The following is a 122,028-nucleotide window of genomic DNA, read 5'->3' as shown; positions in this document are numbered from 1 at the left end:
CTCAACTGTTTGGTTCCTCCCCACGTTTGAGGCTCTCTCTATAAAATGGCTTTGAGAAGTCAGGATGTTCTCAGATGGTGGAGATAGAAGGGAAGCAGAATGGTTGCAGGACGGCTGTGAGTGAAAGGGAGGTTCTGAATCAGAGATTTAGAGGGAAGATGCAAGATGGCTGATAGACAATTTTTCTACATTTGATCCACTTCTGTTCGCGATAAGACCTCCGTAGCCTTGCCAGAATTTTTTCTGGCAGGACTTTTCAGACCAAGTAGTGGAATGGTCAGTTCTCTTGGGTTTGGGGAACATGGAACAGTCACGAGTGGTTTCAGCATGTCGGGTAGATGCTAATGCTGATTTCTGGTTGAGGGGATGTTTCTACTAAGAGGTTTCTAAGGATTATCAAAGCCTTAGAGCTCAAGGATGATTGAATAGAGAGAGAGAGTGCCTCTTTCCAGCTCTCACCATCCAGATAACAGTGAAGGCCAGAATGAAGCTCAGCAGTGTGGAGAGCTGACTCCAGGCCCTGTGGGAGTGCAGAGGAGGGGAGATCAGATGCGCTGCTCTGTTTCATTGTGGTTGCACCACTCATTTCTGACTGTTGGTTTTCAGTGGCTCTGACCAACCTACTGTGGCATTCCAAGATTACCTGTGGTTACAGGGGGCAAAGTACCAAGAAGGGTAATCTGGATAGAAAAGCCTTGTGGGGGAGGCATTGCTTTAGGGGGGTCTTACAGCTTGGAATCAGTATCAGTGAGTGGAAGTTAGGAGAGAGAAATTTTAGCTCAATATGAAGAACTTCCTATTAGACAAAACTATCTGAAGATGAAATAGGTGGCTTTGTAAACAGATGAACTTCCTGCTGTTTAGGACATTCAAGCAGAGGCTTGGTGATCCCTTGACCGGTATGTTGCAGAGGTATTTCCAGTACTTTTCTTAAAAGGATGACTGAACTAGATGATTTTGAAGATTCCTCCCAACTGTAAGGTTCTGTGCTTATAAAACTCAGTGAAGGTGATATGTCAAATCTATCCAATTAAAAAAAAGGAAAAAAAAAAGATTCATTGAGGATCCTGTGAAGTACTGAACTCACTCAAGATTCCCAAGTTGCTTCCAGTTCTTCATTTCTGCACCGATCCCTGCCAATCCTTGGAAAAATGAGTACCAGCAACTCTTCTATCTTTGATCTTGGACCTGGACAATTTTCTTAATAGAGTAAGGAATCCAAAGTCTTTTGTGACTCTGTCCACCTCAAGGGACCAATGAAATCCATCTAATCTTGCCACCAGGTGCATTATGACACTCTCTAAATATATTAAATGAAGCCTATTATGAAACCAATAAACCTCCCTTCTATAAAACACAACATATGACCACAGGTATTAAAGATGAGTGTGCATGTTATTAAATTGTTTGGGAGATTATTCTCTACAATGGGTGACTTGAATTTTTTCCCACTATTTTTGTGTGTGGAAATTTTACTTATTCTCTTTCCCATTGCAGTCTGTTTGCTAAGAGAAAACTGTTCTCTTGAAACAGCATGGCGACCTGAGCTTCGGAGTCAGATAAGTTTAAATCCCAATTCCAACCCTTGGTAGCTGTGTGATGGAGAAAGTTACCAAACTTCTCTATTCATTTTTTTCATCTGTAAAGGATATCTACTTTATAGGATTGTTGTAAGATTTGAGGATAATCTATTGAAAGTGTCCAATGCAGGAGGCACCTATTATTGTTACAAACATATGTGTGTATATTTTTATATATTGATTCACAAAACTTGTCTAATACATGGCCTACTATACAGGTAACCTGTTTTTGCCAGGTTGTCTGGAATTCCTCCATTTAGAGAGTCCTTTCGGTTAAGATTATAGAAAAGTATCGTTAATCAAAATCCAGATATGCCTGGGGGAGGTATTATGCTTTTGGCTAACAAGTTTTCAGTTCATACCTCATGCTATAAATAGGGTAAAGTATGCAAAGCATGGGCGGATTGTGGCTACTCATAATGTGAGATCATGTGCAACCTCTTTCATCTGGGATCTCAGACCCCTAGGAATCCTCAGAATAGCTGGCTTCTGCAAACTATTTTCAATATTTAAAAAATCCTAATGGAAATTGTACATTCCCTTTGCTTAACTCCTTGCTACTGTAACATCAGTTTCTTTGCCAATGACTGAAATTACACCTGCTCAGTAATGCAACCCTATCACATGCTGGTGTGACATTGTTAAGCTTCATTTATATCTTATTCATATATTAGAAGAATGATCATGAATCAATTATTATTAAATGCAATTTAGCAGACAGAATGTTTCAAAGTGTCAGAGCCATGAGGAAAAAACAGAAGAAAGAGCCGTAGCAGTGAAAAAATTTGGGATCAACTGTATTTTGAGAACCCATCCTACAGCTACCTGAGAAGGCTTTTAAGGAATGGGGAAGACAGACTAGTGCCTAAAGGGAGTGTGGAAGAGAGACATGAGAGTCACGAAACAAGAATGGTGAGGGGATATATCGAAAACAAACTCATGACTATCTTTCTGGCCTCTACAGATCTTTCTCTCAGTTGAAGTCTTAGACACATGTTCCATTTTTAGCAGTTGAGCAGGTCCTATTTCTTGGGGAATGGTGCCCTCTTCTGGAGTAACTGATGTGACTGTTCCCTTCCACCACTTGATTGAAAAGCATCTACAAAGTAATTGATTAGAGAAACAGACCTCCTCCCTCTATTTAAAAAGCTTTCCCAAATAATTTGAATTAGGAGCTAGATACATACATCAGTATACATATGCTAAATATTTTCAAAGCTGTCTCCTCGCCAACACTGTCAAAACCTGGAGCTAAAAGTAGAAATATAAGTACCTCTGTACATCATCTCTGCTGTACTGTAATATCAGGGGATCCCCCCAGTTTTCCTGAACTATCAGTAGGGAAGGCATTTTTGCCCCCCACTTTACTAACAACACAGGTTTTCGAGTTTAGTTGGCCAAGGTCATGTGGCTAGCAATGGCAGAAACATCATTCCTGGTCTCTCTTTCATTTTCTTTTTCTTAGTACTCTCCTCACTCTCTGCCCCCAGTATCTCTTGATCGATTTATAGCTGACCCTTAAACTATTTCCATCTCATAACATGATGGTTATGTTATTTTAAAATGATGGTTCAATTCCTCTTGTTACATAAGATTGACATGCAGATGCAAAATGATGGTTCTTTTTACCTTCTACTCTCTATGGAATAAAAATTAAAATCTAGCCCTCTAGGTTTGAGAATGACCAGAGAGAGGCAAGTTTATAAAAAGTCATCTTAAAAAAAAAAAGTCGGGGGAAGGGGGGAGGGGGAGAAAAAAAAAAGTCATCTTGTTTTTATAGAGTTTAATGAGCCAAAGTGAAAGGCAAGGGAAATCTTTATAGAATGTTGCAACAGACCATCAGATGAGGCACCCCAACTGTCAAATTTTGAGAAAGAAATTATATCAGTGGCTCTGGCAAGATATTTGGAAAACAAAGATGTTCTAATAAGATTACATTTTGAGTTACTTGTACATTTTAATTATTCATGCTACCCCTTCAGGTTCCTCCCATAAATTTTTTAAAATAAATTTATTTATTTATTATTTTTGGCTGCGTTTGGTCTTCGTTGCTGCGCACGGGCTTTCTCTAGTTGCATCGAACAGGGGCTACTCTTCGTTGCGGTGCGCGGGCTTCTCATTGCGGAGCATGGCCTTTAGGCACACAGGCTTCAGTAGTTGTGGCTCACAGGCTCTCGTTGTGGCGCATGGGCTTAGTTGCTCCGAGGCATGTGGGGTCTTCCCGGACCAGGGCTCAAACCCATGTCCCCTGCATTGGCAGGTGGATTCTTAACCACTGCGCCACCAGGGAAGGCCACCCCCCAATCAATTTCATCATCAGTATAAATCTCTTGAGACTTATAGGGACCAAATATGAAAAAAAGAATTATTCCATCATCCCCATTCCCAAGTTTTCTACTTGATGCCCACTGAGAACACATATGTAGTGGTACCCCAATTTTTTCAGCTAAGCCACAGTTTGGTCAAGTTACTTATGACTAGGTTTAATTTGCACACAGTTGCCCTTTCCACCTGACATAGACAGCAGCCAGTTTTGTTTACATGAGTTTGGTGCTCAGAAAGGTAGGGTTTTTAGAGTGTCCCAAATCACAGAAGGTCATTTAAAAAACACTAGTATACTTATTAGTCTCTTGCCTAGAGCGTCTCCAACAGTCTAGTCCTTTCCTTTTTCAGACCTGCTGTATGACCTTCGACATAAAAATGAATGCCAAAAATAGTCTTGAGGAGCTAAAACTTCATCTGTGTTTGATTTTCAACCACAACATACTAACATCTATTCCTATTATTATCCCAATTTTATACCTGTGACATTCTTAGCCACACCCACTCCTGCTTCCATGCACATCATACCCTGGCAGGAGAACCTTTGTACCCTGTAGGCTTTGTACCTTTGTACCCTGAAGGCTTTGTACCTTTGTACCCTGAAGGCTACAAAGACTTCACAGTGGTAGAATTGGGAGTGGGTGTGAGAGAGTGGGACAAAAAGGTTTTAGAAAAGACCAATCTAGAGATGCATAGCTATTCCCATAATCTAGGGAGAGAGATGCATTTTTTCACCATCAACACCTGAACACTCCATTTGTTCACAGTATTGAATCCATAAGGTAACATTTAGATAAACATATAGCCCCTGACTTCAGGCCAATCCACACTTAATGCAGGAGGCCTGTAGCAATCACAGATTTATCATTTGTGGTTTCAGCTATTTAGGACCAATCCCCAAACTCCAGGACTTGTAGCAATCTGAAATTTTGCTAAGACCTAAGTTTGATGCTCAGGTTACAAGGCTAGTGTGCTAGACATTGTCAAGTGGTTTGTGAAGTGCCCCTGCTTCTACATTGCCATTTGCTTTCTTGTTCTCAAGAGTAGGTTGAAGAGATCATCAGGAGTTAAAAGGAAATGGCTCTGAAATGAAAGCCAATCAGCTAGCACCTTTTTTTGTTTTCACTTTAAGCAAAGTCTTTATTTTCAAGGAAAAAGTATATTTTCTTATTTTCTGTTCTTGGCATAAATTTTAATTATTTCCAGTGGATCCAAAACCTCCTGAACCCCTTTCAGTGTCATCTAAAACTTGAACTTCCTCTATTTCTGGGTAAAATATACGTTCACAAATGAGCTGTGCAATTCCATCACCCTTTTTGACTTCGAACTTCTCTTTGCCAAAATTAAACAGTACAACACCAACATTTCGTCTATAATCTTCATCTATGACACCAGCTCCTACATCTATGAAGTGTTTCGCAGCCAAGCCAGAACGTGGAGCTACTCTCCCATAGCACCCATTAGGAAGAGCTATCTGAATGTCTGTTTTCACAAGAGCTTTCTCCATAGGTGGTACTGTGTATTCACAGGCACTGTATAGGTCATAGCCCGCGGCGCGCTCGGACCCCTTGGTCGGAGCGGTGGCGTGCTCCGAAAGCCGGACAAAGCGGAGCCGCATGCCGCCCTCCTCCGCAGGCCGGGCCCATTTGCTGGGGGAGATGACTTGTGCCTCTTGAGAGCAGGGCAGGGCAGAATGGGAGCACAAAGGGAGCAGGCGGAACAAGAGACAGCAGGATGAGCGTAGCGCACCCCAGCTAGCACCATTGATGTAAGAAAAGAAAGGTACATTCTCAGGAGTTAGTCCTTTGTATTATCAAAAGGTTTCCAGTTTTGTTCAAGGCTGTAATTCAGGGCCAGTTAATTCCCATAACTAATATCCTTTTATCCACTGCAAATACATAATCTGTCAAAGACATTTAGGCTTGTTTTTTCTCTAGGTTTCTCCAGGTTTTCCTAACATCATTCATTCTATGTTTCATAGGAGCATCTTCCCCCCAAACGCTTTGGTAAGCCCAAAGCTTTAAGGTTGGTGTGGCAGGGAAAGCATTGATCTCGGATTCAGGAGTTGAGTTTTCTAGTCCTGTGTGCCACGAACTGTGTGACTTCAGACAAGTAAATCCCTCTTTTAGGGGGTTAGTTTCCTCTAATGTCAAATGGGTGGGAAGGCCCTAAACTAAACTAAGGACCAACTTCATGACTAAAACCTAAGACTTGAGGGAAGGCTGTCCGGGCCTAGTCTTCACCTCAAACCCATCTAGCCCACTCCAGACCCCAAGACACCCTTTCCCACCAACTCAGGGCCGCTGGCTTCGGGCGAAGCTGTTAGACGTTAACGCCTCACCCCGCAACGGGCGGGGCCGAGGCCCGCAGCTTCCGGCGTCGAAAGGCGACGCGGCGCGTGGCGCTCCCTTCGCCCCGCCCGCTCCCCCCCGCCCTCCACGGGCAGGTTCTCCTGCCAGCCCGCCGCGCGCGCGGCCGCTGTCCGGCGCCGTTGAGGGGCTTCCTAGCCCCAGCAGTGAATGCTGGGAAGCCCCGAAGCATCTCCGCTGTGGCAAAGAGAAATGTTCGGAGTGGGGGAGGGGGAGAGGGAGAGGGAGAAAACAAATCCGAACATTTTATGCTAATCAGTTCGCGCCTCCTTTATAGAGATTGGTCAGGGTTTTACTCTAGAAGCCAATCATTTCAGAAGAAGGGTGAGCCAATCGAGACTCCTCGCATTCATTGGCTGGGAGACTGAGTCGCAAGGAGAGAGTTTAAACGGAGAGTATCCGGGATTGTTTTCCCCCGCCGTGCGGTGCGTGTCCCGGAAGTGACGCAGGCTTTGGCCGGGAGGCTGCCCTGCCCCCGCTTCCTTTCACCCTGTCGCTACCTGTAGGTAGTTGTGGCCGCCGTGCCCAGAGGGAGGCGGCGGCAGCAGTAGCGGCGAATGATGCCTGGGAAACTCCTCTGGGGGGACATTATGGAGCTGGAGGCACCTTTGGAGGAGACCGAGAGCCAGAGGAAGGAGAGGCAAAAGGTGCGCTGAGGACGGGCCGCGCCTCCTTTTGGGCTGCGCCGGCTTGGGCGGGGAGGGGAGTCTACCTGATGGCCTGTCACAACCGGGCCGGAGCATCCGAGGGCCTCTCCTCGCGCCACCCTCGTCCCTGGGAGGTCGCTCCGGGACCATTACTACCTCCACACCCCTAACCTGGAGAAGGGCAGCACTGAGCTTGGGCCCGGCCTCTCGTGGTCCCCGTCCTTCCTGTCGGCGCCTACGAGATGGGCAGACTCAAGTTCTCATCGCGGAATCTGTTCTTTCTGTCCTCTTCTTAAGCAGCGAGGCCTGTCATTTGGTTCTGGTTGGCCGTCTTAGAAGATGATTAAGAAAAACGATTGCCTTGAATATGTGTAACTTCTCCGTCATTCTGTCCTGTATGCGAGAATCTTGGGGAAAGCGATCTTAGATTTACAAACCTCGATAACGGGTCAGTAGAGGATTGAGGAAAAGTGTCACAGCGAAAATTGCCAGGATTTGGCTGTGATGGAGATCGCGTGGGTTGTATTAGTAATAGCCTTTTATGTTAGTATTTTCATTCAATTCACAAATGTTTATGGAGCCTAATTTATGCCAGACTCTTTGCTGGGCACCAGGAAGGTCCTTGCTCTCAAGGAACCTGTTAGAAGAGTTGTAGAGACTTCCTGCCCCATCCCTCAAAAGAAGAAAGAGAGAGAAAAGAAAACAGAGCTTGGAGGGTAAGGAAGCAGTGTTTGAAGGCTGACATTTGACAAAAGAATGAAAATATTCTCTGTAGTCCCAGAGAGCAGAACCTACCCTTCTGACCTTATCACCAAGGTAAACTTGCCATTCTAGCCAAGCAGTTATTATTTTTTATTGTGGTAAAATACACATACTATAAAATTTACCATTTTAACCATTTTAAAGTATACATTTTTGTAGCATTAAGTACACTCACATTGGTCTGCAGACATCATATTCATTCATCTCCAGAACTTTTCATTCTCCCAGACTGAAGCTCTGTGCCCATTAAACACCAACTCCTCGGTTGCCCTCTCTCTCCAGCCCCTGGCAACTACCATTCTCCTTTCTGTCTCTATGAATTTGACTACTGAAGATAACTCATGTAAGTGGAATCACCAAGCAGTTATTTTAAGTTTTGCTCATTCTAAAATACTTGTCCCTCCTTCTGCATCCATATCCTATCCATCTGTCAGGTTTAGTTTATGTCTTTTATAACCACTCCAGTGTACACATACAGTAATCTCATTCCCCCTTGAAGTCTTGTTCGAGTGCTATCTTTATCATTTGATTGGCATTTATTATGCCCTTCCTTGTAAAGTTAGCTCATTCTTCCTGAGTATATCTTTCCCAAGTATTTCCCAAAGATCCTTGAGGGAAATGACCATATCTTTGTCCATGCTTGCATTTCACTATATCCTTGTGAATTAGTGGCTTTCACATTGTAGTTTCTCCAGAGGTACTTGTTGATTTTCCTTTAATTATGAAAGATAACTAAAGATTTGGAAACAGATTGGAGTACCAACTAATAGAAATAGACATTCAAATAGTGGTCTGGCATCCAGATGAAGGTAACTGGTTTTGGATGTGTTAAGATATGGAGCTGGGCCTTAGGTTCTCAGAACTGGAGTGCAGGTTAGGAAGGAAGCCTGGAAGTGTATGTTGAAGCCATGAAAATGGTATGAAAGTGTACATAGAGAACAGAGACTTAAAGAGCATCCACAGAAGGAGAAGGGAGAGGAGACATTGAAGAAGATAGAGGTAACAGGGTAAGGAGGGAATGTAGTGTGTTGTGGAAGCCAAGAAGATGGAGAGTGTCGAGCACTGTGGATCTGATGTGGAACAATGTATTTCATCACCTTGAGTATTGCTGGGCTTGAACCTAGAGGTCTCATTTTATCTTGCTTCATCTCCCTGAAGTGCAGGCCCAGGAGCAATTCAAACCCTGAGGCTTGCTCTATAAATAATCTTGTTTTTCTATAGAAGAATCTAGTGGTTTGGGGAGATGTGGGATAGTTCAGTTAACTAAAGATCAAATGATGTAACATATAACTCTATAACTTATATTAATGTAAAACTCTAATGTTTACAAAGCATTTTCAAATATTCAGTTTTCATAGCAACTCTTATTTCATGAATGAGAAAATTGTATGTGAAAGTATTCTGTAGAAACTGTGTAAATCATGGTGAAAATTTTGGTGCTGGTTGTTTTTACCAAGACTAGTCACTACCATCTAATTTATTTTGAACATTTCCATCTAATTTATTTGGAACATTTGACCAAGTAATTTTGAAGTGCTAAATTTCCAAATCATTTCTTGCTGTCTGCAAATATTAAAACAAAAGTTGGCATTTCAAAACTAAAGTTGCAGAAAGCCACCCCCTCCCCCCTTTTTAAAGTTCTATTAACTAAATTTGTAAAACTTTAAAAAATTTTCTGGGATTACTAATATAGTTATCCTTCCATAGGAGTATAACAATTGGGCTTTTCTTTAACCTGTTTATCAAAGTTCAGGGGGGAAGCATGATGTGAAAAGAGCATGGGTTTTCAAGTCAAACAGGGCTTGATTTCTAGCACTTTCACTTGCAAGAAATCCCATATGTGGGTCTTTGGCAAGTTACTTATCTCTAAGAACTTGTTTCCTCGTCTGTAAAATGGCAAAGGTGATACAGGTTCGCTATCCCTTATCCAAAATCCTTGGGGCTAGATATGTTGTCGAATTCAAAATTCTGGGGTTTTTAAAAGGGTAACACCCTAGTAGGGTTTGGGGCCCCGAACCTATAATCAAACACCTTAATGTTAAATGTGAATATTCATACTAAGTGGAATAAATAAAGATTACAGATTGTCTCACATTAGTTGAAATCAAATTTTACCACAAAATGAGTTCAGGTCAGGTAAGGTTTTGTCTCCAAATAAATTACAAAAAAACTTTCGGTTTTCAGAGCTTTATGGATATTGGAATTTCGGATAAGGGATTATGGACCTGTACTTCCCTTATAGGGTTGTTATGAAGATTTAAACAAGATAAGCCGAAAACATATTACACAATGCTGGGTAGGTACTCAGTAAATATTAATTTTTTTCTTGGAGATATTAGAAGTTTTTGATTGTTTTTTAATTTATAAATCTTGAGTTCTCATTCTTTTACTGAAAAGAAGCTATTTCAGTTTCCCTTAAATGTTATAATGGGATTAAAGAGGGACTAGAGGCCAGGTCTTAAGAGTGCAAGATTTGGGCTGAGAAAGAAAGCAATAGGTAAAGCTTAGGCTTGGCATTAGCAACCAGTCTGGATTTCTACCAGGTACCTTTTCAAGATTACTGTAGATTGAGCTTTGCTGGTTGGGGGAGTCATACTCTAACTTCTCTAGAGTCTTAAAAGCAAAGCAAACCTTGTGACCCTCTTGTCACCCTCTTGTCACTGCTTCTTTGTTTTTCCACAGAGTGATAGAAGGAAGTCAAGGCACCATTATGACTCAGATGAGAAATCAGAAACAAGAGAAAATGGTGTTGCAGATGACCTGGATGCTCCCAAACCCAAAAAAACTAAAATGAAAGAGAAACTAAATGGTGACACTGAGGAAGGATGTAATAGACTTTCAGATGAATTTTCTAAATCTCGTAAGTCAAGAAGAAAAGATCTGTCAAATGGAGATATTGATGAATATGAAAAAAGATCAAAGCGAGTGTCATCCTTAGATAGTTCTACTCATAAATCAAGTGAAAATAAACTAGAAGAGGTATGGATACTTTTTGTTTTGCATTTGACATTATCCTTGAAATACAGGATAATTTGATTCTTTAAGACTAACTAGAATTGATTCTACAGTATTTCCTGCTTACTGTCCAATACTCTCAGTTGGACTGGGGAGTCTATACAGCTGAAACCTGAGCCTTTTCCCCTTTGTCTCTTGTTTCTTTCATTATATTGCCTTTTTCTTGGTGAAGAGATTGGTGCGGGGGGGACTTGGTCAAGTTTAAACCTTGCCTGTACATTTGGGTTCCTAAATAGATTTTCCAAATGCTTATTGATGATCACTTACTTGCATTTCTTATGGTTATTTCAGCCCTCATCATTACTCATGAATTAAGTTCTGACTTTCTGAAACGGGGTACATAAAGGCCTCTTGACTTTGTATATTTTGCCTTCTGTTTCTTGTGCTTCTGTAACAATAGCAACTTTCAATGATTTTTAGGTCTTACTGTAACTCAATCTTAAAGCTGTTTGCTTTTTTAAAACAGAAATGAAACATATGAAAATGATCTGAAGAAATTTGTTCTCCTGAATATTAATTTTTTGGAAGGTATAGAAAACATGCTTAGTATAGAATCTTCATTCCTGGACTCATTACTTTTGCCAGTATCTGTTAGAGTAGGTATATTCTTGCACAGAATTTACTCAATTTGTTCTTGCACTTTTTTTTTTTTTCCCCCCCCGGTACGCGGGCCTCTCACTGTTGTGGCCTCTCCTGTTGCAGAGCACAGGCTCCGGACGCGCAGGCTCAGTGGCCATGGCTCACGGGCCTAGCTGCTCCGCAGCATGTGGGATCTTCCCGGACCGGGGCACGAACCCGTGTCCCCTGCATCGGCAGGCGGACTCTCAACCTCTGCGCCACCAGAGAAGCCCTGTTTTTGCACTTTTCCTCTAGCAGAATTCATAGGTTTATCTGGGCATTACAAATTGTCATTAAATTACTCAGCTCTTAAACAAAAAAGAACTTTAATATTCTTAATAACTCTTGGTATTTAATAATCTTTACATTTAAAGAATCTGATAGTTGCTGTTAATTTAAATACATTTGAGCTTAATGTGTAATCTTTGGGGAGCTTTGAGAAAAAATGTTGAATCCTTGCTTTACAATATGGTGTTTTTTTATTTGTGAGTTTGCTATTTGTCAGGAAGCATATATGTTAGAGAGTTGTTCTAAATAAGGCCCTACAAATCTGTATTGCTGAGCAGCAGAGTGTACTTCTTGCTCTGTTGGGATTTTGCCAGCTATAGTGCTCTGTATTGTAATAAGCTTAACTGTTTATTATTTTGTTTAGATTATGTTAGGGTTCAGGAGTTCTACTTCTAGGAATTTATCCTCCTAAGGAGATTATCACGAGGTGTACAGAGATGTATGAATCAGTATCTTATCACAGTGATGTTGGTAATAGCGAAAAATTTAAACATCCTAAATGTCTGATAGTAGGCAGTTGGTTTGATAAAATATGCTATACCTATGTAATAGAATGCATTGATCTTAAAGGGCATAGATATGTTAGAAAGGTATTCAGTCTATCTTACTAAATGAAAAAAATGATTACAAAGGAGTATATACATATGTTTTTATTTCATTTAAAAATGTATATGTACATAGAGGAGTGTGTGTTTCAAATGTGTCTTTAGCTGATTGGATTGTAGATAATTTTACAATTTCTTTCTTTTAATATGGTTTCTAAAATTTCTGCAATGAAAATGTGTACTTTTCTAATAAAATTTTTTTCTTTAATCTTAAAAAGATAACATACAGGTTTGCTTAAATGGATTAAATTTGAATTTGATGTTATGTCTTTTATCTGGTTCTTAGTTTGAAACTTGTTATGGTGTGTGGTTTTGGAACTACCTTCTTTAAACAACCAGTAATAAAGTTTTTAAGTAGATATATTGTCTTTGTTCTATATATGCATTGACTAGTACACAAAGTTTTCAATAGATGTTAAATGACAATGTCATGCTGACCTCTATATACGTTTGAGAAATTTTCAAGCTTACAGGAACTTTTCCTTGTATTAATGACATAAAAAATGCTTTTTAGATTCATAGAACAACTTATTTAACTTTTAGTTTTAGAAACAATTTACTTTCCTCATTGCTTAGCTTCTTTTGGGGCGGTTTTATAGGCTTGTGTTAATCTTCATAATTAATATTATCTATATCTGTGAATATGATTTAGATTATTGAATACCTCTTTCATAATACATTCAGTCAAGTGGAATTATATTTTGATCTATGTAGTAAATGTATTTCTAAAGAGTTTTATGTGTGAATTAATCATTTTTAAATGTATTATGGGAAAGTGTATTAAGCTTGTTATTTGAAGAGACAGTTTTGAAATTAAAAGAATTTGCCACTAATTTATCTTGTAAGTTAATCTATACAGTTTTTGCAAATACTAACTAAAGTTGGTTTGTTAGTTCATTTAGTAGAGCTAAAAGCAGTAAATGAGTGAAAGATTCTAAATACCTGGTCGGATATGAACTATATCAGTTAGGCCTTTGATTTCATTTTGACAGACACTAACACGTGAACAGAAAGAAGGAGCCTTCTCCAATTTCCCTATTTCTGAAGAGACTATAAAGCTTCTGAAAGGTACAATGAATTTTTTTTTAATTTATTTTATTTATTTTTGTCTGCGTTGGGTCTTCATTGCTACACGCCGGCTTTCTCTAGTGCAGTGAGCGGGCTTCTCATTGCAATGGCTTCTCTTGTTGCGGAGTACAGGCTCTAGGCGCGCAGGATTCAGTAGTTGTAGCTCACGGGCTCTAGAGCTCAGGCTCAGTAGTTGTGGCGCACGGGCTTAGTTGCTCCGCGGCATGTGGGATCTTCCCGGACCAGGGCTCGAACCTGTGTCCTCTGTACTGACAGGTGGATTCTTAACCACTGTGCCGCCAGGGAAGCCCCGGTACAATGAATTTTAATGGATATGCAATTGAAAATCTAAAACTAGATTTTAGAAAACTCTTGTGCCTTTTCTGACCAAAAGGAGAATATACAAAGCATAGAGAAATAGCATTTTTCATTGCAGTTATTTCTACATCATTTTTTTGGTATTCGGTTCGGTTTTTAACTTTAAAGAATTATATGTATTTGTCAAAAGATCAGGCCAATTTTTTTTTTTAATAAATAAATTTATTTATTTATTTTTGGCTGTGTTGGATCTTCGTTGATGCGTGTGGGTGTGCCAGCTTCTCATTGCGGTGGCTTCTCTTGTTGCAGAGCACGGGCTCTAGGTGTGTGGGCTTCAGTGGTTGTGGCTTGTGGGCTCTAGAGTGCAGGCTCCATAGTTGTGGCGCACAGGCTTAGTTGCTCCGCGGCATGTGGGATCTTCCTGGACCAGGGCTCGAACCCGTGTCCCCTGCATTGGCAGGCAGATTCTTAACCACTGTGCCACCAGGGAAGTCCCTCAGACCAATATTTAAATAATTCCTCTTTGGGGTAGGAATAAATGTAAATGTTGTTAGGTGATGTATCTTTAGGCACATGTTGATGAATCAGGAATGTTATTTTCAAATAAATGTAGTTTTTCCTATTGCTGGTCTTAAGTAAATATTTCAATGAAATCTCATTTTACAGGTCGAGGGGTAACATATCTCTTTCCTATTCAAGTTAAGACTTTTGGTCCTGTATATGAAGGAAAAGATTTAATTGCTCAAGCACGGACAGGAACAGGAAAGACATTCTCTTTTGCCATCCCCTTGATTGAAAGACTCCAAAGAAATCAAGAGACAATTAAAAAAAGCCGCTCACCAAAGGTAACCATTATAGGGAGTAAAAGGTTTAAACATTACTCTAATGGAAAGAGAAAGAAAGAGTATACTGGTCTTGGGAATGCCCTGGTGGTCCAGTGGTTAGGACTTGGCGCTTTCACTGCCGTGACCCGGATTCAGTCTCCAAGCAGGGATTGAATCTGGGAACTAAGATCCTGCAAGCTGCACAGCGTGACCAAAAAAACAAACAAACAAACCACAATATACTGGTCTTAAGTTCAAGTACCCCAAAGATAGAAAAGTTAGTCAGTCCTGGGGCATAAAGTAAAAATTTGGGTCCTAAAGCAAAAATTTGATTTTTAAGATAAATCTCAAATAAAGCTAAAGTGAGTTACTGCGTATGAATGTAATGTGTATGGATCCATAGATGTCTTTGATAACTGTATATTATGAAGCCAGCATATCTGATTTTAGGAGTATTTACAGTTAGTATATTTAGTGACCTTTTTCTTCTCTTTTTTCAATTCTGACCTTTGCTTTTAAACAGTAATTTTGCTGAAGTGGTATTTATTTGCTCATTCAGTAAATAATATTTATTTTACTGATTGACTTTAAGAGTATTGTAGAAATGATACTGCTACTCCCTGTGTTGTTGGAGTACTGGAGATCTGTCTTAATTTATCAGTAGTAAAGAACAGAGAGGACCTAGTGAAATTTTAGCCTAAAATTTGACCCTTTTAGAACCTATGTTCACTTTCAGGTTCATAAACGTGAAGAAGAAAAGAATCAGTATTGGAACTTCCCTGGCAGTCCAGTGGTTAAGACTCCACACTTCCACTGCAGCAGGCACGGGTTCCATCCCTGGTTGTGGAACTAAGATCCTGCATGCCGCACAGCGCGGCCAAGAAAAGGAATCAGTATCAAAATTTGAACAGATATGTGGCTAAAAGTAATTTGTTCTTTGAGACTTCTAAATATTATTACAGTGTGAAAGTAAATTCACATATATGAATGTAATTAAATAACAGTGGTCTTGGAACAGGACAAATCTTTTTTTAGAGAGTTCTGTTTCTTAGGTGAAATTAGGAAGTCTGAAAGTAATAGAAATAGGACACAGTCCCAACACTGCATTTAAAAAGCTTTTATGCTAGAAGGACATTACTGGAGATTCCAGCTCCACCACTTCTAGCTACTTGATCTTGGGCAAGACTCAACTTCTCTAAGACTCATGCTCCTCATTTGTAAAACTGGGAAAATAATGCCACCTCATTGGGTTTTTGTGAGGATCAAATTAAATAATTCGTGTAAAGCACTATTGTTGTTTGCAGAATTATAATCGGCATTGTACATAGAAAGTTTATGGCTACTTTTTGTTAAATCTGCACTTTCTAAATATCAAAAAAAGAGAAATAGAGGTAAATCAATTTTTGTATAACCTGTTTGAAACATGAGTTTTATTTGCTTAATAAGGGGCTTTGCCCCTTTTTCGGTAAGTCTCCTGGGATCCTGTGTAGAAGAAGCTGCTCTCATTAAACACCAAACAGTTAAGTCCACTCTCTGGTACTAGCTACAGATTCGGTTTCATATTCTACTTAACAAATAAATTGAAATATTTCTTTTTAAAAAATGGCACATATTGGGCATTCATTCATTCACTCATTCAACAAATATTTTTTGAGTATCTATTCTGTGCCAGGCACTGTTTGAAGTTCAGGGAATATATTGAATAATATGACATAAATAACAGTACTGACATAAATAATAAATAGTACTGACATAAATCCCTGTCTTCATGGAGCTTACATTTTAGTGGGTGAGACAATGAGCAAATCAGTAGAATATAAATATTTTATATGGTGTAAGTGCTAAGGAGAAACAGTTAAGCACAGTTGGGAGGATATGAAAAGAGGGTTAGAAACCTCACTGAGAAAGTGACTTTTGAAAGGGGACCTTAAGGAAGTAAGGGAGGATATAATAAACATAAGCTGTTCTTGTTATTTGTGCTCTGTCTTTAAATACTATGACATTAATGATGAGATTCCTAGTTTTAAATGCACCTTAAAAAATAGTCTTCTCAGTTTGAACTTAGAGGTCTACAGAAACTTACCTTTTGGTTTTTTAAACCTTTTGCTTAGGTACTTGTTTTGGCTCCTACAAGGGAACTGGCAAACCAAGTAGCCAAAGACTTCAAAGATATAACTAGGAAACTCAGTGTGGCGTGTTTTTATGGTGGAACATCATATCAAAGCCAAAGTGAGTAAACATGTCTGATGGTAGCACAAAGATCTATTTGCTACTCAAATCTAAAATCTACATTTGAATTTTTACATATTATTGACATTTCTCTCCTCTCACAGTTAATCATATTCGAAATGGTATTGACATCTTGGTTGGGACCCCTGGTCGTATCAAAGATCATCTGCAGAGCGGCCGATTAGATCTTTCTAAACTGCGCCATGTTGTGCTTGATGAAGTGGATCAAATGTTAGATTTAGGTTTTGCTGAACAAGTTGAAGATATTATCCATGAATCCTACAAAACTGGTATATCCTAATTCAAAATAAGCACATTAGCAATTCTTTTCTTATCTAAAAGCTTATGAATTTTTTATTTTATGATTTTTAATACATTGTCCCCAGTGTTCTAACAAAACTAAAGGTATTTGGTATCTGTTTTCTTCCTGAACAAGAAAGTACAATAGCATACTTTAACCATTTTCTTAGCTTTCTTTGCTTTCTTCCATGTATTATTTTATAGTAAGTAGTTTTACTAACTCATTTTACTGATTTCTTTGCTCATTGTTATTTCTTAAATTCTCATCTTCCTTCTAGGTTCAGTTTTCTTCATATTGATATTTTCCCTCAGTTTTGAAAGTAGAAAGTTTTGATAATTGCAGTAAAGTTTATATGTTCAAAATTCACCCCAAGTTTTGAATTTTTCATTATTTCTTTGAAGTTTGGGGGGATTTTTAAGAGCTGACTACATTGTGGGATATTAAGAAATTAAGAAAGCATTTGAATTCTTTTTGTTTATTTAAGATTCTGAAGACAATCCTCAGACTTTACTTTTTTCTGCAACTTGCCCACAGTGGGTATACAAAGTTGCAAAAAAATACATGAAATCCAGATATGAACAGGTTGACCTTGTTGGGAAAATGACTCAAAAGGCTGCAACTACTGTGGAAGTAAGTAGCTTTCCAGTGTGATAGATTTTAGCTTTTAGTTGATATTTTGAAATTTGTTGAAGTTAAACTTATGTTTTGGGTACCAGTTCAGGCCAAATATCTCTTTTTTGCCCTTAGTCAATAAGATACCTATGTATTTCTATAGTTTGAGACTCAGGAGCAGAGTAAAATAAATAGGGGGAAGAAAGTTTGTGAACAGGCAAGTCCTAACAGGAGATATACAGGCATCCATAGAGACAGACTTAAAGTATGTAGAATGTGAAAAACGAAGTAATTCATCCCAATTTGCTGGTGTTGGGATAATTTGTTAAAGCTTAGGTGGAAAAAAGATCCTCATTTCATACCGTATACCAAAAATATTCCCAAAGATTTAAAAAAATTAAGCCATAAAATAATTTACAGCAGATTGTAGGTCAACAGTTATTTGATTTGAGGAAAGGGAAGGCTTTTCTAAACATAAAGACAGAAGAAAGCACCATAAAGGAAAAGGTTTATAATTTTGACTCCATGAAAATTTAAACCTATAGTATTTTTTTTAAAAAAAGAATTAAAGGTAATATTTGCATTATTTTGACAGGTATGTACCATATATGTCACTTTTACATTTGACAGATGTACATATATGTGTATGTAAATAAAAATAGTCCAGGTGAACAAGAGTATAATCTATAAATACAATGTAATGGTTAAAAAGAATGAATTTGACTCATAAAAAACAGATTATAAAATGATAAGTACTGAATCATACTATTTTAAAAAATACACAAATAATCCTAAATGGATTTTTAGGTATTTATGTACAAAGTTAGGTGGGAAGGATAAACATCAAACTAATAATGATGTTTACTTCTGGGAAAGAGGACTTTTATAGTATGGGATGGTCAAAGGAAGCTTTTTGTATATTTTGTAATGGGTGAAAGTTTTACATTAAGAACATAAAATGTATCAGTGAAGAAAAGTTTATTAATGGGACTTCCTTGGTAGTCCGGTGGGTAAGACTGTGCACTCCCAATGCAGGGGGCTTGGGTTCGACCCCTGGTTGGGGAACTAGATCCTGCATGCATGCAGCAACTAAGAACCCGCATGCCGCAACGAAGATCCCGCATGCCGCAACTAAGACCTAGTGCAGCCAAAATAAATTAAAAAAAGAAAAGAGAAAAGTTTATTAAGGACACTTTCAAACATGTACAAAAGTTGAATAGTACAAAGTATCTGATGTACCCATCACCAGGCTTTAACACTGATCTTTTCTATACCCCCATACATTCTTTAATCCTTACATTTGAAGCAGTCCAGTCATCATTTCATTTTTGTATAATTATATATTTTTTTAAAAGAATAAGCCCTCTTTAAAAACAAACAAAAAACCACAAAGTTACCATCATAGTAAAAAAACCCAATTTTTTAATATCTTTAAATATCTAGTGTTCACATTACCCTAGTTGTCTTTTTTTTGTAAATAGGTTGTTTGAATATGGATTCAAGTAAGATCCTTATATTGCTACTAATTTATATGTCTTAAGTCTTTTTTTATCCATGTGTTGAACGTTTATTCACCATCATTTTTTTTAATTGAAATATAGTTGACGTACACTATTTTGTTAGTTTCAGGTGTACTGCATAATGATTTGATATTTGCATATATTGTGAAACGATCACCACAATAAGTCTAATAACCATCTGTTCCCATACAAAGTTGTTGCAATTTTTTTTTTTTTTTTTTTCGGTACACGGGCCTCTCACCGTTGTGGCCTCTCCCATTGCGGAGCACAGGCTCTGGACGCGCAGGCTCAGCGGCCACGGCTCACGGGCCCAGCTGCTCTGTGGCATGTGGGATCTTCCCGGACCGGGGCACGAACCCGTGTCCCCTGCATCAGCAGGCGGACTTTCAACCACTGCGCCACCAGGGAAGCCCCTGCTGCAATATTTTTGACCGTATTCCTTATGCTGTATATTGCATCCCCCTGGCTAGAAGTTTGTACCTGTCAATCCCCTTTACCTGTTTCGGGTCCCCATCTCCCCCGCCTGCACTTTGGCAACCACCATTTTGTGCTCTGTATCTGTGTGTCTGTTTTCATTTTGTTTTGTTTTGTTTTTTAGGATTCCACATATAAGTGAGATCATACAGTATTTGTCTCTCTGTCTGACTTACTTTCTAGATACATCCATGTAGTCGAAAATGGCAAGGTTTCATTTTCTTATTGATGACTGAGTAATATTCCATTGTATGTATACTCCACATCTTCTTTATCCATTCCTCTGTTAAATCCTTTAAAATACAGGTCCCTCTGTCCCTTTTTTCTTTGCAATTTTTTATTGAAAAGAACTGATCATTTGTCTTACAAGTTTCCCATAGTCTCAGTTTTGCTGATTTGCAGCCCTGTGGTGTTAGTTAACATGTTCCTCTGCTTTCATTTTCCTTTGAGTTGATGGTAGATTGTGAGGCTTGATCAGATTCAGGATCTTTTTTATTTTTATTTTTGAGAGGTAGGGAGGAAGAAGCAAGACTTTGACATACCTGGTACAAATGATTCTTAGTTTCTTCTTTGTGCTTATCTCTATTTTCCCTGTGTTATGTAATTAATTGTTTTAAACAATGTTACTGAGATATAATATGTTAAAATGCACAGACTTAAAATGTTACAGTATATTTTTTCCCCAACATTTTATCATGAAGGTTTCAAACAGGCTGAAAAGTTGAGAGAATTTTACAGTGAACACGCATATACCCACCAGCTAGATTCTGCCATTAATATTTTGCTATATTTGCTTTATTGCATATCTTCTCATCCCTATATCCATCTTATTTTTTTATTTATTTCAAATTGCAGAAGTAAGTATAATTCCCCATAAGTATTTTAGTTTGCATATCTTTAGCTAGAGTTCAATATTTACAATTTTTTTATTGACGTAAAGTTCACATAACTAAAATTAACCACTTTGAAGTGTACCATTCAGTGTCATTTAGTACATTCACAGTGTTATACAACCATTGCTTCTATCTACTTCAAAACGCTCCATTACCCGAAAAGGAAATCCTATAACTATTAAGCATTTACTCCCTATTCCCCCCTTCTCCTAGCCCCTGGCAACCATCAATCTGCTTTCTGTCTCGATGGATTTACCTCTTCTCGTTATTTCATATAAATGTAATCATTACAACATGTGGCTTTTTTGTGTTGGGCTTCTTTTGTGTAGCATAATGTTTTCAAGGTTCATCCACCTAATATTTACAATTTTTGAGATAAGATTTACACACAACAGAATGCAAAATTTTAAGTGTACACTTGCTTCGTTTTGACAAATTCATACACCTGTGTAACCCAAACCCCTATCAAAACAAAGAATATTACCATGATCCCAGAAAGTTCGCCCGTGCCCCTGCCCAGTCCCCGTTCAGAGGCAACTACTGTTCTGCTTTTTTTCCATCATAGATTATAGATTAGTTTTGCCTGTTTTAGAGCTTCAGACAAATGGAATCATATTGTGTATACTATTTTTCTGTAAGGCTTCATTCACCCAGCATATGTTTTGAGATTCATCTATATTGTTGCATGGATCAGTAGTTGGTTCCTTTTAATCACTGAACAGTATTCCACTGTATAAGTACACTACAATTTGCTTATCCTTTCACCTACTGATTGCTGTTTTCAAATGGGGTTGGGGAGAATCGTTGTCTTATTGTCTTCCAGGAAGGCCAGTTCTTGAACAAATAGAAAAAACAATGTACAAGAGAAATCTTTTTCAGTAATTTTAATGAAGCAGATATTTGATATTTTCTTTCTTCAAAGCATCTGGCCATCCAGTGCCACTGGTCTCAGAGGCCAGCAGTTATTGGAGATGTCCTTCAAGTCTACAGTGGGTCTGAAGGGAGGGCTATTATCTTCTGTGAGACCAAAAAGAATGTAACTGAAATGGCCATGAATCCACACATAAAACAGGTAAGTCTTTTTTCATGCTTTCTCTAATTGAGATTATAGGTATGAATCACTGAGCAAAAAAAAAATCATGTCCTTTGTGGACTAGGTTTGATAGTCATTCTTGGAATTGAGTCTCATTCAGAAAGAATTTATAGCCAGCCTCTCATGATCTGTTAAGTCAGGATAGAATTCTGTCCGTTTTCATCAGAAGTTTTCTTAAAACTTTGCAAATGTGATCTTGAAAATACAAAGAGTGAAACAAAATGAGTTTCTATGGGTAAGAGTGGGTAATATTTTAGAGTTGGGTATAAAAAGAATCGCAAATATTTATTGAATGAATGGATCAGAACACTAAATCCATGTGTTTTTTGCTGTTAACTTTTTATAGTAGAAAATTTCAAACTTCTACAAGACATACACAGAAGTTGACAGTGCAATGATGTGTTCGTTTTCCAGCTGCAACAATTATCTTATTTCATCCAAATGCCCACTCATTTCTTGCTTCTGAAATTATTCTGAAGCAAACCGTAGATAACATGTTATTATGGCCATAAATATTTGGGTACGTATCTCTAATGGAAAAGCATTATTATTGTTTTTTTAAATTTATCCTTTTGGTTGCACCATGTGGCATGTGGGATCTTGGTTCCCCAGCCAGGGTTCGAACCCGTGCCCCCCTGTAGTGGAAGCGCGGGGTCTTAACCACTGGACTGCCAGGGAAGGCCAGGAAAGGGTTATTTTTTTAAAAACTCATAATACGGGCTTCCCTGGTGGCGCAGTGGTTGGGAACCTGCCTGCCAGTGCAGGGTACAAGGGTTCAAGCCCTGGTTCGGGAAGATCCCACATGCCGCAGAGCAACTAAGCCTGTGCGCCACAGCTGCTGAGCCTGCGCTCTAGAGTCCGCGAGCCACAGCTGCTGGGCCTGCGTGCCACAGATACTGAGGCCCGTGCATCTAGAGGCAATGCTCCACAACGGGAGAGTCCACTGCAGTGAGAGGCCCGCGCACCGCAGCAAAGAGTAGCCCCGCTTGCCACAACTAGAGAAAGCCCACGCACAGCAACGAAGACCCAATGCAACCAAAAGTGAATAATAAATAAATTAAACAAACAAAAACACTCACAATACTGTTATGACATCTAAAAAATTAATAGTAATTAATATCTTCAAATATAAATTAGTCTTCAGATTCTCAGTTGCCTCATACATGCTCTGTTTTCTGTAGTTTGTTATTTGGAACCTGGATCCAAATAAGAGTCGTTTTTTTTTTAATTAATTAATTTTTTTTGACTGTGTTGGGTCTTCGTTGCTGTGTGCAGTCTTTAGTTGCGGCGAGCGGGGGCTACTCTTCATTGCGGTGTGCGGGCTTCTCATTGTGGTGGCTTCTCTTGTTGTGGAGCACAGACTCTAGGCGTGTGCTCTTCAGTAGCTGTGGCATGCGGGCTCAGTAGCTGTGGCACACGGGTCAGTAGTTGTGGCTTGCAGGCTCTAGAGCGCAGTCTCAGTAGTTGTGGCGCACGGGCTTAGTTGCTCCGTGGCACGTGGGATCTTCCCGGATCAGGGCTCGAACTCGTGTCCCCTGCATTGGCAGGTGGATTCTTAATCACTGAGCCACCAGGGAAGCCCCAAATAAGAGTCTTGTGTTGTGTGATTTCATTAAGTCTCTTCAATATATGGATTCTTCCATCTGTTTTTTTCTTGTAGTTCTTTTTATTATTGTTTAAGAAACCAAGTTTTCATAATCTAGAGTATTGCTTCCCTGTGATATCATTTAACATGCTCTTCTGTTTTCTGTATTTCCTATAAATTCAGGTTGGTTTGTTTGTGGCAAAATTATTTCATAGGCAGTGGTGCACTTCCATCAGGAGGTATATAATGTGTAGTTCTTTCTCTTTTTGTCATGTTAACATTCATTGATAATAACACCCTTGGTCCTTGTGTCAATGTCTCTCCAGTTTTTTGTTGTTGTCTGTCACTTGTTATCTAGAAGATTCCCAAGGAAGGGCTCATGGAAACAATATTCACTATTGATAATAGCTTGTTTGTAACTTTATACCTTAAAAATAATTTTGGATGGATATAACATTCTTGGTTCACATTTTCTTTCCTTCAGTATATTAAATATGTTTTTCCATTGAAATAAAGCATACTATAATAAAAAGTCTGATGCCAGTCTGATTTTTTTTTCCACCTTATAAGTGATTTGTTTTTTTGCCTGAATACAAAAGCTTTTTTCCTTTTTCTTTAAAAATCAGTAGTTTTACTAGAATATATTTTGGTGTTGTTCTTCTGAGTACACAGTGTACACAATTTGTAGTTTCAAATATATGTATTTTTTAATTGCAGCAAAATTTTCTTGAATCCTAATTTATTGATATTTGGTTTGTCTGATTGCTTTGGTTTTTCTCTTTAGGGACTCTTGTTATATGTATGTTGGCTCTTTTTTCCTCTATCCTTTGTCTCTTTATCTCAGATCTTTTTTATCTTTTTCTTTATTTCAGTTTTCAAAATTTTCAAAATTAAGGCATCATCTGTTGTGTTTAATCAGTCTTGTATTTCTTCCAATATATTCTTCATTTATGAAAAGTCTTTGTCTTTTGTTTCTACTTCTTTTTTTTTTTTTAAATAAATTTATTTATTTATTTTTGGCTGCATTGAGTCTTCGTTGCTGAGTGCGGGCTTTCTCTAGTTGTGGCGAGCAAGGGGTACTCTTCGTTGCGGTGTGCAGATTGCAGTGTCTTCTCTTGTTGCGGAGCACGGTCTCTAGGTACGCGGGCTTCAGTTGTTGTGGCTCGCGGACTCTAGAGCGCAGGCTCAGTAGTTGTGGCGCACGGGCTTAGTTGCTCCGCGGCATGTGGAATCTTCCCGGACCAGGGCTTGAACCCGTGTCCCCTGCGTTGGCAGGCGGACCCCCAACCACTGCGCCACCAGGGAAGCCCTGCCTCTCTTATTTTTGATAGTGTTTAAGGTACAGTCTACAAATTATATCTCAATAAAGCTGTTAGAAGAAATAAAGGTCTCCCACTTTCTGAGCTCTGGTTGATTTTCCCCTCACTTTTATCTGGGTCATCTCTTTCCTTTGTTTCTGGGATCCCTGGCATCCTCAGTTTGGATTCTGGGTCCAATAATTCCTCCTCAATGTGGGGGCACTTTGTCCTGGCAAGGGATCATTGGTTTGTTAGTTTTGAAGGTTCATGTGGGCCCAGGATGTTCCAGCCTCTTTCACACCTTACCTCTGTCTCACAGTTACCCTTGAATGTGCAGAAATTCTCCCAGTTTCAGCTGACTTTCTCAAATTGGCCCATTATACTTTCCAGGGAGTATCTGTTCTTAGGACTAGCAAGTCCCCCCCTCCCCTTCACCCCTAATACATACAGGTTTTGTCCCTACCTGCTCATATTTTGGAAACCATGAAAATACCTTGTCACTAAGTTTTGTCATAGATCTTTGTGGATTTTTTATTTTGTCATCCTAGTTGCCCTGTTTTATTTATTTATTTTTAGTTTTGGCTGGGTTGGGTCTTTGTTGCTGCTGCGCGTGGACTTTCTCTAGTTGCGGCGAGTGGGGGCTACTCTTCATTGAGGTGTGCAGGCTTCTCATTGCAGTGGCTTCTCGTTGCAGACCACAGGCTCTAGGCGCACGGGCTTCCATAGTTGTGTCATGTGGACTCAGTAGTTGTGGCTTGTGGGCTCTAGAGTGCAGGCTCAGTAGTTGTGGCTCACAGGCTTACTTGCTCTGCGGCATGTGGGATCTTCCCAGACCAGAGCTCCAACCGTGTCCCCTGCCTTGGCAGGCAGATGCTTAACAACTGCGCCACCAGGGAAGTCCTGCCCTGTTTGTTTTTATGTGAGAACTGGAGATTCAAAGACAGTGCAGCCACAATCTTCTCCAGTATCATTTTAACTAATTGTGTAACTTTAGCTTTGTATCCAGTAAAAACAGAGAGTCTAAATAGTGAAAGAATGTTTAAGAGTAGTTAATTTACCTTTCCTTTCTTTGCTTTAGAACACTCAGCAGCAGCTGTCTTGTAGAGCTGTTGTTTTTTTCTTTTTTGTTTGTTTGTTTTTATAAATTTATTTATTCATTTATTTAATTTTTAGCTACATTGGTCCTTCGCTGCTGCACGCGGGTTTTCTCTAGTTGCTGAGAGCGGGGGCTACTCTTCGTTGTGGTGCGCGGGCTTCTCATTGCAGTGGCTTCTCTCGTTGTGGAGCACAGGATCTAGGCGCATGGGCTTTAGTAGTTGTGGCACACGGGCTTCAGTAGTTGTGGCTCGTGGGCTCTAGAGCACAGGCTGAGTAGTTGTGGTGCAGGGGCTTAGCTGCTCCACAGCATGTGGGATCTTCCTGGACCAGGGCTCGAACCTGTGTCCCTCGCATTGGCAGGTGGATTCTTACCCACTTCAGCACCAAGGAAGTCCCTTACTTGTACTTTAAATATTGGCATTCCTCACAGTTCTAACCTCTGTAATTGTTTCTTCTCACTTAACATATTCTTTCTGAGCATAGTGATTAGTTGCAGTTTGGAGTCTGACGGATCAAGATTTTTTTTTCTTTTAACTTTTTTTTTTTTTTTTTTAATATTTATCTATTTATTTGGCTGCACCGGGTCTTACTTGTGGCACGCAGGATCTTTTTTAGTTGTAGCATGTGAACTCTTAGTTGCAGCATGCGGGATCTAGTTCCCCGACCAGGGATCAAACCGGAGCCCCCTGCATTGGGAGTATGGAGTCTTAGCCACTGGACCACCAGGGGAGTTCCCAGATCTGGATTTAAATCCTAGTTGTGTTACTTACGAGCTGTATAACCTTGGGCAAATAACTTCCTATTTCAGTGCCCCTGTTTCCTTTTTAAAAAGTGGTATTAGGGACTTCCCTGGTAGTCCAGTGGTAAAGAATTCGCCTTCCAGTGCAGGGGACACAGGTTCCATCCCTGGTCAGGGAACTAAGATCACACATGCTGTGGGGCAGCTAAGCCCGCGTGCCTCAATTACTGAGCTCACATTGCCTCAACTAGAGAGCCCGCACACCGCAAACTACAGAGCCCACGCGCTCTGGAACCCACGTGCCACGGCTAGAGAAGAGAAAAACCTGCATGCCACAACTAGAGAGAAGCCCGTGTGCCGCAACGAAAGATCCCGCCTGCTGTAACTAAGACCTGACATAGCCATAAATTAATTAATAATAAATCTTTTTTAAAAAGTGGTATTAAAAATTTTTTCATACTTTTAAGACTTAAATTATCATTTAAAGTATTTAGTATAGTGCTTTTATAATAAGCAGTCAATAAGTGTAGAAATATAGAAGTACAGAGATGTGTATAGATAAATATATCTATCTAATCACTCCTGTGGTTCCAGTCATTGTGTATATGCTGATGATGTCCAAATCTTTTTCCAGGTTAGCTCTGTCTCCAGAATCTAGACTTGAGTTTATCATACTGGCCACAGACACCCCAACCCATTGTCTACCTAAAATTGAGTTTATTCTTTTATATGCTTATACCCACTGTCTCCAGCATTCCCTGTTGTTGAATGATACCCATAGTTCAAGCCAGAAATCTACATATCACCCTTGACTTCTCTTCCTTCCTTTTGCCATCCAGGTAACTACAAAGTATTTTAAGATTCTATTTCCTATGGTTTAAAGTGGTCCATTTCTTCCCTACTTCTGTTGCAGAAGCTCAAAATCTGGGAGTCATATATATGGTTCTTTCCCTTATACCTCATTTCTACTCCCTTCACCAAGTCCTCTCAATTTCATATACTAGTATTTATTTTTTTCTTTTTTCTTTTTTTTGGCTGTGTTGGGTCTTTGTTGCTGTGCACAGGCTTTCTCTAGTTGCGGCGAGCAGGGGCTACTCTTTGTGGTGGTGTGCGGGCTTCTCATTGCGGTGGCTTCTCTTGTTGTGGAGCATGGGCTCTAGGCGCGCAGGCTTCAGTAGTTGCGGCACGTGGGCTCAGTAGTTGTGGCGCATGGGCTCTAGGGCACGTGGGCTTCAGTAGTTGTGCACGGACTTAGTTGCTCTGCAGCATGTGGGATCTTCCTGGACCAGGGATCGAACCTGTGTCCCCTGCATTGCCAGGTGGATTCTTAACCTCTGCGCCACCAGGGAAGTCCCTGCTAATAGTTCTTGAATTCATTTACTGCTTAGCCCCTACTTATCTTTCCAGCCTCATCTTATCACACTTTCCCCTTATTTCTGCACTCTCACCATACCTGCTATTTTTCCTGTCACCACAGGGCTCTTGAACTTGTAGTCTGTCTTGCCTAGCAGCTCCCATCCTTCAGATATCAGTCCAGAGTACTTTTCTGTAAATTCTTCCTTGCCCCAAACTAGGTCAGGTTGTCCTCTTCTAAACGCCCTTTGCCTCTTAGACCCATGCATCTTGAGTTACACTTGTTGGCTAAATTTATTTGTGTGCCTAATTACTTGATTAATGCCCATTTCCTCGACCAGAGTATCAAGACGATGAGGACAGAGAAAGTTTTAATTTTTGTTTGCCATTTTATCCCTAGTACCTGATGTGTAGATTACCACATATTTGTTAAATGAATAAATGGTCATTGCCACTGCCTTGATGAGGCCACTGATATCTCTCCTGAATTTCTACAACAGTCTGCTATCTTGAGTCTCCCTAGCTTTTGCCTTGCCCTTGTCTAATAAATTCTATACATTGTAGCCAGAATATTCCTTATAGAATACAAATATGTTCATGAAAATTTTCTGCTTACAATTATTCAGTTGTTCCATATTGTCCTCAGGATAAAATTCATATTCCTTTTCAGTCTCATCTCTCACCACTTTTCCTTTTAACTCTGTGCTTCAGCAATACTCAAATATTTGTAGTTCGCCAGAAACATTAATTATGTGTGATATTTCTTCTTTCTGGAACTCCCTAACCTCCTCCTTTTTTTTTTTTTTAACCTGGCTACTAGTTCCTTATTATCTGTCAGGTCTCAGCTTCAGTGCTGCCTTCCCTTCAAACTAGATTGAGTTAGGTTCCCCTCTTAGGTATTTCTATAGCACCCTACACCTTCTTATAGCACATATCATACTGTATTGAAAATACTTGTCAACTTGTCTGTCCCAGGGTCGTTTCTTTATGATTGTTCCAGAACCTGGCATAGTACCTGGAGCATAGCAAGTGCTCAGTGAATTCACTCATGAATGCATTATGCTTAGATGCTGCAGTTTAGATACTGTTGGAGTTATATAATTGTTACAAACTTTTAACTTTTAATAGTGGCTAAGAATACTAGGAAATTTATTTGTAATACTAGGAAATTATTTGCAGCATACATGGAAGATCAACCCAGTATAAATTGGTTCAGCTTCACTGAAAATTACAGAAATGTAAATTAGAACAACATTGGGAAATCATTTTTGCCTATTAGGTTTACAAGGATTATAATGATTCATAGTTTACAGGTGGGCGGTGTATATATATATATATATATATATATATATATATGGGGTAAGATGAAATAAACACTCATAGAATGTTGAAGAGTAAATGGGCATAATTTATTCTTTTTAAATTGAAGAATAGTTGATTTACAATATTGTGTTAATTTCTGCTGTACAGCAAAGTGACTCAGTTATACATGTTCTTTTTTATATTTTCCATTTTGGTTTATCCCGGGACATTGAATATAGTTCCCTGTGCTATACAGTAGGACCTTTTTGTCCATCCATTCTATATGAGATAGTTTGCATCTACTAACCCCAACCTCCCAATCCATCCCTCCCCCACCTCCCCTTCCCCTTGGCCACCACAAGTCTGTTCTTTATGTCTGTGAGTCTGGATTTTGTTTGTTTATTTACAACTTCTTTTTATAATATAGTTTTAATTTAATAGCAATAACTATTAAAATGTTAAATGTTCATAATTTTTGACCCAGAAATTCAACTTCTAGGTATGTAACCTACTGAAATATACTAAGGGGTCTGCAGTTGTAAGTACAAGGTTATTCGTTGTAGCATTGTTTCTGAAGATGAAAGTTTGGATCCTACCCAAATCAGTAGGGTACTGCTAAAATAAATGATACTGGGAATTCCCTGGCAGTCCAATGGTTAGGACTTGGCACTTTCACTGCCAGGGCCCAGGTTCAATCCCTGGTCAGGGAACTAAGATCCTGCAAGCTGTGTGGCATGGCCAAAAAAAAGATACTGCAGCCATATGAAGAAATCATGTATAATTTAAAAAAATTAAGTAGATGTATATCTATAGATGAAGAAGAATGGCTAAGATATAAAAGATTTATAAAGCAGGTTGTAAAACAGTACATATATAGTAAAACCCCATTTTTATAGGTGAATACATAAAATTGTATGCTAGGATTTGTGAGGGGTCTGTGTGTCCGTATGTATTTAAAAAATAATATGCGGGGCTTCCCTGGCGCAGTGGTTGAGTGTCCGCCTGCCGATGCAGGGGACACGGGTTCGTGCCCCGGTCCGGGAAGATCCCACATGCCGCGGAGCGGCTAGGCCCGTGAGCCATGGCCTCTGAGCCTGCGCGTCCGGAGCCTGTGCTCCGCAACGGGAGAGGCCACAACAGTGAGAGGCCCGCGTACCGCAAAAAAAAAAAAAAAAATATGCGGAGGAATATTCACCAAACTGTTAGCAGTTAATTAGTAGGAGGCTGATATTAAGGGAAGCTTTTGCATTTTATGTTAAATGTTTTTCTGTAACGTTTGAGTTTTTAAAAACAATAAGCATGTATTTTTATAATTATCAGAAGGTAAGATTTAAAAACAACAGCAACAGAAAAGAGCACAGACTGTATGGTGTCTGGTGCTATGAATTGCAAATATGTGCTATACACTTATTTTTCCTTTTTTTTTTTTTTTTCAAATAGAATGCCCAGTGTTTACATGGCGATATCGCACAGTCACAAAGAGAAATTACACTGAAAGGCTTCAGAGAGGGTAGTTTTAAAGTTTTGGTGGCAACCAATGTGGCTGCCCGTGGTTTGGACATTCCTGAGGTTGACCTGGTGATTCAGAGTTCACCTCCACAGGTAGGAAATAAGATTTTCCCCCCCCAGTTTTATTGAAAAATAATAGACATACATCACTGTATAAGTTTAAGCCGTACAACATGATGGTTTGATTTACATATGTTGTGAATTGATTGCCACAATAGCTTCAGCTAACATCCATCTTCTCATGTAGGTATAAAAGAAGGAAAGAAAAAAAAAGTGTTCTCTCTTTGTGAGGAGAACTCTTGTGCTTTACTCTCTTCACAACTTTCCTATACTATATCATATAGCAGTGTTAACTATAGTCATCATGTTGTACATTACACCCATAGTACTTATTGTTCAACTGGAAGTTTGTATCTTTTGACCACCTTCCTTCATTTCCCTCCCCCCATCCTCTGCTTCTGGTAGCCACAAGTCTGATCTCTGTTTCTATTTCAAAAGTATTCAACTTTTTTATTCATTCATCTGTTGATGGACACTTAAGTTGTTTTCATGTCTTGACTATTGTAAATAATGCTGCTGTGAACATGGGGGTGCAGATATCTTTTTGAATTAAGTGTTTTTGTTTCCTTTGGATATATACGCAGAAGTGGAATTGCTGGATCCTGTGGTAGTTCTATTTTTAATTTTTTGAGGATCCTCCATACTGTTTTCCATAGTGACTGTACCAATTTACAGTCCCACCAACAGTGCACAAAGTTATCTTTTCTCCACTTCCACAGCAGCATTTGTTGTCTTTTGTCTTCTTGGTGATGACAGTTCTAACAGGAATACGGTGATACCTCATTGTGTTTTTAATTTTCAAGGAAATGAGATTTGATTTGGAGAAAATAAGAACAGCTATATAAATTGCTGTTTTATTTTTAAGACATTGCTTATATATGAAAAATATGTTATCTTTTCTTGCTCTTAGCCATTTTTTGTTAGTGTGATGTTAAATTGATCAGAATCTGGTGCCTTTGCAAATTATTAACCTCTTTATTTGGATTTGAGGCATGGAATCATGCAAGAGAATTATAAAAAGTTGCCATGTAAAGAACCCTGGGATGGAGTGGATAAAAAGTTTTTAAATCCTATACCCTTTATTGCAGATGGGATGTTTCAACATCCCCCTTTGGGATATTGAAAAGAGCAACAGTATTGAAATAAAAATGTTATTATTGATAGTAGTAGTTTTGTTATTTTTCTTATTATTTGGATGCTGGAATGACTGTTTAATTTGCCAGATTTTTAAGAAGAGTTACCTCTTTTATTTTTAGGATGTTGAATCCTATATTCATCGCTCTGGGCGCACAGGTAGAGCTGGCCGGACAGGGATTTGCATATGTTTTTATCAACCAAGAGAAAGAGGTCAATTAAGATATGTGGAACAAAAAGCAGTAAGTAGAGTTAAATTATTTCAGGCTTATTATCTGAATGGTGCTGTAGAAAAGAGATCTTTTTGTATTTGTTCTCACAATTAGATCGTTATAACTTTTCTCAGTTTAAGCTGCATTTGGATGTGAAGCATGTGGAGAGCTAAATTTATATTAGCTGCAAGATCTTGTTTTAATACAGCTTTTATTGTGAAGACAGAAGAGCTGACTTTCTCATTTTTCCCTTGAACTTCTCCCTTGATACTAAAATCAGAAGTGCATTGTGATTTCAGTACCTCTTAGTCCAGTATTGTAAATGGATGAATGTGACATTGTGTTGGTGTAATAGTTAAGATTATGTCGAGTAATGGTACACTAACCAGTTTCTATAAGAAATTACACATTTTTTGTGGTCTGGAGTTTTTGTGGTATTTCACATTTTTCCTATTTTTATGATGGGTGTTTTCATACACTATTTCATATACTGTGTAAAATGAGGATAATAAGAAAAAAGTTGATTGATATAAAGAGCATCCTTTTCTTTAAATCAGCTTTATTTTGCAACTGAAATTCCATGATTGTAACTAAGAGACAATTCAAAAACATTTTTTTTCTCTTTCTAGAATTTGTAATTGATGATTTATTAGAAAATCTTTTGATCTGCTAGAGCTTGGAAATCTTTAAGTCCAAGAAATGGAAATTCAACAAACTAGATTAATTTAGGAATTAATTGTAAAGACTTCCATTTTTCTTTAATGTAATTCTTTCATTTTCAGGGAATTACTTTTAAACGTGTAGGTGTTCCTTCTACAATGGATTTAGTTAAATCTAAAAGCATGGATGCCATCAGGTATGCTTTCTGACCTTGCTGAATGATTTTTTTCTTTTGTATTAGGCTATACATCTTTAAGCTCTCCTAGTTCACATATCAGAAAATTTAATCACCAGTTTTACCAGCAGACATTTAATTATATTAAAATACGAAAACGTTTCTCTCTTTTCCCATTCATTCTCTTATCTTTAATTTTTCCCCTTTGTCTTGACCAAGAAAATTTACTATTTTTAAACCATAGGTCTCTGGCTTGCGTTTCTTATGCTGCTGTTGATTTTTTCCGACCATCAGCTCAGAGACTGATAGAAGAGAAAGGGGCAGTGGATGCATTGGCTGCAGCATTAGCCCACATCTCTGGCGCATCAAGTTTTGAACCACGTTCTTTGATCACCTCTGATAAGGTAGAAGTCTGTGAGAAAATTGCATGTGGTTGAGAAGGATTAAAACTGAACCATAGATATGTCTCTATCTGGAGGGAAATATAGGACATCTTCACTTTGCACAGTACTTTGTTAACCAAAACTTGCATACCAGAACCTAGTCCTCATTTTGTTTGCCATGGAGCCATGCAAATCAAGAAGTAGACTCTGCAGCTAACACAACACCACTGCAAAGTAAGGATTGCTTATATATGTGGAGGGTGTCTGTGTGTGTGTGTAAAAAACTCCATCTGATCTGTCCCCCTGCCAGTTCAGTATCAGATGTCAAAACAAACCATACCCAGAGCTATATATTCCCATTATAAAGGTATATTTTACTCTCTATAATTAGTAAGTAATCTGTGGGATGATACTTTAGCACTGAGCAAATACCCTATCCCTAATAACCCACCAGATACTTCTCAAGAAAACATTTAAACCATACTTCTTAAGCAAATATGAAGATAGACTTTTAAAGCTAAGAAGTATATAAGAGGTATCCCAACTTTTATCTAATAAAAGTATCCCTCTTTCGCAGATGGGTCATCTATCCTCTGATTAAATATCTTAGCAACAGGGTGTTAGTGGTTTGTTATTTCTTTTATGGGTTAAACCAAAATCCGGTCTTTACCATGAATGTCCTGTAGGGTCTTCCCTTGCTACCTCTTTGGCCTCACCTCCTATCACTCTCCCCTTGCTTGTTTTCACTACCCTAACCTACTTGCTGATACTCAAACATAAACTTAATCCTACAAAAGGCCTTTACACTTATTTGTGCTGTTTTGAACGTTCTTTCCTTTTAATAACCTTGGCTCTCTCCTTCACTTCATTCAGGTTTCTACTCAGATACCACTGTGTCAGAGCAGTCTTTTCCTCATCACACTCTAAAATAGCTTACCCCTCCCTTTACTCTCTATTTTCATTTTCTTCCCCTGCTTTATTTTTTTTCATGATTCTTGTTACTATCTGACATTATATATATTTCCTTATTTGTTCACTGTCTCCTCTCCTACCATTATCCAGTGCCGCCATGCCAACCCCCTGCCACACACACACTAGAATGTAACCTCCATGAGACAAAGGACTATTTACTGCTGAATCTCTAGCACATAGAGCATCTCTGGCATATACATAGGGGGCACTCAAATATTTGTTAGATGACTGCCTCCCTATATCTTCTTCATGTTGATCCTTTTGTTGTCCAGTGAAGTTCTACAGAACAAGTAAATTTTGCTTATGTAATAGTCCTTCAGAAGTTTAAAGAGGTTTATGTCCTCTTGTTTTTCCACTCAAAGCTAACTTTGATTCCTTCAGCATTTCCTTAATTCTCCACTACCTTATCTTTTCTGAGATGCTCTAGGTTGTTTAATTTCCTCTTAAAAAACGATGGTTAGAATTAAATGTAGTCTTTACAGCAATGTATAGAAGAACGGTACTTTCAATTATCTATAAACATTAGTCTTCTATTAATATAGTTTCAAAGAAGTTGTTTTCTCAGCAGTCATGTTATACTATTGGCTCATAAGAAGTACATGGTTAAGTCAAAAAGGGCTGTCAAGTTAGAATGTCATTGTCCTGCTGCTGCTGCTTTTTTCCCAAACATAATGTGACTTTTATTCCTTAAGGGGTTTGTGACCATGACTCTGGAAAGCCCAGAAGAAATACAGGATGTTAGCTGTGCTTGGAAAGAACTTAACAGAAAGCTGAGTAGTAATGCTGTGTCCCAAATTACCAGAATGTGCCTCCTAAAAGGAAATATGGTAGGCTTTTCTAGACAACTGCCGTACGATTATAAAGACTAGCAGATTCTTTTTTTTTTTTGAAGCCTAGTGGGATGTTCTCCATGTGTTAGTATGTTTCCACTTGTAAATTTGGGGAGTTATTTAAGTAACTCATTCCTCTAGAAAGCTGTAAAGTCATTCTGCTTAATTTGACTAATATCCGAGTTTTCTGAGTTTCTTCCTTTGTATACATATTACATGTGGTTGTGTGTGTTTATTTTCTAAGGTTAAGTAACTTATAATTGCAACAGCTAAACAGCTCTATTTTTTAGAGAACACAATATTGGTTTTTAAGTGGCCTGCTATTGATTGATAATGAGGATAATAAAGTGAATTAAGTATTTTCATAGAATTATGAAATAGCAAAGTTAAGACCATCTGTAATATAAGTGACTGATTTCTTCTAATGGTTTTGAGAAAAGATGTTACATTTATTCATCTCACTTGACAACATAGGTTCATTCTAGTCTATAATTTATTAGCCCATTTATTGGAAATAGTTATCTTTCTCAAATTTAATACTACTTACCTTGAAAAAAGATCAGTGGCAAGTATGAGACAAATATGCACATTCAGAAAAATCGTGGAGGGGAAGGAAAATATACCAAGGTCCTTAGGGCAAAGCTATATTTGAATATTAAACTAACTTGCAACTTATCAGCAACCAAAACCAAAGAGGAAGCATCTTAGATTACTTCATTCTTGGTATCTGATAAACATTTCAGCACTTTACGAGAGAAAGTTTCTGGCACTACATTTTTAAAGGAGTTTATTAGATGGGTCATTTTACAAGGGACATGGAACATTATAGTGTCTACAAAAACTTTTCTAGAGAATACTGTAGATTCTCAGTAGTAGTCAGTTCTTATTAGATACTGGTTTACTCTTAGATTTAGGAAGTACAATTAGCAGCCATTCTGTGTCATGCATTATTATATATTAGCTGGTTTAGTCGTATAGGCAATCATGGGACAAGCTTAATCTTTTTTTAGCTAATACAAGATTACAAGCAGATATTTTAAAAAATCAACTCATATGCATCTAAATAAAAATTTTTTCATTTTGCTTTTAGGGTGTTTGCTTTGATGTTCCCACAACTGAGTCAGAAAGGTTACAGGTATTTAAATTTTATTTTTAAATAAATTATTTATTTTATTTTTGGCTGCATTGGGTCTTCGTTGCTGCACATGGGCTTTCTCCAGTTGCATTGAGCAGGGGCTGCACTTTGCTGCAGTGCGTGGGCTTCTCATTGCAGTGGCTTCTCTTGTTGCAGAGCACGGGCTCGAGGGTGCGTGGGCTTCAGTAGTTGTGGCTCGCGGGCTTAGTTGCTCCACAGCATGTGGGATCTTCCTGGACAAGGGCTCGAACCGTGTCCCTTGCATTGGCAGGCGGATTCTTAACCAGTGCGCCACCAGGGAAGCCTGGTATTTAAAAACTTTTGTCTGTTAAATAGTTAAGTATGTTTCTCTAAAAGATAGGGATTAAAAATAACATAGTCATATATCATTATGACATTGATTGAGGCTAAATGCCTAGATCATTTAACAATTCCTTAATAAAATAATAATAAATAATAAATATCCAGTCTGTATCATAACTTAAAACATTTAAAAATTATGAATAATTTCAAACGTGAAAAAATAGAATTGCATACTGAATCCTCATGTACCCATCACCCACCTTCCACAGTTATCAACTCATGGCCAATTGTGTTTCATGTCTACTTCCAGCCACTTCCCCACTCTCTCCTGTATTCTTTTGAAACAAATTCTAGGAAGTCTGTCATTTCAACCATAAATATTTCTATATACCTAAAATATTAAAAACACTTTCCAAAAACACAATCGTAATACCATAACTAAACCCCCCCAAATAATAATTCCTCAATATTATCCAATTTTCTGTTTAAATTTTCCCTCTGTCTCCTACATCTTTTTAAATATAAGGAGGTCCATAAGGTTCATACATTGTAATTTTATGTTTGTCTCGTTTACTTTATAGGTTCTCCTTCCTTTCTCTCTTTCTTTAAAAAAATTTTCCTTGTATTTTATCTGTTGAAGAAAGAGATTGTCCACTAGATTCCTACACTGTGGAATTTGTCTGTTACATCCCTGTGCATATTTATATACATACTTTGAAACAAGAATGGGAGTATTTGGTTTTTAAAGTCTTTTTACAAATTCAGAATATATTGTAAACACATTTCTTTGTCAACTGTATAGTTACTTGTTTTTATTGGCTTCCTGGCATTTGGCCACCTGGGTGGCCAACTTAATGTCCTATTTTCTGACATTTAGATTATTTCTAATACTAATATTCTGTTATAAACAGGTCAGCCTTAAATGTTGGCATAGCTAACTCTTTATGCATTGCCATGTTTGTCTCTTTAAGATGAACTTCTTAAGATGTCTGCTTGGCCAAAAGTTGTGTGTATTTTTAGGGCTTTGGTCATATATTGCCACCAGTGGTGTATGTGGCTGTTTGTCTCTGCTCACTATTACCTGAAGGTATTTTAATATTAACTTGCCTTGGCAACTCATGATCACAATGAAAAACAGTTAATGTAGCAGGATATGACATACCGATGCTCTTATGAGCTACAATGATTTTTTTTTTTTTTTTTTTTGCACGGGCCTCTCACCGTGGCGGCCTCTCCCTCTGCGGAGCACAGGCTCCAGACGCGCAGGCTCAGTAGCCGTGGCCCACGGGCCCAGCTGCTCCGCGGCATGTGGGATCCTCCCGGACCGGGGCATGAACCCACGTCCCCTGCATTGGCAGGCAGACTCCCAACCACTGCGCCACCAGGGAAGCCCCTGCAATGATTTTTATATCTTGAGTTGTTTACCCCGATACCAAATTGTTTCCAATGGCTACATTTTTTAGTCCCTGGCTGGTGTTGACAGATTTTTAATCTCAGCTCACACTCCTTGCTTCTGTCAATGTATCTGCTGAAAGCAATGTACTACTTATTAGTGACTTATTCGTTTTGTGCTGAGAAACTGATGCTCTCTTTTAGAATGTATAAACTGAGTAGGAATTTAGAGTCCCAAAATCAGCCTGAAAATTTCTCCTGAGACTAAAACTTAACTTCTAGAAACTTTTTTTTTGGTGGGGGGGGGGCACTGGGGAGGGGAACAAAGCTTTGTATTGTTATGTTAAATTTGAGATTTAAATTTTAACAGGATCGATTTTTTTCATTTTTAATGACATTTATTTTCTTTCTAATTTTACAAGCAGTACATGTTTATCGCACACAACTAGAAACACATGGAAGAATAAAGTAACAAACAACAAGCACTCATAATCCTCACCCCCCAGAGATAACCACTGTTAGCATTTTGAAGAATTTCCTCCCATTGTCTGCATTTTTTAAAAAATTGAAGTATAATTGACCTACAAAACTGTGTTAGTACCAGATATACAATATAGTGATTCAATATTTCTATATATTACAAAACGATCGCTGTGATAAGTCTAGTTACTGTCACTGTTCAAAGATATTACAATGTAATTGACTCTGTTCCCCATGCTGTACATTTCATCCTTGTGATTAATTTATTTTGTAACTAGAAGTTTGTACTTCTTGATCTCTCTTATGTGTTTCACTCTTACCCCCATCTCCCTCTCCTCTGGCAGCCACAGTGTTTGTTCTCTGTATCTGAGTCTGTTTCTGTTTTGTTTGTTCATAAAACTTAGAAACTTTAGTGAATGAGCTTTGAATATGTTTTTGTTTTCTGGTCTTCTGTTTTGTTCTAGATACTTTGAACTTAATGGCTAGATGGCCTTTAGCTAATGGATATGAAAAGAGTCTCCTATATTCACGTGTTTGCTTATGGTTTCTATTTTGCATTTATATTAATCCTGTAAATTATCCCAACAGGCAGAGTGGCATGATTCAGACTGGGTACTCTCAGTGCCAGCCAAGTTGCCTGAAATTGAAGAATATTATGATGGAAGCACATCTTCTAATTCCAGACAGAGGAGTGGCTGGTCAAGTGGCCGGTCAGGCCGGTCGGGCCGGTCAGGTGGTCGATCTGGTGGCCGGTCAGGTAGACAGAGTCGACAGGGGAGTCGATCAGGAAGTCGACAAGATGGTAGAAGACGAAGTGGGAACAGAAATCGGTCAAGAAGCGGGGGCCGCAAACGGAGTTTTGACTGGGATAGTTAATCTACCAGTGTGAGCTTGCCTATTTCTGCCTAATCATGTACATTATCCACCAAAAATTAGGTCATCATAGTTGAGGTCTGTGTCTGCTTTTGGCAAAGAAGTTGGTTGTATTTTTTTAAAAAGTATTTCACAAGAATGGTTGTAAACAAATCTACTTATCCAGTTATACCTTTGAATAAAAAAACCTCCTTTTATTGTCTCTCTTCACTGTGCATTAAGAATTTTCTCAATGTAATCTTTTAAAATTTCTTCTAAAATGTGGCAGTTAAGTCAATCTTAAGGTTACTTGCATTTTACAAAATGTGGTGTGTCTGTATTCAGATCACTTCTTCCATAGGATATATGGTAGAAAATAAGAAATCCCTTCTACATTAAAGGGCTGTATAGATTGGTGACATGATTGGTTAGATGTAACATTTTAGATTTTAGATAAAGTTAATTAAAAGGTATGCAAGCAGTGCATACTCAATAATTTATTCAACAGGTATGGGTTGAATGTCTTCTATGTGCCCATCACTATCCTAGTCCCTAGGGACATAGTAGTGAATAAGGCATGGTCACTATCTTCAAGGAACTTACAGTCTAAAGAAGCAATTATGGTTGAGATTAACACCTAATATTTAGGATGAAAGTAGGTATGGAATGCTAAGGATCTAGTTGGGGTGCACCTCACCAGCCTTAGGAGTCAGGCTTTTAGAAGAAGTGATACCCAAGAGGAGATGTAAAGCAGAAGTATAAGTTGATCTAGCCAGTTTAGAAGGGAGAGAGGGTTTGCAGTCAGAACAGTACAGGCACACCTTGTTTTATTGCATTTCGCAGATACTGTATATTTTACAAATGGAAGATTTGTGGCAGTCCTGTGTTGAACAAGTCTATTGGTCCCATTTTTCTGACAGCATTATTTTTTAATTAAGGTATGTACATTGTTCTTTCAGAGATAATGCTATTATACACTTAATAGACTCTGGTATTGTGTAAACATAACTTTTATATGCACTGGGAAACCAGAAAATTTGTGTGACTCACTTTATTGCAGTATTTGCTTTATTGTGGTGGTCTGGAACTGAACCTGTAATATTTCCAAGGGATGCCTGTATATGCAGAGGCCCAGAGGCAAAGAATAGCACTGTAAGTCTGAGGATCTCCAAATAGTTCAGTATGGCGTGCATGTGATGGAGGACAGGAATAAGAGAAGGAATTAGGGACCAGACTTTAAAGGTCCTATGTGCATTTTTAAGGGGTTGAAATGTTTTCTTGAAGGCAATGGGGAATCATTAAAGAGTTTACAGTAAGGAGTAATGATGAGATTTGTGTTTTAGAAAGATTACTGAGGAGGTTGGATTGCAGAAGGGCCAGACTGGAGACTGGTAGCCCTCTTAAGATGCTGTCGGGGTAATCCAAGGTAGAGGTGATGGCGGTCTGCACTAATGATAGGTAACATATTTTGAGTAATGAGAACTGAGGCACTTGAGAAGTTGTTGCTTGTGTAGAATCACACAGCTGGATAATATATAGTGGAGTGAGGATTTGAACCAAGTCTAGCTTCTGAACCAGTGCTCTTAACCACTGTGCTAGATAGTGGCAATGGACTTTGAGGAACATGGATAGATTTCAGAGGTTTTTAGGAAATGGAATTGTTAGGACTTAGTGCTTTGAATTGGAAGATAAGAGAGGCAGAAGAATAAAACCTAGGCTTTGTCACTGAGATAGGTACTAGAACAAAGCAAGAAGAGTTATGGGGAGAGAGAGGGAATATGATTAGTTCAGGATTAGATGTATTTTAATATTGAGTAGTCCATGAGATATAGCAGAGGAGATAAACAGTAGGCGGTTGGATTTATAGGTCTGAAGCAGGAGAGAGATCTGTTCTAAAGATTTGGGAATAATAAACAAAAAATGGTAATTGTAGTTAAGTTAGTAGATGAGATGATCCAGGGAAAGTATAGTGAGGTAAGAGGGCTGAAAAGAACCCCGAGGCACACCAACATACTTAACTGCATAGCAGAGGAAAGGGGATCCCACTGAGAAGGGATGACAAGAAGAGGGCATAAAGCCCAGAAGTACAAGGCTTTCAAAGGAACCAGAAGACAAGTCTGAAATGGCCCTTGGATTTGGCAAAAAGACATTGACATGGGGAGCAACCATATACATATATTTTTTTAAATTTATTTATCTTTGGCTGTACTGGGTCTTCGTTTCTGTGCGAGGGCTTTCTCTAGTTGTGGCGAGCGGAGGCCACTCTTCATCGCGGTGCGTGGGCCTCTCACTATCACGGCCTCTCGTTGTGGAGCACAAGCTGCAGAGGCGCAGGCTCAGTAGTTGTGGCTCACAGGCCCAGTTGCTCCGTGGCATATGGGATCTTCCCAGACCAGGGCTCGAACCCGTGTCCCCTGCACTGGCAGGCAGACTCTCAATCACTGCGCCACCAGGGAAGCCCCGGGAGCAACCATATTAATAGAGTATTGAGAGTAGAAGCTATTTAACTGTGGCTTAAGCAGGAAATGGGAGATAAAGCAGTAGGGACAACAAACATGAACACGTCTTCCAGAAATTTGGCTGTGAATTCAAGGGAAGAATAAGCTAAAGCTGGACGTAGAAGAAAGGATATGAAATGGCAGTGAGAATTTTGTGTTGGTGAGGTGGAGAGATGAGGGAAATCGGAGCATGGTGAAATACTAATATGGGAGGGAGCCAGAAAGGAGGCAGGAGGAGACAGAATGAATGTATGATGGAGCAAAATCCCTATGAGGACCCAGACAGATGAGCTCAAGCACACTCTGGAGATTTTAGCCTTAGATGGTAGAAGCACATCTCTAACGTTTTGTCAGAGGAAAGTATGATTATCATGTAGGTGTTTGCAGGTATTAAGGTAAAAAGTTGAGGGAGTGCCTGCCTGATGTCTTCTGTTTTTTTTTTCCCTGTGGTATTTTTGCATGGTCATCCACTGAAGGTGAAGAGGGAAGTAGTACTCTAGGAGATTTGAGGAGAGTGGAGAAATGCTCAGGTATTGACTACAGAACATGATGAAGAACTCCTCAGGCAAACTAGGGGTCACAGCTGAGGTGAGAGACTGAATTTGTAGTGGCATTAGTCAGAGTGATTATGTGATTTCCTATGACAACACTCAGCATCGAGTTGTAGGAGTGGAGATGGGAGACAGTTGATTGAGGATTGGGGTTTTGCTCTGTAAGATGAAAGGATGACAAGGTGAAGATGTTAAGGACTCAGCAAAAGTGATTAGAGTAATGGTCCAAGGAATCTAGACTGCTTAGGGATTGAAGTGGAGATGGGGTTGATAGCAGGGAGGACGTAGAAGGGGCATGGGAGTGAAGGTCAGTGAGGGCTGACTGAATTTGAGATTTCAAAAGTGGAGCAGTTGAGGAGAAGACAATTGCAGAGTATGGTGGTAGGCCTGTTGGGGGCAAAGGTTATTTCAGTTGAGGTGGTCAAAGAACTGAGAAGCCAGTGTTATGTGGATGGTTTTCATGGACAGTGAAGTCCTCTCGAATGAAGACAAACAAGGACTGAGGAGGGAGAGGAAGACTAACCCAGGTGCCAAAATACCAGGAAGTGGTGGAGGTTGGTAAATTACCTGAATTAGCAGGGGGGAAAGGTGAGATTACCACAGATTTTCAAAGGGACCAGGGCGTTTATGTGAAAGTCAAGGAGTAATAATCAGGAAGCTTTGGGGAAGAGAGGAGGACACCAGTGTATATCGAATGTGAGGGAATAAGCAACATATGTATGAGAAAGCTATATGGGAGTATTTTCCAGTAAGAGCCAGATTTTAGTTAAACCAAGGAGGGAAGAAGGACTCTCAGTGCTGGATTGAGAAAGGGGGAAGTTTTGATTATAGGCAGTGGGATTCCAGATAGCTATGACTGGGAGGAGGGGATCTCAGTTGCCTCTGCATCTGAGTAAATGTGAGCTCTGTATTTATACCCAAGATGGAATAGGGGCTCCATTCCTACTGAGGTGCTTGGTTCACCAGCACCTACTGCAGGTGCTGTGTTCCTACGAGGTGCCAGGCACTATGTTTGGGATATAAAGGTGAATAAGGAGTTCTCAGTCTCTGCCCTTGAGAGCTCAGAATCTAGTGAAATAGATGGACACATAAACCTAGGTCCATGGCAGTGACTAAGTGTGATGATTTGAGAGTTCTGAACAAGGAAGCCTAGCTCACCCCAGGAATGCAGGTGGGAGTTCAGAGAAAGCTTTTGGGCCATGATGACTCAATGTGAATTAAGTGAGGTAAAAGAGACAGAAGTGGGAACATGCATCCAGGCAAAGGCACAGAATAGCTAATAAAACACAGCCTATGTATGGCGAACTGTAAGTAGCTCTTGTTGCCAGGATCTTAACTATGAGGAAAGCAGTGGTGAGAACACGACAAGTGTCATATCTTGTTGTGTGTGTTTTTTTTTAAGTGTCATATCTTGAAAGGCTTCATAGGCCTTGTTTTGGACAGCCACTGAAGGGTTTCAGGGAGGAGAGTGAAAAAGATAAGCATGTAGGCAAATGCCAGCAAGGGGGAGGATGGATTTAAGGGGTCCTCCTGCTAAAGGCTGGCTTCCCTATTAGCAAGGAAAGGGGGACAGATCCTAAGAAGATAAAATACCTTTCCATGTCTCCTGAAAGAAGGAGGGGGCAGGGCAAATTCCTCACCAAATTCTCAGCTTTGGACTGCATTCAGCCACTTATATTTACTCTGCTCCTTCTTCACAGAGCCCAGCAACTTCATGGCTCCACCTTTTGGCTATTCAGAGCCTTCTGTTTAGTACTCTGTACCCTAATGTTGTGGTCCCTTAATATCTACTTGAACTTGAATCTATTACCCTGATCTTCAGCTTTTGAATTTGTAAATAATATGTTTTATTCCCTTCAGCATTATACATCTGAATAATAAATTCACATTTAGGTGTGAATGTCTGAGAGCCTTCTCTCACATTATTTTTGTTTTGTATAATTTGGGAGTAGTGCTTAATAGTCATTTTTAAAAAACTATATTCCTTTTTAACAATTTTTAAAATTTTTATTTATTTATTTTTGGCTGTGTTGGGTCTTTGTTGCTGAGCGCGGGCTTTCTCTAGTTATGGCGAGCGAGGGCTACTCTTCGTTGTGGTGTGCGGGCTTCTCATTGCAGTGGCTTCTCTTGTTGCGGAGCACGGGCTCTAGGCGCGCAGGCTTCAGTAGTTGTGGCTCACGGGCTCTAGAGCGCAGGCTCAGTAATTGTGGCGCATGGGCTTAGTTGCTCCGCGGCATGTCGGATCTTCCAGGACCAGGGATCGAACCCATGTCCCCTGCATTGGCAGGTGGATTCTTAACCACTGCGCCACTGGGGAAGTCCCAAAACTATACTCCTTTTAAAAAATATTATAATAGTAATATATGTCCATTGTTGAAAATTTGAAAAAATAGAGAAGCAAATGGAAGAAAATTAAAACCACCTATAATACCTCTCTCAGAGATAATTACTGCTAACATTTTGTGGTATAGACTTTTGAATTCACTGTGTGTGTATACAAACTTTTTGAAATAGAAATTCTCCCAATTTTATGAAAACATATTACATCATCTACATCAGAGGAAACTGGTCTGGCAGAATCAATATTCAAGAAGTACTTCCCGTTTCCTATCAAATGGATATAAGACCCATATATTCTACTTGTTACTGAATTTTGTACTGATGATTAGATTAAATACAGTAATTTGGCCACCTTTGAGCCAGAAAGGGCCTTTTGCATGTTTCCTCTTGGAATTTTGGCCTTGTGCCTATGTGCAGGTATGTTACAAAGGAATTTATCTACTTTATAAGCCTTGACAAAAATTTTCCATTTAGTACCATTTTGGGCTTACCCTGTTGCTGAACATCTGTTGGTAATAAAAATGTCCCCGGGGCTTCCCTGGTGGCGCAGTGGTTGAGAGTCGGTCTGCCTATGCAGGGGACACGGGTTCGTGCCCCGGTACGGGAGGATACCACATGCCGCGGAGCGGCTGGGCCCGTGAGCCATGGCCACTGAGCCTGCGCGTCCGGAGCCTGTGCTCCACAACGGGAGAGGCCACAACAGTGAGAGGCCCGCGTACTGCAAAAAAAAAAAAAAAGAAAAAAAAAATGTCCATGTACTGTGTACAGCCATATCATATACTGCAGTATCACATAATTTTGTGGTTTATTAACCAGACTGCAGGTTCCTAACTGCTTTCCTGCCTGGGCATACAACTAAAATTTATTTCAAAGGGTTTCTTCCTTATCCCACTACTAGTGGTAGGCTAGTGTGTGTCAGGCACTGTCCAAAATCTTAAGGATACAAAGAGAAATCAAAGCTCCTGGCTCAAGGATATCAGAGTGTAAGTGAAAGCATTGTTGTATATTTACATAAATTTATCTGCTAAAAAATTGACACTGTGAAACAATAATTTGTGAAATATGAAAAATTTCCTTTAAACTGTCAGATTAAAAAATGTGCAGCAAAACCTAATCTTATGAAATACAGAAATAGAACTTCCAGCATTTTCCTTTGTCATAAAATGATTACATTTTGAATTGTCTTTCTAAAAGCCTTGACATACCTATGAGGTTTTTTTTTCCCCATGGTTTTATTTTATTTTTTTATTGAAGTATAGTTGATTTACAGTGTTGTGTTAGTTTAGGTTAGTGATTCAGTTATACATCTCTATGTATTTTTTTTCAGATTATTTTCTCTTATAGGTTATGACAAAGTATTGAGTATGGTTCCCCCTATGAGTTTTAATAGCTCTTATTTATTGTGCTCTGAGTGCCAGGCAATGCTAAACCTTTTTCATTCATTATCTTACTTAATTTTGTCAACTGATGAAATAGGTTTTCTTATCCCCATTATGCATGAGAAACTCAGGTTCAGGTTAAGAAATACACACATTTGTCATGTGTCCAAAATCACAGAGGAAATGGTGCAGGTTTTCAAAGCCAGGCAAGATTTCAACCCATTTTTAAAAACGATTTTGTAATGCACTGGCTCCCAATTCTTTGCCTCACTTGTTCTTCACAGAAAGTTTAGCAATATTGTCACACATCATTCAACGAACCACTTTCCCTCAACCGCTTGAATTAGTACATGTCCAAATTCTTCAAGACTAAGAGCCCCTGTATTTTCTAATAGAGGTCTACGTGGTTTGGGGATCCTTTCTACAGGTCCCAAGGCCGGCTTAGGTGCCTCTCCGTGCCTTCAAAACAACTGACACTCATCAGTCTCCCACAAGCCCATAAAGCTTATTGAAGACAGGCTTCTGTGCTGAATCCTAACCTTGTTTCTCACACCTGACACGGTGAATGCTCAGGAGATGTGTGTTGAGTGCACACATAAACGAATGACCAGACCCGCCCGACCTCTAGTTCTTATCCAGGTTTGTGAGCCTGGGTGTCTCCTTTCAAGTGTCGACGTCTTCACAAGATGATCAAGAATACACATCTAGCGAGTCTGCGCGTGAAAGGACCTTACAAAAGAGAGCAATCTAATATAAAGCACTGAAGGGGCGCTATTCAAAAGCAACTAGAAAGCTTCATTTATCAGGCCGGGGCTGGCGAGAATCTGGGCAGGGTGTGAACGAGAATAAAGCCAGCCTCTGGGTTTCCTACCCTTCTGTAGGTGCCTTTTAGTCCAGGCGCCTTACTCGGCTAATTCAGTGAGTCCAGCCACCTAGAGTGGCAGCTGCTCTGGAACTACCACGTGCGCCCCAGCCTCTCGGCACTTTTCCGCTTCCGCAGGATACGCTTTGCTGCCGGAAGTGACGAAAGCTGGGTGGGCTAAAGAGAAAGCTGGGCATTTTCTTCCTTTCCACGCGGTAGACGAAAGCGGTCGGCCTGTTCTGCTTGTCCTGAGTGATGCCGGGGAAACTTCTTAGTGAAGCGGATTTGGAGTCGGACACGGCCATGGCGAAAGTGGAGATGCCGCGAAAGCGAAATGAGAAGGTACCGCCGGGGGCCGAGAGACTTGGGGCAAGACAGGACACGGAGTGGGGGGACGGCCGCTAAGAGGAGGGGCCCGGGCTGGGGGCGCGTGGCGCGCCGCGCGAACCCGGCTCGTCCCGAGACCCGCGTGAGTTTCGGCCAAGGGGCGTCCGGGAGTGGTCGGTGCTCTCCGCGGGCGGTGGGCGCGCTGCCCAGAGGTCCGGGCGGATCGGAACTGGAGAGCGGGCCGGGTGTCCCACGTGGTCCCTGAGTCTGGGCGTACCGCACCCGGTGCACAGAGTAGGACGGTCATGGTTAGGCCCCACGTTTTGCCCCAGACTCAGACCTACCGGCTTTCGACTAAACTGGCGAGACCATAAAGCCATCCGCACACGTGGGCGGCGTCCGTGGTGACATTTTTTTTACCCTAGTAGTGGGAGTACAGTTTTCTGGGAAGCGACCCTTAGATGATAAAGTAGTTCAATTGCTCTTAAGATTTATTGGCCATATTTCCCGTGGAAATGTAGACATGTTGTGGTGATAACTGCGCACCATATTTTTTATATAGGCCGCCAGTGTGCGGAAGTCTTAAGTTACCTCGATAGCTGTCTGCCTCCTTGCTGTTACTTCCTTAGATAGCGATTTAACTTGTGACTGAGTCTGTTCTGAGATAAGGTCAGTGAGAACAAAGATTGTCTCAGAACTTGTGTTGTACGTGACTTAGAATTTTCATTCCTTGCTGTTTCTGGCAAGGAATATTTTGCTGTTGTAGGAAGCCGAGGTAGCTCAGACTTGTCCCCACAGGTGGAGGAAGTGGTCTTGGTTTTACCTGCCTTGCATTAGTCAGCGTGTCCTGTTGTGAGATGCTGAAATTAGAAGGGACATGACCAACAAACTCCATTGTATTCCAAAGACCACCGGGATTGGAAATCCACTGATTGGTGGAACCAAGGGATGAAAGAATTGAAGTCTTGGGATGGGGTGGACCAGATTGGTTTTCAGATGTCTGAAGGATGGGTCATATGGGAGAGATTATCGTTCATCCATGATTTAAGAGCAGAGGCCAGGCCTGAAGTTTCATGGAGGCAGACAGTAATAGTAGCTCAATGTAACAGTCCCCATACTTCAGGAATTGGCCTGAGGCTCTGCCACAGAGGTCTTAACAGAGGGTAAAACACGTTTTCAGTAATACTAAGTTTTCAGAAATACGAAAAATTGGAGAGGGTCAGACATTTCAAGTAGGAGCTGTAATCTGGTTTGGTTTTGAGGTTTCACCCATTCCGTTTTCTTGTAACTTGTGCTCTTTGTTTTTCCCTGTAAATTAGGTACACCTTTTTTACACATGGGGTGATAGACTGTGGGTTTTTATAACTTTTTGGTTCATAACATGTCTTTATGTAAATTTATGTGCGTTTGTGAGATTAGCAAGGCAGATACTATGAATTCCTGTCTTACTTTTAGAGGAATTCTAGCAGAGAAAGAAATCTGCTTAACACCATCCGTCTGTGGGTATACATGGTCTTATTACTCTACCAGAATTAAGTTAAATTGTTCTTGATCACTTCCTATATAGTGTGTGTAGTTTACAATATGTTGGAGCATCCCATGAGCCACTCCAAGTCCCATTTGAAAAATTGACTTTACAACTAGTTCGACCACCATGAATTGAATAATTACCAAGAAGCGCGTTTTTTTCCAAGCTAATGAAGTTATTGATATATTCTTCTTTCCATATAGCCAAGAAATGGTATTAAAAAACATACCGTTTGATTTTTGCCTTATTTCAAGATGAAAGTACACATGTTGAAAATGCCCCCAAATTGTATTCTTCATAATTATGTGATCTTGAATTAATGCAGAATCGATATATTATACAAATGTATCAGTGTTTTGTTCATTGTTTGTATTGTCTTTATTAATTTTTTAGAAAGGTAAAAAAGAGAAGCCAAAATCTAATAAGACTGAAGAGGCAGCAGAAGAAAAGGACGAAACGATTTCTCCCAAAGCTAAAAAGGTTAAAAAGAAAGCAGGGCCTTTTGAGGCTGACATGAGTTCTCCTAAATCCAAAAAGGCAAAAAAGAAAGAGGAGCCATCTCAAGATGACATTATTTCTCCTAAGACCAAAAGTGCGAAAAAATCAAAGGAGCCCCGTGAAAAGACAGTTGTTTCTCCTAAAACCAAAAAACTAATAAAAAATGAGGAGCCTTCTGAGAATGACTTGGGTGTGCCTAAGTCCAAGAAGATGAAGAAAGAAAAAGAAATGAATGGAGAAATTGGAGAGAAAAGCCCCAACCTGAAGAATGGATTCCCTCATTCTGGACCTGACTCCGACTCCAAGGAAGCTGCCAGTGAAGAAAGTAACAGTGAGTTAGAGCAGGTAAAGTGGCATTTTAATATGTAGAATGTATCTTTCGATGTTGTTTCAGGTAAATAAGTACGTAATTATTAAATGAATTATTTAATAATGGGAGGAAATTTGATGTGTCAGCACTTCATGGGGGGGGTGTCCCTTGAGCTGCAGGGTGAGACTTCATCTTAAAAACTGCAGTGTTAGAATGCCTCCTTTGCAACTGAGCAGATCTGTTTAAGTTTTGAGAAAGTCTTCTCTCCACACATGGTCTGCTTATTTGCAAGTCAGAAATCAACAGGAGGGATCTGGTTATGCAAATATGCTCCAGTTTCCCTCTGAGGGGTTTCACCTAATAAATCATGATTAAGTGGAACCACTGAAAAGGTGTTTGCTTGATTGCATAAGTCTTTTTGTATAGGCCATAAACTAACTTGAGTTGAATAAGATACTTAAATGTCCCTTTGGAAGCTAATACTGCTATCTTTCAGAAACTCAGTCATCAAAGAAAAATCCTAAATCTAATAATTTTCTCTTTGCTGTAGGTCATGATCAACATTTAAAAATTTTTCCTGATTATAAAAAATATATACAGCTTTTTAAAAATCTGATTATGATTGTACTATATGCAATATTGTAGTTTGCCTTTTCCTATCTTGCCTGTATTTTTATATAGGCATTTTTCCCACTTTTAAATATTAAATATTTTAAATGGTTACATAATACATCATATAAATGTTTAGAAATTCACTTAATTATTCTTTTGTTGGGCATTCAGATTGTTTATAATCAAATAGTGCCAATGTGATCATTTTGTCATAAATGTTTGTTCCTTACTTTCTGTGGATGTATATATGAAAGATGTTGCTATGAGAAGGGGTTAATAACCTGTTCAACAGTGTATTGTTCATTTGGAATGATTGTGGAAAAGTTCTTAGTCGAGACTGAATCTGCTTTCACTAGCTACACATGGTATATATGTGCTGTATATATTTGCTACAAACTTTTCTTTTGTTAGAGTTTTACCTATTACTATGATCTATTTCCATTTCAAATCTTGATTTACCTACCAAAGTTTTTGTGTCTTTTTGGTTGATTTAGAAGAGATGTTTTGGAATAGTTTTTCTCAGAAGGCTTTCTGTATTTAGCTTGTAGGGGTAAAGTTATTGATTTCTTTCTGTGGCCCTTTACTTGACAGGAAATAACTGTGGAGCAAAAAGAAGGAGCTTTCTCTAATTTTCCCATATCTGAAGAAACTATTAAACTTCTCAAAGGTAATGTTCTTGGAAATATTGAATAATGTTAGAACATATTATTTGGAAGCACTCCACTGTTTCTGTTGAGATGAACCGGCACATGTTCTTATTGGAGGATGATATAGGCGACCATATAATGAAGTAGATCTGTATATTTGGTATAGGACTAAACTAGTGATGGCCTTTGCTACCTCTTAAACGAGTGATTAAAATTTATTCAATACAATATATATATTCAGAAGTGTAATGACTGATCGTGCTGGTGAAAGTAAACAATGGATACCATGTTGGTATTTTCTTTTTTACCTTCTTCCACTTCTTGAGGCATCTCTAGGTTAATGATACCAGCCTGACTCAGAACTCAGCATAGTGCCTGTGAACCAGGTAGGAAGTCACAGATGCCCAACTTAGGTGTTTTCTGAATCAGGTGTGGCAGTCAGACAGCAAAACACCTGATTTTCAGGCTTATACTGGCCTTTGGATGAGATTTTGTGACAAGGGGCTTAATCTCTTAAGATAAGTATTTACTATAATTTGGTGCTTTGAAATTTATTGATATCTTTTATTCAAGCAGATTCTTGCCAGAATATATTTGAACTTGACTTTGTAGATGTGACCAGAATGTAGAATTCATAATTCTGCAGGACCAGAAGCATGGCTATGCTTTCATTCTCCAGTATGGCTGGGACTTTTAAGAACTGCAGTGTCAGATAACATGGTTCATTTGTTCACAGCCCGTGGGGTGACCTTCCTGTTTCCTATACAAGCAAAGACGTTTCACCACGTCTATAGTGGGAAGGACTTGATTGCACAGGCACGGACAGGAACTGGGAAGACATTCTCCTTTGCTATCCCTTTGGTTGAGAAACTTCAGGGAGAACTGCAAGACCGGAAGAGAGGCCGTGCCCCTCAGGTAAGTATCTTTAATGCAGTCCTTAGGGGTTCCAAGTCTGCACAGGAAGAGACATTGCTTGAGCATCATTTACATACCCTGTTGTTTTTTATTGGGTTCTCCTTAAGGCCTTTCTCTGGTATTTATTGGAGATCTTTATCTGAAGGTAAACCAGGATAATTCTTTTAAGACTGTTGACTACAAACCTTATATATTTAAATATTGTAATCTGCCCCCATGGTTGTGATCACCTGTATTATTAAAGCTCGCATATTTCTTTCAGACTCTTAGATGTCCCTGGGGCTCACAGGTTTGGTCAGGTTTTGCCTAAAATGGAGAAAGCATTTTTAATAGAGATGCCTGAATAGGAGGGGTATCAGAGGTGAAGAGGCCAGGCCCTGTGATCAGGATGGTGCTCATTGAGCTCATTTCTGGAGAAGCTGGCATTTGACAAACCTTAACCTCATTGAAATGCCTGTGTTGTCACCTTGGCTTTGGGTTCTTTCACCTAACTTTCTGGTCTCATCTCATTTATTGGCTTTCCAGTGTCCATGCTCCCTCCTAATTAATTGATTTGTTTACTGTTGTATTAATCTACAGTTACAACAGCAGTAAACAAACGAATTATTCTAGCACCTGGAATAGTGCCTGACACATAGTGGATGTTCAGTAAATATCTGTTGGATGGTTATACTAAGTTTTTTTTTTTATTATTTATTTTTATTTATTTTTTGTTTTTTGGCTGCGTTGGGTCTTCGTTGCTGCACGCGGGCTTTCTTTAGTTGCAGTGAGCAGGGGCTACTCTTCGTTGTGGTGCGTGGGCTTCTCATTTCGGTGGCTTCTCTTGTTGCGGAGCACGGGCTCCAGACACGCAGGCTTCAGTAGTTGTGGCATGCGGGCTCGGTAGTTGTGGCTCGCGGGCTCTAGAACGCAGGGTTGGTTGTTGTGGCGCACGGGCTTAGTTCCTCCGTGGCATGTGGGATCTTCCCGGACCAGGACTCGAGCCCGTGTCCCCTGCATTGGCAGGCGGATTCTTAACCTCTGTGCCACCAGGGAAGCCCCTACAAAGTTGTTCTTAAATCATATTTGTTTCATGCTGTTAGCCTATTTGAGGACCTGTAGTGGTTGTGTCGTGTGTCCTGTTAACTGCTGTAGGATTCAAAGCCCCTCACCACGTTGGCCCTGCCTTACTCTTCTGACTTCCATTCTACTTCAGATTCAGTGTAGTGCAGAGGTTCAGACTCTAGGTTTTGTAGCGTGGCTACCTGAATTTAAATCCAGGCTCGCCTTTTGGTTTTAGAGATCTGTTGTATGTTATTGTAGATATTATAATACAATTGTACAGTGTAGTTGTAGGTAACTTCATTGTGAGAAATAAAAATAATGCATATTAAGCATTTAGTAGCTCCTGACACATAATAAAAGCTCAAATATTAGCTGATATTATCATCAGCAGTATTACTCCTTGCTCAAGTTGTTCTTTTCCTGGAATGCTGTTCCTTAAGTACTAGTAGCTCCATGAAACTTATCCCAATTCCTCCAGCTTGCTGTGTGCAACCATCCTAGAGCACCATAAATTTGAGTACCTGTTTCTCTTTTGATTGGTAAGATCACAAGCTTTTCTAGTGGGTAGATTTGTCAGAAACCATATTATATTTACTATTCTCCCACACCACAGTGTATTGCAACGCACATAATAGATGTTTTGAAAATAATTATTAGGATAAGTTGAACCTCCTGGTGCATTCCAGATTTGTTAAGAAACAAATACTGCATAATACTTTGGATTCCATTATTAGTTTTTCCTTTTCAGGTACTGGTTCTTACACCCACAAGGGAGTTGGCAGGTCAAGTAAGCAGAGATTTCAGTGACATCACAAAAAAACTGGCAGTGGCTTGTTTTTATGGTGGAACTCCCTACGGAGGACAAAGTAAGTAAATCCAATGTGAGGGAAGGAAAATGCCATCTCCTGTTGGGTGCCCTGATTGGATTTCTTCTGACCTTGACGTCTGGCTTTACCTACCTGATCTAGTCATTTATGGTGGTTTTCTTTTGTCATTATTGTGTAAAGATGGTCAGGCACATGGTCCTGCATGATGATGTATCAAATCCTGTATGTGGTTCTTAGGACTTCTGTATTATTTATCTGTATTTATCTAAAGGCTGCAGTGGTACTTTACTGAGCCCAAGAGGACAGAGTCTAGGAACTAGAAAGTCAGAATTCAAGGTTATTTTTACCTGTCAGGGACCTTGGGTCTCTGCCTCTTTTTACTGTAGACAGGCTTTCTTTTTTCTGGTCCTGAGGGCCAAATCTTGTAGCCTCTGCTGTAGTATTCCATTACTTCCCAGTTCAAGACCTTGAAGCTTTATTTTGTAGATTAGATATGTAATTTGGGAAGGGATTTAAGCATTTTAGAAGTCTTAGCATTGGACAGATAAATGGGTAAAGAAGATGTGGATATATACAGTGGAATATTACTCAGCCATAAAAAAGAAAGAATGCCGTTTGCAGCAACATGGATGCAACTAGAGATTATCGTACTAAGTGAAGTAAGACAGACAAAGACAAATATCACATGATATCACTTATATATAGAATCTTAAAAAATGATACAAATGAACTTATTTACAAAACAGAAACATACTCCCAGACATAGAAAACAAACTTATGGTTTCCAAAGGGGAAGGGTAGGGGGGTGAATAAATCAGGAGATTGGGATTAACATGTCCACACTACTATATATAAAATAGATAATCAACAAGGACCTACTATATAGCACAGGGAACTCTACTCAATACTCTATAATAACCTACATGGGAAAAGAATCTGAAAAAGAATAGATATATGTATATGTATAACTGAATCACTTTGCTGTATACCTGATACTAAAACAACATTGTAAATCAACTATACTCCAATATAAAATAAAAAATAATATGAAAAGATAAAAGTAGAAGTCTTAATATTGGCACAGAAGGCTTGTGATTGTCTCTTTTCAGCTTTGGTGGAACTAACATAGGCTTTGGCATCAGGACGGCCTGGGTGTGAATCTAAACTCTGCTCACAGAGTAACTGATTTTTCAGTTCAAGTTGCTTGATTTTTTTGTACTTTAGTTTGTTTATGTATAAAGTAGGGTTGCTAAACTCACCCTGCAGTGGTGTTGTGAGGATGAAACTGGGTAAGTAGAGTGCCTAGCAGTAGATCTCTTTTTTTTTTTTATAAAAAACTTTTATTATAAAAACGTGTATATTATTTAAAAATGTAGCTCATGGTGCGTCAAAGTATTACTTGCTTTATTCTTGCCTTTTCTCGTTAAATCCAGTATGTGGTGAACAGGCTATTTCCTTTTTATTCTTAGGTTTTATAATAATATATAAAGTTACTATTCCATTTGTTCTTTCTGCTCCATATACTACATAGGTCTGGAAACAATAATTTCTTTTTAACTTTTAACCGATTTCATTTCTTTTTATGGTAAGGAGCAGTAATTAGGTCCCCTGATTTAAATTGTTCTAATTTATACTTAAATCGTAATCCTTATACAAACAAACTTTTTTAATTTGCTCACAACTCTCTCTCTCTCTCTCTCTCTCACACACACACACACACACACACACACACACACACAGTATTTTATTTTTACAAGAGATAAATAAACTGACACCAAGCATTGTAAATGTGACCACAACAAAAGCAACAGTGATTGCAATTACCAAACACGAAACACACTCACACTATGTCATAATATTGACATTCAGTCCAGGAATCCTCCCTAGCAGTAGGCTTCTTTACTGCAGTACTAACCCAATAGAAAGTTGCATCATTACCATCTCATCCTAGTTATATTGAACTCCATTTTTCTGAACATCTCTGTACCTTCTTGGAATATTTGCCCTTCTATCTTGTCATTCTCCCTATACCTGCTTACCTTATAGAAAGTTCTCATTTCTTTTAAGATTCTTATTTTCACTTTGTGAAATCTTGATACCTTCCTCCAGCAAAGGAAATCATTTCTTTCCTGGTGCTACCATCCCCCATTGGTGCATTTTTCTGTTTTGTCATGTAATACACTGGACTGTCACTTCTTACATGTTTCCCCAGTAGGTCAAGGAGTGCCTCGAGCGTCTTTATCTTCAGTAGTTTACATATTACCTTGTATGTAGTTAATAAATATTTTAGAATAAAAATGTATCTAATTTGGTATCCCAGATTAATAAAAGGAATTAAAAATCCATAATATTTTATCATTGGTGTTCTTATAGTTGAACGCATGCGGAATGGGATTGATATCCTGGTTGGGACACCAGGTCGTATCAAAGACCACCTGCAGAATGGCAAGCTAGAGCTCACCAAACTTAAGCATGTTGTCCTGGATGAAGTTGACCAGATGTTGGACATGGGCTTTGCTGATCAAGTGGAAGAGATTTTATGTGTGGCATACAAGAAAGGTAAACTCCACATTCAAGAACTGGTATAAGGGATTGGAGGAAGGGTGGTGATTAACTATCTCCTGAAAGTTAAATGAAGCCTTAGGAAAGTTGGTAGGTGGCTTATTTTATTCAGGAAAACTTAAATTAAAAAAAATGTCCGGGACTCCCCTGGTGGTCCAGTGGTTAAGACTGTGCTTCCAATGCAGGGGACATGGGTTTGATCCCTGGTCGGGGAATTAAGATCCCATATGCCGCTCAGCGCAGCCAAAAAAAATTTTTTTTCCCCATCAATTGCACATAATTACAATAGGGAAAATAAAAGAAACCAGCTTGGTATACTTTGCTTTTGGTTTATTTCTTCCCGATTTGTGGTATTGTGTGTATGTGTGTGTTAATTATAATCTTACTGTACATATAAAACTCTAAACTGTTTGTGCCATGATTTAATCCATCTATATATTTTAAGTTTTACATAATATAAATCTGCTTGCAGACATTTTTATGTAGACAGCTTTCTTCAAACATCAGTATTTGGGGGCTTCCCTGGTGGTGCAGTGGTTAAGAATCCACCTGCCAATGCAGGGGACATGCGTTCGAGCCCTGGCTCAGGAAGAGCCCATATGCTGTGGAGCAGCTAAACCCGTGCGCCACAACTACTGATCCTGCGCTCTAGAGCTTGCGTGCCACAACTACTGAGCCCATGTGCCACAACTACTGAAGCCTGCGCACCTAGAGCCCGTGCTCCACAACAAGAGAAGCCACTGCAATGAGAAGCCCGCACACCACAACGAAGAGTAGCCCCTGCTCGCTGCAACCAGAGGAAGCCCGCACACAGCAACGAAGACCCAACGCAGCCAAAAGTAGAAATAAAAAATAAATTCATAAAAAAACAAAAAAAAATAAGTATTTGGCATCAGTTCTTAAAGATAGATTTCCAGAATTGAAATGACTGAATTGAAAGGTATAAATAGTTCATGTTCTTCAATATACTTTGTCAGCTTACTCTCCAGAAGGGTTCTGTCAGTTACTCTGCCATTTGAAATATATGAAAATGCAATGGTATTCTAAGAGCAAACGAAAAAAAATTGGGGTTGGGGAGCTATTTTTAGTACCTGACCTCAAAGGATGAATAGACTAGAATTCTAACCTTAAAGTGTTGAGGAAATGCTAGGGAGTATAGATGACTATAAAATCTGTTCTGGAAATGCTAGGGAGTATAGATGAATAGAAAATCTGTTCCGGTGTTTATTATAGATTATTTATTTAGTGATTTAAGTTGGTTGGTTACTGGGCTTGATTAATTGTTTTCCACTTAGTAGGTCTCATTATAAAGGACAGATTTCCCTCGTGGTTCATATAGGCCAATGGTTAGAAAGCAAAACAACTTGAAAGTACTCTGAGTATTTCAAGGATCCTTTACATAAATTATTTAGGCAGCATTTCTTTGTCCATTGAGTACTTCCCTGTTTTGCGCTTTTTTTTTAAAATTAATTTATTTATTTTTGGCTGTGTTGGGTCTTCGTTGCTGTGTGTGGGCTTTCTCAAGTTATGGCGAGCGGGGGCTACTCTTCATTGTGGTTCGCGGCTTCTCATTGCAGTGGCTTCTCTTGTAGAGCACAGGCTCTAGGCACACGGGCTTCAGTAGTTGTGACTTGTGGGCTCAGTAGTTGTGGCTCGTGGGCTCTAGAGCACAGGCTCAGTAGTTGTGGTGCATGGGCTTGGTTGCTCCGCGGCATGTGGGATCTTCCCGGACCAGGAATCTGACCCATGTCCCCTGCATTGGCAGGCGGATTCTTAACCACTGCGCCACCAGGGAAGCCCGTGTCTTCCATTTTTGTGTCCTTGATGCCTCGCTTGGCCTCAGGTGTTTTCTGTAGAATGCTGACGAACCCTGGAAGAATTGGGTGAGGTGAAATACTGTGTAGGCTTGTTTGACTTATTCATACTGACTTTTTTTTTTTCCCCGCAGATTCAGAAGACAATCCCCAAACATTGCTTTTTTCTGCAACTTGCCCTCATTGGGTTTATAATGTTGCTAAGAAATACATGAAATCTACATATGAACAAGTGGACCTGATTGGTAAAAAGACCCAGAAAACGGCAATAACTGTAGAGGTAAATGATTCATTCAGTTGCTGGCATTAGTAATAAATTGTATATAATTTTTTTTACCTGTTGGATAGTATTAAGACTGGCAAAAACAAACTTCTTTTCCAAATAAATACTAAATCCATGTCAAAAGCCATGTGAAGTTATATTTCTATTTGAATTGTATATGGTATCTGTGTTTTCTAAATTTCATCATCTGGTGGCCTGATTGCAGAATCTTTTGGAACCTAAATCTGTCTGAATTAGTAAGCAGAGTGACATTACACCTAGAGTTTATACACTAGAGGGCAGTAGAGAATCCTAGTGTTTATGTTGAAGCTGTTTTTATCTTAGGGTCTGGTACCTAGATGAATTCGTTGCACCCAAGGAATAGACCTGTACGGAAACTGACTACTGACTGCATTTTTAAGTGGATGAAAGGACAAAACACAGAGGCTTTTCTCCTGTCAGTTATTTGGTTTCCTGTAGCAATCTAGGGAATGGTATTTCTTTTCCTACATTACCTGTATTAGGTCAGAAAATGGATAAAGAAGCCAGATGCTCTTTGGAGAAAGGGGAAGGGCTCTCTTCTTTAGTGGTTTAGTTTTTTCCTCTAAACAGTGGTGGCAGAAGTTTGCTCTAGTCAGGCTTAAACAATTGCCTCTAGTATCATTAGGGTTGAGCAGGTGATTTTAGATTCCAGCTAGGCTTTACTAAATAATCTTTTTTTCCTTCTTTCCTAAGCATCTGGCTATCAAGTGCCACTGGACTCAAAGGGCAGCAGTTATTGGGGACGTGATCCGAGTGTACAGTGGTTATCAAGGGCGCACTATCATCTTCTGTGAAACCAAGAAAGAAGCCCAGGAGTTGTCACAGAATGTGTCCATAAGGCAGGTTGGTCCATCCCCTCTCTTCCCTTTTAGGGAGAAAGCATCTTTCAATTAATAGAGTATACATCTTAGCGCTCATCTGATCTGCCCATCTCATCTCACAGATGAAGAAAGGGTAGCTCAAACCCAGCGTTACCCTGACAAAGTAGGTTTGATCACTCATGTTTGGTGTTCTTTATCTTGTAAGTATAGTTGGATACAGTTGATTTCATGACCAAGGGTTGGAAATTTGAGGCTTGTCCATGTAAGGCACGTTTTCCCCTTTGTATTATTTTCAGCAGAAGTGTCACCAAAATATGAATGTCTTTATAGGCCTAATTGGTGATTTTAAAAGTACCTGTATTGTAGGATCTGGTATTCTTAAATGAGCTTATTTCTTTGGCAGGATGCCCAGTCATTACACGGAGACATTCCACAGAAGCAAAGGGAAATCACCCTGAAGGGTTTTAGAAATGGTGATTTTGGAGTTTTGGTTGCAACCAATGTCGCTGCACGTGGGTTAGACATCCCCGAGGTTGATCTGGTTGTACAGAGTTCTCCACCAAAGGTAAGTGTTTTACACTTAGATTTTACTTTGTTGTTTCTTTTGGGTGCTAAAACAAATTGGAAGTTGTATCTCTTCCTTTCCCATGATTAGTAATAGCTTTCTCTTGGGTGTTATGTTGCTAAGGGTGATTTTAAAATGAACCTCTTGGGGCTTTCCTGGTGGCACGGTGGTTGAAAGTCCGCCTGCCAATGCAGGAGACGGGTTCGAGCCCCGGTCCGGGAGGATCCCATGTGCCATGGAACAACTGGGCCCGTGCGCCACAACTGCTGAGCCTGTGCTCTGGAGCCCGTGAGCCACAACTGCTGAAGCCTGTGCGCCTGGAGCCCATGCTGTGCAACAAGAGAAGCCACAGCAATAAGCCTGCACACCACAGTGAAGAGTAGCCCCCACTCGCCACAACTAGAGAAAACCCTGCGCAGCAACGGAGACCCAACGCAGCCAAAAATAAAATAAATGAATGAATAAATAAATTGAATAAATAAATAAATAGAATGAACCTCCTCAGAACTGACAGTTGAGGGGAAGTGCGGTGAGTGGCCAGAGGTTGGCAAGGTAGTTTCTAGTCAGAGGGAGTCCTGAAAGGCTGCATGGGTGGGGGTAGTACAATTTTGAACTGGACTTTGAAGATAGATAAGACTTAGATGGGGTGGTGGTAGGGTAGATAAACTTGTGAGCTAGAGGACAGAGAAGGGAGAAGAGGCCTGTAGTTAACAGCCTCTGTAGTTAAAACTGCTTGGGTTTGTATATGATAGGAACTGCCCAAAGAGAGCCCTGAAGCATAGTTTATATGGTGTGGACAATGCTTCACTTACATATAAGTTAGTCTGAAGGAACTTGTTCCCATCACTTCAAGCGTGAAGATGCTATTACCCCCAAATTTGGCAAATCCCTCAGGATTAATGTTCACAGTGATGGAAAAACACATTACTGCGAAGCCACTGTTTCTTGTAAAGAAAGTCCCGTACGTGTGTGCCATTGACTTGTTTAAATAGCCTGTGTACCTGTGCTGTCCAGTATGGTGGCCACAGCCACATGGGACTCTTCAGCACTTGAAAGGCAGCTCGTCTGAATTGACGTGTGTGCTGTAAGTATAAAATATACAGTGGAGTTCTAAAAATTTCAAACTTTCTATTATGCACAGTGGATTTTGAAGACTTGTGGAAAAAGAACGTGTAATATTTCATTGATAACTTGTTTTGTAGAGATAGCATACTGAAATGATAAACTTTTGGATATATTGGGTTAAATAATAATAAAGTTAACTTTTTTTAACTTTTTAGTGTGATTACTAGAAAGTTGCCTATTAAAATTACATACATGGTTCTGTTGGACAGTACTATTTAGATAATGCTTTTTGCAGATTTACCCACAGGATAAGGACCATTCTTCTAGAGGTTTTTAAAATGTTTTTATAGTTCTTTAATAAATAAATTAATTTTATTTTTGGCTGCGTTGGGTCTTCGTTGCTGCGCACAGGCTTTTCTCTAGTTGCGGCGAGCGGGAGCTACTCTTGCTTGCGGTGTGCAGGCTGCTCATTGCGGTGGTTTCTCATGTTGTGGAGCACAGGCTCTGGGTGCATGGGCTTCAGTCGTTGTGGCATGTGGGCTCAGTAGTTGTGGCTTGTGGGCTCTAGAGCGCAGGCTTAGTAGTTGTGGCGCACGGGCTTAGTTGCTCCGTGGCATGTGGGATGTTCCCGGACCAGAGCTCGAACCCGTGTCCCCTGCATTGGCAGGCGGATTCTTAAACACTGCACCACCAGGGAAGCCCCTACAGTTCTTTAAATTAAAGTGCTTGGGAGCCTCCCCCAACCCCGGTCTATAACCACCACACTTGCCTCTGCCTAGGCTACTCAGGTCTATGTCTCTCTTTGTTGTTCGCTGTCACTGACGTATTTTACTTCAATAGGATGTGGAGTCCTACATTCATCGTTCTGGACGAACAGGTAGAGCTGGAAGGACTGGGATTTGCATCTGCTTTTATCAGCACAAGGAAGAATATCAGTTAGCCCAAGTGGAGCAAAAAGCGGTAAAACTATTTTCTAAGCCTTCACTCAGCAAACGTTGAGTTTTAAAGTCAGTCTTTGGTCTCTTTATTCAGTTTTTATTAACTTGAAATTTTTATTTCTAGCACATGGCCATGACTGAAAGATTGTTGTTAGATATGTGTTTTATATGTTGTCCTATGATATACAGCCCATTTTGAATACTTTGCATTTGAAAACAGTGGTTTTGTCTTCATATTTATAATGACAAGAGGTCTTTTTTATGTTTGAGAGGTGGTTTTCAGTTTTCAGATACACTGTGAATGCACAAGAAATACTTAAGTGTAGATTTAGGGGGTTATAGGAATTGCTTGAAAACCAAAAAGATGAGAATATGTTAAAAGGATAAATTTTTAAATGGGAAAGAAGACATTGATTTTTTTTACAGAAGAATTTTGTAAGGAAATTCTTATGCTGGTACTTCCTCCTCTGGGAAGTAGAGTTTAATCTCCCCGCTTCACTGTCAGTGGACGGTACTTAGTGACTTGCTTACAAAGAGCGGAGTAGGGTCGGGGGGGGAGGACTTTCCAGGGCAGAAGTCAGGCAAACACTACCTGGCCAGGTGATCATGGTCAACATCAGTGATAAGCAGGTGCCCCTGGTATGCAACGAAACCAGTCATCTTCCCCCCAAATCCATAACCGCAGTCTAAAGATGTAAAAAACTGATGTTCACGAATTGAGGGACATTCTACAGAATACCTGATGAGCACACCTTAAAACTATCAAGGTCTTGAAAACCAAGGAAAGACAAATTACCACAGATTAGAGAAGACTAAGAAGACATGTTGACTAAATGTAATGTGGTGTCCTGGGTCGAATATCAATAGGAAAAGGATATTAGTAGAAAAACTAGTGAAATTCGAATGAACTCTGGGGTTCAGTTAATAGTAATGTAACAATGTTGGTTTCTTAGCTGTGACAAATGTACCAAAGTAATAACAAAGTAATAGGTGCAGGTAGACAAGAACTCTATACTATCTTTGCAACTTTTCTATAAATTTAAAACCTTTCTAAGATAAAAAGTTTATCTTTTAAGTATGTAACAATACGTTTGGTAAATATTAAAAAATTGGGGGAATACTAATCTCAATGGAAACAGTTGATGGCCTCATTGTACATTAAGTTATCGTTCATTTTCTTATAGGGAATTAAATTTAAGAGAATAGGTGTTCCTTCTGCAACAGAGATAATAAAAGCTTCTAGCAAAGATGCCATCAGGTATGTTCCCTACCACTGCTATGGTCTGTTTTAGTGCTTGCTCTATTTATTACATGTTTTTGTGTAGTAATGAGATTTAACCTTTTAAAATTTATTTTATTTATTCATTGTTTTAAAAATTGATAATCTGCTTGTTAAAAAAATAGGCTGTGCTTAGAAAACAAAAACTCTTGTTTCTACTCATCCCTACCCAATCCTGTTCACCAGAGGAAACCACTATTAGTAGTTTGGTTTGTCTTGGGCATTTTAAGTAACTGTACCTTATATATCGTGTAGGAAAAAGTTATGGTAAATATCTAGATGGTGAGGTTTAGATTAAGAGTGTCGTTGGAGGTGCTGCTGGCATGGGGGCAAGAAAATTCTTTATTTTGTGCAATTGTCTTACAAGTTGAAGAATATTTATTTTTTATTGAACTATAGTGATTTACAATATTGTATTAGTTTCAGGTATATAGCAAAGTGATTCAGTTTTGTGTGTGTGTTTGTGTGTGTGTATAATTTTGCAGATTTCTTTTCCATTACAGGTTATTACAAGACATTGAACATAGTTCCCCGTGCCATATAGCAAATCTTTGTTGTTTATTTATTTTATATATAGTAGTATGTATCTGTTAATTCCATACTCCTAATTTATTCCTTCTACCCCTCACTCCCCACCCCCAGCCTTCACCTTTGGTAACCATGTTTGTTTTCTATGTCTGTGTGTCTATTTCTGTTTTGTAAATAGGTTCATTTGCATTACTTTTTAGATTCCACATATAAGTGATATATTTGTTTTTGTGTTGCTTACTTTATTTGTATGATAATCTCTGGGTCTGTCCATGTTGCTGCAAATGGCAATATTTCATTCTTTTTTATGGCTGAGTAAAATTCCATTGTATGTATGTACCACATCTTTATCCAGTCATCTGTTGCTGGACACTTAGGTTGCTTCCATTCTTGGCTATTGTCAGTAGTGCTGCTATGAACGTTAGGGTGCGTGTATCTTTTTTTTTTTTTTTTTTTTGCGGTACGTGGGCCTCTCACTGTTGTGCCCTCTCCCGTTGCGGAGCACAGGCTCCGGACGCGCAGGCTCAGTGGCCATGGCTCACGGGCCCAGCCACTCCGCGGCATGTGGGATCTTCCTGGACCAGGGCACGAACCCGTGTCCCCTGCATCGGCAGGTGGACTCTCAACCACTGCGCCACCAGGGAAGCCCACGTGTATCTTTTTGAATTAGAGTTTTCTCCAGATATATGCCCAGCAGTGGGAACTATCACATGGTACTTCTATTTTTAGTTTTTTAAGGAACCTTTGTACTGTTTTCCACAGTGGCTGTACCAATTTACATTCCCACGAACAGTGTAGGAGGGTTCCCTTTTCTCCACACCCTCCCCAGCATTTATTGTTTATATAGACTTTTCGATGATGGCCCTTCTGACCACTGTGAGGTGATACCTCATTGTAGTTTTGATTTGCATTTCTCTAGTAATTGGCATTGTTGAGCATTTGTTCATGTGCCTATTGGCCATGCATATGTCTTCTTTGGAGAAGTGTCTGTTTAGGTGTTCTGCCCATTTTTTGATTTGCAAGGATATTTAGCTGTTTGGCATCCCTGGTTGTGCAGTGTATTCCTGGGAGGTGAGTGACGTTGGTATTATGGAGACCAATAAGGTTCCGACTGTTTTCCAAATGTTTCCAGGTGGTGAGCTACATCCTCTGCTTCAGAACCAGAGTCTGAGCAACATTTTTAGAGTGCTTTCCACAATTACTATTATAAATATGTGAGATGCTTATTTAAAAAATAGACAGGGAGGATTCATGATCATAAGAAATGCTAATAAGTATTATACACTGCATCAAAATGATGTTAGACGTATGCAAGATTTGGTTTCAAAGATATTGATTTATCTTGAGATGATGTTGTCTTGAAAATGAAATCTGTCCACTTTTGTCCTTTCTCCTAACAAATATATTCTCAAACCACAGGCTTTTGGATTCTGTGCCTCCCACTGCGATTGTTCACTTCAAGCAGTCAGCCGAGAAGCTGATCGAGGAGAAGGGAGCCGTGGAAGCCCTGGCAGCAGCCCTGGCCCATATTTCAGGTGCCACGTCAGTCAACCAGCGCTCCTTGATCAACTCAGATGTGGTAAGGGTCCCTGTCAAATTCCTGACACTTCACAATTTAGAGTTTGAGCAGGATTCAAAAGTGTTCCATTGAAACTTCCAGTTGTTTTAACTTTTTCATGAAGGTTGAGATATATATGTAAAAACACAAATCCGTAGGGACAGAAAGTAGATTAGTGGTTGCAGTGTCTCCTCAGAGGAGGGAATGACAGTGACTGCTAACGGGAATGTGGGTTTTTGTATTTGTTGGGGGGGGGTGGATAATGACATGTTCTGGAATTTGAGATAGTGGTGATGATTGCAAATCTTGTGAATATACTAAAAACCCCTGAACTGTATACATTAAAATGGCAAATTTTATGGTATGTGAATTATATGTCAAGTTTTTTCATCCTAAAAAACCCAATCATGTGGACACATAAGTGCATATGATACATTTAGCCAGCATACTTAGAAACTTAAGAAGGTGATGCTTTTCTTTTTTTTTTTTTTAAGTTGAAATCTTTGAGATAATTGTAGGTTCACATAAAGTTTTAAGAGTTAATACGGAGAGATTCCTTGTACACTTTGCCAGTTTCCCCCAGTGGTGACATTTTGCAAAAGTGTACTATCACAGTCTGGATACCAACGCTAGCAGTCCACCAATCTTATTCAGAGTTCCCCAGTTTTACTTGTACTAAAATGGTGGGGTGGGAGGGGTATGCTTTTAGGAAGAGCTTTCCTATAAATATTTCAGAAACATGCGGACAAGTGCTTATCACTTACGTTTGTTTCTGAGACTTTAATTTTGTTCCCCTTTCTTCCATAGGGTTTTGTGACCATGATCTTGCAGTGCTCAATAGAAATGCCAAATATTAGTTATGCTTGGAAAGAACTTAAAGAGCAGCTGGGTGAGGATATTGATTCCAAAGTGAAGGGAATGGTCTTTCTCAAAGGAAAGCAGGTAAGGCTGGGGCTTCTTTTGTGACTTTGCCTTGGTTCGTTAGCTTCATGCTGGCAATAAAACACTGCACAGTAGCTTCTCCCTGTTCTATGGGGATGCTGCGTGTTTTCACTCTGTATATAGTCTTCTCTGGGCATTGTCATCCATGACCCTCAGTTACCACTTAGTCATTGACAGCTACCCTCTGTGTATCTCTAACCTGAACCATCTGCATGAAGTGCCAGACTTGAAGATCCAGCTGCTTCCCTGACATCTCCACCCAAATTGGGTTTATTAAGCACCTTAATACAAACTTACTCAAAATTGAATTCAGAATTTAAAATCTTGCCTTCCAAGCCTGGTGTTCTTTCTTCTGACTCCTGTTCTCAGTTAATGGCATAGACTAGCACAGCAATTCTCAAACATTTTGGTCTTATGACCTCTTTACATTCTTAACAAATGTTGGGGATAGCAAAAAGCTTTTGTTTAGATGGGTTATATCTATTGATATTTAGAGTATTAGAAATAAAGACTGAAATTCTAATAAAGCGTAAGAATATCATTTTCTGTTAGTCATCTGAGCAATATCACGTGTAATGTAGTGTCTGGTAAACTCCTCTCTACCCTTAATGAGAGTGAAAAGGACAGAAGAGTCCCGTGTACTGCAAAAAAAAAAAAAATTTGACTTTGTGGACCCCCCCCGCAAAAAAAAAATCTCAGGGTTCCAGGGGTGCATGGACTATACTTGGAGAACTACTGGCTTGTGAACCATATCACGTTTATCTTCAACTCATTGCTTGTCTGACCATGTTTTTCACCTCCTTAAGCAACTCCACATAATCTATGGGGTAAAGTCCCAACTTTCACATGGAGCTTCTTCACGAGCTGGCTTCTGTCCTCCTTACCAACTTCATCTGTCTCCTCACCACCTATGCCCTCCACTCCCAACAATGCCAAGTACATCTTGCTTTCTTTCATCCTTATGCTCAATCCACTGTTTATATAGTATTGCTTATCTCCATGGTATCCTTTATGACTTGGTCTTAAGTCTTTTTGGAGCTTCCCCTGGCCTCTACATATACTTCACAGTTCTTAAGGCATAGCTTTATTCATGTAAATTTTGCCTTGCTGTGCTTGCTTACTGACTGAGAGCCTCAAGAACACGGTGGCTGAGTCAAGGGCCAAAACTGTTTTCTAGACGTCTCTGTACTGCAATGAGTGCGTGGTATTGAGTACTTAGTAAATATGTGAATGAAGATTCCCACAAATGGCATTAGTACCTGATGCTACCTGTGGTTATAATTGGGTAAATTGTTGGGTGGAAGGGATGTTCCTCAAAGTTGTAATTAAAGACAGCCAGGGGAGAGGAGTGCCTGTGTCAGTTGCGGGGGGAGTTTGATTATTTTGTGGACGCCAAGAAACAGGATTTTTTTATTTTTTATTTTTTGTCTGCACCCCGCAACTTGCAGGATCTTAGTTCCCCAACCAGATATTGCGGACTTCATTGGAGACGATGGTACTGCTTGTTATCAAAGCTAGTGTCCTGTAAAGTATTTAATTTTTAAACTCTTTTCATAGGCGGCTGAATTATAAACATAGAAAACAATACAAGATCATTTATTTTTCTGCTTTTAGTTAGGTCATCCTCACTAGTTCAGTCTTTCTGATGGAAGGCAGTGTATTTTAATGTTTTTAAACCATAGGTATTATTTAAGAGCCATACTGACCAGATTTTTAAAAGCTGCTCTTACCAGCTGCGGGGCCTTCGACAAGTGAGTTAGCCTCTCCAAGCCTCTGTTTCCTCAGCTATAAAATGTAGCTAATAGCTCTGTGAGGATTAGCACAGTGTGAAAGCCAAGAATGATCTCTAGTCGGTTCCAAGTAGTTTTGAGTCCTTCTTTTTAATATCCCTGGCTTTTTATTATTGTGCTTTGGGGAGGTATTATGTGTTGGGGCTTGGTCTAAAGTTTATCTAAAATGGATACCTGGTTTGTTTGGGTTGTTTCTTTTACATAATACCTGGTCTTTTGGAGTATCATTTAAGGTGCATTTTATAATTCTTGTCAAAGTGTGGATTAACTGGCATTTGTTTTGATTTCTAGGGTGTTTGCTTTGATATCCCTACTGCATCAGTAACAGAAGTACAGGTATTCTTTTCTCTTAGATTTTGAAGTTAACATATCTAAACGGTAAAATATTTATTATTTAAAATATAGAATAATAGAACGGGAAACAATAGCTCTAGTCCCTTTACTAAAAATAACTAAGAATTATATTTTAGTATTTTTTTTCTCCTACCCTCTTTATACTAATATTTTTCTTATTCAGCCTGCCTGTTTTCCTTTTTTCCTTTCTACAGCATTGTGAACAATATCCAGCTTTTTTCACAAACCCTGTGTATGTTACACGAGGTTTATATAGACATTGCTATATCTTTATTCCGTACTGCTGTGAGAAATGTGTTTGCAAGTGGTATATTTATATGTTTACTACCTGACAGCTGTGGATATCCTGTAGTAATTGAATTGAGTAAATGATGAGGGTATATCTCATAGTGAAACTTATTTTATTTTTGACCAGTGATCTTTTAAGCACTTAGGTTATCAATCAAGTTTTTCTTCAGAAAAAGGGAAAAAATGTTATCTTTCTCATGCCTTTTTAAACCAAATTCAGTAAAAATCAGAGCAGGTAAAAACGAAACCATCTCTCAACAGGAAAAATGGCATGATTCACGGCGCTGGCAGCTTTCTGTGGCCACAGAGCAACCAGAGCTAGAAGGACCACGGGAAGGATATCGAAGCTTCAGGGGACAGCGGGAAGGAAACAGAAGCTTCAGGGGACAGCGGGAAGGCAATCGAGGTCTCAGGGGACAGCGGGAAAGAAATAGAAGCTTCAGAGGACAGCAATCAGGAGGTGGCAACAAAAGTAACAGATTCCAAAACAAAGGCCAGAAGCGGAATTTTAGTAAAGCATTCGGACAGTAATTTGAGGTAGAGGATTTATGTGGCAAAAACAGAACTATGTTCAGCAACAGGAAACTGAACATTATTTTTCATAACAAAGTTAAAAGCATATTGTATTTCCTTCCTGACCACTTGCCCAGTCCCCATCTCTTCAAGAGAGACAGGCTTCATCTAAATTATTTCATCTGATCATTGTCGTTTATAACTTTGTTGCTACTTCTGTTTCGGGTATTCCTTTGGAAAAGGTGTGTGAATTCAGTACATATTCTAATGCAGTGTCTATAGATTATAAGATAGAAGCAAGCATGTATCTGCTGATACTTGTGAAGTTGACCTGTCTTTATACTTAGAGGTGTCTCTTAATAGTGTCCTTCCTAAATACCATGGGGGAACGCAACAGTTTCTGGAGAAGCACTTTGAGCACTCAAGGCTTTGTTCTGTAATTGGTATTCCTCAACCACTTGTCTAACATTTACTCCTATGGTCCTATAATGTATCTTCTGAGAATTAACACTGAGCAATGTTTTGAAGCAAGATTCAATCTCAGCTGGGATGTAACACAGTTTATGCCAGCATATGCTCTAGATTTGGAGGTGGTGATACATTTGATAGGCGATAGTATATAGATTAGCCATTGTTATGTGCATTTTGATACATTATTAGCTTCTCAATATAAGGTGATTCATGCTTCAGTGAATTCTTCACAGATTTTTAAAAAATATATATGTACATATAGAAGTATTTTACTAGAAAGCAAGTATCCTTAAGGAATTCCAAGTGTATAGCATGGCCCAGTAACTTTCTTCATAAGTAAGGAGACAGGATAAATGGTGCTTGATGATAACATAGTCCACCTCCTATTGGAAGATTAACATTATTTACTAAGGAGGAACTAGAGGAGTAGGGGGCAGAGATTTGCATGGCTGAAGAGTCAAAAAAACCCCACTGAAAATATATTCCACATGCAAGAAGGAAACGTGTATTGAGAGCAAAGAAAAGAACAAGTGAAGGTGTGGGATAAAGCATTCTTTTAATGGTGAAAACTTAATGAGTCATTAATGTTTCTAGAGTTTAACTTCTAACGGGCAAGCTGGGAATTTTAGGTAGAATGATCCAGTTTAGTTTCTCAAGGTCTAGTTCCTATAGCCACGTATAGGATCTCTTTCTTTTTATTAGACGGCTGCTACTCTGTTGATAGGTTGCAGCTACCTAGAGACTTCCTTTTAAGACAAACTCTATATGGTTATTTTTAAGTTGTTACTTTGAGGGAACTGAAGAACTTAATATAGCCCCTGGCCCGATATTGCTCTGAGGTCTCAAGTATTATTTTTCTGGGAAACCTTGTGCAGGAGCTTACGAGTAACATTGTCTTCTTGCCTTAATTCCTAGAAATTCTGTATTGGGAATCTCAGGAAATAAATTATGACAGGAGGAGTTCAAATACATGGCCTGTCTTGTTTTCATTTAATTATTTTGAACAACTGAAATCTTCCTAGGCACTGGTTTCTCTGGCAGGGTCTTTATATCCAACTGGTTCTTAGTCACCTTTGCAGTAAGGGGCTCAGATAGCCAACTCAACTCCTTGATTCTTGAGGCAGCGTCCTTTTTCTATTTGGACTTCATTTCTGTCCTTGCATCCTGACTGGATGTTTCTCTGTTCTCAAATTCGCTTGGCTTTTTGTTCCTTGATCCACTTGACAATTTTATCGCTTGACCTTCTCGTGGTTTCCCATCAAGCCAGAGGGAGTCATGGGGAGGTAGGTATTTGATGACCAACAACTCATGCCTTGTGGATCATGTTTTATTAAATTCTGGTTTTGCTGAGATGCTGAGCATACTTAAATAACAACCAAAACATTTAAGTTTGGGTAAGAATGGGTTACTTTATCAAGTAGATTAAAAGAACAGTGTACCTGTCCTTTAGGAAGAAATAATCAGGCATAAATCAAGAGTAAGGGGGAAGATTAATGGGAATTTCACTTTACACAACTTAGGACAACATGGCTGTTTTAGTAAATGAAGCTAAAGTTTCTCCTGGGTCCCAGAATTCAAACCATATTTATAAATGTGTAATTCAGCTACTGTACGGTTTAAATGGGCTTGTTGTGCTAGCTTGGGAAATATTAGCATTTTTACTATTTTCTACAGAGAAAATATTTTCCAATTTATGTATCAAACAACTCAGTGAACTTTTAAAATACCAATTTTTATGTTGGAACTATCTGTGCAGCAGTTTCTTTACAGTTATACATAAAGTGTTTTTACTGTAAAATTGAGTTAATGTATAAAAATACAGCTTTATGCCACAATAAAGTTAGTATTTACTATTTATGTTTTTGGTGACTTTTTCCCTAAAATTGAAGCTTGAAATTTTTGTTTTAAACATAATAAGTGATGGGTATAAAAATCCAAACATAGAAAAAACAAGCAAGTCACCACATACCCAACATATTTGTGAGCATCTCTTCCAGGAATTCGTTTACAAAACTGGAATCATTCCTTCAGTTTTGTGAATTGCTTTTCCCTCCGTATGTGCATCCTTTACTGTAAGTACAGATCTGTGCCTTTTTTTTTTTTTTTTAAGTTCCCCGACCAGGCATCAGACCAGGGATCCAACTGGCGCCCCCTGCAGTGGAAATGCAGAGGCTTAACCACTGGACCACCAGGGAAGTCCCTGTGCCACTTTTGATGACTGTGCCATCTCATAGTATCTCACAGTATGAGCATGTTATTTTATCTTTCATTATTATAAACAACCCTAAAATGAATGTCTTTGTGTAATCTTTGTGTATTTGTCTGATTGTCACTTGTAGGAGTGCAGGGTCAAAGTGAATGTATTTTAAATTTTGATGCAAGTTGCTCTCCAAAGCAGTTCCAGTTTACGTTCCTACCCTAAAGCCTAGGAGAGAACCTGTTTCCCCACAGCACTAACATTAGGTGTTGGCTTCCTTTTGTCACTTTGCTAGGTGCAAACTAATACATCGTTTTCATTTGTGTCTTTTAATTGAACGAGGATTAACATCTTACATTTATTGGTCACTTGCATTTCTTGAAAAGATTTTATTTTGAAATAATTTTAAGACTTACATAAATGTTGCAAAAATAGAACAGAAAGTTTGTGTATACTCTACACTGTTTCCACCAGTGTTAATGTTTTCCGTAATCATAGTACAATTATCAAAACGATATTAACATGAAGGGTGCCATCCTATAGATGCTTCTTTGAGCTTTTTTTTCTTAACAGTATATGCTGGAAATCACATCAGTTCATAGCAATCTTATTCTTTGTTTTACAACTGCATCATACTCCACTGTGTGGGTATACTATAGTTATTCAACCATTTTCTTATTATGTATGGGCACATAGGTTGTTTCCAATATTTTTCAATTACAAACATTGCTGCAGTGAGGAACCTTGTTATATATGTATTTACATACTGTTGGAGGGGTATCTTCAGAGTAGATTCCTAGGAGTGGGACAGCTGAGTCAAAAGATAAGTGCAGGGACTTACCTGGTGGCGCAGTGGTTAAGAATCCGCCTCCCAATGCAGGGGACACGGGTTTGATCCCTGGTCCGGGAAGATCCCACATGTCGCAGAGCAACTAAGCCCATCCGCCACAACTACTGAGCCTGTGCTCTAGAGCCTGCGAGCCACAACTACTGAGCCCACGTGCTGCAACTACTGAAGCCTGCACACCTAGAGCCCGTGCTCCGCAACAAGAGGAGCCACCGCAATGAAGAGTAGCCCCCGCTCACCGCAACCGGAGAAAGCCCGTGCACAGCAACGAAGACCCAATGCAGCCAAAAATAAAAAATAAATTTATTTTTAAAAAATTAAAAAAAAAAGATAAGTGCATATATAGTTTTTTGGGTTTTTTTTTTTTTTGATGTGGACCATTTTTTAAAGTCTTCATTGAACTTGTTACAACATTGCCTCTGTTCCATGTTTTTGGTTTTTTGGCCCAGTGGTATGTGGGATCCCAGGTCCCCGACCAGGGATCAAACCCACAACCCCTGCATTGGAAGGCAGAGTCCCAACCACTTGACTGCCAGGGAAGTCCCCATTTGTTCTGTAGATTCTGCCACATTCTGAATTTTGCTGAGACATCTCCATCTGTCACTTTACAAGCTCCTTGTCCCCCTGCATCTAACGTAATAGATAATTAGATCGAGAAGTGTACCCAGTGTCCAGTTGTCCCTCTGTCTTTTGATGTTAACAGCAAGAGGTGATCATTGCCTAAATGTCAGGTCACTGTGTTAATGGTGACCTGTACTCTGTGCCATTCATTGGACAATTTCCACAGGGACTGTTCCCCAAATGGCAGGCAGAACTCTCCCATCTTGAGTTTCCTAGTCCCATGTCTTTGTGTTTCTCAGGTGTGTCTGTCTAAGGATTTATCCTTACATTTATAAAAAATCTTTATTTTAATTTTCATCTGGGCTATTTCAGTTTTCATCTGGGCATTTTTCCAGCTAGGTCTTTAGAGGTCAGCACTGTGTATTGCAGTGGTTTATTGAGCTCCTACTACAAGACAGTATTGCATAATGATTAAAAGTGTGGGCTCTGGAGCAAAACTGCCTATTTATTGTATGTGACCTTTGATAAATTATTAATCTCTCTAGACTTCAATTCCTAATCTGCAGAATGGGAATAATAATAGTATCTCACAGAGTTCTGAGGATTAGATGATTTAAATATAGAAGGTTAACTGGTTCATAGTAATGATATACCATTATTAACCATGTGCCAATCACTTTCCTAGTCACAAACAGATATATACTGAGCACTTACTATGACTTTTTTTTTACACTACTGATTTTTAAAATAAATTTAATTTATTTTTGGCTGCATTGGGTCTTTGTTGCTGCGCGCAGGCTTCCTCTAGTTGCAGCGAGCAGGGGCTACTCTTCGTTGCGGTGCGCGGGCTTCTCATTGAGGTGGCTTCTCTTGTGGCAGACCACGGGCTCTAGGCACACAGGCTTCAGTAGTTGTGGGAAGATCTCACATACCGCAGAGCAGCTAAGCCCGTGTGCCACAACTACTGAAGCCTGCGCACCTACGGCCTGTGCTCCGCAGCAAGAGAAGCCACTGCAATGAGAAGCCCGCGCACCGCAACGAAGAGTAGCCCCTGCTCGCTGCAACTAGAGGAAGCCTGCGCGCAGCAACAAAGACCCAATGCAGCCAAAAATAAATAAATAAATAAATAAAATAAAAATAGCAACCTTGCCTCACCTGCTAACGTTCCTTATCTCCTCCTTTGTTTCCATAACACTTACCATCTGACATTACTATATAGTTTATTTAATGTCTTTCCCTATACTAGGGCAGAAAGTTTTTTAGTTGCTGAATTTCCAGATCCTAGAACAGTGCCAGGCAAATAACAGGCATTTTAAATATTTATTGAATGAACGAATTAGTCATTTGAAGTGTTGTGGAAAATGCTCTGATAGGAAGCCAGACTGGCAGCAAGAGTACCTGTTAAAAGTAATTCAGAAGATGATGGTCTAAGTCACTGGAGATGAAAAGTAGACCAATGTAAGAGCTTTTTAGAAGGTGGACTGGAGGTGGCTAATACTGGGTTTTATATTTAAGGATGAGAGAAGAAAGGAGAGTGAGTGTAGGAAATCATCAGCTTGGTGTATGGTGGTGTCACTCACTGAGATGCAGAACTTAAGAGCAAATTTTGGTGTGGGAGGGAAGGGGTATGTGAAGAGGAAACTGATTAGTTCCAATTTGAACATACTGATATACAGGAGTCAGTGGGACATTCAGGAGCGGTTGTTCCAGTTGAGAGATGAATATTGCATTCTGGAGCTCCAGAGTGCCATCTGGCCTGGAGACCCAGGTTTTGGAAGTGAGCAGCCCATGTAATGAAAGTCTTGGAAGTGGGTAAGATCTCCCTGGGACAGAATTTAGGAAAGAATCCTGAGGAGCACTAACATTTATAAAGGACAGATGTTTAATTCCATTTATTCCTAATAATTATTCTGTAGAGGTAAGTAATATTATCATTTATGTTTTACTTGAGAAACCCGAAGCTTAGAAAATTAGAAGCTAATCAGTTTGAAGCTGAGATTCAAACTTTGTGTCTATGAGCCTCCAAAATCAGTGCTCCTTTGTGTATCTCAAAGCATTTTATATACCCAGCTCTTGAGAGTAAACCTTCTCCGGCCTGGCCCCCGCCCCTCGTATTTGACGATAATTTTGGAAAGTTATGTAATGGGAAAAGCCTTGCTTGAAGTGTCTTCTCACAGCTCTGGCACTTAACTCTTGTATTACTTTGAGATGTTGTACATATCCCTACAACCTGTATTTCAGGGTTGAAGTGAAAATACTTTTCGATCACTCAGTGCTTTTTACATTCTTTTTTTTTTGCCCGCGCCATGTGGCATGCGGCATGTGGGATGTGGGATCTTAGTTCCCTGACCAGGGATCAAACCCGTGTTTCCTGCATTGGGAGCGCGGAGTCTTATCCGCTGGACCACCAGGGAAGTCCCGAAGCTATGCATTAATAACAATACACGGATCCTTGTTACATTTTTATCCAGTGATGGGCTGGGTTATATACTGTCAAAAGGTTTCTGCCTTTCAGCTTATATCAATTAACGAGAGTACTTAACCAGCTATGTTTGTAAACAATATTTCCTTGTGATCTGCTGAAGTCAATCGTATTTTTAAGCATCTACAACTTCACCGGGTCAACAAGAGAGAGACTCACCACCGCAGAGGGCGGGGCTGGAGGTGGGACTATCGTCAGTACAGGTTCCTTTCCATGACAACGGTTGCTATGGTGACTACTGCGCCTTCCCATTGGTCACTGCCAAGCATATTGCCTTTCCCCTGGCGGACGTCATTGGCTAGCGTTCTGCAGTGCGCAGGCGTAGGGCTCTCGGGGGCCGTAAGTGAAGTGTCGCAAAGCAGAAGGAAGGCGGGAGTCCTGTTTGCAAACACTGAGGAAACCGAGGCTGTGGAGGACGGTATGGCGGATGCTCCGTGGGCCGAGATTCGTGAGAAATTCCAGGCTGCGCTAGCCTTGTCTCGGGTAGAATTGCATAAAAACCCGGAAAAGGAACCGTACAAATCCAAATACAGCGCCCGGGCGCTGCTGGAAGAGGTCAAGGCTCTGTTGGGCCCTGCGCCTGAAGACGAGGATGAGCGACCTCAGGCCGATGACAGCTTGGGCGCAGGGGACCACGCCTTGGGACTGCCGGCTGAATTGGTGGAGGCCGAGGGGCCCGTCACCCAGGGGGCAGTGAGGCGGGCGGTTATTGAGTTCCATCTCGGGGTGAACCACATCGACACGGAGGAGCTGTCGGCGGGGGAGGAGCATCTGGTGAAATGCCTGAGGCTACTGCGCAAGTACCGACTGTCGCACGACTGCGTCTCACTCTACATCCAGGCTCAGGTGAGAGCGAGCCCGGCCCTGGTGTTGGCTGGAGGCTAGTGGGTGGCGAGGGGCCCCAACTCTTGCCGAGACCAAAGGCAAACGTATAAGACACGATTTGTCCCCACGTTTTCGCACTTTTGTGATAAGCGGCTTCCAAACTCCCTCTCCACCCTCTTCGCACACTCCACCAGCATTACTTAATTGCTTTGCGTAGTCGTGGTCAACGCGTTGGTTTCCCGAGACCCTCCAACTCTCCACTATTCCAAATCCTGTTCATTCTGTTAAGAAAAATGCAAGGTAATTTACTTCTTAATTTAAGGTCTCAAGGAAATTGTAAAGAATGACCAGAGTACATTCTTAATTTGAAACAAAGTATCTAAAATCTTACGTTTCTGTTCTTGCCGTAGTCATTCGTTTGCTTCCCAGGGAATTCCTGCCTGTTCTTCAAAACCGATCTCAAGACTCACCTGATACTTGTATATAACTTTCTTTGGATCATTTTGTTCTTAACTGACCTCTTCCTCCTACCTTTGAATTCTTAAAATACTTGTTTCCTATTTATATGGTGCTTGGTTTATTAAGAAATAAGTCTGACATTGTGGTCAGGAACATAACAGTTCAGAATACAAATATGTATGAACTTTTTTTTTAAGTTATTTATGTATATTTAATTTATTTACTTATTTATTTTTTGGCTGTGTTGGGTGTTTGTTGCTATGCGCGGGCTTTCTCCAGTTTCAGAGAGCGGGGGCTACGCTTCACTACGGTGCACGGGCTTCTCAATGCGGTGGCTTCTCTTGTTGTGGAGCACCGGCTCTGTAGTTGTGGCACGCAGGCTCAGTAGTTGTGGCTCACGGCCTCTAGAGCGCAGGCTCAGTAGTTATGGCTTACGGGCTTAGCTGCTCCACAGCATGTGGGATCTTCCTGGGCCAGAGCTCGAACCCGTGTCCCCTGCATTGGCAGGTGGATTCTTAACCACTGTGCCACCAGGGAAGCCCTTGTATGAACTTCTTGTGTCAGGTACTTTGCTTAAGTAAGCTCACAAACCCTTATATTCAGTAGTTCAAGTTCCTAGGATGTGTGATCCAGGGAACATTTACCACAATTGATCTTATGGTGAGTAGGTCTCAAAGAAAAACTTCAGAATTAAAAAGGAAATTGTATAGGTTATATTCTGTTATCATGGCCCAATTAAATGAAAAGTTACACATATAACAGGAACTATATCTCTTTTTGCTCACTATTTGTAATCTCAGTCCCTGGCACATAATAGGCCCATTCTAAATATTTGTTGAGTGGATGAATGATCTAATGAAATCCATAAGATATTGAATTCAAACAAAATCTCAGTTATTTGAAATTTTCTTCAACCATTTGGCTGCCTAAAATCTTAATGAACATTAAAAAAAAGTACTTCAATATCTCAAAAATTGAATTAGAAACCTTCCTTAATGTAATATAGGATCTCCAGTATTTGCTGTATTTTATTGATTTTAATATGCATGTTCTTAAATATATTAATATCTCTGAAATCAGGATCCATCTTACAGCTGATTGATTTTGTGTCATAATTTTCTTGGCAGTGTTTTCTTGTTGATACATAAAATAATTGTGTCTTAAAACTTGTGACATCGTACGCTCAATGAATTACAGTATTTTGAACAGTAAGCCTTTTCTGAAGGGTGAATTATTAGAGATATTTTTACTAAAACCAGGAACAAAACCTTGATTAGATGTTCTGGCCGTTGCAATAGTATAGAAAGCAAATAAGAATATCAGTCTTTAAAAATAAAAATCATTTTTTTTTTTTTTTTTTTTTTTTGTGGTACGCGGGCCTCTCACTGTTGCGGCCTCTCCCGTTGCGGAGCACAGGCTCCAGATGTGCAGGCTCAGCGGCCATGGCTCACGGGCCCAGCCGCTCTGTGGCATGTGGGATCTTCCCGGACCGGGGCACGAACCCGTGTCCCCTGCATCGGCAGGTGGACTCTCAACCACTGTGCCACCAGGGAAGCCCCCAAAATCATCATTTTTATATGTGATCCTTATATACCTAAAAAACCTAAAGTCATCAACTGTAAAAGTCTTAGAACTATCAGTCTGATAAAACAGGAGGATATAAGGTAAATATATAATATCAGTAATATTCTATATATAAGCAAGAACTTGTTAAAATATTATTTTTAGAATTGCATTTACAAAGAGAGTATTGGGGTAATAGAACTGATAATCTTAAAAGGAATGATATACCATGTTCCTAGGTGGCAAGATTAAACATATCATTTTCCTGATGTTCATTTATAGGTCTGATGCAATTCCTGCTGAAATCACAATAGGCTTTCTTTTTTCTTAGAACTGGACAAAATGAATATGTTTATCTGAAAGAATAAAGAAAAGTGAATATAAAAATATGAAAAGAAAAGTAATGCACTGGAACTAGCCTGGGAGGTACAACAGTAGTATTTTAATTAGATTGGGCTTATGCTAGTCTGTTTCTGAACTCTACTGTTCAGTTGATCTGTTTATTCCAATGGCATTACCACTCTATAGCATTTTATTACGTTTAATATTTGCTATATATGATGAGAGATTTGACCTCACTACTAATAAAGCAAACTGAAAGAATGAGATAGAAAAATTGTATCACATTGGCAGAAATTATTAAAGATATTGGTTACGTTTATTGTTGGAGAAACAATGAGGAGATGGATACTGCCCATTAGCATTATCGCTAGTGGAAATATAAATTCATAGAACTTTCTGGAGATCAGTAGGTATCAAAACTCTTGAGTCAAGACTTTGACTTAGGGCTTCCCTGGTGTCGCAGTGATTAAGAATCCGCCTGTCAATGCAGGGGATACGGGTTTGAGCCCTGGTCCTTGAAGACCCCACATGCCACAGAGCAGCTAAGCCTGTGCGCCACAACTACTGAGCCTGCGCTCTAGAGCCCGTGAGCCACAACTACTGAGCCCACGAGCCGCAACTACTGAAGCCCGCGCTCCTAGAGCCCGTGCTCCGCAACGAGAGAAGCCACCACAATGAGAGGCCCACGCACCGCAACAAAGAGTAGACCCCGCTTGCCGCAACTAGAGAAAGCCCACGCGCAGCAATGAAGACCCAATGCAGCCAAAAATAAATAAATAAAATAAGTAGTTAAAAAAAAAAAAGACTTAAAAATTCCACATCAATATTCTAAAATAATATTGAGACAGGTATGCAAAGGTAGGTTAACATGGATGTTTGTCACAGCATTGTTAGCTTCAAAAAAAGAATAAATTAAACATTAGTGAGATCTATAGTTAAATAAATACTGGTACATCCTTCTAAAATAATATTGAGACAGGTATGCAAAGGTAGGTTAACATGGATGTTTGTCACAGCATTGTTAGCTTCAAAAAAAGAATAAATTAAACATTAGTGAGATCTATAGTTAAATAAATACTGGTACATCCTTCTAAAATAATATTGAGACAGGTATGCAAAGGTAGGTTAACATGGATGTTTGTCACAGCATTGTTAGCTTCAAAAAAAGAATAAATTAAACATTAGTGAGATCTATAGTTAAATAAATACTGGTACATCCATACAGAAGAACAATATGCAGCCATTAGAAATAATGATTTATACTTGTTAACCAAAACTATCAATACTAAGAGGAGAGGGAAGACTAAAAGGCATGTTTGGAATTACATAGAGTGATTCTATTTTGGCAAAAGACTACCTGTGTGTGTGTATGTATGTGTAGGAAGAAGTTTGAAAGTATCAGTCCATGGGAATTTGTGATATTCTGACTCTTTTGTCTCAATCTGGTGTCTCCTTCCTGGGAAACTACAGATATACAGGACCTGGACCCACATTAGATTATCAAGGGAGACTGTCCCCGTCTACCTTCCCCAGAAGAAGGGGGCCTTAGGAATGGTTTTTATCTGGTTTTCCTTCTAATTTGTGCTATCAGCAATATACACTTGCATTTCCTGAGTGAAATTTAACTTGACAAATTAGTAGATTATTCTCCCCACTGCCAGGATACATATATATAAGGAGGGCGGTTTTTGTGTGTTTATAGCTTTATTGAGGTACAGTTGATGTACAGTAGACTGCACATATCTAAAGTATACAATTTGATGAACTTTGACATCTTTATATTCTCATGAAACAGTTACTGCAATCAAGGTAATGAACATATCCATCACCACTAAAAGTTTCCTTGTGTCCCTTTGTAATTCCTCTCTCACTCCTTTATTCTCTCTCCCTTCTCCTTGCCCTCCTCCACCACATTTTCTAGAATTTCATAATGGAATCATATGGTGTATACTCTTCTTCTGGTCTGACTTCTTTCAATGCGCATCATTATTTCATTGCTGCATCTGAGATGTTTTTTTTCTTCCTTTTTTAGTCTGTTAATATGGTGAATTACATTGATTGATTTTCCAATGTTAAACCAACCTTTCTTTCCTGTGATAAACTCCACTTGGAGTTTTTGCCAAGCCAAACGAGTAAAATATTACTCTTTTATATATTGTTGGACTGGATTTGCTAAAATTTTGTTAATATTTTTTGTCTCTTTGTTCATGAAGGATATCAGTCTGTAGTTTTCTTGTTGTGTCTTTGGTTTAGTATGAGATGGGAAGTGTTCTTTCCTCTTTGCTTTTCTTGATGAATTTGTGTAGAGTTGGTATTATTTTTTCCTTACATTTTTGGTAGAATTCACCAGTAGTACTTTTTTAGCAGTTTTTGTTTTATATTTATTTTTTTCCTTACCTATTCTGTTATCCCAAGGGCAAGAACATGATGTTGCTTTGTGAATGATACAGTACTTTCTGATGTATTATGGGATTTATATTGTAAAAATAATTCATGTAGAATGTCAAAAGCAGTCACCTATGTGGAGTAAACACTGAAAAAAACATTAACACTATTAATTTTGAAAAATCAAATCAGTTCTAGATCCCTTGCATGGTCCTTAACTTCAGGACCTCAATAGGTTGTGGTTAAAAAAAGCCTTTAGTCGTTTGTAGACACACTCTAGGGTCTCTACTTGATTTAAGATTTATCACACACCAGAGTTGTTGCTTTCTGTGGCACAGCCTACCCTGGATCTAGCAGCCTAAATGCATCACCATCCCGTCAAAATAGAGTAAATGTGGCTAACCAGTTCCTGGTAGTGGGTGTGTTGCTAATCTGTCTAGGCTAGGTACAGTCTGCTGGGGTTGTGCTGGTGTCATGGCCAAATGGAGTGTCTCAAGGACTGTTGTCAGAGGAAAAATAAGCTGACCTAGGGAGTGAGAAAAGGTGACTTGTGGATTCATTTCTAAATTCAAGAAATGAATATTAAGGGAGATTATATTCTCTGAGGCTAGGTGGGCAGAATAATCGGTAAATTAGTAGTGGGCCAGAGCCCTTTAAGCTTCCCCAGGGTACCGCAAAGGATTGCATAAGTAATATAGAGGAGAGAACTGCCCAATCTCAGTAATTTATCACTATGACCTACCTGCAGTCCTAGACACTGAGAACTGATCAAGTCACTTAAAAAAAATTATAGAATAGGTATATTACGTGAAGCCATGAGACCAGAGGTCTGTGTTTCAGGGCAGTGATCATGTCACCTTTAAACTGTAGGGTTTCTAAACATGTTTTTTTGTGTCATGTACCCCTTTTGCAATCTACTGAAGCCTGTATTTCATGAAACAGAATAATGATTTTAAATGTATAAAATAAAATGTAGGGGTTATAAAAGAAACCAATAACATAGAAGTTACTAAAATATTTTTTAAAACAAATGTATGATATAGTGATACATGAGCTTCCTTATTAACACATTAAATAACATCTGTGTCTAATAACTTCCATAATTTTAAAGTACTAATGAATATAAATGGTATTTTGAGATATCTGCAAGCTATAATATGAAGATTTTTTTCACTTCTATAGGCCACAGAAATCCCAGGTACTGTAATACTGTTTCGTAGGACATAGTGAAAATAAGTTTGTAATAGTTCTCCATCTACATTCATAGACTCTGAATTCTCTTCATGGGTAACTTGTGGGTCCTTGGGCCCAGGTTAAGAATTTGCTTTAAAAACTTTGTTTTCCTTATTCTGTTCCCTTCCCTAGGGAGGTAAGCAAAAGATGTTGGAAGCCCAGCCTCAGAGGTATCCCTGTGCCTGAAAGCCTGTCACAAGCGTTGGGAGGCAGAGTAACCCGTCTAAAGGGGAGCTAGTCTTGAATTCTGACCATGTAAACAGGCCTGATTTTCCGTATACAGAGTCTGATAAAAAGAGTCCTGTGGCAGGGGAAAAACTGGCTTAGTTTTTAAAATGTAACATTGTACCCCTAAATGTAGCAGATTGAAACAACAAACTTTTATTATAACGAATCCAGGCATGGCTTAGCTAGTTGCTTCTGGCTCAAGGTCTCTCATCAGATTGTTGGCCTGCTTGGGACTGCACTTGAAGGCTCAGCTTGGGGAGAACCTGCTTACAAGCTCACTCATGTGGTTGTTGGCAGGATTCAGTTTCTTACAGGTTGTTGGTCTGAGGGGCCTCGATTCCTTGCTGGCTGTTGACCTCCCAGACCATGTGAGTCTATCCATAGGGTGGCTCAGAATATGGCATTTGGCTTCCCTCAGAGAGTACAAGCAAGAGGGAGCACCCAAAATGGAACCACAGTGTTTTGTAACCTGATGTTGGAAGAGACCTTCTATCGCTTTTGCCATATTCTCTTTGTTAGAAGCAAGTCACTAAATCCAGCCCAGACTTAAGGGGAAGAGATTATACCGGGCATGAGCACCAGGAGGCAGGAATCACCAGGGAATCCATCTTAGTGGCTGCCTCCCACGACATAAGGACAGTAGTATTATGAATAATTAATTCATGGTTAATCAGACTGTGGTATTGATACTATCTGATAGGTAAGTATTGACTTTGAAACTATGAAAACTACTTCATTGGAAGATTTATATTGTCATTATTTGTCTTTATTTTCCAGAATAACCTGGGTATCTTGTGGTCTGAAAGAGAAGAAATTGAAACTGCACAAGCTTATCTGGAATCATCAGAAGCTCTATATAATCAGTATATGAAAGAGGTATGTTGCATGTCAGATAAATTTTAATCTTTTTTTTAAAAAAAATATTTGTTTGGCTGCACTGGGTCTTAGTTGTGGCACGTGGGATCTTCATTGCAGTGTGCGGGAACTTCTGGTTGCGGCGTGTGGGATCTAGTTCCCTGACCAGGGATCCAACCTGGGCCCCCTGCATTGGGAGCCTGTAGTCTTAACCGCTGGACCACCAGGGAAGTCCCTAAATTTTAATCTTTGATTGAAACTAGTCAAGAATTGACATTAAGAATTCCTCACTCATAATATTGGAATATGACTTTTCAGTATACTTTGGGACCTCTCTATAGAGCTGTCTAGGTGGTCATCTAATAGCTGAAATTATTTTATATTAAAAACTTCAGAGTTCTTAAAAATAACCCCTGGATAAGGTCTAATGGCAGCCTTAATCCAAATATAATTGTGTAAGAAATATTATTCTAATATCCTAAAATACTGATATTTGCATGTTTTCATCTATAATCTAAAATTTCTGTTTTGATTTCCACTGAGGATAGCAGTGCTTAAAGGAAGGCAAACAACTACCTAAGCAAAATATATGAAATATTGGAGGCACTGGTTCTCAAATTTCAGCATGCATCAGAATCACCTGGAGGACTTGTTAACACACAATGCTCATCCCCAGACTCTGATTCAGTAGGTCTGGGTTGGGACTTGAGAATTTGCATTTTTAACAAGGTGCCAGGTGCTGCTGCTAGTTTGAGTACTGCACTTTGAGAACCACTGCTTCAGGGCAGTGATTTTCAATAACTTTTTTTTTTTTTTAACTGTAAAACCCTTCTGAAATACAGTATGTAAAAACTGATTGAGGTACTCTGGTTAAACAGGTCAGAAGAACCCTGAGCCCAATCCACTACAGATACCTTCTTCCCTCCCCATTGTGGTAGTACAAAAGAGATGCTGTAGAACTTCTAGGGCTCTGGAGAGCCTAGATTGAAAACTTTTACTTTAGAGGGTCACGGTCCTACAAAGGTGAACTTTGTAACACCACTGTGTTACCGTTCATTTCCTTAGTGAATTTTACCTACCACTTGGCAACCTGGAGGAGGCTATACATGTTTGGGGGCAAGGAGGTAGATAGGAAATCTCTGTACCTTCCACTCAGCTGTGCTGTGAACCTAACACTGCTCTAAAAAATGAAGTCTATTAAAAAAAAACTTGGCAGTCTTCTAAAATTAAAATGGATTTAGTTAATTTTGTTTTGAGGCTATGTGTAGCACTTCTTTCTTTTTTTTTAATATTTATTTTTGGCGCTTTGGGTCTTCGTTGCTGCATGTGGGCTTTCTCTAGTTGTGATGAGCAGGGTCTACTCTTCGTTGCAGCGCGCAGGCTTCTCATTGCAGTGGCTTCTCTTGTTGCGGAGCATGGGCTCTAAGCACGCAGGCTTCAGTGGTTGTGGCACACAGGCTTCAGTAGTTGTGGCTCACAGGCTCTAGAGCGCAGGCTCAGTAGTTGTGGCACACGGGCTTAGTTGCTCCACGGCATGTGGGATCTTCCCAGACCAGGGCTAGAACCTGTGTCTCTGGCATTGGTAGGCGGATTCTTAACCACTGCGCCACCAGGGAAGTCCCAAGCACGTCTTTAAATAACCAGATATTTTGAGGTTTTTCAAGCCCACGGTTAAGAATCAATGTCTTATCAAGTTCACCAGTGATTTATACTTTGCCAAATTTAGTGGTAAATTCTTAGTCCTCATCTTATTTGACCTATCGGTAGCATTTGGCATAGTTGATCAATCTAGCCTCTGGCTCAGTTGATTAGTCTCTCTTCCTTGACATACTTTTTAAGTTTAGCTGCTGCTTGTCTGTTTTTCCTTCTTTTCAGTCCTTGTTGCATCCTCCTTATATCCCCAACCTTTGAACAGTGGGGTACCCAGAGTTCAGTGTTTCGATGTCTTCTCTTTCCATCTGCATTCATTCCCTTGTTCTAAATATCATCTCTGTGCTGATGACTCCCAAATTATATCCGCAGTCTGTACCTCTCTAATTGCAGACTTGTCTGTCCAACTGCTGATTTGGCACTTGTACTTTTTATGGGGTAGGTATCTCTAAAACTACTAACACTGAGTTTCTGATAGCCTTCCTCTCCCTACCTTGCTTGCTATAAACACCAGCTTTTTTCTTCAGTTGTTGAGGCCTAAAACCTTGGAGATGCCTCTTCTCCTCACACTATCTAATACGTCAGCAAATTCTGTTGGTTTCACTTTTAAATTCTGTCTAGAATCAGACCACTGCTGTCACCATCATCTCTTGTTGTAGTCTCCTAGTTGGTCTTCCTGCTGTCATACCCCCTTCAGTTCAAAGGTATATTAGACCACATCACTCCTTTCCTCAAAATTTTCAGTGGTTTTCCCATCTTACTCAGACTCCAAAGACCTTTGAAGACCGGCAAGTTCGGCAAGTTCATTTTCTGATCTGGCTACTATTACTTCTCTGATTTCATCTACTATTCTCCCCTGTCTTGTTCTGTTCTAGCTATACTGGCCATCTTGTTCTAAAACACAGCAGACAAGCTCCCAACTCAGGGCCTTTGCCCTTCTCTGTTTCCTCTGCTAATGCCACTCTTCCCCTAGATATCTATCTGGGTCACTCCCTCATTTCTTTCAGATTTTTTTTTAAAATAAATTTATTTGTTTATTTTTGGCTGCGTTGGGTCTTCATTGCTGCGCGTGTGGGCTTTCTCTAGTTGTGGAGAGCGGGGGCTACTCTTCGTTGAGGTGCACACGGGCTTCAGTAGATGTGATCGCAGGCTCTAGAGCGCAGGCGCACGGGCTTAGTTGCTCCGCGGCATGTGGGATCTTTCTGGACCAGGGCTCGAACCCATGTCCCCTGCATTGGCAGGTGGATTCTTAACCACTGCGCCACCAGGGAAGCCCCATTTCTTTTAGATTTTGACTCAGACATCTCCCATCTAGTGAGGACTCGTTGGCCACTCATCTGACACTGTAGACCACCCCTCCGCAGCACTTCCTATCCTATCCCCCTTTCCTGCTGTTTTTGCTTTGCACTTATCACTAACATATTCATTTTAATGATTTATTTATCACCCATCTTCAGTACTGGAAAGTTAAGCTCCAGGACAACAAGGATATTTTTACTATTATATTCACTGCAGCATCTAGAACAGTATCTATTTCTTGATAACGAATGATATTCTGCCTTGTTCATCCAGATCAACCAAAAAAAGAACAGTGTTACTACCGTGTGAATGCTTGAATGAATTTAATGGAGGGTTTCAGTTTTAAAATATGTAAGGTAGTGTTCAGTTGGAGAAGTTTAATTGCTTATATGGTTTTCTGCTTGTTTGGTATCAGTCAATAATTAATAATTCTGAATAAAAATATTTTTAATATTTCATAAATTATTGACCTAATGGTGGCAGAAGTTAGAATGTCATTTTTAAAAATCTATAGATACAAAATGTAGTTCTAGATAAAGGAGAGATCTAAACAGAGTGGAGAATCACTGAATTTGAAGATAGGAAACCTGGGATTTCTAGTTTGACTTTGGTTGTAATGAACTGACTTGGGAGAATTCAAATTTTCTGTGCCACCTATTCCTCATTTGTAAGATGGGGATACCCCTCCTGTCTCAACAATACAGAAGTGTTACGGGGATCAGATAATAAAGTAGTTAATGCAGAGTCACTAAAAATACACTATCTAATAATTGCAGAATGGTTAAATAAATTATGATACTCTTAGCAAGGGAATGTGATATAACCATTAAAATGATAAATATTTAGATCATCAATACATGGAAAAGGTGTATAATATGTACACCTTGATTACAACTATATTAACATTTTTCCTGGTAAGGCCCTGCAAAGATGAACTAGATGATATAAAACTAACATTTTAGTTTCATAAAACTAACATTTTAGTTTTAGACGATGTAACTAATAAAAACTAGTATTTATTGAGTGCTTAAGCAGGCTACATTTTATTCTCACAACAATACTATGAAAGAGGTACTGTTATTCTCATTTATAGGTAAGGAGTTTGTGATTCAATGAGGTTAGCATATACTATGTGACACAATCAGAATTTAAATATGGTTCATCTGACCCCAAACTTTGGTTCTTTCTACTCTACCATGCTACCTTCCAAGGTAATATTATAGTTAAATATTTAGTGTATTAAAGGGATTCTTTTTCTCCATAAAATTGCTCAAATATAGAATAATAAAAAAGAAAATGTAGTTGTGAAGAGTTATTTATTAGTAGGTTTTGGGTGGGGGGGGGTGGTAAAGAGACACAATCTTATAAGCCAGAGGGATTTTAAACATTGATTCATTCATTTATTTTCAGATTTGAGATATACTTGATGTATATACTACTGTGTACGTTTAAGATGTACAGTGTGATGATTTGATTCACAGATACATTGCAAATGATTACCATAACAGGGTTAGTTAACACCTCCATCACCTCACATAATTACCTTTTTTTTTGTTTTTGTGATGAGAATATTTAAGATTTACTATCTTAGCAACTTTTTTTTTTCAGGTTTTAAAACTTTTTATTTGCATATTAAAAAAATTGTGCATTCCAATAATTAAAATCATTTGAACAACAACAAAAAAAAATGGCACTGATTAAACTGCATTTTACAGCCCGCAGGACACCCTGGACCAGCTTGCTCTTTACTCTAGATTTCACTGTCGTCCCACCCAGCCTCCTTCACCAACATGCAAGTTCTTTTCCTTCCCTGCCAGCCAGACAGGCGGATGGGAAGCAGGCGCGGCCTTCGTTGTCAGTAGTTCTCCATTCTTTGATGTGAAAAAGGGCAGCACAGTCATTTAAACTTGATCCAACCTCTTTGCATCTTACAAAGTTAAACAGCTAAAAGAAGTAAAATAAGAAGGCAATGCTCGTGGAATGTACAGTGCATATTGGCGGCGCACGCCTCATTACGACTCGCCTGCTTGCTTCTCCTGTTCAGTCGTTTCTTGTGAAGGCAGTGGATTTTTCTCTTTCGTTTCTGTTTTCTTCAGTTTCGACTTATCGAATTTCTCAATCTCAGCCATATCGGTTTGTCAGACATGGCTGCAGAGGAAGCGGAGCGAATTACGAGCGAACGAGGTCCGACCTGCGCAGTGGTCGCCGCCGAGTCTATCTTAGCAACTTTTGAGTATACAGTACAGTATTTTTTTTTTTAAGATTTATTATTTATTTATTTATTTTTGGCTGCATCGGATCTTAGTTGCGGCACATGGGATCTTTGTTGAGGCATGCGGATTTTTCATTGCAGTGCACGGGCTTCTCTCTAGTTGTGGCTTGTGGGTTTTCTCTTCTCTAGTTGTGGCGTGCGGGCTCCAGGGCGCGTGGGCTCTGTAGTTGTGGCATGCAGGCTCTCTAGTTGAGGTGCACGAGCTCAGTAGTTGTGGCGTGTGGGCTTAGTTGTTCTGCGGCATGTGGGATCTTAGTTCTCTGACCGGGGATCAGACCCGTGTCCCCTGCATTGGAAGGCAGATTCTTTACCACTGGACCACCAGTGAAGTCCCTACAATACAGAAGTATTAACTGTAGTTAACATGGTGTACAATTAGATCCCCAGAACTTATTAATCTTATAACTGGAAGTTTGTACCCTTTGCCAAACATTTCCCCATTTCCCCCATCACCTCAGCCCCTGGCAACCACCGTTCTACTCTCTGTTTCTAGTTCACCATTTTTTTTTTTTTTTTTTTTAAGATTCCACGTACAAGTGATACCATACAGTATTTGGAAGATGACCATTTTAAAAGCATTTGGCACACATTATAAAATTGCTTTCCAAAAAGACTACTAATGTATCCTTACTCCACTAGTGTATGAGAATTCTCATCTCCTTCATAACTTTTCCTTATATAGCTTTTAAAAAAAGTCTTTGCTAATATAGGCAGAATGGTCTCATTTTAACTCAAATTTCTTTGATTAAAGAGATTAATTTTAAAATATTATTTTCTGTTTGTATTTTCTCTTTTGAAAGTGTTCATGGTTTTTTACATTTATTTACTCATTTGTGTTTTCTTGCTAATTTTTTGCTCTTTTATGTTAAATCTTTTAAAATTGAGTTATAATTGGCATATGACATATTAGTTTAAGGTGTACAACATAATGATTCAAAATATGTATATATTATGAAATGATCACCACAGTAAGTCTTGTTAATACTCATCACCACACATTTTACAATTTTTTCTTGTGAGAACTTTTAAAAGCCACTCTCTTAGCAACTTTCAGATATACAATACAGAATTAAAAAAAAATTTTATTGGAGTATAGTTGATTTACAGTGCTGTATTAGTTTCAGGTGTACAGCAAAGTGAATCAGTTATACATATGCATATATCCACTCTTTTTTAGATTGTTTTCCCATAAGGGCCATTGCAGAGTATTGAGTAGAGTTCCCTGTGCTGTACAGTAGGTCCTTATTCGTTATCTATTTTATATATAGTAGTGTGTATATGTCAATCCCAATCTTCCAATTTATCCCTTCCCCCCACTTACCCCCTGGTAACCATAAGTTTGTTTTCTACACCTGCAACTCTATTTCTGTTTTGTAGATAAGTACATTTGTACCTTTTTTTTTTTTTTTTGGCCGTGCCCCACGGCGTGCAGGATCTTAGCTCCTTGATCAAGGATTGAACCCATACCCACTGCAGTGGAAATGGTAGAGTCTTAACCACTGGACCCATTGCGTGCAGGATCTTAGTTCCTTGACCAGGGATTGAACCCATTCCCACTTCAGTGGAAACAGTAGAGTCTTAACCACTGGACCACCAGAGAAGTCCTTGTACCCTTTTCTTAGATTCCACATATAAACAATATCATATAATATTTGTCTTTCTCTGTCTGACTTACTTCACTCATTATGACAATCTCTAGGTCCATCGATGTTGATGCAAGTGGCATTATTTCGCTCCTTTTTATGGCTAATATTCCATTGTATATATGTACCACATCTTTATCCATTCATCTGTCGATGGACATTTAGGTTGGTTCCCTTTCCTGGCTATTGAAAATAGTGCTGCAGTGAACACTGGGGTGCATGTATCTTTTCCAGTTTTGGTTTTCTCTGGATATGTGCCCAGGAGTGGATTGCTGGATCATACAGAATTATTAACTGTAGTCACCATGCTATACATGATATCCCCAGGCCTTATTTATTTTATAACTGGAAGTTTGAATCTTTTGACTGCCTTCATTTGCCCTTTCTGACCACCCCCAACCTTTTGCTTCTAGAAACCACAAACCTAATCTGTTCTATGTATCTGTGAGGTTGGTTGGTTGAAGATTCCACACGTGAGATCACTGGTAGTATTTGTCTTTCCTTGTCTGACTTACTTCACTTTGCATAACATCCTCAAGTTCTATCCATGTTGCAAGTGGCAAGATTTCCTTCTTTTTTTTTTTTTTTTTTGTGGTACGCGGGTCTCTCACTGATGTGGCCTCTCCCGTTGTGGAGCACAGGCTCTGGACGCGCAGGCTCAGCGGCCATGGCTCACGGGCCCAGCCGCTCCGGACACACAGGCTCAGCGGCCATGGCTCACAGGCCCAGCCACTCCGCGGCATGTGGGATCTTCCCGGACCGGGGCACAAACCCGTGTCCCCTGCATCGGCAGGCGGACTCTCAACCACTGCGCCACCAGGGAAGCCCTATTTTGTTCTTTTTTATGGCTAAGTACCTTATAAATCATTTTTCAGTACAGTTTCGTGGCATGAAGTGCAACTCATATTGGGCAATTATGACCACTACTGCGCTTTCTGGGTAGCAGTCTACCAGTTTTCCTTTAAGGAACCACCGACCCCCAAGTCTCTGTCCATGTGGTTTGGTGGGGCTTCCCCTGTTTCAGCTCCAACGGTGCATATGAAATTCATACCTGGCCAGTGAAAGTTCTCTCCTAGGCCAGAGTAGTTGGCCCAGGGACAGTCTTGGAAGGAAGTTGGGTGAATCAGAGTCAATGCTCATCATCCTGGGTTGTGCTAAAGTACTGGGAGAGGGGACTGCCATGCTGCTAAGCTGGCAGGATGTAAGCCTGGTGATGCGGGGTCCTGTTCATAGAAGGAGGTGCCTGGAAACCAAGAGAGGAAAGTAGATCCAAGCAGTGAAGAAAGACACAGGCCTCAGTTATTTAAGCCAGTATATTTCTTTTCTTCTCCTTCTCCTCCCTCTCCCTCTCCTTCTCCATTTTTGTTTTTGCTTTTGTTATTGTTGTTGTTGTTGTTTGCTTGCAAGGAGTTCCAACTAACTAGCCCAGTATGGCAGGCAGAATAATGGCCTCCCAAAGATGACTCTGTCCTAATCATCCTAATCCTTGGAACCTGTTACCTTACATGGCCAAGGGCAATTAAGGTTGCAGATGGAATTAATGCTGCTAATCAGGTGATCTTAAAAGAGGGAGTGGCCTGGATTATCCAGGTGGGACCCATGTAATCACAAGCGTCTTTAAAAATGGAAGCCAGAGGCAGAAGGAAAGTTCAGGGTGATGTGGTGTGAGAAGGTGCGGTTTGCTAGCTTTGAAGATGGACTAAAGGGCCACAAGCCGAGGAATGCAGAAGCCGGAAAAGGTAAGGGAGCAGATTCTCCTCTGGAGTTTCCAGAAAGAAAGGCAGCCCTGCCAACACCTTATTTTTAGCCCGGTGAGACCCATGTCAGACTTTTAGCCTATAGAACTATAAGGGGACACATTTGGGACGTTTTAAGCCACCAAGGTTTGGGCAGTTCGTTACAGCAGCCACCAACAGTGTGGTGATTTGTTACAGTTAAGCTGAGAAAATTAAACACCGTGTGTTCTACCCGTTGCCTCCTAACACTGCCCTGTGAAAGCACAGCCGGTGGTTCCACACGCCCGCGGGCCAAGCCCACAGTCCTCACCGGGAATTGAGGGCTTGCGTGGGCCGCCTGGCCGGCCTCAGCCTATTTTTCCAGACTCATGTCTCCATCCGTGCTTCTTTCAGTAGTTTCTTCAGCTAGGGTTACTCTTCTCACTTTCTTCTCCAGGCCCTTGGTGTTGAGGCTGAGCCGCCCCTCCTTTCCCGCCCTCCCCCCACCGATGATGCCTTGCTCTCCTTTCTGCCATTGTAGCACTCAGACACGCCCCGTCCCTTCCTTCAGGGCTCAGCTCTCGTCGCACCTGCCCGCACAAACCCTCATTTGGGCCTGGACACTCCTGCCTAAAGCTGTGATAGTTTCAGATGTGCGAGGACTATGGGTTGTCCCCTTGGTGCTGTGTTCCTGGTCCTGGAGGGACCTGCCCAGGCTGGGCATCTGGTGCTCTCAGCACTTCCAAGCCCTGCTTCTTGGGAGAAAATGGGCTCTGAGAGGGCAAGCGATGCCCCCCAAAGCCTCCTAGCCTTCAGTCCATAGGTCTTTCCACTTTTCCCTGCGGCCTTCAGGCCCTCAGTAGAGATGTTGCACATGTGATTGCTTGATTGTTTCCTCAACGCGGCTGGATGACTCACCAACCTCTACAGGCCAGCCATCCCTGCCTGCGTTCAGCAGGGCTCCCTCCCTCAATGTCCCCAAGCTGAAACCGCAGAAATGCGTCTGGGGTAGGGGGAGCCTCCAAGAACCTCCACTTTTTTATGTCTCAGGGCAGAAAGAATCCATCGAGAGGCAAAGTGATAGAAGTGATTTATTAGAATAGGACACTTGTGAGGCTTACAAGCAGGTGAGCAAGGGAGTGCTGTACCCTGAGAACGTAGTGGGCTACAGTTTTATAATCAAAATTGGGGAGGGGGAGAAGGCCACCTTCTTCCTCGTTCTTTTTTTTTTTTTTGGCAGTATGCGGGCCTCTCGCTGTTGTGGCCTCTCCTGTTGCGGAGTACAGGCTGCGGACGCGCAGGCTCAGAGGCCATGGCTCACGGGCCCAGCCGCTCCAGACGCACAGGCTCAGCGGCCATGGCTCACGGGCCCAGCCACTCCGCGGCATGTGGGATCTTCCCGGACCGGGGCACGAACCCATGTCCCCTGCGTCGGCAGGCGGACTCTCAACCACTGTGCCACCAGGGAAGCCCTCTTCTTCTTTTTTTTAATGGCTGAATGATGCTCCATTGTGTGTGTGTGTATACACATTTCCTTTATCCATTCATCCACTGACAGACACTAAGTTGTTTCCATGTTTGGCTATTGTAAATGTTGCAGTGAACATGGGGTGCAGATAACTTTTCAAGTTAGTGTTTTTGTTTCCCTTGGATAAATAAACAGAAGTGGAATTGCTGGATCACATGGTAGTTCTATTTTTAATTTTTTTTTTGCGGTACGCGGGCCTCTCACTGCTGTGGCCTCTCCCGCTGCGGAGCACAGGCTCCGGACGCACAGGCTCAGCGGCCATGGCTCACGGGCCTAGCCGCTCCGCGGCATGTGGGATCTTCCCGGACCGGGGCACTAACCCGTGTCCCCTGCATCGGCAGGTGGACTCCCAACCACTGCGCCACTAGGGAAGCCCTATTTTTAATTTTTTGAGGAACCTCCAGTTGTTTTCTATAGTGGTGGCACCAATTTGCATTCCAACCAACAGTGCAGCAGGGTTCTCTTTTCTCCACATCCTTGTCAACACTTGTTATTTCTTGTGTTTTTAATAATAGCCATTCTAACAGGTATGAGATAATATTTCATTGTGGTTTTGATTTGCATTTCCCTGATGATTAGTGATGTTGAGCGCGCTTTCATGTGTGTGTTGGCCATCTGTATGTCTCCTTTGGAAAAATTCAGATCTTTTGCCCATGTTCTAATCAGATTTCTTTTTTTTTTTTGGCTATTGAGTTGAATGAGTTCTTTATATATTTTGGATATTAACCCCTTATTGCATATATGATTTGCACATATTTTCTTCCGTTTGATAGGTTGCCTTTTCATTTTGTTGATGGTTTCCTTTGCTGTGCAGAAGTTTTTTTTTAAATGTTTGATGTATTCCCACTTATTGATACTTTATTTATTTAACAAACATTTATAGTAGCACTTGTGGACACTGTTACAGGTGATTTACAAATTTTAACTCATTTAATTCTCACGACAACTTAAGAGGTAGATTTTTTTTTTTTTTTTCTGTATGCGGGCCTCTCACTGTTGTGGCCTCTCCTGTTGCGCGGAGCACAGGCTCCGGACGCACAGGCTCAATGGCCATGGCTCACAGGCCCAGCCGCTCCGTGGCATGTGGGTTCCTCCCAGACCGGGGCACGAACCCGTGTCCCCTGCATCGGCAGGCGGACTCTCAACCACTGCGCCACCAGGGAAGCCCAAGAGGTAGATATTTTTATTATTTTATAGATGAGGGAACACATGCACAAGAGATTACATGACTTGCCCAAGTCCACACACCAGTAAGTGGCAAAGCTGGGGTTACAACCTATTGTTAACGTGGTCTGACTCCACACCACACACTTTTAACCACTATATCCTACTGCCTCCCTTAGTAGTTGGACTTAGTCTAAAACACAAGTATGAAGTGCTCCTTTAAGAACTGTGTAGTGTAGCGAGGACTCCATATCTGTACCAAAATAATGATGGCAGATAAAAGAAATGTGCTGTAAGCAGAGTGCATAGACTAAGCGTTCCTATTTGCTTTGTCGGTTTAATTCACTAGACATTTATTGTTTTTACTTTGTGCCAGGTACTATGCATAATGCAGGGGAATCAAATATGAATAAAATATGGTCCTGACGCATGACAAGCTTCCCCTGGCGGAGAAAGATTGGAGCAAATCAACATGTTAATTACACCCACAAGAAATTTTAAAATGTACTTTTAGGTTTTTTTTTTTTTTTTGGTTGCGTTGGGTCTTTCTCTAGTTGATGCGTACGGGCTTTCTTTAGTTGCGGTGAGCAGGGGCTATTCTTCGTTGTGGTGCCCGGGCTTCTCATTGCGGTGGCTTCTCGTTGTGAAGCATGGGCTCTAGGCGTGCGGGCTTCAGTAGTTGTGGGGCGTGGGCTTAGCTCGTAGGCTCTAGAGCGCAGGCTCAGTAGTTGTGGTGCACAGGCTTAGTTGCTCCGTGGCATGTGGGATCTTCCCAGACCAGGGATCGAACCTGTGTCCCCTGCCTTGGCAGGCGGATTCTTAACCACTGCGCCACCAGGGAAGTCCCTAGTTTTTTTTTAAATTTTTATTTATTAAAAAAAAATATATTTTTTAACATTTATTTATTTGGCTGTGCCGGGTCTTAGTTATGGCATGTGTGGGATCTTTAGTTGCAGCATGCAGGATCTAGTTCCCTGACCAGGGACTGAACCCGGGCCCCCTGCATTGGAAGCACAGTGTCTTAACCACTGGACCACTAGGGAAGTCCCTAATTTTTATTTTATACTGGAGTATCATTGATTAACAATGTTGTGTTAGTTTCAGGTGTACAGCAAAGTGATTCAGTTATACAAGTATCTATTCTTTTTCAAATTCTTTTCCCATTTAGGTTATTACAGAATGTTGAGCAGAGTTCCCTGTGCTATACAGTAGGTCCTTGTTGGTTATCTATTTTATTTTTCTTTTTTCTTTCCTTTCCTTTTTTCTTTCTTTTCTTTTCCCTCCCTCCCTCCCTCCCTCCCTCCCTCCCTTCCTTCCTTCCTTCCTTTCTTTCTTCCTCCCTCCCTCCCTTCCTCTTATTGAAGTATAGTTAATTTACAGTTGTGCCAATCTGCTGTACAGCAAAGTGACTCAGTTATACACATATATACATTCTTTTAATATTCTTTTCCATTATGGTTTATCACAGGATATTGAATGTATTTCCCTGTGCTATACATTAGGACCTTCTTGTTTATCCATTCTAAATGCAATAGTTTGCATCTACCAATCCCAAACTCCCAGTCCATCCCTCTCCCTCCCCACCCCCCTTGGCAACCACAAGTCTGTTCTCTATGTCTGAGTCTGTTTCTGTTTTGTAGGTAGGTTAATTTGTGCCATGTTTTAGATTCCACATGTAAGTGATATCATATGGTATTTGTCTTTCTCTTTCTGACTTACTTCACTTAGTATGGTAATCTCTAGTTGCATCCATCTTGCTCTAGTGACATTATTTCATTCTCTTTCTATGGCTGAGTAGTATTCCATTGTATATATGTACCACCTCTTCTTTATCCATTAATCTGTTGATGGACATTTAGGTTGCTTCCATGTCTTAGCTATTGTAAATAGTGCTGCAGTGAACACTGGGGTGCATGTATCCTTTTGAATTATGGTTTTCTCCAGATATATGCCCAGGAATGGGATTGCTGGATCATATGGTAGCTCTATTTTTAGTTTTTTAAGGAATCTCCATACTGTTCTCCATAGTGGCTGTACCAATTTGCATTCCCACCAACAGTGTAGGAGGGTTCCCTTTTCTCCATACCCTCTCCAGCATTTGTTGTTTGTAGATTTTTTTGATGATGGCCATTCTAACCAGTGTGAGGTGATACCTCATTGTAGTTTTGATTTACATTTCTCTAATAATTAGCGATGTTGAGCATCTTTTCATGTACCTGTTGGCCATTTGTATTTCTTCTTTGGAGAAATGTCTATTTAGGTCTCCTGCCCATTTTTTGATTGGATTAGAATGTACATTTAGAATATGTGTTTATAGCCCTTAATACTTTTTTTCTGAGAAGTATATCCCCAAATTGCAGAATTTTAAAAGTCATGGATCTTCTACCTTGGCGTTTTAACTTTCCTCCTAAAGTGCTAAGAGGAGCAGAACACCACAAAGCCAGACTGAGATGTTAGTTGCCTTTCGTGACTTTAGGCTCACACTCTTACTCATGAAATTGTTAGTTTAAAATGTGAAGAGACCGAACACCTATAATATTTCATTAAAAACTGGTATAGAGACTTCCGGGAAGATGGCGGAAGAGTAAGACGCGGAGATCACCTTCCTCCCCACAGATACACCAGAAATACATCTACGCGTGGAACAACTCCTACGGAGCACCTACTGAACGCTGGCAGAAGACCTCAGACCTCCCAAAAGGCAAGGAACCCCCCACGTACCTGGTTAGGGCAAAAGAAAAAACTAAACAGAGACAAAAGGATAGGGACGGGTCCTGCACCAGCGGGAGAGAGCTGTGAAGGAGGAAAAGTGTCCACACACTAGGAAGCCCCTTCGCGGGTGGAGACTTCGGGAGGCGGAGTGGGGGAGCTTGGGAGCCGTGGAGGAGAGCACAGCAACAGGGGTGCGGAGGGCAAAGCGGACAGATTCCAGCGCAGAGGATCGGGCCGACCAGAACTCGCCAGCCGAGAGGCTTGTCTGCTCGCCCGCCGGGGCGGGCGGGACTGGGAGCTGAGGCTCCGGCTTTTGTCGGAGCGCCGGGAGAGGACTGAGGTTGGCGGCGTGAACACAGCCTGCAGGGCGTTAGTGCACCGCGGCTAGCCGGGAGAGAGTCCGGGGAAAAGTCTGGACCTGCCGAAGAGGCAAGAGACTTTTACGTCCCTCTTTGTTTCCTGGTGCACGAGGAGAGGGGATTAAGAACGCTGCTTGAGAGAGCTCCAGGGACGGGCGCGAGCCGCGGCTAAAAGTGCGGAGCCCAGAGACAGACATGAGACGCTAAGGCCGCTGCTGCCGCCACCAGGAGGCCTGTGTGCGAACACAGGTCACTAGCCACACGCCCTTCCAGGGAGCCTGTGCAGCCCGCCACTGCCAGGGTCCCGGGATCCAGGGACAACTCCCCCGGGAGAACGCACGGCGCGCCTCAGGCTGCAACGTCACCCCGGCCTCTGCCGCTGCAGGCCCGCCCCACACTCCGTGACCCTCCCTACCCCCCGGCCTGAGTGAGCCAGAGCCTCCGAATCAGCGGCTCCTTTAACCCCGTCCTGTCTGAGCAAAGAACAGACGCCCTCCGGCGACCTACACGCACAGGCGGGGCCAAATCCAAAGCTGAGCCCCTGGGAGCTGTGAGAACAAAGAAGAGAAAGGGAAATCTCTCCCAGCAGCCTCAGAAGCAGCGGATTAAAGCTCCACAATCAACTTGATATACCCTGCATCTGTGGAATACCTGAATAGTCAACGAATCATCCCAAATTAAGGAGCCCTGTGGATGAAAGGCTCTTGGTGCTGCAGCCAGGAGTCAGTGCTGTGCCTCTGAGGTGGGAGAGCCAACTTCAGGACACTGGTCCACAAGAGGCCTCCCAGCTGCACATAATATCAAACAGCAAAAATCTCCGAGAGATCTCCATCTCAACGCCAGCACCCAGCTTCACTCAACGACCAGCAAGCTACAGTGCTGGACATCCTATGCCAAACAACTAGCAAGACAGGAACACAACCCCACCCATTAGCAGAGAGGCTGCCCAAAATCATAATAAGTCTACAGACACCCCAAAACACACCACCAGACGTGGACCTGCCCACCAGAAAGACAAGATCCAGCCTCATCCACCAGAACACAGGCACTAGTACCCTCCACCAGGAAGCCGACACAACCCACTGAACCAACCTTAGCCACTGGGGACAGACACAAAAAACAACAGGAACTACGAACCTGCAGCCTGCAAAAAAGGAGACCACAAACACAGTAAGATAAGCAAAATGAAAAGACAGAAAAACACACAGCAGATGAAGGAGCAAGATAAAAACCCACCAGACCTAACAAATGAAGAGGAAATAGTCTACCTGAAAAAGAATTCAGAATAATGATAGTAAGGTTGATCCGAAATCTTGGAGATAGAATGGACAATAGAATGGACAAAATGCAAGAATCAGTTAACAAGGACCTAGAAGAACTAAAGATGAAACAAGCAACGATGAACAACACAATAAATGAAATTAAAAGTACTCTAGATGGGATCAATAGCAGAATAACTGAGGCAGAAGAACGGATAAGTGACCTGGAAGATAAAATAGTGGAAATAACTACTGCAGAGCAGAATAAAGAAAAAAGAATGAAAAGAACTGAGGACAGTCTCAGAGACCTCTGGGACAACATTAAACGCACCAACATTCGAATTATAGGGGTTCCAGAAGAAGAAGAGAAAAAGAAAGGGACTGAGAAAATATTTGAAGAGATTATAGTTGAAAACTTCCCTAATATGGGAAAGGAAATAGTTAATCAAGTCCAGGAAGCACAGAGAGTCCCATACAGGATAAATCCAAGGAGAAATACGCCAAGACACATATTAATCAAACTGTCAAAAATTAAATACAAAGAAAACATATTAAAAGCAGCAAGGGAAAAACAACAAATAACACACAAGGGAATCCCCATAAGGTTAACAGCTGATCTTTCAGCAGAAACTCTGCAAGCCAGAAGGGAGTGGCAGGACATATTGAAAGTGTTGAAGGAGAAAAACCTGCAACCAAGATTACTCTACCCAGCAAGGATCTCATTCAGATTTGATGGAGAAATTAAAACCTTTACAGACAAGCAAAAGCTGAGAGAGTTCAGCACCACCAAACCAGCTCTACAACAACTGCTAAAGGAACTTCTCTAGGCAAGAAACACAAAAGAAGGAAAAGACCTACAATAACAAACCCAAAACAATTAAGAAAATGGGAATGGGAACACACATATCGATAATTACCTTAAATGTAAATGGACTAAATGCTCCCACCAAAAGACACAGATTGGCTGAATGGATACAAAAACAAGACCCATATATTTGCTGTCTACAAGAGACCCACTTCAGACCTAGAGACACATACAGACTGAAAGTAAGGGGATGGAAAAAGGTATTTCAGGCAAATGGAAACCAAAAGAAAGCTGGAGTAGCAATTCTCATATAAGTTATATATATATATATATATATATATATGTAGTTTGCTTGAGTGCAGTGTTTTTTGTTTTCTGTACTGAATTCATTAGCATGGGTCGGTATAAAATTTAGCATAGGTCAATATGTAATTTGTAAACTAATAAGGTCTTAAAAGTGAGGAATTAAGTCTTTTAAATTTAATTATTTATTGTAAAGAGCAGAATAGCATACATAAACAGGTGCCTAAGGAAAACTTGTATTCTAATATGGAACTCTCATGAACACCTTTTTTTTTTTTTTTTCTTCTAACGGTATGATAGTAGGCCATTTGATTATTTTTATGGCTTTAACTTTACAACAATGAAATATTCGTAAATTTTAAAAAGTATTTTTCTTTATTTGATGCGGGTGGGATACTGGAGAAATGAAAGGTCAAACGCCTATTGAGGAATCCATACTTGTCTATATATTGTGTACTTTTATTTCAAGAACTGATTTAAAATTCCTAAAAGGATGCTATAATAAGTTATTATGCCATTTTACAGACTGAATTAAGTGAATTTCAGGGAGGTATGAAACTTGCCTAAGGCTATCCAGCTACCAAGCGGTAGAAGTGAGAATTAAAACCAGGTATACCTATCGCCAAAAAAAAAAAGTAAAGGCATTAACCCTTTTTTGTCATATTATATCAAATGTCTCAATTTGCATTCGTGTCTGTATTGACTGTGCTTTTGCATGTGTGGTAGGGGAGGCACTGGTATGTATCTTCTTTGCCATATATAAGTTTTAATATAATTAATATTCATGATATTATTTCATGTAGATACATCTTCCTTTACCTTTAGAATATCAATTTTTGGTGTACTGATAAAAAATTATTACCCCATCTAAAAAAAAAAAAAAAAAAAAACTGGTATAAAGGGACTTCCCTGGTGGTGCAGTGCTTAAGAATCTGCCTGCCAATGCAGGGGACACGGGTTTGATCCCTGGCCCGGGAAGATCCCACGTGCTGCGGAGCAACGAAGCCTGTGTGTGTGCCACAACCACTGAGCCTGTGCTCTAGAGCCCGCGAGCCACGAGTGCTGAGCCCGCGTGCCACAACTACTCTAGCCTGTGCGCCTAGAGCCCGTGCACCGCAATGAGAAGCTTGCACACTGCAACGAAGAGTAGCGCCCGCTCGCCACAACTAGAAAAAGCCTGCGTGCAGCAATAAAGACCCAATGCAGCCAAATAAACCTGGTATTATTATGGAAACATAAAACACATAGCAAAACTCTTTGTACTTAATTATACCTATATTTTAGTTAAGAGAGGAGACTATTTTGACTGTTAGTGTTACAGGATGAAGTGTGATGGTCATAACAGTGAAGTATGTACATAAAAAATACATTGATTAATTTCCCTCATCAAGATAGGGCTAAGCATACAAAACAGCCCTCAAACTTCTTAAGGAGATCTTTGAAGAACAGTTTATCTATTGTGTTTGCCTTGTGCCTTGCTTCCTGGCTTAGTCATTTTTACTTTTTGTGAATTCTAGGGACCCAAGTTGTGGTGTCCTTTTTTTTTTTGTCTGCGCTGGGCCTTAGTTGCGGCAGGTGGGATCTTCACTGCAGCATGCGGACTTCTTAGTTGCAGCATGTGGACTCTTAGTTGCACCATGCACGTGGGATCTAGTTCACCGACCAGAGATCAAATCCGGGTCCCCTGCCTTGGGAGCTCTGAGTCTTACTCACTGGACCACCAGGGAAGTCCCCCAAGTTGTGATGCTTTTAGTGTTTGCGTCCAGAATGTAAGGTCACATTTTTTTTTTTTTTAAATGGAAACCATGGCTGCTATTTGGAGTTTAGTGAATTCAGTTTAAAGTTGAGGATCCTATCCTCACAGAAGTAGAATGAGGCAGTGGTTGAGGCAGTGGTTAAGTAGTTCTGCTTTTTTGGAAGACCTCAGATGGGATTATATGTGATATACACAACTTGCGGCGAGCAGGGGCTACTCTTAGTTCGGGTGTGTGGGCTTCTCATTGTGGTAGCTTCTCTTGTTGTGGAGCATGGGCTCTAGGCGCGTGGGTTTCAGGTAGTTGTGGCTCGCGGGCTCTAGAGCACAGACTCTGTAGTTGTGGCTCACGGGCTTAGTTGCTCCGCGGCATGTGGGATCTTCCCGGGCCAGGGATCGAACCCGAGTCCCCTGCATTGGCAGACAGGCAGATTCTTTTTTTTTTTTTTGGCTGCGTAGGGTTTTAGTAGTGGCACGCAGGCTTCTCTCTAGTCGCCGCACACAGGCTTAGTTGCCCCGCAGCACGTGAGATCTTAGTTATGCGATCAGGGATCGAACCCGCGTCCCCTGCATTGGAAGGCGGATTCTTTACTGCTGGACCACCGGGGAAGTCCCGGCAGGCAGATTCTTAACCACTGCGCCACCAGGGAAGTCCCATCCTTATTTTATAGATGAGGAAACATAAGCACAAGAGATGGGGTGACTTGCCTAAGGCAATAAACAATGGAATCGTCCCTGTATTGAAAGGGTATAATCTGTATATCATCTTTTGTGCCCTTGAGAATATTAGAATATTAAAAACTTTGATTGGGCTTCCCTGGTGGCTGAGTGGTTGAGAGTCCGCCTGCCGATGCAGGGGACACGGGTTTGTGCCCCGGTCTGGGAAGATGCCACATGCCGCGGAGCAGCTAGGCCCGTGAGCCATGGCCGCTGAGCCTGTGCGTCCGGAGCCTGTGCTCCGCAACGGGAGAGGCCACAACAGTGAGAGGCCCGCGTACAGCAAAAAAAAAAAAAAAAAAAAAAAAAAAACTTTGATTTTTCAGATGTCATCCTGAAAGTGTCATCTTTTAAGAACAGGTAGCTTGTATTTTATGACATAAACTGGATAGAGAAATGCAGCCCAGTTTGCCAGTGTACTAAAGTGGTCAGTTTAGAACAGTATTGCTCTCAGGATGTATACATTTTTGGTTTTTGTCATGCTTATGTAGGTTTTCAAAAGAGCTTTTCTTTACCAGACAAAATTAAGACTTAAAATACTTAAAGAATTATACATCTCTAAAAGCAAAATGGTAGACTTTTGTGTGTGTGTGTATTTGAAGTTCACCTGCAACAGCAGTTAAAATTTTGTCAGGTGTGAGCTTGTAGGGAAGTCTCCTTTTATTTGTTTGACTCTGATTTTATGGTTAAGAAAATTACTTCTTGGATAATATGAAAGTGAACTAGTAAAAACTGAAGTAAAAATTAAAAATTTTTTAAAATTTTATTTCTCCTTTTCCTCCAGAGGAGGGCGCTTGATGTTTACAGTAAAATTTTAGAGTTTTGTTTTGCTTTAATTACAGATTGGGAGTCCTCCTCTTGATCCTACGGAGCATTTTCTTCCTGAAGAAGAGAAACTTGCTGAACAAGAAAGATCAAAAAGGTGAGTAGGTCTAGAAATCAGCCCTCACAGGTATTTCCACATAGTGTATTTGAGATGATTGCTCAAAAAAAGCACAGTGCTTTCTTTTTCAAGGCACTCAAAGGTTATAGAATGTGGATTCTGGCATGGATTAAAACCTTCATTTGCCACTTCCTAGATAAGTTACCCTGTTCAAATCTGGGGCTCAGTTTCCTTATCTGTCAAATAGATACAAGTCATACCCAACTGAAGGGGTTGGTGGGAGTATCAGTATATTTGAAAGTTCCTTATAAATTGTAAATCGTTACACAAGTGTTTTTTCCTTCATAGATTTGAGAAGGTTTATACTCATAACCTATATTACCTGGCTCAAGTCTACCAGCACATGGAAATGTTTGAGAAGGCTGCCCATTATTGCCATAGTACCCTAAAACGCCAGCTTGAGCACAATGCCTACCATCCTATGGAGTGGGCTATTAATGCTGCTACCTTGTCACAATTTTACATCAATAAGGTAAGCTTCTCAAAGTAGTTATCTAACAGAGTTACCAATAGTGTGTATAAAAATAGAACCAAAAGTACCTTGAAAATGTCATCTTTTAAAAACAGGTAGCTTGTATTTTATGATGTAAACTGGATAGAAAAATGCAGCCCAGTTTGCCAGTGTACTAAAGTCTGTAGCTTTTTGTTGCAGTAATCCTTTTGAATCTTAAAATAATTTTATCATAATTTTATCATGTCCTACGTTGCCTAAGACCAGTTCTTTTTTGATACAGACAGGCTATCTCTATTTTAGTGAGATGTTATTTTAAATTGCAGATTTTATCTTGTAGGCTTAACTATCTTTATGCAGTGACTATGAGAATTTGTCTGAGGAAGTTGACTGTTAAATGTGGGCTTTGATAAAAGCATGTGATGCATTTCAGTTATTCTTTAGAATTAACTCCTTCATAGTACTTTTTCTATGTTGGGAATATCTCTGCTTAATTTCTGAGTTCCAGGTCGTTATACTTTTTCTGGAGTATTACACAGGGACAAATTTGAGCTTCTTAGTTGCTTTCAGAATTCAGAATCATGTTGGTATAGTCTTAATTGACCTTTTAAATTTTTTAGTCCTTAAGAGAATTTTTAATGCTAAAACACTTTAAAGCCACCTTTCCCAGCCAGATTTTCTATTAATTCTCAATTAGGTATCTCAGTGATAGAAATTACTTTTATTTGTATTTCTAATTCACAAGCCTCTCTGAACTTTTAGTAATTCTTTGCTTATCAGAGTTTCTTCTTAGATCTCTGTTTACCTGCTGCTGTATCCTTACTGGGCCTTTATCCTTTCTAAGTTTTTTTGCTAGTGCTGGTTCTATAAATGCGCCCTATGTTTAAAGTATTGTCCCATGGAATTTCATTCAGAAAAGCTATTAGCAGGAGAGAAAGGGCTGTGGTGACTGCAGCATCGCTTCTAGGACTTTGGTCTAAGATCAAGCGTGTAAGTAACGCTACTGCATCTATATCAGAGCATTCAGTTAAATCTAAATCTCATGAATCCATTTCATTGTGATCATCATCAAAGTGTTACCTGGTGCTTCTGCTTGTGGCACCTTTTTATGGTTTTTTTTAAAAAATAGCTTCCAGAGGCCCTTTGTTTTGTTTAGCAACTTTAAAATTACATATTCACTGTAATTTTAATTAACATTTAAAACTCCATGGATTCTAACAGTACTAAGATATCTAGATATTAAAGTGTAATTAAAAATTTTAAGTTGTTAAGCACTGCTTATGCTGAGCATGCAGTAAATTTCATGAGTACCTCCCCACTCTGTGCTTTTATTTTTTTACCAAAATGTTTTATAAGTTGTGTTATAACTAGCTAAGTTATACTGCAAAAAGAGATTTGATCCATGTTTTTAAAACATGCAATTGTCATTTATATCACTATCATCTTCATCTGGTTCCATGAGGTTTTGCTACTTAGTGAGTCCCTGCCTTGCAGGTGAAGTCCCACATTTACCAGCCACCTAGAGGGCACAGGGCACTCACTGTTTTCTAACAGTGGTTGCTTTCAGATAGCCAATCTGGACAAAGCTGAAGTGATAATGATGAGTAAGGGATTATAGAGCAACAATTAAAACTTCTTTATGTAAGCTGTAACTTTCTTTTGGTTTGAGGTTTAACACCAACATTTTGATCTATAAATACTGCTGGGCTAATACTACACATGGTGCCCAGCTGTTCTCAAGATGGCTTCTGAATTTGCAATAATGGGGAGATACGTTTAATGCTGAGATTTTAAAGTCGTAGTCAACCATTAAAAATCCTCTTAGCAAAAATCAGTGTTACTAATATGAAGTAGACATACTTAATGAGGGTGGCTTCCAACTAAGAGTTGGACTTGGTAATTCTGCTGAGTAGTCCTGTGACTTACATGACAAATGTAAAGCGCTAAAGTAACAAGGAGATGTTCTCAAAGTGTTTGAGAAGTTTACCGTGCCCCAGTTTGGATTATGAAGTCTTTAACTGTGTTGGTAAAGCAGTTCCATAGAGTTCATCTGTGGAAATCTGCTGACTTCAGAACTTGGTGGGAAGCCTCGTATTGTAAATTCCAAAGATTTTAGAAGACAGGAATCTCTATCAAAATTTATCCTGTTTGCCTTTGAATGGTAGGATGTAAAAGGGATCTCTAAACCTAAGAAAGATTAAATCTTCAAGTCCTCTGACAGAATGTAAATGGTCTAAAAATTGATCATGTGTGGAACTTTGGCTACTTAGCCTGCACCTAAAAGGACTGTGAGGTACTTTGAGTCTAGGATGATAGCCATTCTTGTATGCTGATTAAAAGTTAGCTCTCCTTCAGTAGTCAATCAGCAGTTGTTTTTCAGCCAGTTTGGATTAAGAGTTTGGGGGTATTGTTATTTTAATCTTTAAGGTAGTTTTTTCAACCAGATAATACTAAAATATATCTTATATACCTTCTTGTTTAGTTACTATACAGGGTCTCCTTAGTAGTGGTTTCTACCTGATTTTGTTAAGACTTTATTCTTGTTTATTTCCTCAACAGCAATGCTTTATGGAGGCCAGGCACTGTTTATCAGCTGCTAATGTCATTTTTGGTCAAACTGGAAAGATCCGAACCACAGAAGACAGTAAGTTTAGGTGTGCGTGTTTAATTACATAGCTTTTTAAAATTTTTATTTTAAAATCATGTTAAACTTTAGAAAATTCAAGAACAGAACAAAGAACTACCATACGCCCTTCTAAATTTACCAGTTTTTAGTATTTGCCTCATTTGTAGTCACATTTTTTCTTTCTGAACCATTTGAGAGAAGATTGCATACAGTAGGTTCCTTTACCCCCTAATACTTGTGTTTTTCCTAAAAATAAGAGTATTTTCTTATATTATAGAACAGGAAATATAATTGTTATACAATTCTTTCATCTATAATTCATATTTAGTAGCTGTCCCTGTAATGTCCTTTATAGCAATTTCTCTAGTACCAGAGTATCCAGTTCAAGGTTGTATTTAGTTGTCACATCTCTCTTTAAAATTTTTATTGGAATATAGTTGATATACAATGTTATGTTAGTTTCTGCTGTAGAGCAAAGTAAGTCAGTTATACATATATCCACTCTCTTAGATTTTTTCCCCATATAGGGCATTAGAGTATTGAGAAGAGTTCCCTGTGCTATACAGTAGCTCCTTATTAGTTAATCTGTTTTATATGTAGTAGTGTGTCTATGTCAATCCTAATCTCCTAATTCATCCCACCCCCTCCTTACCCCCCAGTAACTGTAAATTTGTAAATTTTCTACATCTGTAATGCTATTTCTGTTTTGTAAGTAAGTTCATTTGTACCATTTTCTTAGATTCCACATTCCACGTCTAAGCAACATCATGATATTTCTCTTTGACTTACTTTGCTCAGTACAACGATCTCTAGGTCCACCCATGTTGCTGCAGATGGCATTATTTTGTTCTTTTATGTCTGAGTAATACTCCGTTGTATACATGTACCACATCTTTTTTATCCGTTTTTCTGTTGATGGACGTTTAGGTTGCTTCCATGTCCTGGCTACTGTAAGTAGTGCTGCAATGAACACTGAGGTGCATGCATCATTTCGAATTATGGTTTTCTCTGGATATATGCCCAGGAGTGGGATTGCAGGATCATATGGTAGTTTCTGTATTTAGTTTTTTAAGGAACCTCCATACTATTCTCCACAGTAGTTGTCACATCTCTTTAGTCATCTTTAATCTGGAACAGTTCCTCAGCCTTTCATCACAGATATTTTTGAAAATATATAGGCCAGTTATTTCATAGATTTTTCCAATTGGTGTTTGCTGTTTCTTTACACTAATATTCACGTTATACATTTTTGGTTGGAGTACAATATGTGATATGTCCAAGTATCTAGTTTATAGTGTTTCATTTGGTTTTATAAATCACAGTTAACATGTATATTTGAGCACATCAAAACCACAATGAGCTATCACCTCACGCCTATTAGATTGACTATTATCAAAAAGACAAGAAATAACAAGTGTTGGTCAAGATGTGGAGAAAAGGGGACCCATGTGCACTGTGGTAGGATTGTAAATTGATGTAGCCACTATGAAAAACTGTTTGGAGGTTCCTCAAGAAATTAAAAATAGAGCTATGTATGATTTAGCAGTTCTACTTCTGGTACAGTCATCCCTTGGTATCCATGGGAGATTGGTTCCAGGGCCACCATGGATACCAAAAATCTATGGATGCTACAGTCCCTTATATAAAATGTCATAGTATTTGCATATAACCAATGCACATCCTCTTGTATGCATTAAATCATCTCTAGAGTATACTTATAATACCAAATACAGTGTAAATGCTATGTAAATAATGGGCAGCACATGGCAAATTCAAATTTTGCTTTTTGGAACTTTGTTTTTTTTTAATTTTTTTGGCCACACTGCACAGCAAGTGGGATCTTCGTTCCCCAATCAGGGATCAAACCCATGCCTCTTGCGTTGGAAGTACGGAGTCTTAACCACTGGACTGCCAGGATGTCCCTTAAAATTTTATTTTATATTGGAATATAGTTGATTAACAATGTTATGTTAGTTTCAGGCGTACAGCAAAGTGATTCAGTTATACATATACATGTATCCTTTATTCAAATTCCTTTTCCCATTTAGGTTGTTACAGAGTATTGAGCAGAGTTCCCTGTCCTTGTAGTTAGCCTGTTTTAAATATCAGTGTGTACATGTCACTCCCAATCTGTCACCCTCCCCGCCCCCCCATAACCATAAGTTCCTTCTCTGTGAGTCTGCTCTCACTGTTGTGGCCTCTCCTGTTGCAGAGCACAGGCTCCGGACGCGCAGGCCCAGCAGCCATGGCTCACGGGCCCAGCCGCTCCGCAGCATGTGGGATCTTCCCAGACCAGGGCACGAACCCGTGTTCCCTGCATCGGCAGGCGGACTCTTAACCACTGTGCCACTAGGGAAGCCCTGTATCATTTTTTAAGCTGTATTATATGATATTTGTCTTTCTCCATCTGACTTCCTTCACTTAGTATGATAATCTCCAGGTCCATCCATGTTGCTGCAAATAGCATTATTTCATTCTTTTTAATGGCTGGGTAATATTCCATTGTATATATGCACCTCTTCTTTATCCATTCATCTGTCCAATACTAAGACTTTTAAAATGCTTCAAGTAGCTAACTAATGAGAACCCACTGTATAGCACAGGGAACTCTACTCAGTGCTCTGTGGTGACCTAAATGGGAAGGAAATCTAAGAATGGATATATATTATACATATGACTGATTCCCTTTGCTGTACAGCAAGAAACTAACAACATTGTAAAGCAACTGTATTCCAATAAAAAAAATTTAAAACTGAAAATGGATTAAAGACCTAAATAAGATTGGATACTATAAAACTCTTAGAGGAAAATACAGGCAGAACACTTTTGACATAAATCACTGCAAGATCTTTTTCAATCCAAATCCTTGGGTAATGGAAATAAAAAAACAAGAATAAACAAATGGGACCTAATTAAACTCAAAAGCTTTGCACAGCAAATGAAACCATAAACAAAAAGACAACCCACAGAATGAGAGAAAACGTTTGCAAATGACACCACAGACAAGGGATTAATCTCCAAAATTTACAAACAGCTCATGTGGCTCAACAACAGAAAAAAACAACCCAGAAGACCTAAACAGACATTTCTCCAAAGAAGACATACAGATAGCCAACAGGCACATGAAAAGATGCTCAGCATTGCTAAGTATTAGAAATGCAAATCAAAACTACAATGAGGTATCACCTCACACCAGTCAGAATGGCCATCATCAAAAAGTCTACAAATAAAAATCGTGGTTCAAAAGGATACATGCACCCCAGTGTTCACTGCAGTGCTGTTTACAATAGCAAAGACATGGAAGCACCCTAAATGTTCATCAACAGATGAATGGATAAAGAAGATGTGGTACATATATACAATGGAATATTACCCAGCCATTAAAAAGAATGAAATAATGCCATTTGCAGCAACATGGATTGACCTGGAGATTATCATGCTAAGTGAAGTCAGTCAGATGGAGAAAGACAAATATCATATCACTTATATGCAGAATCTAAAAAAGATGATACAAATGAACTTTTTTACAAAACAAACAGACTAAGAGAGATCAAAGTTATGGTTACCGGGGGAGGGGTGCTGGGGAGGGATAGATTGGGAGTTTGGTATGGACATGTACACACTGCTATATTTAAAAGAGATTACCTACAGGGACTTCCCTAGTGCTCCAGTGGTTAAGCTGCCTTCTAATGCAGGGGGTGCAGGTTCGATCCCTTGTTCGGGAACTAAGATCCAACATGCCATGGGGCATGCCATGGGGCAACTAAGCCTGTTTGCTCTAGAGCCCGCCCGCCACAACTAGAAAGCAGCCCTGTGCACCTCAACAAGAGATCCTGCAGGCTACAACGAAGATCCCATGTGCCACAACTAAGACCCAATGCAGCCAAATAAATATTTTTTTAAAAATTAAAGAGGACCTACTCGGTAGCACAGGGAACTCTGCTCAATAGTCTGTAATAACCTGATAGTTATAGTAAGGGACGCAGCCTAGCCCAAACCTGTCTTTTCCAGCTCGTTTGTCACAAAAGCAGTTATTTAAAAATCTGACACCCACCCCCTATCCCCATCTTACCACTTTGGTTTGATTCTCTACTGGGATATTTCAGTTCATTTGGTAGGGGACCAAAGTTCTGTCCCCCACCAAAACTAAGTTCTCAGTTTTGGGTTTTTTGGTTTTGTTTTGTTTTTTTACAGTGTTGAGAAGGGGCTCTTGTCATGTTGGTTTCTAGTGTGTGAGATGCTGTCTGCTGTGCTTTTTTTTTTTTTTATTTTTTGACTAACTGTATGGAAAGTTGTTAGTAAAGCCTTTGTCATAGGATGGATTTAAAAAAAAAATCTAATAACCTAAATGGGAAAAGAATTTGAAAAAGGATACAAGTATATCCTATGTATAACTGAATCACTCTGCTGTGCACCTGAAACTAACACAACCTTGTTAATTAACTATACTCCAATATAAAATAAACAAACATTCAAAAAAATAAATAAGATCAGTAATATGTCCACCAGGACCTCTGAGCACATTTTAGTAAGGTATACCATCCAGTAACTTTTGCTTCCAAACCTTAAGTCAGTTACCCAGATCCATAAGCTATTTCTGAAAAGGAAAGATCAAGGACTTCATATGTAAGTGCAGGTTCCAAAATAGTCAATCCTCATTATTTGTAGATTCCATATTTATTTATTTATTTTTTTGCAGTACGCAGGCCTCTCACTGTTGTGGGCTCTCCCGCTGCGGAGCACAGGCTCCGGACGCGCAGGCTCAGCGGCCATGGCTCAGGGGCCTAGCCACTCCGCAGCATGTGGGATCCTCCCGGACTGGGGCACGAACCCGTGTCCCTTGCATGGGCAGGCAGACTCTCAACCACTGTGCCACCAGGGAAGCCCTGTATATTCCATATTTTTGAATTTGCCTACTTGGCACAATTTACTCATAACCCCCAAAATCAGTACTCGAGGCACTTGTGTGGTCATTTGCAGACAGCAGAGGATTTGAGGCACCTGAGGTGCACATTACCAGCTGAGGTTAAACAAGGTAATGATCCACCTTCTTGTTTCAGCTCTCATACTATAAACACGTATCCTTTTTGTGGTCTAAGTTACTCAGTGCCACATTTTTCACATTTTTTTTTTGCATTTTGTTGGCGATTTCATTGTTTAAAATGGCCCCCAAGTGTAGTGCTGAAGTGGTATCTAATGTTCCTAAGCACATGAAGGCTGGGATGTGCCCTCTGGAGAAAATACTGTGCTAGTTAAGCTTCATTTAGGCACAAGATTGGCCATGAGTTCAATGTTAATGTCAATGTTAATGAGTCAATTATATATTAAATAAGGTGTCTTTAAACAGAAACACATTAAAATAAGGTTATATATTGATCAGTTGATGAAAATATTGTGACCAGAAGCTCATCAGAACGTAACCCTGTATTTTCCCTAGGAGTGATGTTTTAGCATTCCCAAATTCACTGTTCACAGCAGCTTTATAGAACATAACTACCAGGAACAATGAGAATCAGCTATACATTGTTTCCTTATAAGAGAATCCAGGTACAAAGTTTTACTGTTGGGATTAAAAACCACTTTTTCTATGGAACTGAATGTTCACCTGAAGGAGACAATCCAACTGATTGGTGACTTACATCAGTGTTGTGCTTCTATGTTGCTTCCATGTTGCTTGGGAGGTGAGCGACTTGATTCTTTCCCTGTAGAGCTGGGCGGTGCCTGCTGTACTTGGCATTTGTGTCACACCCATGTTGAGGGAAAAAGGAAGATTATAAAGGCAGAGCAAAGTACACAGATTAATGGCAATACTGCATTAAATCTAACATGACGACTGAAAATGTTACTTCATGTTACAAAGGATTTTTAAATACTAGTGAAAACCAAAATAATTTAAACCATGAAAAATTAAAAAATTGTTCTTTGCAAAAATAAATTCCTTCCACAGATGTAACAGTATTTTGGTAAAACTGGACGTGGGACTCATTACAAAATGAAATATTTGACCCTTCATTAAATCACCCCCATCATTCCAAACATTGTTTTGGGGGATGCTTTCCACTCAGGACCGCTTTTAATTTATGAAAAATCCATTTCAATTTGGATTCTACTAAATTGGAATTTGACAGATTAATTAGGAGCTGTGCTAACCTTCACCTTGTTCAACACTATTTCTTCATTTACAGAGACCATAGCATAGGCGAGGTGGTAAAAGCAAGTGCTTCAACATTAGAGGAAACTGCTTTCAACAAGCTACCTCTTAAGAACCCGTGTATAGATTCGGGGTTGCCGGGGGGATGGTGTTGGGGAGGGTTGGATTGGGAGTTTGGGACTAGCAGATGCAATCTATTATATATAGAATGGATAAACAGCAAGGTCCTATTGTAACTGTATTCAACATCCTGTAATAAACCATAATGGAAAAGAAAAAAAAGAATCCAAGTAGACATGAATTATGGAATTCTTATCCTAAAGTATTCTAAAAACCTGTATGAGCAATCCTTTTATTAATCTAATTTGATTAATAATGGTATTAATCACCCACATATACCTGTTCTAAGGTCTAAGAAATTGTTTTGGGGTGCCACTAACTGTGTCCATATAAGATGGTGAACTTAATTGGTAAATGTGTGTTCTGACTACTCCACTGACTGGCTGTTCCCCCATGTCTTCCTCCCTCTCCTCTGGCCTCCCTGTTTCCTGAGAACACAACACTATTGAAATTAGGTCAGTTAATAACCCTACAGTGATCTGTAGAGTTGCAAATCTCACTTTAAATCAAAAGCTAGGAATGATTAAGCTTAGTGAAGAAGGCCTGTCAAAATAGACGAAAAGATACTCCCTCTTGCGCAGGTTAGCCAAGTTATGAATGCAAAGGAAAAGTTCTTGAAGGAAATTGAAAGTGCTACTCCAGTCAACACATGAATGATAAGAAAGCAAAACAGCCTTATTGCTGATGTGGAGAAAGTTTTAGTGGTCTGGATAGAAGATTAAACAAGTCACAACATTCCCTTAAACCAAAACCTAATCCAGAGAAAGGCCCTTTCTTCATTTCTGTGGAGGCTGAGAGAGGCGAGAAAGCTGCCGAAGAGAAGTTTGAAGCTAGCAGAGGTTGGTTCATGAGATTTAAGAAGCTGTCTGCATAACGTAAAAGTGCAAGGTGAAGCAGCAAATTATCCAGAAGATCTAGCTAAGATCATTAACGAAGGTGGCTACACTAAACTGATATTCAGTGTGGATGAAACAGCCTTCTACTGGAAGGAAATGCCATCCAGAACTTTCATAGCTAGAGAGAAGTCAGTGCCTGGCTTCAAAGCTTCAAAGGACAGGCTGACTCTTTTGTTAGGGGCTAGTGCAGCTGGTGACTTTTAACTTGAAGCTAATGCTCATTTACTACTTTGAAAATCCTAGGGCCCGAAAGAATTGTGCTAATTATGCTTTATGCTAGTTATGCTACCTGTGCTTTGTAAATGGAAAAACAAAACCTGGATGACAACACATCTGTTTACAACATGGTTTACTGAATATTTTAAGCCCACTGTTAAGACCTACTGTTCAAAAAAAAAAATTCCTTTCAAAAGATTACTGCTCATTGACAATGTACCTGGGTCATCCAAGAGCTCTGATGGAGATAACAGTGCAATTAATGTTGTTTTCACGTTTGCTAATACAACATCCATTCTGCAGCACATGGATCAAGGAGTAATTTCGACTTTCAAGTCTTACTGTTTGAAGAAAAAAATCATAAGGCTATCACTGCCATAGATGTGATTCCTCTGATGGATCTGGGCAAAGTCAATTGAAAATCTTCTGCAAAGGATTCACTATTCTAGATGCTATTAAGAACATTCATGATTCATGGGAAGAGGTCAAAATATCAACATTAACAGGAGTTTGGAAGAAGCTGACTCCAGCCCTCAGGGATGATTTTGAGGGGTTTAAGACTTCAGTGGAGGAAGTAACTGCAGATGCGGTAGAAATAGTGTGAGAACTAAAAGTCGAGCCTGAAGATGTGACTGAAATGCTGCAATCTCATAAAATTTTGACAGATGAGGATGAGCAAAGAGAATGGTTTCCTGAGATGGAATCTACTCCTGGTGAAGATGCTGTGAAGATTCTTGAAATGACAACAAAGGAGTTAGAATAGTACATAAACTTAGTTGATGAAATAGTGGCAGGGTTTGAGAGGATGGACTCCAATTTTGAAAGAAGTTCTGCGTTGGGTGAAATGCTGTCAAACAGCATTGCACGCTACAGAGAAATTGTTCATGAAAGGAGGAGTCCATCAGCACAGCACACGTCACCGCTGTCTTGTTTTAAGAGATTGCCACGGCCCCCCCATCCTTCAGCAACCACCACCCTGATCGGTCAGCAGCCACCAGCACTGAGGCGGGACTGTCCACCAGCAAAAAAGTTTATGACTCTCTGAAGCCTCAGATGATGGTTAGCATTTTTTAGCAATAAAGTATTTTTTAATTAAGATGTGTACATTTTTAAGACGTGATGCTATTGCACACTTAATAGACTACAGTATAGTGCAAACATAACTTTTATATGCTATGGAAAACAGAAAATTCGTGTAACTCACTTTATCACAGTGGTCTGGAATCAGTCCTGCAATATCTCTGAGGTATGCCTGTATTCAAAATTTAATATACATGGTGACCTTAGTTTTTACCTATAGGTAATACATAAGAAAACACTAGAAAGAAATATGCAAATAATAGTGAGTACCTCTGCGTGGTAGGAATTTTTTTTCCCCCACTGCTTCAGTGAGGACTTGTTACTTTTATAATGGGGGGGGTAAGTAATACAAAAAAGAATGCAGTACACAATGAAAATTCCAATTGTGACCCTTAACTTACACAAATCATGTATCATTTTAGCTACTGAAGCTGAAGGAGATGTGCCAGAGCTTTATCACCAAAGAAAAGGGGAAATAGCAAGATGCTGGATCAAATACTGTTTGACTCTCATGCAGAATGCCCAACTTTCCATGCAGGTAATACAGTCAAAAGTGGTCTTTTCTTTCTTAAATAGCAGGATGTTAAGTAAAAGCTTAAAATGGGGAGTATGCTCATTGGGCTCACTGCATGTGTATTATTCAAGGCATGCAGAATGCTCATATGTATTTGTTTCTTGTTCTCCCCCATCTCAGCCTTTTCAAATCTTACTCATCAATCGAGGCCATCTCACATAACACCTCTTCCTTCAAGACTTCCCTTTGGATAGAGCATAAGCTCCATGAGAGGGAGTCTTCATCGTATTTGTATCATATACTAATCTCCAGACACAACAGGTTCTCAAAAATTATTTTAAATTTATTTTTGGCTGCGTTGTCTTTGTTGCTGCACAAGGGCTTTCTCTAGTTGTGGGGAGCACGGGCTTCTCACTGCTGTGGCTTCTCTTGTTGTGGAGCACGGGCTCTAGGTGTGCGGGCTTCAGTAGTTGTGGCTCATGGGCTCTAGAGCACAGGCTCAGTAGTTGTGGCACACGGGCTTAGTTGCTCCGCGGCATGTGGGATCTTCCTGGACCAGGGATCAAACCCGTGTCCCCTGCGTTGGCAGGTGGATTCTTAACCACCAGGGAAGCCCCTCTCAAAAATTACTGAATGTATAATTCTTCATCCCCTACAGATATCTTCTCCCTCCTTTAAATTCCATAGAACCCTACCTAAGTCACTTGACTTTGTATTATCCCTGTTATCCCTATTCATATTCTTATCTTATTCCTTTTCCTCTTTTTAGACTATAAGCAACTTGATGGCAGGAAGTCTTACTAATCTTTACATACTTTATGGAGTAAATATATATTTAATAAAAATATAAGTATAAACGTATCTGCAAACAGCCCTGCTAGTTTGTAGCTGTGGATTCATGGCAGTTAACTTCTCTTTGCCTCAATTTCCTCACAAGTAAGATGGGGGTAATAATAGTACTTAATAGTGTTGCTGTGAGAGTTAAATGTGTATAAAGGGCTCAGAAAAGTGCCTGAGACATAACCAAGTCCTCAGTAAGTTAACTATCATCATTGGTGTTGTTATTACTGATCCATACCTAATGGATTCTAGTTCCTAACCACTACAGAGGAAAATAAATCATTTGGATGCACCATACTAAGTGTAGATACATTGGAGACTTTCCTGAAGGAGTTATGTTGCTTTTCTATTTACATGCATTAAAGTATAATCAGTTTTAGTCAATATAGAACCTTGTGAAACTACTAAAACAAAATAAAAGCAAACAAGCCACAAACTCCTGGAAGCATGGGTCTTTCAAAGATGAGAGCACTTCAGAGGTAGAGGGTAAAGATGAGGCATGTTTGGAAAAGAAAGGAAGTGGGGAGTAAAACTAGGGAGCTTTATGTCTAGAGAAGTTGCCAGGAAAATCTGTCAGCTTTCTTCTCAGAAAGCAGCCTAGAAAGCATGTAAACAAACAAGCAGCCAGGAAGCACATTAAGTAAACAAGATTTAGAGACTTATGGCCTGCATTTGAAGTAATTATGTCAAGCAAAACACCCTGTGTCATTTAACTCTTACCCTTCCTTTAGTTGATGTTTTCCAGACTGGACACTCGAGTTTATCACCTGGTTACTTTAAACTCAAATAGTTGCCATGCTACTAAATTACTCAGATTTTCTTAATCTGGCTTTGTTACTTTAACTTTATCCTTTGATGATCTGTTTACCTGAAAAGCCTTCTTTAATTCAAGTTTAATAACATACAAATTTAAGTATTTCTGCCAGCTCTATGGTAGTCATTGTACTATGATGAACAAAATTAGACGGTGTTTTTTTTTTTTTACTTCGTATGAAAGTGCAATTTTAGTAAGTTCCACAAAGGAGAGATACATGATAAGAGAAGTCATAGTAGCAGGAAGTAACATCTGAACGAAGCTCTGGGAATGAGAAAGCATAGCATTCCAAGGAGCTGAAGCTGCACGTTTAAAAATTCTATGGTGGGGGCTTCCCTGGTGGCGCAGTGGTTGAGAATCTGCCTGCTAATGCAGGGGGACACGGGTTCGAGCCCTGGTCTGGGAGGATCCCACATGCCGCGGAGCAACTAGGCCCGAGAGCCACAACTACTGAGCCTGCGCATCTGGAGCCTGTGCTCCGCAACAAGAGAGGTTGCGATAGTGAGAGGCCCACGCACCGTGATGAAGAGTGGCCCCCGCTTGCCACAACTAGAGAAAGCCCTCACACAGAAACGAAGACGCAACACAGCAAAAATAAATTAATTAATAAACTCCTACCCCCACCATCAAAAAAAAAAATAATTCTATGGCATAGGGAGCATGGTGTTAGAAGGGATGGAACAAAGGCCTGTGAGGCTAGAGCAGAGTGAGAGCACATGTGATAAACGATAGAGTTAGAAAGGGATAGAACAGGGACCTCCCTGCTGGCACAGTGGTTAAGAATCCACCTGCCAATGCAGGGAACACGGGTGCAAGCCCTGGTCCGGGAAGATCCCACATGCCGCGGAGCAACTAATCCTGTGCGCCACAAGAACTGAGCCTGCGCTCTAGAGCCCATGCTCGGCAACAAGAGAAGTCACCGCAATGAAGACCCAACGCAGCCAAAAATTAATTAATTTTAAAAAAAGGATGGGATAGAACAAGCAGGGCCTTCAATGAATGGAAGCCTTGGAGAGTTTTTGGACTCATCACTTATGTAGCAGAATGGAGAATGAATTGAGGGAAAGCAAGAGTGGATGGGGGAAATTAGAAGACCATTGGAACAGTGGAGGTGAGATGTGAAAGGAGCTTGGTCTAGGGTGGTGGCAAAAGATGGTGGAAAAGAATGCATTCAGGAGGTATTTAGGGGGCAAAATGTAAAGGACCTGGTGATGGATTGGAAGTGTGGGGTAAAGGGGAGAGGAGAGGAACATCTCAAGGGTGATTCCTCGACTGCTGGCTGTCCAGATCGATGGAGTGTCCTTCACTAAACTACTACTAGAATAGGAATGTGTTTGCTGAAGAGTAAGAGTTCCATTGTGGACATGTTGAGGATCAGGTGTCTGAGTCTTCTGAGAGAAGATGTTGTGTGGGGAGCTGTAGTTATGGGTCTGGAGCTTGAGAAGAGGTCCAGGTCGTACCTGTAGATTTGTGAGTCCTCCTCCCATGGATGGCAGTTGCAACCGTGGGTATGGATGGAGTCACCTGTGTAGAGCAGTGCTGTCCAACAGAAATAAAATTACATATGTGGCTGGTATTCCACGTTTTCTAGTGGTTACACTAGAAAAGGAAAAAAGCAGGTGAAATTTATATTTCTTAGCCTAGAATATAAAAAGAAATAATCATTTCTATTTGTCATCAATACTAAAGAGTTGAGCTATTTTAAATTTTGTACTAAGTCTTGGAAATTGGGTATGTATCATTTTACACCGATGACATCTCAGTTTGGACATTTCAGATGCTCAATAGCCATCCACACGCAGCAAATGGCTACTGTTTTGAACAATGCAGATCTAGAGAGACAACTTCAAATGAAGAGAAGGCCTTGGGGCTGTCCACTGAGGGGTCTGATGTTTAATTTTCTTGTCTAGGAAGAAGAGAATGAGCTTAGCCTTTTTTTTTTTTAACCATCTTAGTTTTTTTTTTTTGGTCCCAGGAGGTGGGGGAGATAACTTTAACTATGAGTAGATTTAACTCTCTTTATTTTAGTATCTTTGAGACTTAGAGCATTTCTCTGTAATATATTTCAGTAAATAACTTAGCATAAACATGTTGTTAATTTTAATTGCATTGCTATACAATATTTTTAGGATGTAGATTTCAATCTTACTCTAATGTTAAAATACTACTAATAATGTATTAGATGTATATAATGTTTCACAGCTCTTACAGTTTTCATATGCATTTATCTTACCTTAAAAAGAGTAACTATAAATGAGTTAGTGCCCCAAAGAGGAAATAAGCAGTTTTACTTTTTCCTAGTTTCTTTCATTTTTAATATAAGTGGAATATAATTAGAAAGAAGTCTAAAAACATGTGATTATATCACCTCCCTAAACCAGGCTGGGAAGAGGGTTTTCTTATCTTTACTCTTAAGTTTGCTGTAGTATTGACAGCAGGAGACCAGTGTCTGTCCTCAACCATAATTTATTTTTTTCTTTCAGGACAACATAGGGGAGCTTGATCTTGATAAACAATCTGAACTTAGAGCTTTAAGGAAGAAAGAACTAGATGAGGAAGAAAGTGTTAGGAAAAAAGCTGTGCAGTTTGGAACCGGCGAACTGTGTGATGCCATCTCTGCAGTGGAAGAGAAAGTGAGCTATTTGAGACCTTCAGATTTTGAAGAAGCCAGAGAGCTTTTCTTAATGGGTCAACACTATGTTTTTGAGGCAAAAGAGTTCTTTCAGATTGATGGTTATGTCACTGACCATATTGAAGTTGTCCAGGACCACAGTGCTCTGTTTAAGGTGCTTGCATTCTTTGAAACTGACATGGAGAGAAGGTGCAAGATGCATAAACGCAGAATAGCTATGCTAGAGCCCCTAATTGTGGACCTGAATCCACAGTATTATTTGTTGGTCAACAGACAGATTCAGTTTGAAGTTGCACATGCTTATTATGATATGATGGATTTGAAGATTGCCATAGCTGACAAGCTGAGGGATCCTGATTCACACATCGTGAAAAAAATAAATAGTCTTAATAAGTCAGCATTGAAGTACTACCAGCTCTTCTTAGACTCCCTGAGAGACCCAAATAAAGTATTTCCTGAGCATATAGGGGAAGATGTTCTTCGCCCTGCCATGTTAGCTAAGTTTCGAGTTGCCCGTCTCTATGGCAAAATCATCACTGCAGATCCCAAGAAAGAGCTAGAAAATTTGGCAACATCACTGGAACATTACAAATTTATTGTTGATTACTGTGAGAAGCACCCTGAAGCTGCCCAGGAAATAGAAGTTGAACTAGAACTTAGCAAAGAGATGGTCAGTCTTCTTCCAACAAAAATGGAGAGGTTCAGAACCAAGATGTCCCTGACTTAATAATCCTTGTTTTTAATGACAGAAAATGTGCACTAATGGATTTTTTCCCCCTTATTCAAACAGGCCCAATTCCATTATGATGTCTACCTTCATAGCCAGATGAGTGCTGTTTGAACTTGAAATAGACCAATTGAGTTTTTGCTAGGACCTTAATCAACAATAATTTATACCTAACTATGTAAATAAATTGCCTTGTTAAAGTGACATGTGATTGGTATTTAGATTGCTCGTTTCCTATTTAAATATAAACCTTTTCTGCCTCATTTTCTAAAAGTAGGTTCTTTGTTGGCTAATACTTGATGGATTCATTATAAAGGAAAAATGCTGGGTAATATACCTGGTGGGCAAGCTGTTACTGTATTAAAGTTGAAAAAATAACTTCTTGTAGTTATTCTTCCCAAAATATTTGCTTTCCTAAATTCCCAAAGAAATCTTTCCCTTCTGGAATATTAAAAAAACTAAGTTATGTTGTAAAATATTGTAGTTTGTTTCATTATAGAGGAAGAAGGCCATGTTGGAAATATAATAAATTGACTTGCTTCACTAATAAAAGCTTCCATTTATTCTTTTGTCTTCTTGTAAGAGTTGGTTTATTTTCGATACTTCAAAGGGTATTAGCTTATTTGAAGCCAGAGAAGAATATTTCTTTGGTAACATTGTATAACATTAAAACATTCATTGAATACACTTTTTGAAATACTACTATGTTCCAGAAAAATTTTATTGACTGCAGTTTCTCAGAGGATCCTAGTATATCTATTAAGCTTTAAGCACTGTTGAAAAGATATGCAAATAACAGTTAGTATATGTCATTTTAAGTGGTTGCAGAATTGAAATGAAGTCAGAATTGAAATGAAGTCGCTATCCAGTGCAAAAATCAAGATCAGTTGTAAAATTTGATACAGAGAATAGCTTTGTATGTTGACCTAGTCCTAAGCCTTCCAAAGCCAAGTCTAAGATTCGGTAACATGTATGTATGTGTGGTAAATACCTTGCTTTTCCTTTGAGATCAGTTTGCCAGGAAAAGAAGGTCTTTGAGTATAACAGCAGTGTGTAATTCACTCAATATTTAATATTTATTAAATGTCTTCTGTGGATCGGGCACTGTTCTCGGTTTTCTAGGCTTAGAGGATACAATAATGAGCAAGATCAGCAAGATCCTATTCTCATGGAGCAGATCAATAGATAAGAGGATTTCAAGTCATGAATGCTATTAAGAAAGGAACCAGAATCCGAGGTTTCATGGGAAGTGGTGCGACAGTGATCTGAAAGGCCGCTGAAAAGGTGGAAAGTGACAGTGAGCCGAGAACTAAACGGCCAGAAAGGGGCAGCAAAGTAAAGATTCTTAGGTAGAGTGTTCCAGAGAATGCTAGGCCCTCAGGCTGGCTCCAGCTTAGGAAGGAGTTTTGCATTTTAGAAGATGGGAAAGGCCAGTGTGGCTGGAGCAGATGAGGTGGGAGTAGAATGGGGTGGGGCAGGAGTAGGGAGTCCAGATGGACAGGGCTTTGTAGATTGTAGCGAGAAGGGAGAGGCACCAAAGGGGAAGCATGGAGACAAGCTCTATTAGGATTAATCCGAATGGTTTGGACCAGGGTCATCAAGTAGGGATGGAGAGAAGTGGATAAGTTCATTATGTGCTTTGGGAGTAGAATCACAGGACATGCCAGAGGATTACGTGGAAGGCATGAAGGGGAAAGGAGAATCAAGAACCATATGAAGTTG

At 39.9% G+C, this 122,028-nt stretch overlaps 4 protein-coding genes and 1 pseudogene across 6 annotated transcripts; 3 read left to right on the top strand and 2 right to left on the bottom strand.

Annotated features, from left to right (window-relative positions):
• Nucleotides 1–5,094: 5,094 nt before the first annotated feature.
• Nucleotides 5,095–5,588, bottom strand: LOC115856483 (deoxyuridine 5'-triphosphate nucleotidohydrolase, mitochondrial). The gene has a single exon (XM_030862831.3). It carries the CDS (start codon nt 5,518–5,520, stop codon nt 5,095–5,097), a length of 426 nt encoding a protein of 141 aa, XP_030718691.1. The 5' UTR covers nt 5,521–5,588.
• A 1,137-nt stretch (nt 5,589–6,725) lies between these two features.
• On the top strand, nt 6,726–39,237 carry DDX50 (DExD-box helicase 50). Of its 2 annotated transcripts, XM_030862422.2 has the most exons (15): nt 6,726–6,918; nt 10,363–10,659; nt 13,199–13,274; nt 14,259–14,437; nt 16,528–16,645; nt 16,750–16,935; nt 17,431–17,576; nt 21,368–21,517; nt 30,354–30,515; nt 31,739–31,858; nt 32,611–32,684; nt 32,908–33,067; nt 34,711–34,845; nt 35,939–35,983; nt 38,747–39,237. In XM_030862422.2, the coding sequence occupies exons 1-15, from the start codon at nt 6,829–6,831 to the stop codon at nt 39,032–39,034; spliced, it is 2,226 nt and encodes a 741-aa protein (XP_030718282.2). In that variant the 5' UTR covers nt 6,726–6,828; the 3' UTR covers nt 39,035–39,237. The 2 variants fall into 2 exon arrangements, with proteins under 2 accessions (XP_030718282.2, XP_069899961.1); XM_070043860.1 differs by lacking the exon at nt 30,354–30,515.
• Nucleotides 39,238–46,804: 7,567 nt separating this feature from the next.
• On the top strand, nt 46,805–70,993 carry DDX21 (DExD-box helicase 21). Its single transcript, XM_030862424.2, has 15 exons — nt 46,805–46,982; nt 48,889–49,338; nt 50,507–50,582; nt 51,299–51,477; nt 53,270–53,387; nt 55,722–55,907; nt 57,859–58,004; nt 58,722–58,871; nt 59,253–59,414; nt 61,320–61,439; nt 62,602–62,675; nt 64,644–64,803; nt 65,590–65,724; nt 67,806–67,850; nt 68,418–70,993. The coding sequence occupies exons 1-15, from the start codon at nt 46,896–46,898 to the stop codon at nt 68,685–68,687; spliced, it is 2,358 nt and encodes a 785-aa protein (XP_030718284.1). The 5' UTR covers nt 46,805–46,895; the 3' UTR covers nt 68,688–70,993.
• A 4,577-nt stretch (nt 70,994–75,570) lies between these two features.
• Nucleotides 75,571–120,871, top strand: KIFBP (kinesin family binding protein). Of its 2 annotated transcripts, none has more exons than XM_030862425.2 (7): nt 75,571–76,073; nt 83,040–83,138; nt 103,139–103,218; nt 103,528–103,711; nt 106,250–106,346; nt 115,202–115,317; nt 119,431–120,871. In XM_030862425.2, the coding sequence occupies exons 1-7, from the start codon at nt 75,648–75,650 to the stop codon at nt 120,304–120,306; spliced, it is 1,878 nt and encodes a 625-aa protein (XP_030718285.1). In that variant the 5' UTR covers nt 75,571–75,647; the 3' UTR covers nt 120,307–120,871. The 2 variants fall into 2 exon arrangements, with proteins under 2 accessions (XP_030718285.1, XP_030718286.1); XM_030862426.3 differs by having other exon boundaries at nt 75,572–76,073; nt 106,250–106,334.
• Nucleotides 87,662–88,212, bottom strand: LOC138842366 (thymosin beta-4-like; annotated as a pseudogene).
• Nucleotides 120,872–122,028: the final 1,157 nt, after the last annotated feature.

This window comes from Globicephala melas, chromosome 16 (assembly GCF_963455315.2).
Source record: "Globicephala melas chromosome 16, mGloMel1.2, whole genome shotgun sequence".
NCBI lineage: Eukaryota > Metazoa > Chordata > Mammalia > Artiodactyla > Delphinidae > Globicephala > Globicephala melas.
Note: the sequence above shows the minus strand (reverse complement) of the source record. Positions and strands in the feature narration are given on the sequence as shown.

What these genes read in the sequence shown, in the direction of transcription:
- LOC115856483 (XM_030862831.3), bottom strand. Translation starts at nt 5,520, where the DNA reads ATGCGGCTCCGCTTTGTCCGGCTTTCGGAGCACGCCACCGCTCCGACC.
- DDX50 (XM_030862422.2), top strand. Translation starts at nt 6,829, where the DNA reads ATGATGCCTGGGAAACTCCTCTGGGGGGACATTATGGAGCTGGAGGCA. An exon ending in CCATGAATCCTACAAAACTG is followed by an intron (nt 16,936 to 17,430) that starts GTATATCCTAAT and finishes TGTTTATTTAAG; the next exon opens with ATTCTGAAGACAATCCTCAG. An exon ending in AGGCTGCAACTACTGTGGAA is followed by an intron (nt 17,577 to 21,367) that starts GTAAGTAGCTTT and finishes CTTTCTTCAAAG; the next exon opens with CATCTGGCCATCCAGTGCCA.
- DDX21 (XM_030862424.2), top strand. Translation starts at nt 46,896, where the DNA reads ATGCCGGGGAAACTTCTTAGTGAAGCGGATTTGGAGTCGGACACGGCC. An exon ending in ATGTGTGGCATACAAGAAAG is followed by an intron (nt 55,908 to 57,858) that starts GTAAACTCCACA and finishes TTTTCCCCGCAG; the next exon opens with ATTCAGAAGACAATCCCCAA. An exon ending in AAACGGCAATAACTGTAGAG is followed by an intron (nt 58,005 to 58,721) that starts GTAAATGATTCA and finishes TTCTTTCCTAAG; the next exon opens with CATCTGGCTATCAAGTGCCA.
- KIFBP (XM_030862425.2), top strand. Translation starts at nt 75,648, where the DNA reads ATGGCGGATGCTCCGTGGGCCGAGATTCGTGAGAAATTCCAGGCTGCG. An exon ending in ATAATCAGTATATGAAAGAG is followed by an intron (nt 83,139 to 103,138) that starts GTATGTTGCATG and finishes CTTTAATTACAG; the next exon opens with ATTGGGAGTCCTCCTCTTGA. An exon ending in CACAATTTTACATCAATAAG is followed by an intron (nt 103,712 to 106,249) that starts GTAAGCTTCTCA and finishes TTTCCTCAACAG; the next exon opens with CAATGCTTTATGGAGGCCAG.